The sequence below is a fragment of the Callithrix jacchus genome, chromosome 15 (assembly GCF_049354715.1).
Source record: "Callithrix jacchus isolate 240 chromosome 15, calJac240_pri, whole genome shotgun sequence".
In the NCBI taxonomy this organism is placed as follows: Eukaryota; Metazoa; Chordata; class Mammalia; order Primates; family Cebidae; genus Callithrix; species Callithrix jacchus.
In genome coordinates, this window is record NC_133516.1 from 27340051 (window position 1) to 27461946 (window position 121896).

Sequence of the window (121896 nt, forward strand, 5' to 3'; positions counted from 1 at the left end):
TCAACTCAAGGAGTCAAGCAAAGCAAGAACTCAACCTTCCTGTGCCTTTTTGTTCTTTCTATTGAGGCCCTCAATGTATCATGCCCACCCACACTGGGGAGGGTCATCTGCTTTATTTAGCTCACCAATTCAGATGCTAATCTCTCACAGACACATCCGGAAGTAATGTTTAACCAGATATGTGGGCACCCTCTGGCCTAGTCAAGTTGACACGTAAAATTAACCACCACAATGATGATAGATTAGTTTCCAAAATTCAACAAGTTCTCACATCTTGACCACTCCTGGACCTAGAAGTTAAGGCAAAACGATGAACCCTTTCCCTTTTTTTATGATTTTGAAAATTACATATACCATTAAGTTGGAATCTCATTTTAGAAACTTGGAGGTTTCCTGTGGAAGGGAGGTCAGAAAAGAATAGCTTGTACAGGAGTGAAGGAGTAAACCCAGCTCAGCCACAGAGGCCCATTCACTAACCCTTACTTGTAAGAGCTAATCTGTTTTCTTGTTCTTTCATTCAATATATGACCACTGGTGCCAGGCAATGTGCCAGTAGCTACAGAGAGCTGTAGAGTGTACTGGTGAACACGTAAATGCTGGCATCAGCCTTCTCTCATCTTATAATCTGTTTTTCTTCACAGTGTCTTTAATAATGGAAATTGTTTATCGTGTGTCTCTTCCACTGAAAGGTAAGCTGTATGAGAACAAGGCCTGTGATTTTCTTCATCACCACTCTATCCCTAGCACATAGTAAGTTTGCTTATGCAAAATGAGAGGATGACTGACTGACTGAGTGAATGGAGATCTGACTTGTATTCTCCTTGTTGCCACTGTGTAGGTGGAAAGACACTGGGACCACCCATCAGACTGGGGAACCCAGGAGGAATAGATTTATGGGGACAGGGAGATGAAGTCTGCAACTCCCTGTTTGGAGGATAATCAGTTGAAATGTTAATTGACTTAATTTCTTTCCTCTGTCCTGCCATGTATGTTTCCCTTACCAGTTCAGTTAGAGGCAGTTTGAGGAGAATTTGGCATTGTTACAGCAGGAATGCAAGAAGAATAAAACAATATTTAGTTCTGACATCTAAATAAGTTTCTTAAAACTTCACATGAGCCCAGGAGGCAGAGACTGCAGTGAGCCGAGATTGTGCCACTGCACTACAGCCTGGGCGACAGTCCGAGACTCCGTCAAAAAAAAAAATTAACATTAGAGTGGAAAGAAAATAATATAAGAGGAGATTTGATCTGGGACTGGGGAGAAACCTTAGGACCACAAAAGAAATGAGGAATCCTGAGGAGGGAGGACCTTTGTGAGGACTTTTTGAACAAAGCGAGGAGGTAGAACACAGATGTGGACTGTGCCCAGCTTTCTGCATGTGCACGCACCATCATCACCAGCTCATGAGTTTGTATCAGTGGCCCAAGACCACCACTTACAATTCAGGTGCACACTCCTATGGCCAGGAGCCATCTGTTGAGGGTCTTCCTTTGACAGCTGCCTGCAGCCTGCCCTTGGTCAACCAGCAGGGGAGAATTCATCTATGACCTAAGGTAGGCACAGCCCAACCAAACCACCCTAGGTGACAAACCACCTTTACAATAGTCTAGGTCTTCTCAAAGCCTAAACTAAGAACATGGCCCTGGTGTTCTGGAGAGCAAGCAGTTCTCAAAGTCTGATCTGGGGACTCCTGAAATCCCTTCAGGTGCTCCATGAAGCCCAATTTATTTTCACAATAATTTCACAAACTATTTTCTTCAACAACTAAGATTTTCTTTGCCTCTTTTATTCTCATTCTCATATGAGTGTATAGAGGCTATGTATTTGTCAAATCCCAATAAATTAAATACAGAAGAAAATATAACAGTCCAGCCAACTTCCATTAACCAGTCTCTAAAGAGAGTTACAAAAAAGTAAAACACTACCACTCTTTTAACTAATCTTTGGTTCTGGAAAATATCATTATTTTAATTTTAAAATATTGCAAATATATTTTCAAAAAGAACAAAATAATGTTTCCTCACCTTTTTTCTTACCCTTCTAGAGTCAAACTATGAAGTCTTATTATTTTAATTTTAAAATAGTCTTAGGTTAATTTAATGCCATGACACACTAATTCTGAATTGGCAATGAACAAATTATAAGCATTTATTAAACTCTGATTTAAAAAAAATAAGGCCTTGAGATAAGTACTGGACAAAGGGAGCTTTCAGGTGATGTCCCAGGCCACAAGGAGCTCATGGACCCAGGGTAGGGGCAGGTACCACCCCCTGTGCCACACAGCAATGCATCTCACACAACATAGCAGGCTGGAAGAACAGGAAGAGGAGGAGAGAGGAGAGACCCTATCAGCCCATGGGTTGTAAGGGAAGGCCTTCTAGATGGACAGTGGTTGAACTGATTCTTCAAATAAGGATTTTGTTTGGTAGATCAGTGGTTTTCACATTTTAGAACTTGTTAAACACGGAGTCCAATACTGCTTTCCCAGAGAATTATAAGCAGCGTATCTCAAATGCGAAAAAAAGTTGTAAATAATGTAAATATTAACATGTAATGAACTTATTATTGTAGTTGAGTGAATTAATGGATATTTTTAAATGTCTATCTTATTTATAAGTCAACACCATGAAGTTCCTTGCAGTCCTGAATAATTTTTAGGAGTGTCAAGAGTTTTTGACCAAAGAGGTTGAAAACCTCTGATCTAGAAGGATGGTTTTGTAAAAGTAAAAGCACAGCAACAACAACAACCAACTCTGCACTTGGGTGAGAATGAATAGAACCAGAAGAAGACAGCTTGAAGCCAGTAGAGTAGAGAAAACCTGCTTATTGCACCTGCTAAACTGCAAACACCCAAAGGGCTCATGTCTAGCCTGCTTGTGTCTAACTCACTGCCTGGCATTCAGTTGGCACAAAACGAGTATTTGCTCCATCAGTATCTATACATCTTAAGATGTGTTGAGCTTGAAGTGTCTGTGAGACATCTCAGGAGAGAGTAGGGAGATAAATGGAGTTCACTGAAGTAGATATACAGATGTGGAAGTCAGCTTATGAGAAGTGGGTGAAGCAAGGAGTAGGTGAGCACGTCTAAAGAGGCAGAGTGTTAAAAGTGAAGTGAAAAGGTCAGGGAAACCCTGGGGAACACCAGCATTTAAGAGGTGGATGAAGGAAGAGCTCAGCCCATTTTGAGAGCCCAGATGTTTGATGCTAAATACTAGAAAAGTTGTGTCAAAGAAGTAGAACTGAGAAAGTATGTTATTACTGAAGTCAAGACAGAAGAGAAAGAAGTGCAATAAAGTAAGAGCGGTCCTGTGACAAGCACCGTAGCTTGGCTCACCCAGCATCTTTTCTAACTCTCTTTCTCCTGGACTTCCTTCATTTCAAAAGTGTGGCTGTTGTAGCTGGGTGTGGTAGCTCATGCCAGTAATCTCAGCACTTTGGGAGGCTCAAGTGGGAGGATTGCTTGAGCCCAGGAGTTCAAAACCAGGCTGGGCAACATGTGAGACTACATTCCACAATTTTCTTTAAATTAGCCTGGTGTGGTGGCACATACCTGTAGTCTCAGTTACTTGGGAGGCTGAGGTGAGAGGATCATTTGGGCTGGGGAGGTCGAGGCACTCCACTGCACTCCAGCCTGGGCAACAGAACAAGATCCTGTCTCCAAAAAAGTGTGGCTGTCCAATATGGTAGCCACTAGCCACATATGGCTAGTTAAATTCAAATTAATTTAAGTTAAATAATATCAGATATTCGCTTTTCAGTCACACTAGCCAGGTTTCAAGTGTTGTCACCACATGAGGCTAGAAGCTATTCTAGTGGAGCAGGTATAGAACATTTCATCATCACAGAAAGTTTTGTTGGACAAACTCTAGAGGTTGGAAACCTAAAATGGTCTCCCAGATTCTCTTAGAACTAGATGTAGGCAAATGCACAACGCTAATGTGTAGGAGAAAGTCTTTGACGAGGCATCTCTTACCAAATAATTTTTTTTATTAAAAAAAATTTTTTGGCCTGGCATGGTGGCTCACACCTGTAATCCAGCACTTTGGGAGGCCAAGATGGGCAGATCACAAGGTCAGGGATAGAGACCATCCTGGCTAACATGGTGAAACCCCGTATCTACTAAAAATACAAAAAATTAGCCAGGTGTGATAACACATCCCTATAGTCCAGCTACTCAGAAGGCTGACACAGGAGAATTGCTTGAACCTGGGAGGTGGAGGTTGCAGTGAGCTGAGATTGTGCCACCACACCCCAGCCTGAGCAACAGAGCAAGACTCTGTCTCAAAAAAAAAAAAACTCTACAGATGAGGTCTTGCTCTGTTGCTCAGGCTGGAGTGTAGTGGCTATTCACAGGCACGATCATGGTGCACTGCCAACTTATGGGCTCAAGTGATCCTCCTGCCTCAGCCTCCAGAGTAGCTGAGATTACAGGTGCATGCCACTGCATCCCTCTCAAATAACAGTCTTTTTAAAATGTATGTATAGCTCACATTTATTTCAGTTTTTAATATTAGCAGTGTTTTGGGTCTTTATTTAAAATATTTATGATGTTTTTGTGGCCAGAAATACACCATAGGAACTTAACTCATTTGTATCAATTAGCCTATGATAAAATTGGTGGTTATATGTCATTTCACCTAAAGTCACAGTTTCCAAGAACCTAACAATGACTTTAAGTGAGGGCTTGCCCTGTACATATTTTTTTATTTTACATATATCATATATAATTATATATTTATTTTATAACATATTAAATAACTTTATATTATTACATATTGTCTTGTAAACAATATTATATTATAATATGTAAACATTCTATATATGATGTTTCTCTGGAGAACCCTAATACAAATACGTGTATGTAATAACAGGCTGAACTAATGAAGCTGACACTCTAGAAATTGCTTGGTATAATGTAAACTGGAGGAAGAAATCCAAAGCCACAGACAGAAGCCAGCTATGACATGTTTGTTTTCCAAACAGTGCTTGCAGAAATTTTTAGAGGTTGGTATTTGCTATGGGGTTTTGAGACTGGAGGACATCACAGCAGAGCAGAGTTGTTTGGAACAGGTTGGATGATTAGGATTAATCAGGTGAAGCAGAATGCTAGCGACAGGTCTAGAAAAGTTCTAAAAGAAAAGGTACATAAAGTCACTGGAGGCATTTCTTTTAGAGAAGAGTTGTAGCATTTATCCTAGTCCAAGAAGCAAAGAGGAAACAAGCCAAATTCCAACACACAACTGACCTTCTCACAGAGTAGTTTCTGTCAGAGCTTTACTCTCCAAACCTTATTTTTCATCCCTCTCAGGGAGCTTGATGACAATGACTGAAAAATCCAGTCCCTTCTAACCCCAAACAATACTTAGAGAAATACCACAGAATTTTCTTCATGTTTACCATCTTTCCAAGTTCTGACAGCTTCTGGGGTGAAAGAAGCCAGAAGACAGGGAATTAGGATGAAAGGGGAACAGGCTCAACTCATTTCTGGTGAACAACCCCTAGGGCTAGCTAGCCATATGCTAGGCCTTGCTAGTAGAGGGAAAAAGGAAACAATATTCCTGCCCACCTCTAATTGGGGAAAACCAGCCTGGCGCTCCAGAATGCCTATTCTGAGGGAAGATGAAACATCTCACTTTGGGAGTTCTGCACACTTAATTTGTAGAAACATATGTGTGTGGAGCACCAGTGTTACTGGGCAGGTATAGAACATTTTCATCATCACAGAAAGTTTTCTAGATACTATTAGATACTTCTAGGTACTATTAGAACATATGGGCTTAGCCACAGAAGAGCTCCAAGGGCATATGGTGGCATCCTGGATGCTTCATAGGTGAAGGGAATTTAAAACTTCACTAGGGCATCAGCTTCTTGGCTGTTGTCCATTGTTCAACTAAGAAATAATGAATGTAAGTATTACCTATTTCCTAAATTGATGGAAGAACAGGATCACCATGGGACATTACAGTGGCTTAAGGGCACACAAATTGTATGCATCTACATAGAGACTGAATCACTGTTTTTGTTCATTTCCTCCAGCCTATAACAGGACACAACCTGTACTGAAATAACGACTCCCACTCCCACCCAGCAATTTGATCATGTTGTTCCTTCTGCCAGAAATGCTCTTCCCTCTTCTTCAAGGCCCAACTCAGTGCTATTCCCTTTTAAGCTGCCTCTAGTCCCTTTCAGGATTAATCTCTTCTGTGGCTCTCTGAACTTCTCCTATGCAGGGTATCATATACCACCTTTCTTAGTCACTGGTCTCTACCTTCCCTTGCCCTTGGCATTTCCAAGGTCCAGGGCTTACTGCCTTCTCCCTGGAATTCAAACAGCTTTTTGCATAGATGTCAAAATAGGATGTGTCAAAGCTCTCACCTTATCTCACTCAATCCTCCCAACTCTGAGAGGGTAGCAGGCATAGATATTGTTTCCATTTCACAAATAAAGTAACTTAAGACTCAGAGTGTATACATAATTTGCCCAAGGCCACAATCCCAGCTGGTAAAAGTGGCAGAGCTAGAGTCTGCCATATTTAGAGGCTGGAAAGAAATTCTAGTCTATGTTTGAGACCCTTTTGGAAGAATCTGGATTTCAAATCTGAGGTCTGAGAAAACCCAGAAACTGCTTGATTACAACCTATGATATCAAGCTTATTATTTCCAAGAAAAAAGAACAAGTTTTCAGAGAATCAAGCTCAGAGACCTGGGTTCCTATCTCTCCGAGAGACTGTTTCCCCATCTATAAAACAGGGAGGTAGTGACTGGATTAGCAACTCTAAGGATCCTCCCTGAGTGCACGCTAACAACTTTGGTGTCTGGGAGCTGTGGGTAGGCTAGCCTGAAAATGCTCCTTTCTCTCTGCAGATTTACAGCAGGAAGGGCCAGCAGCCAAGCCGTAGGGCTGGTGGGGAGATTGGGAAAAGGACAACAGACTCCAGGACAGGGATTTAGTCTGGACAGAGTACAGGAGTAGGATGGCTCAACCTTCCTTGCCCCATCCCCAGAACAATGGTGCAGAACACCCAGGAAGGAAGCACTTAGAGCAGGGGCAGTACTGTGTTAGGAGGCAGAGGCCTGTGGGATCCCAAATGCCATCGCTAATGCACTGGGTCCCCAGTAGGTCATAGGCCTGTCTGTCCATTTATATCATAAGGGAGAATCCAAACCAGTGCCAATGACAAGTGGGGGCAGTCTGGGGCCACAGCTCCCACACTGGGGTCCCAGATGGCTTGCCCACCAGCAGTTGCCTGGGACAAGTCCTGAACTAAAGAACATCATCAGAAGCAATTTGTATTAATCCATTCTCACACTGCTATAAAGAACTACCTAAGATGGGTCATTTATGAGGAAAAGAGATTTAATCAGCTCGTAGTTCTGCCAGCCTAACAGGAAGCATGACTGGAAGGTCTCAAGAAATTTACAACCATGGTAGAATGCAAAGGGGAAGCAAGCACCTTCTTTATATAGTGGCAGGGGAGAGAGAGAGAAGGGGGAAGTGCCACATGCTTTTAAATGATCAGATCTCATGAGAAGTCGCTCACTATCGCTCACTAACAGCAATGGGGGAAATCTGCCCCCCATTATCCAATCACCTCTCACTGGGCCCGTCCTCCAATTCGACATGAGATTTGGGCAGGGACAAAATCCAAACCATATCACCACCCGCTCCGTGGTCTGTGCACACTTGAAACAAGTTTCCATTTCTCTCCAGGAAGCTCAGAGGCCTGCGGGGTTTGGTGGTTCACTCACCTGAGATCAGCTCCCTGAGGGAGTCCCTGAGACCCCAACATCCAGAAAACCCTTCTTTTCACCAAGTCACCCCCGAGGCTATGTTTGGTGATCACCACTGACGCTCCCTGCTTTCATAACAGGTCCTGGCACACCATTGGCAGGAAGAAACCTGAAAGGAATTAAAAAACAGGATGAATGGAGGTCAGAGAAAGCATCTTGCAATAGAAAGAAGAGAAGGAGAAATGCTCTAAAGACCAGAAATCAAAGTCTAACTTACCCTTCTCGGCCAGTAAAATGTTACCCAGCTACTAGGCTGTTTGCCAAGACTTAGGATCCTCACCTGCAAACTAATGATCCTATGATACTATTGTAGAGGCACTGGGAGTGCAAAGCAGATAAGCAGCTGTAAGGGATGCCCATGTCTTGTTCCCTCCAAGCCCCTCAATATAGCCGGGCACCACAGGCAACTTTCTACAACTACAACCCATACTGATAAGATCATTCTCTGTTAAAAAGCCTTCCACAGCAACCTGGATCAAGGACATGTTTCTTAGAGGCTAGAGCGGACTTTGTGTTGGATGTCATGAAAACAATGGTGGCCTCACCATACGGTGCTCACATCCAGCTAAGGGAACAGCCAAGAGTTAGTGTCATGGGACTCAACTGTGAACCAGAGAGATACGGTATCAGCCAAGATGGGGCTTACAGTACAGCAGGGAGGCCAGTAAGTGGATAGTGTTAATGGAATATGAGAAATAAGGACCATAACCTATTGGTTATGGCAATAGCATACATAGCATGGCAGGCCACCACAGGAGCAAAAAGGAAGCTACACCTAATCGAAGTGAGGGGCAGGAAAGGCTTCCTGGAGAAAGGGTTTCTTGTCAGTGCTTGGAAGGATAAGAAGGAGTTTTTGAGGTGGAAGGAGAATCTCACCATTCTCTTAGTTAGAGCTTGGGCCCCATTCACTCCCAGTCACAGTGGCTGGGGTTTTCGGCACATATCAGAGCAAGTACCCCCACCCCATGTGTCTAGGGCCCCACCTTATGTGTCTAGGGCCCCACCTTCTTTTGAGGGTGTGTAGGAGTGTTCTGGCTATTGAAAAGGGGCTATCCATATAGATGATGTCAGAAAGTCTGAGAAGTTTGGGGGCAGAGACTCTCCAGACCTCCTGTGCTCCGCTCTTTGTGTGTGTGTGTGTGTGTGTGTGTTTTGAGACAGGGTCTTGTTCTGTTTCCCAAGGTGGAGTGCAATGGCACAAACACTGCTCACTCACTGCAGATTCAAACTCCTGGGCTCAAGTGATCCTCCCACCTCCCACCTCAGCCTCTGGAATAGGTGGGACTACAAGTAGATGCCACCATGCTTGGCTACATTTTAAATTTTTGTAGAGACAGAGTTTCACCATATTGCCCAGCCTGGTCTAAAACCCCTGGCTTCAAGTGATCCACCCACCTTGGCCTCCCAAAGTGTTGGGATTACAGGTATGAGCCACTATGCCCAGCCTCTTTGTGGTCTTAAATCCAGGAAGTTCCTGGGGACACGCTTCTCACAGATGCCCTAACTCCAAGCAGGATTTAATGTGGGAAGTGATAGTGATGATGCAGAGCAGCGCAGTAATTGCTATAGGTATTCTCTTTTATTATTATTACATATATATAGGGCAAACGTGGCAGACCTTAGCAATAATGTGGATACAGGGGATGAACTGAGAGGAAACAAGGATGTAAACACAATACTAGAAAACACCTATAATACTTACAATGTGTCAGGCACCATTCTAAATGCCTTATGTATTTTATCTCATCCAGTCATCACAACAACTCTATAATTCAAGTATATTATTATCCCCATTCTCCAGATAAGGAAGCTTATCAGAGAGGCCAAGTAACTTGCTCGTGGTCACCCAGCTAATGGGATGACACCCAGGGTTCCCTGGGTGAATGATAATACTTTTTACAGTGATGAGAACATAGGTTTGAGCTTGAGGGTTATGGATGGATGGTAGAACTTGAGTTCCCTATTTGTTAGCTCTCATCCTAAAGCCTGAATGATGGTTTTCAAGAGAGATCGAGTTGGAGTACAGAATTCCCAAAGGCCTTCTGGAGTTGTCTTTGGCCCAAATGTAGGTGTCCCAAGGTGCTATATTGAGGCATCATGGAGTGTCTTTCCCACTGGCGCCCAACCCAGTCCTGGTAGATCAGGCCAGGCCCACAGTGCTGGTTACAGAAGTCTAAACACACTGCTCAGATGGGCCTGATCTTCACATCCAATGAACGCCAACAACCTGAGCAAGAAACAGCTCTGAATAATAAAAAACCTCAATCTTGACTTTAAAATCCTTGTGTTTCTTATACTAGGAAGCCAGGACTTCAGGACAACATATGGTCAAGGAAACCTGGAATTCAGATCTGAGAGTATTTAGCCTGGCTTTGAGAGATTTCCTCCTCAAGAATCCTAAGCTTCTGAGGCCTTGATATGCCAGTAGGCAATGTCTAGCATCAATGTCAGGCAGAGGCTGGGGTTGCTGGTTTTAAATAGCCAAAACCTCCTTGTGAGATTTCCAAATGTAGAAGGGGACCTTGATAACAGGAAGCCACCCATTAGGATCAATGTACAAAGACTGCTCCAAGAGATTACTTTTAAGCTTGTGGGAACTCTGGAGCAGGACTTCTGGTGTCTGTTTCTATCATGGCCCATGCAGATATAGGAGGAACATATGTCAGGGCCAGGGTTAGGCCCAGGACACCTGTGAAATACTGCCATCCCTAGACAGCCCAGGAGACTGTTTACTTTGGGACCTGTAAAGGACCTACCTGCTGGGCTATAATGAAGACACACAGTTAACTTCATCATGCCCTCTGCCCTTCACCCATGGTCATTAACATGCAGGGCCTGCTCAGTCGTGTCAGTAACAAGGACCTGTTTATATATGACTTTTGTATCCAAACCATTCTTCAACGTGAAGTTCACCTGGGTACCACCTGACACCCAGAGGCTACAACTGCCTCCTAGCTCACAAACTGCTCCCACACCTTCTCACTTTATCTGCTCCTTGGTCTCCCTAGGGACCTCTACATGGACACCAGAATGCTGGTGCTGTCTTAGTAAATATTAACCCATTTATGGGCCAAAATATCACAATTTCTAGACATGCTTCTTGATTTTAAAGATGGAGATGCTTGCTGCTCCCTTCACCGAGACTTCAGATTGGGCATCACACATGGTATAACTGATTGTTCAGGATAAGGATATGCCAGGCCTTTTGCTATGTAGTGTCCGTGTGTTACCTCATTGGGTGCTCCCAGCCCTGTGAGGTACGCGCTATGCTCTGCAATTTTTCAGATGAGAAAACAGGCTTGGAAGTTGGGTATGTTTCCCAACTTCCAAGTCACCTGGAGGAGATAGGGCAGAGCTGGGGCGCATCTGGGTCTCCCGACTAGGGCCTGAGAGCGGAATGTGAGGGGCCTGAGCCCTGGCGAGTCCGCGCCCCCGCCCTGCGGCAGGTGGCCGGGCACTGCCGGGAAGAAGGCCCTGCCATCTCTCCCGGGTGAGGGGACGCGCGCGCCCACCTCCGCAAAAGAGACTTCCGGGATCCCGGAGGGGCCGGAAGTCGAGGCCTCTCTCGCTTCCGGCTCGGCCATTGTTTTTGCTTGAACGGGCAGTAGAGGTTTCCGGCTTCGTTGCCGAGTGCCACCGCGAGTGGGCCGGGACGCGGAGGGAGGCGCGGCCGGAGCTCGGGTCACCGACGCCGGCCGGGACCGTGCTTCTTCCCCACTGCAAGTGGTGCGGTCCCGGAGACTCTCAGAAGCCGCCCGATGTAGAGCCGCTTCTTTGTCCCATACCCCTGACCATCCGTGCGTGGCACGGAGCCGGGTATCTGCGGGTACAGCGATGAACAGGGCAGACGTGGCCAGGTGAGCGGCGCTGCTGAAGCCTGGTTTAACACGAAAGGTAGATCGCTGTTTCCCCAGCTCTTGCAGTGGGAAACTATGAACCGTCAGATTTGGGTCAGACCCAGGCTCGGAATCGCAAACATGGAGCGTGACTTGGAAATGCAAAAATCCAGTTGAGATTTTAAAGTTCTTTGCATTTGGAACAGTCCGGGAAGTAGGAGAATGGCCTGAACTTCCTACCTGTATGGTATCTTAGAGCAGAGTTTACAGATTATTTTAAAGTACTTTGTCTTTTTAAAGAGATTGAGACCCAGGGATCTGGGACGCTTGGTGAATTGGAAGTGCAGCACAGACGCCCTAGGTACCACTAAAGTGCTGATTTTCAATCGTTCAAAGTTTTCCTCCACTTCAGTAGCAGCTAAACGTATCATATTCATTCGTTTCCCAATTATGTGCCTCTGTGTGCCATGTACACACATGTACCAAGATGACTGGAAGTCAGTTCTGCAGTTTGTATACTCCCAGAAAGAGGGGAGACAGTCGTGTAAACCACAAACGATTATAGTATGAGACGCGCTCTACTAGAGGTTTGAATTAAAAACGCAGTTTGGGATCACTAAGACAATAACCACCCCTCTAAGCCTAGCGTGGCCAGAGAAAGCTTTCTAGGGGAGGTACATTGAGTAAAAAAAAGGTCTGGTTTATTCTGATGCCACTTGATTCCTTTCCTTTTGTGGCCATCCAGCAGTTTGGAGGGTGAGAGTAGTGAGTTGTGTATAAACCAGTTAAAATAAAGGGTTATAGTGAGAGGTACACAACAGGAAGCTACCAGCACTCTTCCCAATGGGGCAATCAGGAAAGCCAAGAGAAAATGGCATTTGTTCATGGTCTTGACAGACAAGGTTGTCTCAAGTTGAAAGGAATAAGGAAAATTCAAACAAAAAATGTATGTGGCTTCTAGCTGTGTCTCTACAGCTTTAGCTCCAAACTTTCTTTATTTTGCATTTCTGTCAGAAGTTTGATAATGTACTCCCTTGAACATATCTCCCTACATTGGTTTATTTGTAATTTAAACATGAGACTACTATACAAATTATAATGCACATTATAAAACATATATTAAATATGAGTTAAATAACTTAGTATTTTCTCTTGCACCCTTTGAGATATCCTGCATTTCCCTATTACTGTCTTTCTAGCATGGGTAATTGGGGCAAGAGGTAGGGGGTGTGGCTGGCTGTGAAAGGGGTAAGACCAGGTTGTGAAGGGGTGTGACTGCAAGGCATAGACATTTAGATTTTATTCTGTAGGTAATGGCAGCCACTGAAACTTTAAGAAAGGCATCATTTGGAGAGATGCTTAGGGAGAATGCCCGGTTGTGTTCTTTTTTTCCTGGAGCTTTGTTTTTTAACTCAGTGGAAGATGTCATGATCCTGGGGCTGAACACCCCAAGAATGAAAGTGATTTCTCTCTTGTTTCTATAGGCAACACTGCCATCACACCTTTTCCCAACCCTGAAAAGTAACTCCTGAGACCTGAACTGTAGACCATCGTTTTAATCGGACCAATTGCCTCTGGAACAAGCTTCTCTTTGGGGTCACAATGACCACTGAAGGCAGAGGAAATGTAGGCCTCATCCTCAGGAGTACTGCTTTCCAGAAGCAGGAGGGGCGCCTGACTATGAAGCAAGAGCCAGCAAGCCAGACCTGGGGGCAGGGCAGCAGTCTCCAAAAGAACCATCCTCCTGTCTGTGAAATCTTCCGGCTACACTTCAGGCGATTATGTTACCACGAGATGTCTGGGCCACAGGAAGCACTGAGCCGGCTCCGGGAGCTCTGCCGCTGGTGGCTCATGCCAGAGGTCCACACCAAGGAGCAGATCCTGGAGCTGCTGGTGCTAGAGCAGTTCCTGAGCATCCTCCCTGGGGAGCTCCGGACCTGGGTGCAGCTACATCACCCTGAGAGTGGTGAGGAGGCTGTGGCTGTGGTGGAGGATTTCCAGAGACACCTCAGTGGACCAGAGGAGGTAAGCAGTTGAGTCTAGAATGGTGTCCTGAACCATTCTCTAATGCTTGGGCTAGCCTAGGCATAGGCATTCTCCACTTCACAGGCCCAAGGCTAGTTTGCCTTTAGGGTTCCTGAACTTGTCCTGTGGATAGAGGGGAAATAGTTTTGTACTCCAAGCCATAAACACAAATGCACATCCCAGCTAAGCTCTGTGATTCGCCTTGTGAAATACTGTTTTCTGAGCCTAGCTTCATCCTGGAGATTTACACGGTAATCCTGGCAGGTAGGGGATCTGCACGCTGGTTAGAATAGAGTGATCAGGGGAAGATGGGCTTTTGGGTATGCTGATAATATGGGTCTTCATTTGAGACATTCTCATTACTTCCTTGAACTTCTCAGAGTCAGTTTTCTCTTATGCTGTCTCTTTGATTTTTTGAAAGGTGACATTTTTGGGCATTGTAATTATTTGTTCCTTTTGCTAGCTCTCCAAACCTAACTGGGATCTTTTTGCATCTTTAATTCTAATTTAAATTTTCCCTATTTCCTGAAGTTCTCGCAAATGTAATGCCAAGGTAATTTAAAGTAGAGGAATAGTTGGGAAAAGTGAGCAGAAAGACACGTTGGAAAATCTGGTTTCTAGGACCACAGAGCTAACTAGCTCTGTGACCATGTGTTTCAGTCAGGGTTCAGCCAGAGAGGAAGAATCAATGGGAGAGAGGTGTGTGTGTGTGTGTGTGTGTGCGTGTGTGTGTGTACGCACGCGCACACGCGCACATGCCCATGCATGTGTGAAGAGATTTATTGCTGGCTGGGTGCAGTAACACATGCCTTTAATCCCAGCACTTTGGGAGGCCAAAGTGGGTGGATCGCTTGAGGTCAGGAGTTTGAGACCAGCCTGGCTAATACGGCAAAACCCTGTCTCTACTAAAAATAAAAAAAATTAGCCAGGCGTGGTGATGTGTGCCTGTAATCCCAGCTACTGGGGAGGCTGAGGCAGGAGAATCACTTGAACCCAGGAGGCAGAGGTTGCAGTAAGCCAAGATCACACCACTACACTCCAGCCTGGGTAACAGCAAGACTCCATCTTAAAAAAAAAAAAAGAGAGAGAGAGAGATTTATTGCTAGAAAGTATCTTATGTAATTGTGAGGCTGGCTAGGCAAATCTGAAGCCCATAGGCAGGCCATCAACAGGGGCAGCCCGAAATAGTGGCACAAACTGAACTTGCAGTATACAGGTGGAATTTCTTTCTTCTTTCTCCTTCTTTTTCTCCTCCTCTTCTTTTTGCTTCTCCTCCACTACCTCCTCCTCCTTCTATTTCTCTTTCTTCTTCCTTCTTCCTCTTCTTCTTTCTCCTTTCTTCCTCCTCTTTTTTTTTTTTTTTTTTTTTCTTTTGAGGTAGGGTTTTGCTCTGTTGCCCAGGCCAGAATGCAGTGGCATGAACTTGGCTCACTGCAAGCACAGCCTCCTGGGCTCAAGTGATCCTCTCACCTTAGCCTCCTGAGTAGCTGGTAACACAGTAATGTGCCACTACACCAGACTGACTTACTTACTTACTTACTTACTTCCTTCCTTCCCTCCTTCCTTCCTTCCCTCCTTCCTTCCTTCCTTCTTCTTTCTTTTCTCTTTTCTTTTTGTAAACATGTGGTCTTGCTGTGCTGCCCAGGCTTGTTGTTGAACTCCTAGCTACAACGATCTTCTTGCCTTGGCCTCCCAAAGCACTAGGATTACAGGTATCAGCTACCACACCTGGCCTGGTATTTCTTCTTCGTGGAACCTTTAGCTCTGCTTTTAAGGGCTTACCACTGATTGAGTCAGGCTCATGCATTCATCCATTATCTAGTATAATCTCCCTTATTTAAAGTAAACTTATTATGTGCTTTAATCATATTTTTAAAATAGTTTACAGCAACACCTGGATTGATGTTTGATTAGTACCAAGTTGACATATCAAAAGGTCATCACACCTTGGATAAGTTAGTTCCTCCTAATGAGTTTCAAATTGTTCCCCTGTAATATGAGCAGGGTGGACTAGAGGTCCCCTCGACTTTACCCCTTTGCACTTTACCAGGGGAAACCAGAGTAGAAAATTTCCCAAGTACCCAATATATCATTTTATTCAATGCTTTTTTTTTCTGAGAGAGTCTCATTCTATCGCCCAGGCTGGAGTGCAGTGGCACAATCTTGGCTCACTTCAACCTCCACCTCCTGGGCTCAAGTGATCCTCCCGTCTCAGCTCCCCTAGTAGCTGGGACCATAGATGTGAACCACCACATCTGGTTAATTTTGTATTTTTAGTAGAGACAGGGTTTTGGCATGTTGTCCAGGTTGGTCTTAAACTCCTGAGCTCTAGTGAGCCACCTGCTGCATCCTCCCAAAGTGCTGGAATTAACAGGTGTGAGCCACCATGCCCAGCCTATTCAATGCTTTTTTTACGTACCTGTCAGTAGGAAATCAGTTCTATTTGATCAGCGTTCTGGGGCTAGACATTTTTCCAGGATTATCAGCAGTGCACATTTGTCATTATCAACCATCATTTTCTTTGTGTAAACAAGTAAACACATATGAGTACATCAACCATCACAAGGGCCTAAAGAGCAGCTGGGCCAGCCATAGCAATGACAGGTGGCTGAAGACATATTTAGAGAACCATTTAGTGAGGGTGGCAGAAGGAAAATTTCCCTATTTCCTACTTGGTTTTGCTTAAGAAGTGAATGCTTCCTGGCCAGGCGCAGTGGTTCGCACCTGTAATCCCAGCACTTTGGGAGGCTGAGGTGGGCAGATCACCTGAGGTCAGGAGTTCGAGACCAGCCTGACCAACATGGAGAAACCCCATCTCTACTAAAAATACAAAAAATTAGCTGGGTGTGGTGGTGCATACCTGTAATCCCAGGTACTTAGGAGGCTGAAGCAGGACAATCACTTGAACCTGGGAGGTGGAGGGCAAAGGTTGCAGTGGGCCACAATTGTGCCATTGCACTCCAGCTTGGACAATAAGAGCAAAACTCTGTCTAAAAAAAAAAAAAAGAAGTGAATGCTTCCTCTATTAAAACTTTTAATGCTTTATCCATGTAGCCTCAAAAAGGGTGACTGTTGAATCACAACCCAAGAAAATGCCTAGCAGTTGACAGGTGAGACAGCTGAATGCTCATGGCTCCAACGTGGGAGTAGGGTCCTTGGAGTCCATTTCTTACTCTCCCGCTACTGTCAGTGTTATGTTTTCTGACATGAAGGCATAAAGGCAGGACTGTCTTTCATAAGCAGGGATTCAGAAAATGTTTATAGAATGGCTAAATGAATAAACAGACTTTTCCATGGAAGTTTGCCAAGAGGAGATTAAGGAGGCTCCAGGAAAATTGGAGTCATTTTGCTTATCAGGAGCAAGCCACTTTATTGTTGCAGAAGGAACATGTACATGTGTGTACATTGTGTCTAGAAAAGGGTTGTAGAGTGATCCCTGCTGGGCAGCAGAATCATGCAACTTGCAGAATGCTGTATCTTCTTCTTCTTTTTTTTTTTTTTTTACTTTTACTTTCACTTTCTTTTTCTTATTTTTTTTTTAGAATGCTGTATCTTTTTTCATCTACCATCAGAGTTACAAAACAAGCAGTACAGTAATCATTATCTCCATTTGACAAGTGAGCACATGTCCCTTTTACGTTGCAAAATACAATTACCCTTCTTAATAGTTCCGCAGTCTTAAGTCATTTCACCATTAACTCAAAAGTCTACAGTCCAAAGTCTCATCTGAGACATGGTAAGTCCTTTTCACCTATGAGCCTGTAAAATCAAAGACTAGTTAGTTACTTCTAAGATACAATGGTGGTACAGGCATTTGGTAAATGCTCCCATTCCAAATGGGAGAAATTGGCTAAAACAAAGGGGCTTCATGTCCCATGCAAGTCCGAAACCCAGTAGGACAATCATTAAGTCTTAAAGCTCCAAAAATACTCTCTGACTCCATGTCTCACATCCAGGTCATACTGATGGAGAAGATTGGTTCCCAAGGCCTTGGGCATCTCAGCCCCTGTGGCTCTGCAGGGTATAGCCCCCATGGTTGCATTCACCAGCTCACATTGAGTGCCTGCACCGGGGTGCAAGCTGTTGGTGGATTTACCATTCTGGGGTCTGGAGGATGGTGGCCCTCTTCTCACAGCTCAACTAGGCAATACCTCAGTGGGACTCTGTGTGGGGGCTCCAACCTTACATTTCCCCTCCACACTGCCTTAGTAGAGGATATCCATGATGGCTCTGACCCTGCAGCAGAATTCTGGCTGGACATCCAGGTGTTTCCATACCTCCTCTGAAATCTAGGAGGAGGTTCCCAAACCTCAGCTCTTGCCTTCTGCACACCCATGGGCCCAACACCATGTGAAAGGTGCCAAGGCTTGGAGCTTGCACCCTCTGAAGCCACAGCCCAAGCTATACCTTGGCCTCTTTTAACCATGGCTGGAGCTGGACTGACTGGGACACAGGGCACCATGTCATGAGGCTGCACAGAGCAGCTAGACCCTGGGCCTGGCCTATGAAACCATTGTTTCTTCCTAGTCCTCCAGGCCTGTGCTGGGAGGGGTTGCTGTGAATGTCTCTGAAATGCCTTGAAGACATTTTCTCTGTTGTCTTGGCTATTCACATTTGAGTCCTCTGTACTTACTCAAATTTCTGCAGCAGGCTTGAATTTCTCCCCAGAAAATGGGTTTTTCTTTTCTACCATGTGGCCAGGCTGCAAATTTTCCAAACTTTTATGCTCTGCTTTCCTCTTAAATATAAGTTCCAGTTTCAGATCTTTTTCACAACTATGGTGGACACTTTTTTAGAAACAGCCAGGTCACTTCTTGAATGCTTTGCTGTTTAGAAATTTCTTCTGCCAGATACCCTGAATCATCTCTCTCAAGTCCAAAGTTCCACGGATATCTAGGGAAGGGGCAAAATGCTGTTGGTTTCTTTGCTAAAGCATAGCAAGAAAGACCATTGCTCCAGTTCCCAATAAGTTTCTCATCTCCATCTGAGACCACATCAGCCTGGACTTCATTGTCCATATCACCATCAGCATTTTATTCAAAACCATTGAACAAGTCTCTAGGAAGTTCCAAACTTTCCCACATCTTCCTCTCTTCTTCTGAGCCCTCCAAACTGTTCCAACCTTTGCCTGTTACCCAGTTCCAAAGTTGCTTCCACATTTCCAGGTATCTTTATATTGGTGCCCCACTTTCCTGGTACCAATTTTCTGTATTAGTCTGCTTTCACACTGCTATAAAGAACTAACCTGAGACTGGGTAATTTATGAAGAGAAGAGGATTAATTGTTTCACAGTTCTGCAGGCTTAACAGCAAGCATGACTGGGAGGCCTCAGGAAACTTACAATCACAGTGAAAGGTAAAGGGGAAGCAAGGAACTTCTTCACATTGTGGCAGGAGAGAGAGCACACAGAGGGAAGTGCCACACACTTTTAAACAATTAGATCTCTTGAGAACTCACTATTATGAGAATAGAAAGGGGGAAATCCGCCCCCACCACTTGATCCCATCACTTCCCACCAGGCCCCTCCTCCTATTTGACATGAGAGTTGGGCAGGGACACAAATCCAAACCATACCAAAGTCCTAGATAATGAACAGGAACTTTGCTAGGATTTAAGTATTAGTGAATTACAAAGTTGAATTATCACAGTGCAGTAAGTCCTATCTTCTGCCAATACCCAAAGCTCCTGTATTGAAGAGCTGTGACTCCCATTTTAGGGAGTCTTTCAGTTTCAAAAAACCTTTCAGTGGGAGAGCTTGGGAACTACAGAATCTAAGGAGCCTGCTGGTTCTAGCACTACACTGGTGAGATAAATATTAAAGGAGAGAGTTCCTTAACATCTCGGCGGGTGCAACCTAATAGAGCAAATCCTGTGTGGTTTATTGAAGGGGAAGTTATTTTTACTGCATGCTGTGCTATGCACATACCAGAGCAAGTGAACTTTAAAATGTACCTTATTTAGATAACATTTTAGGTTTTCTGCCCCACATACTGGTAAAAGCAGTAACCATGAGATTGTGAGGAGCTGGTTTGATGACAATAAACAAGGGTTAGATGTCTATGCTCTGAGGTATTCTCAAGGTCTACACAAGTTAGTGTTATCTGATCTTATTTGGCTTTTTCAATATAAATTACTGGGGAGAGGTAACATATATCGAAAACTGAGTTTGCAGGTAACCTTAAATCTTTTAGTAAAATATCAAGAGGAAGTCAGCAGATATTAATTGAACAGCAATGTAGGGCTATATGTTGTTTCGGAGTTAGCGATCAAAAGTTCTTATTCTTAAAATGTTACATTCTGTTGGGGAAACATAGACAATAAAGACCTAAGTAAAATTACTTAAATATTAATTCATGTAATATAGAAATTACAGTATGTTAATTGAGTCTGACTATCTGCTTTGTCAGTGTGTTTAGGGAAACCTTCTCTGAGGAGGAGACACTTTTTCTCAGAGAAATTGGAAAAGCTCTCAAGATTTGCCAGCCACTGTTCTGGGTATTGCTTCAGCTGTTAGCGTCAGTAGCATTATTTGTGCACATGAACATACACATACCTATCTTTTTTTTTTAATATCCTTTGTACTTTTTTTTTTTCAAGATGGAGTCTCACTCTGTTAACCAGGCTGGAGTGCAGTGGTGCAGTCTTGGCTCACTGCAACTTCCACTTCCCGGGTTCAAGTGATTCTCCTGCCTCAGCCTCTTGAGTAGTTGGGACTACAGGTACATGTCACCACACCCAGCTAATTTTTTGTATTTTTAGTAGAGACAGGTTTCACCATGTTGGCCAGGCTGGTCTCAAACTCCTGACTGCAGGTGATCCACAGTCAGCCTCCCAAAGTGCTGGGATTACAGGTGTGAGTCACCACGCCCAGCTGTCAGCTACAGAAAGGAACTTGTTTGTACTTCTGACTGTTCCTTTCTGTCAGCTAATGCCCTCAAGAATGTACTGAAGTGCTCTCCTGGCTCCTTTTTAAAATGGTTCTTCATAAGAAAATATGTGTCCGAAGACCTGACAGAGTGTAAATGGTTATATAATCTGGTTTTCAAGCTCCTAACAAGAGGGTCAAGAGAGGTATGGCGAATAGAATTGGATTCTGCTTTCAGTTTTTTTCCCCCAGTAGCCTATAGTGGTGGGCTGGAAGGACACTGGCTCTTCTTTTTTCCTAGCTTTCTTTCTGGAGAGGGCTGCTAGAGGTTTGGGATTCAGTACTTTCAAGGATGCTGTTTTGAACCCAATTGTATTTCTCTGTCTCTAGGTTTCAGCCCCAGCACAGGAGCAGGAAATTCATTTGGAGGAGACAACAGCTCTGGCTGCAACAAAGGAATCTCCTCCTGCATCACCCCTCAGTGGGGGCTCAGACTTTGGAGCCCACCTGCACCCTCCTTATGACCCAAGGACACACCACTTCGCCAATGGGGACTTTGGTACTTATCTCCCCAACTTTGGCCTTAAGTCATGCCTCCTTTCTTTTTTCTGGAGTCTCCTTTCCTTTATCTGCCCATCTCCTACCCCGTGGAATCCCTCATTGCTCCACTGTCTGTTCTTCTTCCCTAGTGACCCTATTTGTTCCTTTTGCTTATTCTCTAATCATTCACGTGTTAGTAAGTTTTCATCAAGCACATATCATAGGAAAGGCACTGACAGAAACCAGAGAGATATAGTGCATCTGTTGTCACTGATTTCAAAGAGATGTTTTTCAAGGTGGAAGGATCAGTTAGTATGTGTAAGAAGAGGCAACCTCATAAGATGCACATGAATGATATCTGTTTCTCAGGCATTTGATCCTGTCACAGATGAGCAATGTGGGCATTGTAAAAAGTGATCACTGGGTAAAAAGCAAGATCATTGTGGGCTGGAACTGATAATGGATGCTTCATGAAGGAGATAGCAGTGTATTGGGCAGTAAAAATGTGGAAGAATTTTGAAGGGGAGAGAAAAGTAGTAGGCATGCCATTAGAAGATACAACAAAGACTCTAAGCTGGGGATTCCTTGAGCCCTGATTGAGGTGTGGTTGGGGAAGACTATATTTGGGCCTTGTTTATACAGGACCTTGAGCTTGAGCAGGAAGATTTTGGGAGCCAAGGATAATGTGTTAGAAATAGTATGTCAAGAGGATTACTCTGGCACAGATGAGCATTGTGGATTGAATGGGAAGGAGCCTTAGTAAAAGGCTAGTGCAGTAGAATAGATGTGAGGTAATTAATGCCTGAAGTGCAAAGAGAGGAATGGGCAAGGATAAATGTAAAAAATGTTATCATGGAAGCATGGAACCATGGGACCTGAGTTTGAAAGGAGAAAAAAGGGGAGTTACAATGTTTTGGCCAATGATGGAATCATTGAGGGAAATTGAGAAATCTAAAAGAAAGGTGATAAGAACATTTTACTTATTTATTTCATGTCATTTATTTATTTATTTTAGAGAGCTAGGATCTCACTCTGTCACCCAGGCTGGACTGCAATGGCACAATCATAATAGCTTACTGTACCCTTGAACTCCTGAGCTCAAGAAATCCTCCCAACATGGCCTCCTAGAACTATAGGCATGACACCATGACCAGCTCTTGTTTGAAAAAAAAAAAACTTTTTATAGAAATGGGGTTTCTTGGGCCAGGCACGGTGGCTGACGCCTGTAATCCCAGCACTTTGGGAGGCCGAGGCGGGTGGATCACGAGGTCAAGAGATCGAGACCATCCTGGTCAACATGGTGAAACCCCGTCTCTACTAAAAATACAAAAAATTAGCTGGGCATGGTGGTGCGTGCCTATAGTCCCAGCTACTCAGGAGGCTGAGGCAGGAGAATTGCCTGAACCCAGGAGGCAGAGGTTGCAGTGAGCCGAGATTGCGCCATTGCACTCCAGCCTGGGTAACAAGAGCGAAACTCCATCTCAAAAAAAAAAAAAGAAATGGGGTTTCTGCTGGGAGCAGTGGCTTACATACTTATAATCCCAGCACTTTGGGAGGTGGAGTCAGGTGGATCACTTGAGTTCAGGAGTTCCAGACTAGCCTGGCCAACATGGTGAAACCCCATCTCTACTTAGCAGGTGCTTGTAATCCCAGCAACTCCAGAGGCTGAGGTAGAATTGCTTGAGTCTGGGAGGCAGACATTTCAGTGAGCCAAGATCATGCCACTGTACTCGAGCAGAGTGAGACTCTGTCTCAGAAAGAAAGAAGGAAAGAGAGAGGAAGAAAGAAAAAAAAGAGAAGAGAGAGAAAAAAATTTTGAAAGAGAAAGAAAAGAAAGAGAAAAAAGAGGAAGGGGAAGGGAGAGGGGAGGAAAAGAAAGAGGAAAGGGATGGAAAGGAAGGGAGTAAAAAATGTCTCCTTATGTTGCCCATGCTGGTCTTGAACTCCTTGCCTCAAGCTAGCTTCTCACCTCAGCCTAGAACATTCATCCATTCTAGACACTGAACTTAAGGTGTTGCAGGACCCCGAAGTGAAACATCCCATAGACAGCAGGAAGCATGTGGTAGGGGTCTAGGAGAGAAGTAAGAACTGTGAGAGCAGTATTAAAGTGATGAGAGTTGGTGAGATTGCTGACAGAAAGAACAAGGAAGCACGGGGGCCTGAGTTGTAAGGAGTGTCCATAATGAGAGTGCAGGAGCAGGAAGAGGAACCGGGCCATGAGGAACCACAACTGTGAGGGGAAAGTCAGGGCTGGCTGGTGCTAGAGAAGCCATGGGAGAGAGTGTGGCCAGAATAGCTTCCTTGAAAAAGGTTCAAGAGAGTGGGGGCTTGGAGGAACACCCAATTCTCAGCTTGACCTGGGACCCTGTACTATGCCCTCCAGGGCAAATTCACAGCACACTTGGGATAAGGCCTTATTATGGAAGACGGTAAGAGTCAGTGTGTGTGAGGTGCCTGGGTTCTTATTGGGAACATAGATCTCACGGGAGCCAGAAGCAGGGCTTGTCCCACTCATAGCTTTCTTTCCTCCCTCAGCTCAACCTGCTTCTCCAGTTCCTACCCTTCCTCAAGTGGGAAACTCAGGAGACCAAGCAGGGGCAACTGTACTTCGGATGGTCAGGCCCCAGGTGAGCTTGGTTCTTTCTGTTTTTACCATGTCCCCAAGACTCTGGTCCAGGAATGGCTAGAGGTCTCACCACCAGCACTCTGCCCCATCCAAGACTGTTCCCATGTCTCTCCTGCATAATTGCTTCCCTGGAGGTAATGGATTCTGTCTTGCCCTGGACTTGTCCTTTTTGAGGTATCATCTCAGCTTCTCTCTCCCACACTTTTGCCCATAGAGAGCCCATACCCTGTGCCCTCTGTACCCTGATGACTCTGCACTTCAGGCTATGAATGTTCCTGAGCAGTTGGAGCTTGTCATTCCAGGATACTGTGGCGTTTGAGGACCTGTGTGTAGACTATACTCAGAAGAATCAGAAATGTCCTGCGCTCAGTCAGAGAGCAATGCACTGCAACGTGATGCCAGATAATGACCACAGCATGGCCTCCTTGGGTAATGATTCTGTTTCCTAGTCACTTAGAGTCTACATGCTGCACATTCTCTTTGCTATATTTCCTGTCTTTTTAAACTTTTTACTATGAAAATTTCCAAATGTAAACTAAAGTGAATAAGATAGGGACCCTTTCTGCATTCATCACTGAGATTCAACAGTGATCAGCATTCTCTTCACCTCATTATGCATTGACATAGTATGGTTTTGATAGGGCTTCTTGGTTGTAAGGAATAGAGGGCCACTCAAGTTATTATTAAAGTAAGGAATTCTGAGCCTTGGCTTAAAGGAATGGGAACCCAGAAGAAACTGATTAGCTAGACCAGACTGTGGGAAGCAGAGCCTTGACACCCTGGGAGCCTGAGCAGCAAAAGCAAAAGGATGTTGATGCCTGTGTTCCAATGTGAATGTAATGTAGCTGCTCACAGTGCATCTGTTTTCTCTCTGCTTGTCCTCCTCCTGCTGCCCATTTTCTTCATTGTGAATCTTTTGTTCTTTTCATAGCTCTTTCCTAATTGTACTTTCCGTTCTCTTACACTTGTTGCTTGCCGTGTCTCCTAATTGCTTGGCTTCTCTCCATGTATCACCTCAGATTCCACTGCTACTCATACTTGCCTTAATTTTGCCCTACCTCCAGTTCCAAATTTACTTAGAGACAGATTCCCATTGCTATGGCCATTACCCATCATCTCGCTTGGGTAGAGCTTTGGCCCAGGCCACAGCAGAGACTGAAGACCAACCTACAGATAAGCTGCCCTTGGGTCCAGTACCTGGTGCTGGTCCAATCACCTGTGGCTCATCATGGATGTTCAGGGTCACTTGGCACAAAGCATAGCAGTCTAAGCATCCCTCTCTGCAAACACTGCAGGAGAGCAGTTTCCTGAAAGGGCTTCTTGGCAGGGCAGATCCTGTGATTGATGAATTAGGGCAGTCTTATTACTGTCCTGACATACAAGATCTGTTCTTTTTGTACACTTTTCTTGTCATACCTCCATAATATAAATTTCCTGTCAACTCACCCTCATTTTTTCCCTGTCTCTTTCTTACATTTGACTTGAAGTATTTTCCAGCCTCCTCTCTTCCAACATCTTTTCCGAGAACAATGGAACCATGCAATGTTATGGTTGGAGGGGAGCTTATGTGTTCATGACTTTGCTAAGGAGACGTAGCATGCGAGTGACTTCTGTAAGATCACAGCATGCTTTGCAATCCAGTTTTTTGCTTTCCAATGGCCCTTCTGACTTGGTTCTGCTGGCTCAGTCTCTTTTTTTTTTTTTTTTTTAATTTTTTTCTTCTTTATTATTTTTCTTTTGTTAAGATGCTGTTGACATTTCTGTTCTCATAGGCTCAGTCTCTTTTTTACACCTGTCTCCACTGACCATCTTCCCCTTCCTATCCCTAGGGAAAGAAATTGAGCTATTACTATTTCTCATTTGCTGTTGCTCTCAATATGTTGTCTCATTCCTTAACCATAATGTGCCTTTTTTTTCAGGTATGTAAGCTGTTAATGATTCTCTTTCTTAAACAGGACAAGAAATGAGTAAAAGTTGTTGCCTTCTTTCTTTTGGCAGCAGGTGAGAACAAGCTGGAGAGTTCAGAGTTGACTCCAAAGCAGGAAATTTTTAAAGGATCAAAGTCATCTAATAGAACATCTGGAGAACTCTTTGGGGTGGTTCCTGGGGGAACAGAGACTGGAGATGTTTGTGAAGATACTTTCAAGGAGTTAGAAGGACAAACCTCAGATGAAGAAAGGAGCAGACTAGAAAATGATTTCTTGGAAACAGATGAAGATAAGAAAAAATTCACAAAGGACAGATTCAACAAATATAAGGAAGTTGGGGAACATACACGTCTGTCCTCCAGTCCTGCTGAAAATGAAGAAATTTTAAAGGGACAGAAATCCTATCAATGTGATGAATGTGGCAAAACTTTCCATCGGAGCTCTCACCTTATTGGCCATCACAGAATCCACACTGGAGAGAAACCCTATGAGTGTAATGACTGTGGGAAGACCTTCAGGCAAACCTCTCAGCTCATTGTTCATCTCAGAACCCACACAGGGGAAAAACCCTATGAATGCAGCGAGTGTGGAAAGGCCTATAGGCACAGCTCCCATCTCGTTCAACACCAGAGACTCCATAATGGGGAGAAACCCTATAAATGTAATGAATGTGCAAAAGCCTTTACTCAGAGTTCCCGACTCATTGACCACCAGAGAATCCATACTGGGGAGAAACCTTATGAATGCAATGAGTGTGGAGAGGCATTCATTCGAAGTAAAAGTCTTGTTCGACATCAGGTCCTACACACTGGTAAGAAACCTTACAAATGTAATGAGTGTGGGAGAGCATTCTGTTCCAATAGAAATCTCATTGACCATCAGAGAACCCACACTGGGGAGAAGCCTTATGAGTGTAGTGAATGTGGCAAAGCCTTCAGTCGGAGTAAATGTCTTATTCGACATCAGAGCCTCCACACTGGGGAAAAGCCATACAAATGTAGTGAATGTGGGAAAGCCTTCAATCAGAACTCTCAACTTGTTGAGCATGAGCGAATTCATACTGGAGAAAAGCCTTTTGAATGTAGTGAATGTGGTAAGGCATTCAGTCTGAGTAAATGTCTTATTCGGCACCAGAGACTTCACACTGGTGAAAAGCCCTATAAATGCAATGAGTGTGGAAAGTCCTTCAATCAAAACTCACACCTTATTATACACCAGAGAATTCACACTGGTGAGAAACCCTATGAATGTAATGAGTGTGGGAAGGTATTCAGTTATAGCTCCAGCCTTATGGTACATCAGAGAACCCATACTGGGGAAAAACCTTATAAATGCAATGATTGTGGGAAAGCTTTTAGTGACAGCTCACAGCTTATTGTGCACCAGAGAGTTCACACCGGAGAGAAACCTTATGAATGTAGTGAGTGTGGGAAAGCCTTTAGTCAGCGTTCCACTTTTAATCACCACCAGCGAACTCATACTGGAGAGAAGCCCTCAGGTCTGGGTTGGTCAGTTTCTTAGGGTATGGTTCTCTCAGACAGAGAGCAAGGACTTTGAGTTAAGCTTTCTTTATAAGAAGGATGCTCACATTGGTTTCCCAGAGCCACTAGTCACGGTGATTGCCTACTTGCTTTTCCTTGGATCACTAAGGTAGGAGAGTAGGAGTAACTTATTCCAATTCTTATCCACCTGTTAGGAAGACAAGGACTACACATGTCATTTAATTGTAGGTTTCCTTTTTTTCTTTATTTTTAAATTTTAACTATTTTAAAATCTATTTCATTTCTTAGTTATGCATCTCAAAATCAGACTCCATGCTTTTCAAAGACAGAGATAACATCTGTATTCTATCCTACTTCCTCCATTTCATCATTTATACAAAGTCATTCAACAAGGCTGATTCATGCCTTCCTGCCTCTTGGCTGTGGCCCTCCCCCATCTACTCTTTAAACTTTAATTTATAGCCTTCCATTGCTTTCATTCCTTATCTAGGAAACATTTTATTTTGTTTGCTAATCTTTGTCTCTCACAATTTTTGAAATCCATCTCATCTCTTAAGTACTTTCTTCTTCAAATGCTTCTTTATTTTTCTTCAACTTCTCTTGATTTGACCTCAATGCTTTGAATTCACTGGTGCTACAATATGTAACTGTTGTTAAATTGCCTTGTAAATTTTGCGTGTCTGTATACTTTATAATAACTTGTAGGCTCTTTGAGGTCAGGTATGTATTTCTTTCCAATATAGATGGTATTTTGTACACATCAGTTGTTAAATAAATAATTTTTAAAACCTCAACTCTCATATTGAATTATCCTTAAAGTATGCACAATCTTTCTCCCCTTCCCAGCTGGACTAGATGCCTCCTTTTTTTGTTTGTTTGTTTTTGAGATGGAGTCTTACTCTGTTACCCAGGCTGGAGTGCAGGGGTATAATCTCAGCTCACTGCAACCTCCACCTCTCGGGTTCAGGTGATTCTCTTGCCTCAGCCTCCCAAGTAGCTGGTACTACAGGTGTGCACCACCACGCCCAGCTAATTTTTGTATTTTTAGTAGAGACTGGGTTTCACCATTTTGGCCAGGATGGTCTTGATCTCTTGACCTCGTGATCCTCCCTTTTTGGCCTCCCAAAGCACTGGGATTACAGGCATGAGCCACCGTGCCTGGCCAGGACTAAATGCTTTGAAAGATGAAAGTCCATCTCATCATAAAATATCATATACAGAAATCTCATTCATATCTTTTGCATGTACTCCTGGAAGTGTTACTGCTGTTACTTTAGCCTCAAAATGCGAATGGATTTGTGCGTGTGTGTATGTATGTGAAAGAGACGTGTGTGTGTGTTTGTGTGAATGTGTGTGTAACTAGGTATTTAGTTAGACAGTCATATCCCACTGATATGGACTTTGCCCTTCATGCTAATTCTGGTTCTGAACTTGCTGACTGTACTCTGTTTCCTAAATTAACAGATTAAGAACTGTGTCAAAATTTACTGCACAGAAGACTTGACTTTCATAGCAGTGGTACAGATGATTGAAAATCCAGCTGGCAGCATTCTCTGATGTTTGGAATTCACTATGGCGAGGCTTGTGGCAAGACAATAGATTCACAGTAATCTGTTTTCCTTATTAATTAGTCCTATCTACCTACAACTGCCATCTTAATTTAAAGATGAGAGCTGTACTTTTAATTATCATAATTGTCTTCTGAACCATCTTTAATTCCCCAAAGATATAAGAAAATAAATTTCAGCAGATTTTCTCTCCTTTTGCCATCACAGGTCAGTCCATGAGCTTTAACAACTTTTCCCTTCCACCCTTGCAATATGGCCCAGATCTAGGGAACCTTTGCTTCTGGTGTTCACCACTTCTTTTTCCATCCCCTAAACTTATCTTAATAGGTTGACAGGATCTGCAGTGTGACAGAGTAGAGGAGGAGGCTAGAGGAGCCACGTCAGTTATATAATCTGGAGGGGAAATTTTGTGAGGTGTGGTATATGTCTTGACATAGAAGAAAGGGTGGAATTGAGGCATAAGAAAGTAAGATTAGATGTGTTTCTAAGGGAGACATCTCAGACAAGTTTAGAAAGAATAATAGGAGTCCAGAAAACATTATTATTGAACTCAGGACACAACTGAAAATTTGCCACTTATGAATATATATTTTAAATTTGTTTTCAACTATATATTTGGTATGTGTTTCTGTTTTCATTTTGGAAGATATGCCAATGAGACTTTTCATTGTTTTAATTTGGAAGTTCCCAGATCCCATGGGCAAGCCCAACCCTATATGAGCACATGGGTCCAGCTCTCCACCCTGAGTTGGACGTTTCTGGTTAAGTCTTCAATGTAAAGATCCTGCCCATTAGGTGCTGCAATTTTACCTTCTGGTTCTTCTCTGCTCATCGCCTACCACACTAACCCTCTAGAGGGAGGGAACCTGCACTCTTCATGGCTAAGGTGGGAATAGTAGGGAAAAAAGAGTACATGTGGGGAATACTACACCAGCGTGGTATAGTTTTTATTAAACTTGACTCCCTTGACATCCTTAAAAGCCTCAGGCTTTTGGATAGAGGAAAATTGGCTGCATTTGAAAGCCATATCTCAAATTCTATTGGTTATTCCTAGTATAAAGTTAAAAAAAAATTTTAAATCCAAGTTGTTTTGTTGCTGAATAATTTTTAGTTTTAATTGTTTTTCAGTTTTATTTTCTAGGTATATAATAAATTAATGACTCCTTTAGGTTTTAATTTTCTTTTTTTTTTCTGGGAGACAGGGTCTCAATTGCTTGCCCAGGCTGGAGTACAGTGAGGTGACCACAGCTCACTGCAGCCTCAACTTTCCAGGCTCAGGTGATATTCCCACTTCAGCCTCCTGAGTAGCCAGGACTATAGGTGCGTGCCACCATGCCCAGCTAATTTTTTATAGAGATGGGTTTTCACCATGTTGCCAAGGCTGGTCTTGAACTCCTGGGCTCAAGTGATCCCCCGTCTTGGCCTACAGTAGTGCTGAGATTACACGTGTGAGCAGCCTTATTTTCAATCTTATGTCACTTATGTTGTGCATTAGCAAGAACTTCCAAAAATGTTCAGTAGTATGGATAACAGGGTCATCTATGTCTTAAATCTCAGGAGGGATGTTTTTAGTATTTCACATTTTCATTCTCATTCATTGTTGGATACCAATAAATATTCTGTTGCATTTAGGATGTTTCCTTCTAATCTTATTTCTAGAAGAAGCAGAGTAATAAAGTGGTTACGAGCACAGATTTGGGCTGGGCGCGGTGGCACATGCCTGTAATCCCAGCACTTAAGGAGGCTGCGGGTGGATTACTTGAGGTCAGGAGATTGAGACCAGCTTGGCTAACATGGCAAAATCCCATCTCTACTAAAAATACAAAAACTGACTGGGTATGGTGGCGAGCATCTGTAATCCCAGCTACTTGGGAGGCTGAGGCAGAACTGCTTGAATCTGGGAAGAGGAGACTGCCGTGAGCCAAGATTACACCATTGCACTCCAGCCTGGGTGAAAAGAGTGAGACTTCATCTAAAAAAATAACAACAACAACAACAACAAAAGCATGTTTTGTTCCCAGAAATTCTGGGTCCAATCAGATGTGGTAGGTCACACCTGTAATCCCAGTGCTTTGGGAGGTGAAAGCAGGAGGATCACTTTTTCAGGTCAGGAGTTTGAGACCAGCCCAGGCAACATGTCAAGACCTTGTCCCTAAATAAATAAATAAAATATTAGTTGGGTGTATTGGTATATGCCTTTAGTCCTAGCTACTCAGGAGGCTGAGGAAGGAGGATTGCCTAAGCCTGGAGGTTGTGGCTCTGATGAGTTATCATCACACCACTGCAATCCAGTCTAGGCAATAGAGTGAGAATATGTCTTTAAAAAAAATCTGCATGCCCATCACTTTGTTAGGTGTGTGACTGTGGGAAAATCACCTAGCTTTCTTGTGTCTCAGCTCTTCTGTCTATAAAGTGGAGCTACTTCCTAGGGTCACAAGGATTAAATTAGTCAATATGCACTACTTAAAACAGTGCTTGACACATATTATACACTATAGTAAATATTAAAGTTTTTTTAGTAATGGTTGCTAAGTTCTATCAAGTTATAAAAAATCAAAAAGTTCTCAAATAATTGAAATTTTGTTGTATTCCTGGGATAAATCTATTTGTTGTTTTTTAAGTTCAGAAGTAGATTCAGTTTGCCACATTTTGCTGGCTGTGCAAAATGAATTTGGAATTTTTTTCTTTTATTATTCTGGAAGAGTGTGTAATACAGCAGTTATTCCTCGAAGGCTAGCTAGAAATGACACATTTAGATAGATAGATAAATTTTTGCCTGGTGTTTGTATGTGGCAAGGTGTAGGGACTTATTTTAGCATACTTTCAGTTTTTTTCAATGGTTATGGCCTAAAGGTTTTCTACTTCTGTGTAAATTTTTCTAATACGTATCTGGAAATTGTATTTACTATTCTGTCAAACATTGGCATAAAGTTATACGTAGTATTCTGTACGATTATTTTCCTCTGTTTTGTATATGTAGTTAGACCTCCTTTTCCATATATAGTCATTCCTCAGTATCCACAGGGAATTGGTTCCAGGATGCCCCCCTCAGATACCAAAGCCCTCAGATGCTCCCTTACACTCAGCCTTCCATATCCTTGGAATATGTGGATGCAGAACCCATGAATACAGAGGGTCAGCTGTATAATGTTTTACATTTTGATTTCCTTTCCATTTTTTATTTTCCTTTCAGGACTACCAAAGGTAGTGTATTTTGTTTCCCTTTTTAAATTTCATTTTTCTTGAATTTTTTTCATATGTTCTTTTACTGCCTCACGTTTCTGAGGCTTTGCATTGCCTTCAAATACATTTGTTATTTTCCTCATTAGTAAATGATGAGGGCTTTCCAGTCCTTAATTTGTCTGTAAATAGGGAAAATGGATTTTCCTTGTATCCCTTTATATTCCAAGTAGGTGCTGTTAAAACTGTCTCTTTAGCTCTGAAGCTAGAAGGTTAATTGTAAATTTATATAACTATGTACTTCAGCAGTAGGGAAGCAGCTTCATATTTTGCTGAACTGGTTGAAAATTCTTCACTCAGGGCCAGCTTTTAAATCTACCTTTCTTTTTGGCTCAGCCTCCAGGCTAGTTATCCAGTGGAGCCTCCTTCCAAGTTCTCTGCCTCATTGGAAATAGCTTGGTTGTGAAAAACTGAATGTGGAAAACCCTTCAGTAACAAGTCATTACTCCACATTGGAAACAAAATCTTTTTTTTTTAAGTGACAGGTCTCATTCTGTCACTCAGACTGGAGTGCTATGGTGTGATCACGGCTTACTGCAACCTCAACCTCCTAGGTTCAAAGGCTCTTTGCACCCCAGCCTCCTGAGTAGTTAGGACTACAGGCACATGTCACCACACCTGGCTAACTTTAACATTTTTTTTATAGAGACAGGGGTCTTACTATGTTGCCTAGAATAGACTTGAACCTCTGGCTTCAAGCAATCCTCCTTAGGCCTCCCAAAGTGCTGGGATTACAGGTATGAGCCACCATACCCCGCCCTAGCAAACTATTCTTAAGATATGTGAAAAACCATTCAGTTGTAGCAAACATCATACACCAGAGACTTTGTTTGACATCAGATAAATCACATGGGTTAGAGAGCTTTTTGGTTTTTGGAGGTCAAGGAATCATTCATCATGAACTTCTATGTTTTAAACATATTTCTGAAAAATATTCCTGAAGTAGAAAAATTTTCTGTTATATAACACATAGTTTCTGGTACATGAGGGAATCCACAAAAAGAGGTAGCAGTAAACAGCGTTATAGAACTTCCAATTTAATATTTTTTTAGTCAAACAATTCAAACCCAGGAGACAGTTTAGGTGGTCAAACATGGTAAAGGTGCTAGGAGTGGTATATTTATTCACTTATCTCTTAAACATGCAAAGAAAATATTCCACAGCCACACCCTCGTCATAAACTCCAGCCTGGTCATTCAGTTGCTAAATCCAGTAGGAAAGATCAAGAGATGGTGGATGTTAACAAGTTATTGAGTACTGTCCCATGTTGGGAGACAGTTTCTGTCAAGGTGTTGACATGGATTCCTGAAAACTTCTAGGGATTAGGGACAGAGTATGAATTTGTAAATTGTGAATACCCACATGGCACTATAAAAAAAAAAAAAGGAAAGTAAATCCCCTATCCCTAACATCAGGTCATGTTCTGCCCTGATGGGGACCAGTAGAACTTGCCACAGCTGGGTACAGGGAAGGTGCTATGATTACAGCTGGCTCCAGAAGTACCTAGTGGTGGAAGTACTTGATCCAGGATAGAACATTTTAGATTTATTATTCACCAAACCACAACAGTCCACCACTAATATATGCACAGGGTCTCTTTACCCAGGTGAATGTCAAGTAGGGTGAGATGCGGACTCCCTTTTAAGGCATATGAGTGCTTTACCTGAAAACACAATAGGAGAGCAATGTATGATGGCCCACCTTTCTGGCCTATGGGTATTCATGAAATGATACCTGGTTAAGAATTGTCAACAGACTAAAATTACAATGTTTTTCCCCATCAGATGGCCCAGTCCACAAACTTAAAATGACCCGACCAAATAGATGTTGATTTCATTTACCCAAATGAGTGAGAATTTCTTTGGCAGATAGATGTCGTAATAAATATTGAAATTGCTGAGTATTTAGGCAATTGTGACACAAAAAAACACCCTGATTTCTGAGCAGTGACATGAATAGATTTTTGTAGGAAAAAGTATGCTTGTGGATGAGGGCAATAGAAGCTGGATAAAGGTAGGCTAGAATCCATTTTTAACATACATTCAAATGATTCTTATGTCCTCTAAAATTTGAGAATGACTGGACTAGAATATTAAGGAGCAATCATTTCTGCCTGGGACCAGATATGGGTCAGAATGAATGACCCCACCTACCCAAATGAAAGTGTCGGTGAAAGGCTTAGACTAAGTAAGTTGAAGATCACAGCTGCACTAATGTACATGAATATTCTTCTTAAGTGTTTCCTGATGTGGTGGCAATAGTCTTGTGCTCTTCAACAGAGTGTCCTGAGTTCTACGTCCTACATCAACTGAGGGTGTCAACTTGTGGAGGACTTATGTCCAAATCTCTTTTTCAATCTCTATAAAATGTAGCAGAGTTGTGCCACCTACATGAGCCAATGGAGAGGAAATCTCCTGGTATAATTTAAGTATTCAACAATATTAAATATCGAGTATTTGTCAATTGATGAAGTACTTCAAAAGCTTGATTCTCAGACCCCTTCTAAGATAGATTATTCCCTAGATTGTCTCATCCTGTTCTGAAAACTTCCAAATTTACATCTTTAGCTGAACTCCAGAACTCCAGGCTCCTATTCCAACTGCCTGTTTGGCATTTCCTCTTTGATGTCTAATTGACATCTTTAACTTAACAGATCCAAAACAAAACTATTAATCCCTCTTCCTAAACCTGTTCCTTTCAAGCCACTCCATTTCTAAAAGACCATCCTATGCTAGTTGCTCAGATCAATAACCATGGAGTCACCAGTAACCAACATTCAATTCAGTAAATCATGCAGGCCATGCCTTCAAAATATATGCAGAACCATTTCTCACTACCTCCATCACTTTTAAGCCTGTCCAAGCCACTATCATTCCTCATCTGGAATATTGTAATGGCCTCTTAATCTCTCTGCTTCTACTCTTACCCACCTTCAGACCGTTCTCAACAGGACAGCCAATGCGAACTAAAAATATAAGTCACAGAGCAAAACTCATGCAAGGTTTATGTTAGAATGGCTAAGGACAGACAGCAAAGAATTCACAGAATTTATAGGAACAGGTTTCTTGGCTTCTTTCATGTCTCATAGCTAACAAGTCTTTGAATATGTGGCAAGGGAAAAAAAAAAGTTAGATCATGTCATTCCTCTGTCCCCAAGCCCTCCATCTGTTATGCAGAGCAAATCCAAAGCCCTTACCATAGTCTACAAGGTCCTAAATATGCACCCTCTCCACCCCACTCCTGATTAAAGAATTTTGCTCCTTTGCTACCTATGGGAATACTCTTCCCCTAGATAGCCACATAGTTCAATTGCCCACTTCCTGTCTCTGCCCGCCCTGTCATCTGTAAAATAATCCCACCACCATCTCCCTCTCTCCCTTTACTACTACGTTCTGCATATTTATCATTGTCTCCCTTGACTTGAATGTAAACCCAATGGGGCAGACAGTTCATTTTCTTCACTACTGTATTGGCAGGGCCTGGAACAGTTAAGAGTAGGCACCCAAAACGTCTCTTCATATGCTGCTAATAAACCATAGCTGATCCTGGCTTTGAGGCTGGAAGACGCAGATCTGTGGAAGGAAAGATGATCTCTGCTCAGCAACCGGAGCTGGGGGTATAACTTCAGGGAGTCTCAGCCTGAGGCTGGCAGCCTGGCCATCCAGAGGCTAGGTCACTTTCCGCCCTAACCAAGCCCCCCGCCCACCTTCCACCTCTTCCAGCGCCCTCCTGACATTGGCTGAACTCGCCAAGCCCTCCCATCCAATGATAGGGCAAAGCCCGGGAGGGAGGCGGGGCCAGAGCGCCGGCGGACTGCGAGGGGCTTCCGAGGGGCGAGGGGACTCCGGCCCGCGGGCACAGAGATGTGAAAACCTCACGCAGCCTAGAAGGGCAGGAGGGGCAGGTGGGAGTTAGCTGGGAGTCGCTGACGCAGTTCCTTTTGCGCTTTGTTCAGGATGTGGGTCTGGCGCTTTCGATGAGGGGTGCTCCACAGCCTGGCGTGGGGGTTTGGGCCGGGTTCTGGGAGCGTGTGGGAGACGCAGGCCGGGAGGCCAGGGATCCTCTGCGGCTGCCCGCTGCTGACATGGACGCGGCAGCCAAGGGGTCGTTGCGGGCCTCCCTCTTCTCTCGTTATTGCTGCCCCTTTGTCTTGGGTCTGGTCTCCGACTCCTCGTAGCTGCTCGCTCGGATCAGACCGGCCGTAGTGACAGCACTGGGTCTTCCCCACTCCTAGGCAGCGGACCGTCCGGGTAATAGCGACCAGGCTCTCAGAGGACTCCACAGCCCCTGGGTATGTGACTCAGATCTCCAATCCAGTATCCCTCCCCGTACCAGTGAGGAACCTGGGGCCCAGAGAGGAGGGCGGAGTCTCGCCTAAGGTTACTGATTCATTCGTTCAACAAATATTTATTGAACACCAACCCAGTAGTGTGCTAGGTTCTGGGGTTACGGTTGTGTACAGGGCAGAATTAAATTCTGGTAGGGGAGAAATGGAACAAGCTTGAAGGGTTAGAAGCAGAGCCTGAGGATCTGGAGGGGGAAACACAAAACATATTTGAGGCTTATTAACCCTAAGAAATGGGTAAACAGAAAAAGAAATTCTTTTTCTAATGGTCCTTTAAAGTTTTCTTTCTTTCTGTCTCCCTGAAGACACTTGACCCAGCAGTTTTTCCTCTCATCCCCCTTGTGCAGACTTTCTGTGGAATGCTGGATTGCAAAGAAGTTCTCCATTGCATTGCATTTTGCCATTAGAGGAGAATACGGAAGCTTTTAGTTATCAATGGAGTGGATGAAAAGGGGAGGCTGTGGTGTGATGGAATGAGGATTCCCTGTAGACATAGAAGACTTCATCACTCACTAGCCATAGGAGCTTGGGCAAGTTGTTCAGTCCCTGGGAGCTTCATCCCCTCATCTTTACACTGGAAATGATCCTTCTTATTGCCCACAGTTCTATAGGAAGGGAAGTTACCCAAAGGTGGGACACTGCCCTGAGTGTCCACTTGGGATTCAGGTCTCAGAGAACTCAGTCATTTATATCTGTTTACAGTGACTCCAGACCCTCTTAGGAACTTCTTCACTGAACCCAAGGAGGAGATCAGGCAAGAGCTGTGCTGGGCAGATCCTTTGGATTGAGGCTGCTGTGCACAGGAACATGGGTGAGTCACTCCGTTCTCTCCTGGGCAGGTGAGGCCTAGATTGTGAAGTTAATCTGGGCACAGGAATCCTGCTTGTGAGCACCAGGGTTAAAAGGGAGCTTTTCTCAGTGGTTATTTATCAAATAGGAGAAAAGCACTGAAGTGGGTAGGGGGCCTCTGGACCTTGAGGAGTAGAGCTTTGTTTGAGATGGGAATACGGGTGATGTAATAGAACTCAAAATTGGGTGTCATGGGACTTGGATTTGAGTCCCAGCTCTCCTCTAAGTTCCAAGTTTTCCATCTGTACATTTGGATATAAGACTGGGAAGACTGGAAGGTTTCTTCCAACTCTGACATACTGAGAGTCTCTGAATAGTGGGACCAGGTCAGTCTCTTAGGGAATTTAGTCCCTGGGGTGGCTCTGTTGAGACAGAATTGCCAAGAATGCAAATTCACCATTATGGTGTTTCCCAGACAATATGAAGTACAAAAAGGACAAACTTGTAGAGAAGGGATGGTGGTAATGATGTGAGGATTTGACCCTCAGCATCTGTATGTGCACTCCAGGTGTTAGAATCTTAAACTTATTTAATTTACCATTTCAAATCAAACAACACCGACTGAGCCCTCTTTGCTCAGACACTGTGTGGTATCCACAGGCAAATCTCATGGGCTCTGCTCTCCGAGGGCGTAGAGCTTAATGCATACGTGTGAAGAGGGACACAGACATACACTCAAGCAATTCTAGTATAAGGCAAAGTCTATATTATAGATTTGTTGTGGTGTTTTTGGAAATACAGAAATTTTTATGTGTCAGATATATGAGCTTTTTCATATGGTGTTAGCCTTTGTTTTATAGTTGAGGCTTAGACCTTTCCCTGAGATCAACTAGTCCCTTGATATTTTCTTCTAATTCTTTGTTTTCTTTCAATGTTTACATTTCACTTATCCATCCCTTGAATTTATTTTCATGTATTTCTTCTTATTCCTTACTCCACTGCACCTAATCAGTAACCAAGGACTGTGTAACCATTGCTCAGAGGCACAGGCAGGTGATGCTAGTGAATTAAAGGAAGACAGCCTCCAAGTAAAGCCTCTCTTTCCTCCCTCCCTTCCTCCCTGCTTCTCCTCTCCTTCTCTTTCCCTCCCCCTCCCTCTCTCTCGGAATAAGACTCTACATTTTGTGGATTTTTTACAGCCTGAAATGGATGGTGGTCCTAGGAATAGAACACATACCTACCAGTCTCAGAGATTTGTGACTTAGAGATCTGCAAGGCCTATTGGTCCTCATGCATTCACTGGCTGTCTGAGATTTTGCTTTTGTGTACAGTTTCCTAGATTCCCTTAGTGTCTTACTGGCCCATGGCCTCTTGTTTTCCACCAAACTTCTCCAGCCAAGACCCTACTTCTTTAGAACCTGGAAATTCTAACAGGATTTCTGAGGGAATTTGCCATCCAGTCAGGTAGAGGGCAGCAAATAGGTTTCTTTTTTACCAAACTCTCCTCATTTGGCCCTCTTTGATCTCCTGTTTGGTCCTGCTTCCTCCTCAGCTCCTCTATCACCACCCTGGGCTTTCTCACAGTGATCACTGTGCATTTCTCTTTCTCCCTACCTGCCCTTTTGTGTTAGGCCATTCTTGTGTTGCTATACAGAAATGCCTGCAACTGGGTAAATTGTAAAGAGTTTAAATTGGCTTATGGTTCTGCAGGTTGTACTGGAAGCACGGTGCCAGTGTCTGTTCAGTTTCTGGGTAGGCCTCAGGAAGCTTTTATTCATGGTGGAAGGTGAAGTGGGAGGAGGCAGAACATGGTGAGAGCAGGAACGAGAGCAAGAGAGGAGATACCACACACTTTTAAACAACATGATCTGAGAACTTACTCACTGTCACAAGGACAGAGAACCAAGAGGATGGTGATACAATAAGCCATTCATGAGAAATCCACCCCCATGACCCAGTCACCTCCCAACAAGCCCACCTCCAACATCGAAGATTACATTTCATCTTGAGATTTGGAGGGCACATCTAAGTGATACCACTCTTCTAACCCAAATCTCTCTCTCAGTAAGCTTATGTGTTTTTTATTTTTAAAATTTATTTCTTTATTTTGAGACAAGTTCTGTCTCCCAGGCTGGAGTGTGGTGGCATGATCATGGCTCTCTGCAGCCTCGACCTTCCTCACCCTACCAAGCAGCTGGGACCACAGGCATGTGCCGCCACACCTGGCTCACTTTTTAAACATTTTTTTGCCCGGGCTGATCAAACATGTGGGCTCAGGCAGTCCTCCCACCTCAGCCTACCAAAGTGCTGTGATTATAGAAGTGAGCCACTGTGCCCAGCCCTCAGTAAGCTTATACATTTTCATGACTCCCTCTATCCTTTCTGTTTTATCATTCTTAAATTTGCCTTTGTGATACATTCTTCTTCCCCTTGTCTAAAATGTTTCTGCCTGTCTCCATCTTGCTTAGTTTCACTACCACACTTGGTATTCATACATGGATCTGATGACCTTGAATTGTTTCCTTCAGTCCATCCTCTATTTTCAAAGGATATATGGATGTGTGCATTATACATGTGGATGCGTTCCGGAAAATAGCAAGACTTCATCATTCTCTGTTCTCTCGTCTCAGATTAGGGTCTTGCTATCTTATTTATTTGTTCATTCATTCAACAAACATTTATTGGGTACCTACAACATGCCAGGCCCTCCAGTGTTCACCTATACTGCATTCCTATATTGTATCCTAATTCATTTCCCTTCCTCTTTTCTTTTTAATCTCCTCTAATCTATCTGGGCTAATACTCCTAAAGAGTTCTTTTCCTCATTTCGCTTTTGGGTAGAGTAATGCAAAATTTATTGTCCAAACTGGGATACTTTTGTGAGTTAAGGGGGCCACTATTAAATGTGACGCTGGGATAGTAGGCTTAACCTAGCACTAAGCTGGGAAAACCAGGATTTTTGATTGCCCCACTTGACATCTCTTGGATTCTTTACTTTCTGTTTCCCTCAATTTACTCCCCATGGATTATCCCAGCTGCCCCTCTCCTCTGTTTTCCATTTCATTAAGCTGAGAGAAACGTGCATGTTCTGGGAGGTGGTAGGAGAGGACCTAGGGGAAGTGCATGGCAATGCTTGAAAAACTATATTGCTAAGTGAGAAAAAGAGGGAAAATAAGAGTGGAGAATAGCAAGGTAGAAAAAAGAATATAGAATGGAGAAAGAAAATTAAGGATAGATTTCACTCCTCTCTTTAGAAATGGTTTCCCTTTGACCATCAGTTTATATTCATATTTTTCATCTTGTAATTTCAGTATTCTGGTTGGAATCACTTGAGGCAGCTTGATTCTTTCTTCATTTGTTCATTCAACAACAAAAAATGAGTGTTTACCATGTGCCTGGGACTGTTACAGTATTAGGAATACAGGGTAAGCAGGATGGACAAAATCCCTGTGTACTTGAAGCTTATATAATATTATGATCTTCTATTTATTTTTCATGCATACCAACCCTGTGCCTTTTTTTTTCTTTTTTAGAAAACACTGCTTATTATCTGGGCTCAGCCAAAATTCTGCCTTTTTAAAATGCTTTTCTCTTGCTTATAGCCATTACTGGAGATACTGAAAAAAAAAATGCTTTTCTTCATCATTCCATACCCTGGTAATTGCTCCCTCTGTCCCCTAGTCCCCTGCATCTCCTGCTTGGGTAAATTGTAAATTTGAATTCTACTACTCCCTTGTAAGCTCTTTATAGGGAAGTATAATATTTCATGCTTTATTAGTCTGCTTGGGTTACCATAACAAAATTCCATAAACTGAGTGGCTCAAACATCAAAAACTTATTTTGTCATGGTTCTGGAGCCTAGACGTCTGAGATCCATGTGCCTGGCCATTTCAGTTTCTGGTAGGGGGCTCTCATCCTGGTTTGGAGCCAGCCATCTTTTTGCTATGTATTCTCATGGCCTTTGTGTGTATGTGTGTGGAGAGAGGGAAAGCATTTGAGAGAGCTTTCTTGTGTCTCTTTTTATGAGGACACTAATTCTTTTGGATCAGGGCCCACCCTCATGACCTCATTTAACCTTAATTACCTCCTTAGAGGCCCCATCTCCAAATACAGTCACGTTGCGGGTTAGAGCTTCAACATACAAATGTTAGGTGGGCACAAACATTCAGTCCATAACAATGCTTCTTTAAATTTTCCCTGTATTAGACCCATAATAGGGATGTATACAGAATAGAGTGCTCATTAGTTATGAGTTTAAGAAATATATGAATAAAAGAGAAGTTGCAGAGAAGATTAGAAATTGAAAAGAAATTCAGAAAAAACTATCAACTTTCTCACAGAACTCTGGAGGTGAGTTCACTTGCTCTCCTGCTCTGCACTGCAGTCCCCTGGCTTTGCACTGTTTTCTCCACCTGCTTCCATCCTATATGATTAGGAGAGGTAGCAGCAGCTGGATATGAGTGAGCCCAGGATCCTGCTAAGAATCCACCCTGCCTCACCATTGTCTCTTCCTACCCTTCATATCTTGGGCATGAGTTTGTGTGCATGTGCCTGTGTATGGAGTCAGTGGCCACCCACACTTCCGAGATGTGAACTTGAATATGTGCAGTTATCTTTGTGCTAGTCTCAAGTACCATGATTTGCTAGGTCCCTTCTCCAGAAAGTGGCTCCATTTATCAGAAGGCTATGGGACAAAAATCGGTCAAACTTTTTTTATTTTTTTTTTAAGACAAAGTCTTGCCCTATCACCCAGGCTGGAGTGCAGCAGCATAATCAGGGCTCACTGCAGCCTAGACCTCCTGGGCTCAAGCAATCCTCCGACTTCAGCCTCCTGAGTAGCTGGGACTACAGGTGCGCACCACCATGCCTAGCTAATTTTAAAATTTTTGTAGAGATATAGTCTCCCTGTCTTACCCTGGCTGGTCTCAAACTTTTGGGCTCAAGCGATTTTCCCACCTCAGCCTTCCAAAGTGCTGGGATTACAAACATGTGCTAAACATGTGCTCAGCCCATCAAAATTTTTTGAATAGCAGCAAGAAACACTGCACAATAGTTTCACTCCTTCTGACCCAATTAACTCATTTGTGGAACTTTTGTCCTAAGATTATATTTTAATAGGAAGAAAATTTTGTGTGTATAAGGAGATTATTGATAGTAGTTAACCTCAAGGAACAACAGAAGTATCTAACACTAGTGAAATGGTAGGTAAATTATAAGAAATTCAGTGCTTATATGAAGGTTAAATAGCAATGTGGAAAAACATGCATAAAAAATTAAGTGGAGGCTGGGCATGGTGGCTCACACCTGTAATCCCAGAACTTTGGGAGACCAAGGCAGGCACATCACCCGAGGTCAGGAGTTCAAGACCAGCCTGGCCAACATGGCAAAACCCATCTGTGCTTAAAAAATACAAAAATTAGCCAGGCCTGGTGGCAGATGCCTGTAATCCCAGTTACTCAGGAGGTTGAGTCAGGGAGGCAGAGGTTGTAGTAGCTGAGATTGCACCACTGCACTCTAGCTTGGGTGACAGAGCAAGACTCATCTCATATAAATAAATAAGTGAGGCAGGAATTAGGGAGATGTTTGTTGGTCAAAGGACACAAAATTTCTGTTAGATAGGAGGAATAAGTTGAGGAAATCTATTGCATAACATGGTAATTATAGTTAATATCAACATGTTTGTTGGTATTATGGCCAATATGCCTGTAATCCAAGCACTTTGGAGGTCAAGGCAGCCAGATCACCTGAGGTCGGGAGTTCAAGAAAATGGCCAATAGAATTTTTAAATGTTCTTACTATGAAAAAATATTAAGTATGTGAGACAATAGATATGTTAATTAGCTTGATTTACTTGTTCCATGTGTAAACACTTATCAAAACATGTATGCCATAAATATATATACTTTTTTATCCACTAAAAAATAAGTAAATGAAATGAACTCCAAGAAATAGGATACAAAGTAATATCTACCATATATTTAATTGTCTGGCAATACACATATGGACAAGTCCATAAAGGAGCATAGTAAAAGGAAAATTAGTCATGTGTCAGTATCATGTAGTTATCTTTTTGTTTCCTTTTACAGCCCAACTCCTTCTAAGGTCTGCTCTGGTTACCTATGTGTCCAGAGTTTCATGTCAAACCAGTTGGGAAATTCCTGCTTATGCTGATGTTTGGTTTCATGTATTGGCACCTCTTGGTTATGCTGTCCCTACTCTGATGCTTTTGCCATCCTGAAATACTTTATGCCATGCAAGATCCTATCAGAGTTTAATCTGCCATGGTTTAACTAACCTTCTTTCCCAATTTAGCCTCTCAGATTCACCCAGTAAGTAGTCTCAGTCTGTCAGAATGACAGCATGGTGAAAAGCAGACAGAGTAAACTTGCATATAAAACTGGATCCAGCTACAGGCTGGCCCCTGTAAAGTAGGCTATGATGTGACTGACTAGGCTATGAGGTGATATTGGAAGAATTGTGTTACCACTTAACAAGATAGGGCTTACATGCAAGGATATAGACTGGGATCTAGTACCTGGATTTTATACAATTCATTGCTTATTCTGATGCTGGACCTATTGGGCTCCCCTCAGCCCCTGGCTTTCCAAAGCCTTTACATTGGCCTCTAAGTTTAAGTTCATTTTTTTTCATCTTTTTGATCAGTTCCCCTGCCTGTGAACATTTAACCATTCCATATGTCTCCACATCTTATCCTTGGATAGTTCTCTTTCCTCTAGTACAGAGAATAGGTGACATGTGCAATTTCTGTTTCTCCTGTCAGATGGTGAAACTGGGACTGAGGAGGTGTTAATTCCAAAGCTTCATTCCTGAAAAATCAGAATCATATATACTTTCAAGAGAATTCCATAGAGACGTTGCCAAAGTCAAAATTTAGAAGGCTCCTCTGAAGGGAAAGAGAAAACTAGAGAGGACACTGGTATGTTCCAAGCAGGAGAAAATGAAGGGAAAGACAAGAAATTTCAAACATAAGACAGTTAAAGACAATAAAGTGCTCACAGAAGGGAGTAACCAAGAATCTGAAAAAGACAGTAGTCAATGCTGTGACCCTGCAATGAACGAGAGAGTTCAGGCTGAAAAGAGACAGTATGTATGTACTGAGTGTGGGAAAGCCTTTAGTCAGAGTGCAAACCTCACGGTACACGAGCGAATCCACACAGGAGAGAAACCCTATAAGTGTAAGGAGTGTGGAAAAGCCTTCAGCCATAGCTCTAACCTTGTTGTTCATCGGAGAATCCACACTGGACTGAAGCCCTATACATGCAGTGAATGTGGGAAATCTTTCAGTGGAAAGTCACATCTTATTCGGCACCAGGGAATCCACAGTGGGGAGAAAACTTATGAATGTAAAGAGTGTGGGAAAGCCTTTAGTCGGAGTTCAGGCCTTATATCACATCACAGAGTTCACACTGGAGAGAAGCCCTACACTTGTATTGAGTGTGGGAAAGCCTTTAGCCGTAGTTCAAACCTTACTCAACATCAACGAATGCACAGAGGAAAGAAGGTTTACAAGTGTAAGGAATGTGGGAAAACATGTGGTTCAAATACAAAGATTATGGACCATCAGAGAATTCACACTGGGGAGAAGGCTTATGAATGTGATGAGTGTGGAAAAGCTTTCATCTTAAGGAAGACCCTTAATGAACACCAGAGACTTCATCGTAGAGAGAAACCTTACAAATGTGATGAGTGTGGGAAGGCTTTTACTTCTAATCGAAACCTTGTTGATCATCAGAGAGTTCACACTGGAGAGAAACCCTACAAATGTAACGAATGTGGGAAAACCTTCAGGCAGACTTCTCAAGTTATTCTACATTTGAGAACTCACACTAAGGAGAAACCCTATAAATGTAGTGAGTGTGGGAAAGCCTATCGGTATAGCTCACAGCTTATTCAACACCAGAGAAAACATAATGAGGAGAAAGAAACCTCACAAATAACAAATATTGTGCATAGTAGGGCTGACTGCTGCTTTTCTAAAAATTATAAACCTTAACTCTACTTCTAAGAATCATACAGGGAAAATGATTAGAAGTAGACAAAGATTAAGGAAAGGGATGTTCATGCCAGCATCATATATGACTGAAAGAAGAAAACTAGATTTTCAACATTACAGGGTTGAACTGAATGATGGGATATCCATATGATGGTTCTGCAGCCTTTGTAAATATTTTTAAAGATGATTTAATGCCATGGGGAAATGATTTGGATAAGATGGAAGATAAAAGAAAAGAAAACAACAACATACAATCCAAAATTTTAGAAAATATTTATGCACAGGAAAAAATGGGAAGGAAGTAAACCAAGATGTTAACAGTAATCATCTCTGGGTCATAGGATTTTAGGTGATTTCTATTTTCTGCTGCATACTTTTCTATGCTTTCTAGATTTTCTACATGAGAATATACTAATTTTATATTCAAGAAAAAAAGTACAGTATTTTTAAGATGCAATGAAGACATGCCCATTTTCACTCATCAGTGTTATGAAAGGCAGATAGTGTATAGAGCCTGAAGTCTTGGGATTGCACTCTGACACTGGCATTTAGCAGCAGTGGAACCACGAGGGAGTCACTTCCTTTTAGAGCATGTTTCCTGTTTAGTAAAATCATAAGCACCGATTCTTTGTCTTTTTTAATTTTAAGGCAAGCTGACTTTAGAGTTGTCAACAAAATATGTAATAACACTGTTAGGTTACAAGAACACAGCAAAAATTCACTGAACCCTCCTTTCCCACAGTTGTGGAAGGATCTAAAGATGAAGGAGAACTACCTAGGCTTCATCTTTTCAATATATGTCTAGACAACCAGAAAAAAAATGAAATGGAAACAATTGTAGACTCAAAAACTTTAGATACAGTCACCAATTAATATGAAACTAGTGGGAGACTCTTGTCTTCACAGGTAGATAGAACTTAATGGCTAAAAGTACAAACTTGGGGTTGGAGAGATCCATGTTCTAACCCCAGTTCTGCCATGTACTATCTTGTCAGTTTTGGACAAATCACTTAACTGCTCTGAGCCTTAGACCTGTGTGTAAAAAAGGAATAGTTACCTACCTTACAGGGTTGTTGTGAGGACTAAATGAGTAATGCATGTAATACATGATAAGCCAGACACATGGTCAATGATAAAATCTTAAGTATAGGACATTGAAGCAGCGTTTCTATCCACTTTAGGGAGAGTGATTAAAGACAATTTTTGTGTAAGGTAGTACTTAGGATATTTTCAGATGTAATGAACAGAATATCAGGTACTAGCAGCCTAGACCTTAAGAATATTGATTGATTGCTTAAGGGGAAATCTCGAGGTAAGCAGTGCCATGTTTGGTTTGGTAACTCAGCACCTCATCAAACTTCTGTTTTAACTCCGTAATTTTCAGCATATTGGCTTTCATTTTTCATAACCTCATGGTGGCAAGACAGTGGCAACAGCTGCATCTTACCTTCACACAACTCCTTCAAATTCAGGAAGTGAAAAAAGAGCTGAGGCTTTCTCATCTGGTTTCTTCCTTTTGTCATTGAGAAAAATCTTTTCCTGAAGAAGGGAGCAAGGGGTGTTGAGCAATCAATACAACAGATGTTTTCTATCTTCCTCTGCCTTTCTTTATGACCAGCCCTCCTTGAAGGTCTTAGCCCATCTTCCACCAATATTTACAACATTTTAAGTGCTTAGCTCAAAGTCTTAAGAATTAAGCACTTAAAATGAGAACTTAATCTGAGAACACTTAGAATCTCTCCATTTTTAACTCAGCCATTCCCCTGTGTATACAGTGAATCCCTAAGGCCAGTGCCATCTGTCTTATGCACATAGTGAATTATTGTTTGGGGAATTTTTGATAATATGATAATATATGTTATGATTTTTGATAATATATTACAAGAAAGTTGAGTGTCAGTGAGGTTGGGTGACTGGCTAGTAAGTTGTCAGAGCCAGTATTGGAGCTCAGATCTGACTTTGAAATTCATGCTTTCTTCGTTATACCAAAGTGCCTCTGCCCACCATGGTGGATCTGTATGTGAGCTGGAGACCAGTTGAGGTTCTCCCGGGTAGCTGCCACAATGAAAGGTTATTGTATCTGACAATTAGTTAACTATGGTTTTATAGGGAAGATACTATCAGTGTTCTCTGAATGAGGTTTATGGCCTATCTCTGTACCTCGTAATTTAGTTTTAAGGCATATGTATTTCTTTCTTAGTGTTACTAGAAAGAAGTGAAGGGTGAAAATTGTATATTTGTGTGAAAAAAAATGACTGATTTTGGCCTATTTTGATAGGATAGTGGTTTGCACATCATTTGTGATGTAATAATCCTTCGCATGTTCATTCCAAACAGGGTTTGGAGGGCCTGGAGCAGATTTGTAGCATTCATGGGATAAGCCTGATATATCATTCTTGAATGGAATTGTTGATGCTTTCAATATTGCTGATCAGATATTCTCTGACCAAAACATTTTTTCATCACCATGTCATAGTGTCTAAAACTCATTCTTTAGATAGACTCTTTTTTGTTTTAGAAGACTTTGTGATCTTCAAAGAATATATCTTCTAGGAAGGATGTGATACCATCTCATACCCAGAGATCTGAATATAGCAGAGCTTTATATTTCTTGCCCCAAGCAAGTGAGGATTATAGTCCCTTGAGGATGCCCTCACCATCTTCTAGGCTAATACCTGCCTTGAGCTGTAAGAGTAAACATTTGACAACAGGTCCCTGCATCCTTTCAGATAAATATTCTGCTATAATTTGAACTGATCACCCACCTTTCTTCAGGAGTCTCCCAGGGCTACCAACTGTTACCTCAGTCAGAGTTTAGGCATGCAGCCCTTAACATCCTTTCAAGCCCTTTCATTATACCTTCTGGAAATCAGGAACTGTCTCTTCTTTTTTTTTTTTTTTTGAGACAGTCTTGCTCTGTCACCCATGCTGGAGTGCCGTGGCATGATCTCAGCTCATTGCAACCTTCACTTCCTGGGTTCAAGCAAGTCTCCTGCTTCAGCCTCCTGAGTAGCTGGGACTACAGATGCCCGCCACCACACCTAGCTAATTTTTGTATTTTTAGTAGAGTTGTATTTTGTATTTTAGAGATAGGCTGGTCTCGAACTCCTGACCTCAGGTGATCTGTCCGCCTCGGCCTCCCAAAGTGCTGGGATTATGGGGGTGAGCCACCACGCCCAGCCTTTTTTTTATTTTTTTTTTTGAGATGAAGTTTTGCTCTTATCTCTCAGGCTGGAATGCAATGGTGTGATCTTGGCTCACTGCAACCTCCGCCTCCTGGGTTCAAGTGATTCTCCTGCCTCAGCCTCCTGAGTAGCTGGGATTACAGCCACCTGCCACCATGCCTGGCTAATTTTTTGTATTTTTAGTAGAGATGGGGTATCACCATGTTGGTCAGGCTGGTCTTGAATGAATGTCACATTCTTATTCTAATGGAAACCTGGCTGTTCCCCAAGGACAGTGCTTACTCGGCATTCCTCAGTTGCTACTTTTTGTGTCTCTCAACCTATGTACCTCTCTGTACTGCGATTTCTTCTATCTTTTCTATCAAATACTCAGCTCTAATCAGGCATGATTGCATACACCTGTAGTACTAGGTACTCAGGAGGCTGAGGTGGGAGAATCACTTGAGCCCGGAAGTTCACTGTTAAACTGAGCTATGGTCACAACTCTGTACAGTAGCCTAGGCCATGGAGCAAGACAGTCTCAAAAACAAAACTGAAAAAAACAAAACAAAAAAAACCACAAAAACCCAATTCAATGATTTTGAAATATACATCACTAAGCTACTGTGTATTGCCCATTCTTGTTATTTGTTTTCTGATCTACTCACATTTATTCACTTAGGGTTTTAGTACCCTGAATATTCCTGAGGAATGTAAAGAGGCAATAATTTTAGCCACAGATACCCTGGTTATATAGAATTGCTCCTGTGTAGAATAAAAACATATATGCTTTTTTCAGTTGAGAGGAAAATAAGAAAATCTCATTTTATATAGCCTTTATTAGATGGCAATATGTAAGACAGAATTCTGCTTAGAAAGGAAAGTGTCTCCCTGGACTTAGAAATCTTTTTTATAGATGGTGTGTCCTGTGTTAGGTCTTACTTGGAAGAAAATTGAAATAAACAGCTTTAAGTAGCTGAGCAATCAGTAGTAATTTTAGCTGTTGAATCTAAATCCCTCAAGACTAAATTTTATTGCAGCTCTGTACCCTCAGCAAGACTTCCTTTTCTGATTTTTTTCCATTCAATATAAAATTTAGAAGTTCCCCATATTGTCAGGTTGTTTTTAGTCACCAGACTGTCTTTAATCCCCTTTGATATTATAAAACTGGAGTCATGAAATTGTTTTCACAGGAAATAGTGATAATTTCTTCAATAAACATCACTATTCTTATAAAAATCACTCATATTTTTTTCTTTCTGCTTCCTTTCTTTGTTCAGAGTGGGAAAAATAGTTCAATCTGCTTTTCTTTAAATAACCATACTAGTCAGGGTACTTTCTTCAGAGGGACAGAATAAATAGGAAATATATATATGCACACACACATATATGTATACATATATAAATATATATGTATATATACATAGATATACATATACACAAAATCACTTATATATATATGTATATGTATATATGTATATCTATGTATGTATACATAGATATGTACATATACATATACATATATATAAGTGATTTTACTAGGGAGACTTGGCTCAAAGCAAAGTCCTACCATAGGCCATCTACAAGCTGGCAAAAGGGAGAAGCTGGTAGTGTGGCTCAGTCCAAGTCTGAAAGACTCAAAATGAAGGAAGCTAATAGTGCAGCTTTGGTCAGAGGCCAGAGGCACGAGACTCCCTGGGAGGCTGCTGGTGCAAGTCCCAGAGTCCAAAGATGGAAAAACCTAGAAAGTCCAAGGGCAGGAAGAGAGGAAACAAAGTGTCTGGCATGGGAAGGGAGAGACAGGAGACTCTGCAAGCTTCTTATCCCTCTTCTTGAACATGCTTTGTTCTAGCTGTGCTAGCAGCTGATTAAGTGGTGCCCACTGACATTGAGGGTGAATCTTCCCCTCCCAGTCCACTGACTCAAGTGTCATCCTCTTCTGTCATCACCCTCACAGACACTCACAGAAACAGCGCTTCCCCAGCCATCTGGGCATCTCTGAATCCAGTCAAGTTGACACCTAATATTGACCATCATCGTGGCTGTTTTTAGAATAAAGAAGTGATTCTGGCTTGTTTCTCATTCAGACACTACAAAAAGTTTGTAATTTTCACACTAGTAATACGTAAGTAAGTACTCTCTAGCCATTAGAAATTTTCCTTCTGTTATTTCTTGAGAGGGCTATGTGCCATACCCTCTCTCTGGCCACATAGTACCCCTAGTACTATGCAAACCTCAGATGGCTATATGAAAAACCAGCCATGTTCTCCGAGGTCCCTTTCTGCTCCAGAAGATAGGCTTGAGAGGGTAAAAAATAGATGGCAAACTCCTTTCTGTGCAGCATAGATGCAGGACCTGACTAGTTCCCACTCCTCCCTCTGATTATTTCAAATCCAGATGGCACAGTTTGACTCTATGGATTATAGACATACAAGGCTGTAGCCAGTCTCTGAAGCTAAAGCTAGTGGACTCCAAGTTTGGAATTCACAAGGGATAATTCTATACCTACAGATAAATTTCCCAGACCCACCAAATCAGCCATATCTACAGTGGGTCCTTGGAATTGATATAAAACAAAACTTTGCAATGGGGATCAGAGAAAATTTTCCATTAGGAGCCTTGAGATTTTTTTCTTTTTCTGGTTTTGTAGAGATGAAATCTCACTATGTTGCTTTGCCCAGACTGATATTGAGCTCCTAGCCTCAAGCAACCCTCCCACCTTGGCCTCCCAAAGTACTGAGATTACAGGTATAAGCCACTGTGTCCAGCCCAGGACCCTTGACTCTTTACATGACTGTTTTTATAATGATTATCCATTTTCCCTTGGAAGAACAGACAACTGTTCCCACAGAAGATTTGTGACAAATTATAAAATTATTGAGACTTATACCAAAGTTTGTACAATCATATGACAAATTAGCAATCAATTAACTGAGTCAGAAAGAAAATGCTGTCACATTTGCAGTTAGTTTAACCACAGAATTCAGCATGTTTTTAAAAAGTAGAATAGTTTGGTCATGGTGGCTCATGCCTGTAATCCCAGCACTTTAGGAGGCCAAGGCAGGTGGATCACCTGAGGTCAGGAGTTCTAGACCAGCCTGGCTAATATGGTGAAACCCTGTTTACTAAAAAAAAAAAAATACAAAAATTAGCCGGGTTTGGTGGTGCATGCCTGTAATCCTGGTTACTTGGGAGGCTGAGACAAGAGAATCACTTGAACTCAGGAGGCAGAGGTTGCAGTGAGCAGAGATTGCACCGCTGCACTCCAGCCTGGGTGATAGAGTGAGACTCCGTATCAAGAAAAAAAAAAGTGGATAAAACAACATGGCAAGCTGTGTAATCATAAAACCCTTTGGCTACAAACACACAGAAATGCTGAATAAAATTTAAATATCCTTTTAAAGTATTTTCAAAAAAGTGAAATAAATCCTCAGAGCGAAAAATGAAGATGCAATGGAAGTTAGAAAGGTAAGTATGTGGATGGTGTCTTTGGTTGCCAAGAGGCAGTTCGGTGGTTTGGTATCCACTGGACTTGAATTTTATCAGCCATGCAAGAGGAGGATTTGAGTCCTTGGGCTTGCAAGAGGTGGAAAATTGGAAGTGCGCTCTCCACAAAAAGCCCAGACACTTACAGGACTACACCCTCAGTGAAAGTATGCATTAGAAAAAAGTCAGCCAGCAGCAATGGAAGACAGCAAGAAGGATTGTGGGATTTGTTCTGGGCTTTAAGTGGGTGAGGTAGATTAAAGCTGAGGATAGTTTCCAGAGAAGGCTGACATTTGAAGGCTTTTGGCCTGCCCCTCTAGTGAGGTGGTTAGGGGGAGAAAATCTGAAGAGGAATCCAAACAGGGCAGCACAATTCCCTCTCCATAGAACATGATATAATTAGGATAGAAGTCAAATTAAAATCGTACATTTGGAAATTAATGTATTTCTAAATCATTCCTAGGTTAAGAAGAAAATTTAATTTAAAAAAGGGGAAAATACGCCGGGCGCGGTGGCTCACACCTGTAATCCCAGCACTTTGGGAGGCCAAGGTGGGCAGATCACCTGAAGTCAGGAGTTCAAGACCAGCCTGACCAATATGAAACCCCATCTCTACTAAAAATAAAAAAATTAGCCAGGCATGGTGGCATGCACCTGTAATCCCAGTTACTCAGGAGGCTGAGACAGGAGAATCGCTTGAACCTGCTAGGCGGGGGTTGCTGTGAGCTCAGATCACGTCATTGCACTCCAGCCTGGGCAACAACAGCAAAACTTTTTCTCAAAAAAAAAAAAAAGGGAAATGCTTACATATGTCCTTAGAAAACTGAAGGACAATCTTTTATTTCTGGTCATAGAAGACTTACAGGATTGCACTGCTGCTTGAAATAATTCCAAATAAAATAGATGAAATAATGGCTTTTAAGACATTGGGCAATAATAACAAAATACAATGATCTCTGATAGATGGGAAACAAATGAGATGACCCCTACAAATGTCCTAACTTATTGTTTTGACAGAGTTCCCAGACTGCTACATACACAGGGATGGGATACCCAGGTGTAGCTGTCTGATGAAGTTCCTGAGTTGAAGAGAAATCTGAGAAGCTAAGGAGAACAAAGCAGATAGAAGTTCATAAGACAGAGTTCTAGAGGAAAGGGACCTGCACAGAGAATTCTGAGGATCTGTGAAGGGTCCCCTAGGATACTCAGCAGACTACTGATTGGCATATGAGGAAAATTTATCTGAGCCCAAAGAAAGAACCATCCCAAAGGATTAGAGGGAATGATGCCAGGCATATAAACATGGCCAGCAATAGTGTCTGTTCTCGCAAGCTGGACTGAAAACACCACACTGCTTTGTGCATTAGGTAGAGTACTCATAAGGGCCTATTTCAGTAGGGGAGAACAGTAAGCCACATAATAAATCTGAAGAAAACTACTGTACAATTAAACTGCTCAAAACATGACCAGAGAACAAAGACATTATGTATGGAGAAGACAAGGATCACAACAGATTTCTCACTGGATACAATGCAACCATGAAGATAGTGGAGCAGCATGTTTAAAGTACTGAAAGCAAAAGCTAGTAGCCCCAGCTACTCTGGAGGCTGAGGTGGCATGATCACTTGAATGCAGGAAGTCAAGGCTGCAGTGAGCCATGAACACACCATTCCACTCCAGCCTGGACAACAGAGTAAGCCAAACTAGAATTCCAGACCAGTGAAAATATTGTTCAAGAACAAAGGCAGAGCACATTTGCAGACATTAAAAAGCTAAAATAATGGATCACTCGCAGATCTGCACTACAAGAAATGTTATAAAGTAAGTCTTTTAGGTTAAAAAAAAAAGAAAGAAAGGCCGGGCGCAGTGGCTCACGCCTATAATCCCAGCACTTTGGGAGGCCGAAGTGGGTGGATCACGAGGTCAACAGATCGAGACCATCCTGGTCAAAGTGAAACCCCATCTCTACTAAAAATACAAAAATTAGCTGGGCATGGCGGTGCGCACCTGTAGTCCCAGCTACTCAGGAGGCTGAGGCAAGAGAATTGCTTGAATCCAGGAGGTGGAGGTGAGCCGAGATTGTGCCATTGCACTCCAGTGGGTAACAACAGTGAAACTCCGTCTCAAAAAAAAAAAAGACATCTGATAGAAATATGGATTTTTCCCAACCTTGACCTTATTGACATTTTAGACCAGACAATTTTTGTTGCGGGGGCTGACCTGATATTCTAGGATGTTTAGCAGCATCAGTGACTTTTACCCCAGTCCTGACAATTAAAAATATCTCTCAATATTGCCCCCAAATGAGAACCACTGCTGTATGCCACTACTGTACAGGAAGTAGTATAATACCACTTGAAGGTAGACTAATAAGCTAAAGACATACACTGTAAATCCTAAAGTAGTCATTAAAAAACAAATAATTATAGCTGATCAAAAAAGTTATGGGCCAGGCACAGTGACTCCTTACACCTGTAATCCCAAGACTTTGGGAGGCTGAGACAGGCAAATCACTTGAGCTCAGGAGTTCGTGACCAGCCTGGGCAACATGGCAAAACTGTCTCTACAAAAAATATGACATATATATGTGTGTGTGTGTGTGTGTGTGTGTGTGTGTGTGTGTGTGTGTCGGTGTTGTGGCACATACCTTAGTCCCAGCTACTCCAGAGGCTCAGGTGGGATGATCATCCTGGGCAACAGAACAAAATTCTGTCTCAAAATAATAATAAGAAAAAGGAAAGAAGAAAATGTTATGGCCATGCATAGGCTAAAACCTGTAATCCCAGCACTTTGGGAGGCCAAGGTTGGAGGATTGCTTGAAGCCAGGAGTTCAAGACTGGTCTGGATAACATAGTGAGACCCTGTCTCTACAAAATAATAATAATAATTTAGTTAGACATGGTGGAGCATGCCTATAGTCCTAGCTACTTGGGAGGCTGGCATGAAAGGAACATTGAGCCCAGGAGTTCGAGGCTACAGTGAGCTATAATCACACCATTGTACTCCAACCTGGGTGATAGCAAGTCCCCATCTCAAAAAAAAAAATTATGGAATGTTGTCAAAACATTAACTATGAGAAATTATAGCACTAAATATCCACATTAGGAAACAGTATCATAGACTGTATCTAGACCAAAAAAAAAAAAAGTAGCCAGGTGTGGTAGTGCATGCCTACAATCTCATCTACTCGGAAGGCTGAGGTGGGAGAATTGCCTGAGCCCAGGAGTTCAAATGCAGCCTGGGCAAATAGTGAAACCCTATCTCAATGTTAGAAAGAAAGAAAGAAAAGAGTAAAGTTTAAGAAACTAGAATAAAAAGAGCAAAGTAAACAGAAGAAATGAAATAATAAAGATTAAAATGGGAACCTATAAAATAGAAAATAGACAAAATCAAGCCAAAAATGCTGTTTAGAAAATAAATAAAATGCATAAGCTTCTAGTAGGACTGATCAGGAAAAAAAGGAAAAGAGACACAAAGTATCAATATTGGGATTAAAAGAGGTGACATCACGATGGATTCTACACCAATTAAAGGATAATGGGGGGATGTTATAAACAACTTTATGCCAATAACTTTGAAATTTAGATCAAATGGCCAGGTCCCTGACAGACACAAACTACCAATACTCACTTTAGAAAAACAATAGATAACCTGAATAGCACTATAACTATAAAAAACAATTAAAACACTTTCCTGCAGACACAGAAATTTAGGCCCAGGATCACATCAAGTTAAAAAACTTCCGCACAGCAAAGAAAACAGTCAACAAAGTGAAGAAACAACCCACAGAATGGGAGAAAATATTTGCAAACTACCTATCTGACAAGAGATTAATAACCAGAATATGTAATGAGCTCAAACAACTCTATATAAAACTAATAATTTGATTTTTAAATAAGCAAAAGATTTGAGTAGACATTTCTCAAAAGAAGACATACAAATGGCAAAAAGTCATCTGAAAAGGTGCCCAACATCATTGATCATCAGAGAAATGCAAATAAAAACTGCAATGAGACCATCTCAGCCCAGTTAAAATGGCCTTTTTTCAAAAGACAGGTGATAACAAATGTTGGTGGGGATGTGGAGAAAAGGGAACCCTCATACACTGTTGACAGGAATGTGAATTAGCACAACCACTATGGAGAACAGTTTGGAGGTTACAACCAAAACTGAAAATAAAGCTACCATGTGATCTAGCAATCCCACTGATGGGGATATACCCAAAGCAAGGGAAATCAGTACATTGAAGAGATATCTGTACTCCTATGTTTATTGCAGCACTGCTCACATGGCCAATATTTGGAAGCAACCTAAGCGTCCATAAAGAAAATGTGGTACTTATACATAGTGGAATACTATTCAGCTATAAAAAAGAATGAGATCCTGTTATTTGCAACAACATGGATAGAACAGAGGTCATTATTGTTAAGAAGCCAGACACAGAAAAATGAATATCTTATGTTTTTATTTGTTCTAAATCAAAGCAATTGAACTAATGGGGATAGAGAGTAAAAGGATGGTTACCAGAAGGTGGGGAGGGTAGTGGGGTTTGGGGGTAGTGGGGATGGTTAATGGGTATTAAATAATAAGAAGAATGAATAAGACCTAATATTTGATAACAGAATGTCAACAGTCAATAATAATTTAATTGCAAACTTTAAAATGAGTAAGATAGTATAATTTGATTGTAACACAAAGAATCACTACTTGAGGGGATGGATACCCCATTTTCCACAATGTGATTAGTACACATTGCATGTTTCTCCTGTACCTCATAAATATACACACTTACTATGTGCCCACAGAAATGAAAAATTTAAAAAAATCTAGACCTAGGGGACTTCACTGGTAAGTTTTATCAGATGATTAAGGAAGAAATAGTACTAACTTTATATAAGCTCCTGCAGAAAATTGAATATGAGGAAATTTTCCAACTCATTCAGCATTACCCAGATCCAATACAATAAAAATGTTACAATAAATGTACAGAGCAATAGCCTTCACAAACATAAATGCAAAAATCCTAAATGAAATTTTAGAAAATTAAAGCCAACAATATGAAATTTTAATAAATCACTATCAAATAGTTGAATAGTACATCACAACCAAGGGAATTTATTCAAAAAATGTGAAGTTGGCTTTATATTTGAAAATTGATCAATGTAATTCGCCATATTAACAAGCTAAAAGTGAAAAACTATGGTCACTATAATGGTGTAGAATAAGCTTTTGAAAAAATCCAATATCCATCCTTGATTTAGAAATTTTAAAACCCTCTACACGTTAGGAGTAAAAGACATCCTAAATCTGATTTTAAAGTATCTAAAAAAAATTTATAGTTGGTATCACACTTAATGGTGAAAGACTAAGCTTTCCTCCTGAGATCAGAAACAAGATAAAGTGCTTTCATCACTTTTTCAACTCAACAGTGTACTGCAGATTCTAGTCAGGGCAGTTAAATTAAATAAATAAACAAATGACATGTAGGCTTGAAAGAACAAAGTAAAATTGTCCTTCTTTGTAGACAACACGACTGACTATGTATAAAATCCAGTTATCTATTTTAAAAGCTACTAGAACTAATAAGAGAGTTTAGGAAGGTTGCAGGACACATAAATTTATAAAAATCAATTTTTTTTTGTAGGAAGGGAGGAAGGCAGAAAGGGAAGAAAGGCAGAAGGAAGGGAGGAGGGAGGGAGAGAAGGGATGGAAGGAAATCAGGCAGTGAGAGAGAGAGACATTGCCAACATGGATCTAGAGGTCTACAAGTTGATTTCTTTTTCTTTCTTTTTTTTTTTTTTGAGAGAAGGAAAGAAAAAAAAGGAGTGAAGGAGAGGAAGAAAGAATGGAAATGTTGCTTTATTCTAAAAAAAATGGGTATTAATAATGGCCAATCAATATTTCATTTAAACCTATGAGTAGGTGTGATGTGGTATTGACAAGAATGTATATTTTGTGTATTTAAAGTGGAGAGCTCTATAAATATTTATTAAGTTTACTTGTTCTGGATCTGAGTTCGAGTCCTGGATATCCTCATTAATTTTCTGTCTCGTTGAGTCCAAGTCTCTATGTATCTGGGTGTTAGGATCGTTAGCTCTTATTGTTGCATTGATCCTTTTACCACTATATCTGTGTTGCTTTAAAATCTATTTTATCAGATAAGAGAATTGCAACTCCTGCTTTTTATTTATTTATTTATTTTTGCTCTCCATTTGGTTGGTAAATCTTTCTCCATCCCTTTGTTTTGAGTCTTTGTGTATCCTTGCATGTGAAACGGGTCTGGATGTAGCATACAGTTGAGTTTTGGCTGTATCTTTTGGTTGGGGGATTTAGTCGATTTAAATCTAGGATTACTGCCATTTGATGTTAACTGGCTGTTTTATCCATTTGTTGATGTAAATTCTTCTTTATGTTGATGCTCTTTACTTTTTGGTATATTTTTAGAAAGGCTAATACTGGTTGTTTCTATGTGTAATGCTTCTTTCAGAAGCTCTTGTAAAGCAGGCCTGGTGGTAATAAAATCTCTGAGTACTTGCTTGTTCATAAAAGATTTTATTTTTCCTTCAGTTGTGAAGCTTAGTTTGGCTGGATATCAAATTCTGGGCTGAAAGTTCTGTTCTTTAAGGATGTTGAATATTGGCCCCCACTCTCTTCTGGCTTGCAGAGTTTCTGCTGAGAGATCTGCTGTAAGTCTGTTAGGCTTCCCTTTGTGGGTAACCTGACCTTTCTCTCTGGTTGCCCTTAGTATTTTTCTCCTTCATTTCAACCCCGGTGAATCTAACAATTATGTGCCTTGGGGTTGCTCTTCTTGAGGAATATCTTTGTGATGTTCTCTGTATTACCTGGGGTTGAATAGTGTCCTGCTTTGCTAGTTTAGGAAATTTTTCCCGAATAATATCCTGAAGAATATTTTCCAGCTTGGATTCATTCTCTCCGTCGCATTCAGGTACACCTATCAAATGTAAATTTGGTCTTTTCACATAGCCCCACATTTCTTGGAGACTTTGCTCATTCCTTTTTATCCTTTTCTCTCTAATCTTGTCTTCTCATTTTATTTCATTAAGTTGGACTTCAACCTCTGATATCCTTTCTTCTGCTTGAACAATTCGAGTGTTTAAACCTGTGCATACTTCTCGGAGTTCCTGTATTGTATTCTTCAGTTCCATTAATTCACTTATATTCCTCTCTAAGTTGTCTATTCTCATTAGGATTTCGCCAAACCTTTTTTCAAAGTTCTTAGTTTCTTTACATTGGGCTACAATATGTTCATTTAACTCACAGAAGTTTCTTATTATCCATCTTCTGAAGCCTGATTCTGTTAATGGGATGCACTTTGATGAGGAACTGTGATCCTCTTTAGAGGGAGAGGTGTTCTGATTTTGAGTATTCTCAGCCTTTTTACACTGGTTTCTTCCTATCATTGTAAATTTATCAACCTATCATCTTTGTAATTACCAACTTTCAGATTAGGTCTCTGGGTGGATGTCCAAGTTGTTAATTCCCAGGGCCGAAATATGAGCAACCCACTTTGCTGGCCAAAACAGTGGCATTAAGACTGATGGTGCTTTTCTGCCCGGGGAATTTCCAGTCTGGCTTCCTTCTTGAGTCTGTAATAGGCGACTCTGGCTTCCCAGAGCTCCAAACGTCAGTCAGAAGGGGAACCAGTCCCGTTTACTCTGCACCAAGAGCTGCCGCACCAAGGTGCCGGCAAAACCGCTGCGCTGGCCACAAGAGTCGCGCGGTGACCCATGCGGTTCCTCCACTGGGAATCTTCTGCTCCGTGAGCAACAAGAATTTGTCTGAAAGTGTGGCGTCCTCTCGTTCTCTGTGCTTTCACTGGGAGCTGCAATCCCGAGATGTTAGCGATCAGCCATATTGGATCGTTCTCAAAAATCAATTTTTTAATATACTAGCAATAAATGATTTGAAATCAAAATTTCAATAATGATACAATTTGTAAGAGCATTAAAATATGAACTACAGTAACTAATATGACAAAATGCAAAATATCTGTATATTAAGTATTATAAAACATTGATGGGAAAAATTAAAGAAGACCTAACTTAAATCTACTCTGTTCATGGATTAGAGTATGCAGTATGGTTAATATGTTAATTGCCCACAAACTGAATTAGATTCAACTCCATCTCAATCAAAATTCTAGTAGTTGTGCATGTGTGTTTTAAAATTAAAAAGTTGTCTTTAAAGTCCATATGAAAATGCAAATAACTTAGAGTAGCCGAAACAATTCAGAAAAATGTTTTTAAAAATTGGAAGGCTAACCTGATTTTAAGACTTATGTAGAACTACAGCAGTCAAGACAGTGTAATTTTGGCATAGTGATAGAAAAATAGATAAATAGAAGGCAATAAAAACTTTGGAAACAGATCCACACATATATGGGAAACTGATTTTTGACAAATGTTCAAAGTGAATAAATGGTTTCTTTCCAACAAATCATATTGGAATTATTGAATATCCCTATGTAAAAATGTTAACTTTGATCAATATCTCCCAATGTATTAAAATTAATCAATAATAAATAGTATACCTCAGTTGGGAACCTAAAACAATGATTCTAGAATAAACCAGGAGAAATTCGTGTCATCTTCCATTAGACAAACATTTATTACATGTGACACCAAAGGTATGATTCACAAAAAACAATTTGATAAAGTGTATGTCATCAAAAGTAAAAGATCTGTTTTTTGAAAAGTACTGTTAGGAAAATTACAAAACAAGCCATAATCTAGTAAAAAATATGACTAAAGTATATATCTGATGAAGGATTTGTATCCAAAAGTATCAAAGTTCAATAATAAGGAATTCAATAAAATAATGTGTAATGATCTGAATGGACACATCACTGAAGAAGATATTAAGATGGCAAATAAGCACTGGAAAAGATGTTCAACATCATTGGTTTTTAGGGTAATGCAAATTAAAAGCACAGGGAGATGCCACTACACCTCAATTAAAATGATGAAAATTAATGATAGTCCACATCACATATTGGCAAGTATGTGGAGGAACTGGAACTTTCAAACATTGTAGGCAGAAATGTAAAGTAGTGTAACGAGTGTAGTAAACAGTTTGGCTGTTTTTTAAAAGTTAAATGTGGATTTGGCAATGAATTATTGGATATGACACCAAAAGCACAGGCAATAAAAGTAAAGCCAGGCACAGTGGCTCATGCCTGTACTTCCAGCACTTTGGGAGGCTGAGGAGGTTGGATCACTTGAGGTCAGGAGTTAGAGACCAGCCTGGCCCCAAATGGCAAAACCCCATCTGTACTTAAAACACAAAAATTAGCTGGATGTGGTGGTGTGTGTGTGTACTCCCAGCTACTCAGGAGTCTAAGGCAGGAGAATCCCTTGAACCTGGGAGGCAGAGGTTGCAGTGAGCCGAGATTATGCCACTGCACTCCAGCCTGGGCAACAGAGAGAGCCTCTGTCTTGAAAAAATAAAAATAAAAGTAAAATTTAAAACTTCTGTGCACCAAAAGACATAATCAGACTGAAATGGCAGCCTATGGTATGGGAGAAAATTCAATTAAACATTTGATAAGTAGTTGATATCCAGAATATATAAATAACTCCTACAATTCAACAACAAAAAATGTAAAAAATTAGCAAAAGACTTAAATAGACATTTCTCCAATGTTATACAAATGGTCAACAAGCATATGAAAAAATGGTAGTTATCATTAATCATTAGAGAAGTACAAATCAAGCCACAATGAGAGGTCTCTCACAACATTATGATAGTTATTATCAAAAACAAAATGACAACAAGAAAATCATAAGCATTGATGAGAATGTGCAGAATCGGTACCTTTGTGCACCATTGGTGAGGATGTAAAATGGCACAGCTGCTACAGAAAACAGTTTGGCAATTTCTCAAAAAATTAAAAACAGGTTGGGTGTGGAGGCTCATGTCTGTAATCCCAGCATTTTGGGAGGCTAAGGCAGCTGAACTGATAAACAAATTTAGTAAAGAAACCAGTCACACAGAAACAAAGGCTATAATTCCACTTCTAAGAGATACGTAAACAGTCAAACTCATACAGACAGAAAGTAGAATGGTGATTGCCGGGGGATTGGGGATTGGGGAAATAATTCTAAGGTGGGAGGATTGCTTGAGCTCAGGAGTTTGAGACCAGCATGCGCAACATAGTGAGACCTCATTTCTATTAAAAATTTTTATAAGTGGCCGGGCATGGTGGCTTACATCTGTAATCTCAGCACTTTGGGAGGCTGAAGCAGGCAATTCATGAGGTCAGGAGTTCAAGACCAGCCTGTCCAACATGGTGAAACTCCGTCTCTACTAAAAATACAAAAAATTAGCTGGGTGTCGTGGTGGGTGCCTGTAATCCCAGCTACTCAGGAGGCTGAGGCAGGAAAATCGCTTGAACCTGGGAGGCGGAGATTGCAGTGGGCCAAGATCATGCCACTGCACTCCAGCCCAGGCAACAGTGTGAGACTCCATCTCAAAAAAAAAAAAAAAAGTTAAAAAAGTTAGCTGGGCATAGTGGTACATGCCTGTAGTCCCAGCTACTTGAGAGGCTGAGGCATCAGGATCACTTGAGCCTAGGAGTTCAAGGCTTCGGTGAGCCATGATCATGTCACTGCACTCCAGCCTGGGAGTAGAGTGAGGCCCTGTCAAAAAAGAAAGAAAGAAAAGAAAAAGAAAAAGAATGAGTTCATAATATCATAATAATAAAGAGAACAAAAAAAAGTAAAATGGCAGACATAAATCCAACTATATCTTCTTCCAGATGAAATGTGTGCTAAAGCCCTGTATCAGTAATAAAATTAAATGTGAATGGATTAATCAATCCAATAAAAAAGCAGAGATTGTCAGCCTGGATAAAAAAACAAGATCCAATTATATGCTGTTTACAGGAGACACACTTTCGTTTCAAAGATACAAATTGATTAAAAGTAAAAGGATGGGGCCAGGCGCGGTGGCTCAAGCCTGTAATCCCAGCACTTTGGGAGGCCAAGGCGGGTGGATCACGAGGTCAAGAGATCGAGACCATCCTGGTCAACATGGTGAAACCCCGTCTCTACTAAAAACACAAAAAAATTAGCTGGGCATGGTGGTACGTGCCTGTAATCCCAGCTACTCAGGAGGCTGAGGCAGGAGAATTGCCTGAACCCAGGTGGCGGAGGTTGCGGTGAGCCGAGATCGTGCCATTGCACTCCAGCCTGGGTAACAAGAGCGAAACTCCGTCTCAAAAAAAAAAAAAAAAGTAAAAGGATGGAAAAAGATGTATCTTGCAAATAATAACCATAAGAAAGCTTGAGTGGTTATATGACAAGACAAACTAGACTTTAAAACCAAAGAAAAGATACTATTTCAGATAAAAAAGGGACATTTTATAACAATACTGGGGTCAATTTATCAGAAAGATAGAACAATTACAAATGTGTATTCAGCTACTGAAATACGCCCGAAATACATTAAACACTGAAAGAGATGAAGCAGGGAAATAGACAATTCAACAATAATAGTTGGAGGCTTCAACACCCAACTTTCAATAATAGAATATCAGAAAGAAGATCAACAAGGAAATAGAGGACGTGAGCCCTATTAACCAACCAGGCCCAATACAGCCCTAGAACATACCACTGAAGAATAGCAGAATATACCTTCTTCTCAAGTACACATGGGACATTCTCCAGGAAAAATGATATACTAGGTGAAAAAACAAACCTTAATACATCAGAAGGATTTAAATAATACAAAATATGTTCTCTAACCTAATGTAACTTAACTGCATCCCCTATGCCCTAGAATAGTTATGGGAACAAAAAGTATTCTGCCTCCAACAATGTAAAATGAAAAATGTCTGACATACAGTTACCAGTCGGCATATAAACAAACAGGAAAATACAACCTTTATTGATGAGAAAAATCAGTTATTCAAACCGGACCTCAAACTGATACAAAGAATCAACAAACAAGGATATTAATGCAGTTATTATAGCTATATATTATATAAGCAAAAATCAAGGGGAAAGATTGAACTTGATTACCAGACACAAAAGATATTTAAAAGATTTAAATTCAATTTCTGGAGATAAAAATATCTGACATAAAAATGTACATTGGATGGAAAATTCTACCTGAATGTCATATAATATTCATTCACAGGTTTCACTCCAGTATAGACTTTCTGATGGCCATTGAGGTATGCACTCTGATTGAAAGCTTTGCCACATTCATCACATTGGTAGGATTTCTGTCCCATCAGAACTCCTAATGTATAGTAAGACTGGAGGACATGGGAGGATTCCCCAAATTCCTTATCTTTCTCACATTTATCTTTTGTAGGTTTTAAAAAATCCATGTGTGTTATTCAATAAATTACTTCTAGTCAGCTCCTTTCTTCATTCAAAGGTAATTCTTCTAACTTCACGAAAGTGTCTTCATAGGCATCTCTAGTCTCTGGTTTCCCTATGAATCAACACATAGAATCCTCTTACTAGCTGGGGGCGTGATGGTATTCATCTGTAGTCCCAGCTGCTTGGGAGACTGAGGCAGGAGGATCACTGGAGCCCAGGAGTTCAAGCTGCACTGAGCTATGATTGTGCTACTATGACAGAGCGAGACCCCATTTCTCTTGAAAGAAAGAATCCTCTTGATGTTCCATCAGATAACTTTGATCCTTTAAACACTTTCCGCTTCATAGTTGAGTCTATTCTGTTCTCATCTACTATCAAAAGAAAGCAGAAAACAACTTTACTCAATTTTTTGTCTTGTGCAAACAGAATCATCAAGAGATCTTTAAAAAAAAGTCAGATTATGGGTGTATGATGAGGTGACATACTGTGATCAAGAATGAAATGGTAGTAGCTCAACTTTTTCTTCATGGGCAGAAAAAAAAATGGGGGAGAAGTTTGTCAGAGAGGGTAAAAGAAGATATCAGGGACAAACAGATATTAACCTATCACAACCAAGTTAGAAGGGCAACTGGAGGGGAAGTGAACAGTTTAAAAAGGATGATGTGGTCTTACAGAGGTAAGATCTTTAGTAAAATGATGAACTGTAGGTTCATTTCCAACCATAACACTGTATGATTCCATAGTTCTCTGAAAAGATGTTACGGAGAGAGGGGTAGCAAACATCTCAAGTCAAATATGGGAAAAGGCAGAGTAATTACAGTCATGATCCCTAGACATGAATATGTTGTTTCCTTTTAACTGTCCTGCAGAGTGTGGCCTCAGGCCAAAGCTCTGCCCAAACAGAGACAATATTTCATGACTCTACAAATTGGAATTCCTTTCTAAGGAAATTCTGAATTAGAAGTAGGGCAAAAATAAGGCAATTAAGAGCAGGAGCTGAAGCAGAAATTGTGGACGAAGAGAAGCCACATCATTAGGAGCCACAGCAAGCAGTAAGTATGAGTGGACAGAAGTTGTAATAAGAAGGACTAATGAAGGGGGCAGAAGATTCAGAGTGAAGAAGCTGGATAGTGGTGGGAAGTAGAGAAATAGAAAACATGCTGGGAGCAGCTGGGTTGGATTTACAGTGGAACACTGGCACAAAGATGCATTTACTTTTGTTGATTTGGCTCCTGGACTGCCCTGCATCAAGGCACAGCCTCCAGGAGGCCCAGTTTTCCACCATCTGATCTAGCCTGTGGAGTCTGCATCTCTTTCCATAGTGGTGAGAACTTTGAACTCACAGTTCTCTTATGGGTAGGATCCTCCGTTTTCCTCATTAGTGTATGACTCAGGAAGACATGATGTGCTAAAGAGCTTGTTGATTGTGTATATCTTTTTAAAGGCCTATCTACTTAGAAAGAAGGTAAAGGATTGGCTTCTGGAGCCTCCTCTGGACAAAGGTAATTATTCTTCAATCAGACTAATACATGGGTGTTCACAAAATTGGGTATTGTCAAAGCTCCCAACCTTGTTTGAATTTAAAAGGTTGATTGTAAGTTTAGGTTTTTCCAACAGCAGACCCTAAGACATGGATGTAGGTGGAGTAGATTAGATGATCTCAAGGAGCAGGAGGGAGTAAGCAGGGAGGGTGAGACAGGGAAAGTCTAAAGCCAACAAAGAATGAGTTATTGAGCTGGTTCCACTGTGGGCAACTGAGGCTCATTTTTGCTAGTGGCCCTCTAAGGGCCCATGTAGAACATAGCTGAGAATTTTCTTGTCAAAGGACAGGACGTTGGGGCATTTATGTACCAATTCTTGTTTATCATTCTTTCAAGTTTGCCTGAGGGGATGTTATTCTCATCCACTTCTTCCAGTTTGTGCCTCAGACCTAGCTGAACAGGCTTCTACACTTGTAGAGGAAGCCTTCAACAAAATAGCCTAAGATGTTATGGTATGTGCTTGAGATGGGACTCTGTCAGGATGGCTATATCCATTCTCCCACAGCTGCACGAAAATCAGAGATGGGCAGAGGTGACTGTGGTAGAGAATACAAAGAACATCTGTTTTAGGTAATAAGCAGATACTTCTTTCACTATGCTTTTAACATCAAAGAATTTTAGTGTTTTAAAATATGCCCTTTACCTATGTAGTAACTACTTCTATTGTTTTTCCAAAACCCAAAGTAAAGTATCTGCAGAATATCTTGGACTGGGAAGGGTCTCAGTTATATTTGTTCTGCTCCCCAGATACCTCTAAGGCTAGGAGATACTAGACTGACTTTAGAATTACCACTTTTGGCCTTCTCTAGAGCAGAGTGTATTGAAGAGTCATAACCTTCCATATAAAAGTCCAGGTGGTTATAAACCAAGATAGCAGGACTGCCTCCCTCTCCCAACGATTATCAAAGCCTTGGTTGGATTCCCAGTGAACACAGCATATCAATGCTCGTTTGCATTCAAATTAGCATGAATTGTCCAAGGCCTGGCCATAGCTAAAGTATTTAGGCGACCGAAGACACTCTTCATGCTGGCTGTCCTGACTTTTCTCCCCCTTCTCTCTACCTGTGTCTTGCCTCAGTCTCCTGAATGATTTTCTTGCTTCTGGGTGTACAAAAGCCTAAATATAGTGGTGGAAACAGCACTCGCCTTGGATTTGAAAGCCTCACTGGTTATTAGGAAGGTATTTTAACAAATTACTTAAACTTATTCATCCTTAGTTTCAGTATCATCAAAACTGTGGTAATATTACCCATCTCAAAGGGTTCACGTAAGGAGTAAATGAAATTAACTGTGTGAAAGAGGCTGACACATAACAAGTAATTTTTTTCTAATATTCTAGCTTTGCCTCACTGTTCTGATTTGAACTCTGGCTTAATTCAACTGAAATATTTTGTGATTGCCAGTTATATAATGCTGAAAATTGAGTGTGTATGTGGTGTACGCGTGTGTTTGTGTGTATGTGTTGGGGGTGGGATGCAGAAAGTGCAGCTGGGTAGATTTTGGCACTAGTAAAGACCTCTATCAGGGGTCAATGATCTTTTGATTAATTGTAGCATCACCAGCCTAGTAATAGAGGGCTGGCCTAGAAACCAATTCGGAACAACCTGAGATTTTCATTTTCAGCTAGCCCTTGGGAAAGGCTACAGAAAGACCAAAGCAGATCCCTCAGTATCCCACTTCCTCTCCTTTCTTACTAGGGCCATAACAGCCCCTTCAACCTTTCAGATTCTAAAGCTCCCATCAAAGCCACAGGCACCCCAAGCTCAGGTCCTCTGATTTTGTGATGCCTCTATTCCTACCAAAGATTATGTGCCTTTTCCCACCTCTCCAGGTCGGCCTCCGATGAGGGTAAAAGGACAAGCAATGGGATTAATACCTTCTTCCAAATAGCAAAGAATATGGCTTTTCTGTCTTCCCTCAAGCTTTCCAATCTGGACTGGATTTACCCCTCTCTGCTCCCAGTATGGTTGGCCTTTCACAGGTGGCCTGTCCCCTTCTCTAACTTTCCCTTCACTGTGACTCCCTCATTCCTACATAACCCCTCTCTGAGGATGTAAACATAAGGGGGTGAGGTTGTCCAAGACAGATATTCAGATCTGAAATTAATCCTTCTAAGTGACCCTGGCCCAATCTAACCACCATGGATGCCCTTCAGTGCCTAGAAAAACTTTTTAAAATAACACCCTGAACTGTATTTGGAAGAATCCATATATGATAGTTAATTTTGCATGTTAATTTGACTGGGCCATTGTGTGCCCAGATATTTGGTTAAACATTATTCTGAGTGTGTCTGTGGAGGTTTTTCTGAATGAGATTAATATCTGAATCTGTAGACTTATTGCCCTCCTTAGCATGACTGAGCCTCATCCAGGCCATTGGAAGCCTGAGTAGAAGGAAAAGACTGAGAAAGGGAGAATTTACTCTCTGCCGGTCTTCTGGCTGGGGCATTGGTCTTCTCCCACCTTTGGTGATATGATTTTGATCTCTGTCCCCACCCAAATCTCATGTCAAATTATAATTCCCAATGTTGGAGGTGGGACCTGATGGGAGGTGATTGGATCATAGGGGTAGATTTACCCCTGGGTTCTGTGTTGAGATAGCGAGTGAGACCTGGTTGTTTAGAAGTGTGTAGTACCTCCCCCTTGCCCACCCTTGGTCCTTCTCCTGCCACGACAGATGTCTGCTCCCACTTTGCCTTCCCCCATGAGCTCCCTGAGGCCTCCCCAGAAGCACAAGCTGCCATGCTTCCTGTACAGCCTGCAGAACTGTGAGCCAATTAAACCTCTTTTCTTTATAAAGTACTCAATCTCAGGCATTTCTTTATAGCAGTGTGAGAACAGACTTACACTTGGATGATATGGTTTAGATCATATTGTATCAGACTAGGAATCTGAGAAGGATTTGGATTCAGTCTAGGACTCAGACTGAAAGTTACACCAGCAGCTTTTCTGCTTCTCAGGCCTCTTATTCTTGGATTACAATTATATCTTCAGCTCTCCTGGGTCTCCAGATTGCATGTCTCGAGATTTCTTAGCCATATATATTATATACATATAATCCTTGGTCATAGGTCAATCACATTCCAATTTGCATTTAAAACAACTCTGGCAAAGTGGGGTTTTAAGAAAGATGAGAAATACAAATTTTCCATTGAGACTGGGATTTCCATTTTAGTTGATCAACATTCTGAGATCTTAGCCCATCTTGAAATGTCAGTCCTCTGCTTCCAGCCTCTTCTCATATGCCTATCTCAAATCCATTTGTTTCTTGTTTGCTTAGTTTTCTTCACCTGTACATTTGGGAATTCTAAATACCAGGAATGTGTGTGTATGTAAAACAGAGGCTATGTGTTGTATGTCCCAGATCTCTGGCCCACTTTAAACAGGTTTTGTATAATTCCACCTTGGTGAAAGATAGGGTGTTCCTTTCCTATCACCATCACTCCATAAGGTTACCAAGTCTTTCATCTTGGGGCAGTGGTGAGCGTGCTTCAAGTTCTCTGACTGTCAGATGGGCAGAATCTCAGGGCACAAAGGGAATGCAAAACTGAGGGTCTGGGGTGGCCATTGGCAATTGGTGGTCCTTACCAGCTGACAACTCTTTGGTTACATGCTTCCAGGGCACTCCTTAGTAGTAGTGTGAATGATTACAGGCTCTGGTCAGTGGTCCATAGTCTAGTTAGTCATTTTGGCTCCTCCCATTCCTTTCTTCTTTCCCAGCAGAAACACTTGCAAGGCAACAATATTTTTCATCTTACTGAAGGCTTCTAATGGCCTAACTCACTATAATCTTTGTCCCTTTTGTTTCCAGTCACATAGTGTGTAACTTCTGTCTACCCAGGTAGGGCAGGAGAGGAGAAGGGAGCCTTGGTTTACAAGTAAAATTATAATTTAGTTTGGGAGGAACAGCAATCACATTGATAAATATTTCAAAATCTACTCATTCATGTTTTGAGACCCAGAAAGTACTCTTTCCTTGTTCTCTTCCTACTTGATTGGCTGCTGCTTCTCAGTCTCCTTTGTTGGGTCCTCCTTATCCTTTTTTTGTCTGTCATCCAAAGGACCACCAGGATGACTAGCTAGTAGAAAAGAAAGTTTCATTCACAGTATCAGTTTACAACTTGGAGAGATAGTCCCTGGCTTGAACTGAAAGTAATGCTCTCTCTGAAGAACAAAGAGAAAGTTAGAGGTTTTACAAAATGGAGGAATGTTACGGATTCCTCTTTGAGAAAGTTCATTGGCACTAGTAAGGGTGTGGGGAGCTGGCAAGCTCTAACTGGTGAGCAACTGCAGTGGGCAAAATTAGTCCTAGAGTTGCAGCAAGTTATCTCAGAAACTATACATAAAACTGGTTTGGGTTACAATAAGCAGTTTCAGCAGTCAAGCTTGCAGAGAATAACATTCCTGGAGCAATGTTTTGTATCCTGAGTGCTTCCACCAGCTAATTTCTCGACTTTGTTTTAGTTAGGTACGACAAGAATGACCCAATTCTTATGATCAGCTTTCACACTTCTTAGCATTTATCACCACCTGACACATATTTATATTTGTTTTCTGTTTACCCCACTAGAACTGTAAACTCCATGAGAACAGGAACTTTACCTCTTTATTTATGTCCCTAGTGCCCAAAACAGTATCTGTGTTGAGTACTCAGATGGCAAGTACTCAGTAGTTGAATGAATGAATGAATGAATGAATGAATCAAGGCTGAAGTTTAAGTATGTTGTTTAATGAACACCAGGAGAGAACATGTAGAAATAAACAGAATAAGCCTGGTGCAGTGGCTTATGCCTGTAATTCCAGCACTTTGGAAGGCTGAGGTGGGTGGATCATCTGAGGTAAGGAGTTCAAGACCAGCCTGGCTAACATGGTGAAAAGCTGTCTCTACTAAAAATACAAATAAATAAATAAATAAATTACCCAGGCATGGTGGCATGTGCCTGTAATCCCAACCACTCTGAAGGCGGAGGTGGAGATTACAGTGAGCCAAGATTGCCCCACTGCACCCCCACCTGGGCAAGAAGAGGGAAAACTCTGTCTCAAAAAAAAAGACATAAATAGAATAACATAAACTTTGCTCATTCAATAAACATTCATCTACAACCTATATGGCTTCAGCTTTGTACTAGGTGCTAAATACATGGGATCCATGCAGACATGGCCCTTCCCCTTTTGGAGCCTTATTCCAGCCATAGTCCCATATAGGGGTGTCAATTCCAGAAGTCCACACCTAAGAGACAGAAGACCAAAGAGAGGATCAGAATTCCAGTTTCCTTTATATACTTTACCCAGCGTGATGGACAGCTGGAATAACCTACTCTTTCAGGATAGAGATGTCCCCACCATTTGCACATGACTTCAACTTGATTACTATTTAATATCAGAGCTCCAGTATGTGATTATGTGGGCAAGAGATACACCACAGTAAGCGAATTCACAAGAGGATGATTTAAAATCCATGTTATTTATAGTGGGAACTGCATAGGTTCACGAAGAGACCAGAAAAGTCATCTATCAGGTCATTCAGATGAGAGGTTACTCCCTGTCAAACTCAATTGAAATGCAAATTAAAACAGAAATGTCCAACTTTTTTTGGAGGCAACAAGCATCCTGAGACCCTGGGTCCTGTCTCTGCACCGTTCCAGTCCGAAACACAGCGGCCGGTTCTTGTTTGATGTAAGGAATGAGGGCTTATTCCAAAGGCTCAGGAGTTCCGCCTCTCCTCTCGCGCGCTAGGAAAAGAAACGAACCATGGAGATGTGTCTTCCTAGAGATCCCGGATGAGGGGCGGGGAGCAACCGGAAGTCGCAGTGTCCACGGCTCGGCCATTATTCTGTGCCTCGGCTGCCGCAAGGGTCCGTTCCTGTGTCATCTCCTAGCGGCCTGGCGCCGAGGCGGCGGTACCCAAGGCTGGAGCCGCAGCGGGAGCCCCCGGTGAGCGGGGTGGGCTTGGGGGCGGGTGGGCACGCAAGTAAGGCGGCCTGGGTCGTGGGCCTGAGCTTGCTGGGACTGCACAGCCATCGGTGGCCCTTCCCGGGCTCTGACCCCCCGGCACTGTCCGTCCCCAGCTCCGTGTTGGGGGTCGACGTCTTGGCCTCGGCGGGGCAGGCAGCCGGCCCGGGGAAGGTACTGAGGACAGCAGCTCCGAGTCTGTGTGTGTCTGGACTGGTGCTCCAGTCTAACGGACTCCGTTGGCTCTTTGAAGATAGCTGCCTCAGTAGCCTGCTCCCCCAGCTCAGGCCTTTCTGCTCTTCCTCAGTCTTCTCTGAGGCTGATGCACAGAAACATTATGAGGCTTCCCTATACCGGTGGTGCCCAGACTCCTGAGGACGGATTTTTTTTTTTTTTTTTTTTTTTAAGGAATGGAACAGTTGTCATCTTTTAGTTTTGTGATATGATGGTATTTAAAAATCAAACTTGAAACCACCCATACCACCCTTACTTCAGGAGTACATTTTAACACAAAGTACTAAGACCGTAAACTCAGAATAAATGTTGCCCACGTCATTGGCAACCTGTCAGTGACGATTGTTACTGGTTTTCTCTTTTTGCAGCTTGCCAGATTAAAGCTTTATCGTGGACTGGTGTTTGGAAACCGTTGTTTTAGAACAGTTGTTTGGGTTTCATAAGTTTCTTCGTAGATGGAATTGTTTTGGACTTCTGGAATTAGAATCCCTGAAATCAGAATTTGTTCCCACATCTCAACTAGCTAAGTGCCCTTGGATTAGTTCCTCTGATCCTTTTGTTCTTTTTAACTTCTGCCTTGAAAACCTTTTGTGAGAAGCAAATAAAATGCATATTTAATAACTTGTTATTTTTATGTTATTTTTATCTGCAAAATAAGTGTAAATAGAGTTCTGATAATTTGCTGTAGAAAACTGTTCAAAATTCTTTTTGAAAATTTCTTTCCATCACCCCCAGATCAGTTATCAAGGACTGCCAAGTTTTTCTCAATTGCCTTATCCCTGCTAGGGGATAAGTAAGTTCCTGCTTCGTTTAGAACTTAGTCATGTGTTGAGACTATTACAAAAATCTAACTGGCCTTTCTTGTTATCCAGTCCTTCCACCCCCACCATTCCCCACTAATAGGGTCCTGACACCAATTAAGATTCTCTTCATGCTCATAGTGGAAAAGATCTTTCTAATTATGGTACAATACCCAGAAGTTATAAAAGATTGCATGGCAAAAAACACTTTAAGCAAAGTCACATAGCACATAATATGGTCACAAAGACACTTGACAAACTGGGAAAAATTTGCACCTGCCATTGTAAACAAAAGACTAATTTTCCTATGCGATAAAAGTGTGTACAAATTAACAAGACCCAACACCTCAATAGAAACACGAGCAAAATATATGAATAGTTACTTGAAAAAATATACAAATGACTCTCAATATAGTAATTCACTCAAAATGCAAGTTAAAATTTGGCAAAGAACACAAACTTTAACAACTATATTGGTGAGAGTGAGGAAAGGCACTCTCATACAGCTGTTTCTGGTGGGGATATAAATGATGAACTGGTACAGTCCTAATGAGTCAGATTGGAAATATCAAAATTATGCATTCATATACCTTTTGACTCAGCAATTCTGTTTCAAAGAACTTTTCTTATATGTGACTACACACATCCAAACTGATGTATGCACAAGATTATTCATGATAATATTGTTGGTAATAAGAAATTATTGAAAACTACCCAAACATCCCATCTGTGCTGGCATGAAGAATTATGATACATCTATGCATCCATAAAAATGGGGAGAGGGGCTGCGTATTGACAGGAAAGACCTTTAAGACATGTTATTAATTGAGAAGAGGAAAATGTAGCACATTCATGGTGTACCACCATCTGTGAAAAGAGGGAAATAGAAAACAATAAATGTATACACACAGATGCATAAATAACTGGAAAGATACATAAGAAGCTAAAAGGAAGAAGGAAACTTTACACAGTATGCATTTTATAATCTTAAATTTTGAGCTAGTGAGTATATTACCTATTTTTAAAAATAAGAAAAAATGTAAAGTAAAACCTCTTTAATGCTTAAATGGAAGTAAAACCGCTTCACTTACAGGACACGATGACCTCCTCAGAATACTGCCTCTCAAGAGCCTTTAGAATTTAACTTATGTTTACCTCTCTGCTCTACTCCTACAATCTTGCCTCCAAAGTTTACTTTCATTCTCTGGTTTTCCTTCACAAAGTTATGTGTCACTCCCTTGCTTTTGAAAATAGTTTCTTTCTTCCTGGAATGGCTTTCCTCATAGTCCAGTGATTCTTTTAATTTTCCCTAAAAGTCCAATCTAAAGGTACCTTTCATGGCCAGGTGCGGTGGCTCATGTCTGTAATCCCAGCACCTTGGGAGGCTGAGGTGGGCAGATCACTTGTGGTCAGGAGTTCAAGACCAGCCTGGGCAGTATGGTGAAACCCCATCTCTACCAAAAATACAAAAATTAGCTGGGCATGGTGGCGCGAGCCTGTAGTCCCAGCTACCTGGGAGGCTGAGACAGGAGAACTTGAAACCCATGTTTCATTGAGCTGAGATCACGCCACTGCACTCCCGCCTGGGTGACAGAGGGAGACTCCATCTCAAAAATAAAAAATTACCCTTCATTAATCCTTTCTGTAGTTTTATGTTCTCCTATTACTTATACTTACACATTACATTGAAATTATGTTTATATTTCTGCCCCCAGTTGTTATAAGCAAGCTCTCTTTAAGGGTCTATGTGTTCAAATAATGAGGATGCTTTCATATGTCACTGATGCTGATATAATTGTTATAACCTTAAAAGCTTAAAAATATTTGTACTCCTCAGCCCAACAATTCTAGGGATTTATCCTGAAGAAATAAGCAGAGATGTAACTAAAAATTTGTTAGCAAGGATAGCCATTGTGACCTTTTTTATAATAGGGAAAGTTAGAATTAATCTGTGATAATTAGTTAGAAATAATCATCTATTATAATCTGTAATTTATAGATTATAATCTAAATGTCCAGCAACACAGGACTATTAAGTATAGATGGACTCATACAGCTCTTAAAAATAATGAAGCATATTTAATATGTTCACAACATAATACGTGAGAAAAGCTATAGAGCAACACACTTGGAGCCAATCTTTAACCCACACTGGTGCATAGAAAAAGGGCTAGAATGACATAGTTCCAAATAATAGCAGTGATTGTTTTCTGGTTTTATAAATTTTTGGTTTTATAATTAGAAACATATATGTTGTTTCTAAAGAATAGATGATTTCTAGAGAGCAGGTCTACGTTCTGTATAATAAAACCTTATTCAGATTTATCCACCTGTGGCACTAGGTGTGAAAAGATAAGAGCAAGAGGCAAATTTATCCAAATATTTTTATTAACAGAATGAAAAATTTTCAGATAATTAAAAGCATGTAGAGCAAAATTACACAGAACTTAATACAGCCTTTCTTTGTTAATCAAGGAGGTGGATAGGATTTTCTCTCATGTGTGTCATGATTAAGACTATGATTACTTGTTAACTCTGTGAAACATAGGAAAGAGTGCTAGTGACAGAGGGTAATAAGTAACATTTAAACCCATATACCAGGCACTGTCCAAAAACTTGAAAGGTATTTAGACACCAGATTCTCATAACAACCCCATGAGTTAGGAACTGTTACTATCCCTATTTTACAGGTTAAAAAACTAAGGCTCAGAAGTGAGGGACTCGTTCCAGGTTATACAGGAGTAGCCAGGATGCTCATTGTTAGAGTGGTAAAGAGTCTATTGTAATAAGATGAAGAGATCCTATAAATAAAGACCAAAGGAAGTTCATGTGTTTGTTTCAGCAGTCTGGGTAACTTGAGTGTCTGTGTCCCAGAGCCTTAAGTGGGAGGTGTCAGAGGAAACACTCTCTGGAGTCTGGAACCTTGCACTCACAAATGTTCTCTTTATTACTGGGAGCTGACTGGGGCCTGGAAAGCTCAGCTCTTTCTCTGGGCTAACTTTAACAATGATTTCTTGAGGTCTTGTAGATGATACTCTCCAAACTCTAAGGAAGAAGTCAAGGATTAAGGAGACCTGGACTGGAGAGGAGCCTTTTTCAAAAAACAACAATGACAAGAGAAAATTGGGCCCACAATGCTTTGAGACAAGAGGGCCTTGTGAAGGGGAAGGATGATACTTGGAAATGGGGAACCAGCTTCCAAGGAAGCAGCTCCTCTGTTTGGGAGACCTCCCACCTGCACTTTAGACAATTACGTTACCATGAGACATCTGGACCCCAGGAGGCTCTGAGCCGGCTCAGAGAACTCTGTCGCCGGTGGCTGAGACCAGAAGCACGTACCAAGGCACAGATCCTGGAGCTGCTGGTGCTGGAGCAGTTTCTGAGCATCCTGCCTGGGGAGATTCGGACCTGGGTGCAGCTCCATCGCCCTGGGAGTGGCGAGGAGGCTGTGGCCCTGGTAGAGGAGCTACAGAAAGACCTTGATGGACCAACAATAAAAGTGAGAAAGGTGGGGAGGGGAGGTGGGTATGGGGATGAAGGGAAGGAAAGAATTGAGGCTGGGCTAGAGGGTGTGATTTTCATTAAAAAGTAATAGCACATAGCAACCCTAACAATAATTAAAGCAGGTTTATGAGTATTCAGACCATAGAATATGTCTGTAGAGAAATGGATTTATGTTGAGGTCTTTGGTTCCAACTTAGAAGCAGCCCAAAAACATTGACTCTGTTTTGTCACCTTGGTAATGCTTGCTAATGCTGAGTTTGGATCAACTACCTGAAGAAGAAATGTTGCTAAGTTTTTCCCTAAACAGAAGCATATGTATTGTCTCTATAATTCTGTTCGGAATGGTGATGTAAGCATAGAGCATAAAAGGCCAGGCACACGGTAGCTCATGCCTGTAATCCCAACACTTTGGGAGGCTGAGGTGGGAGGATCACTTGAGGCCACGAGTTCAAGACCGGCCTGTACAACATGGGGAAACCTCTTCTCTACAAAATATTTAAAAATTAGCCAGGTGTAGTGGCAAGTACCTGTTGTCCCAACTACTTGGAAGGCTGAGGTGGGAGGATCACTTGAGCCCAGGAGGTTGAGGCAGCAGTGAGCTATGATCACACCATTGCACTTTAGCCTGGGTGACAGAGTAAGATCCTGTCTTTAAATAAATAAATAAATAGAATGGCAGTAACATAACAAGAATGAAACTTTCCAGGTAAGACCTCCTCTTGTGTGCCCTCCTGGGGATTCTGCAAGCCAAGGGACTGGGTTAAGAGATTTGCTTCTGATAAGATTTATATCCTTGACCATTAGATTGGGATCTTAATATAGCCTATCATGTGTGAGATTTCTTTTGTACATCTATAGCTCACTAGAAACATTTCTGTATAAGATGTCTGAATCATAACTCAAACTTGGGTGTGGCATTAAGGATGGGCTTGTTCTTTTAATCATAAAGTGAAAAATTTTAGAGCTATATATTTCGTTACAAATTAATACATCCTCATTTGAAATATAAGGAAACCGAGGCAGACGTCTAGCTGGCCGCAAAACCAAGTGTCTTGGTGCCGATTTTAGTGTTAGTTGTATTTGAGCACAAAGGACTAGGTATAGGTAAAGAGGTCAGTACTTAGATGGTAAATAAGTAGAAGAGATGTGACTGAAGTCCGTTCTAAAACTAAGTCTGAAGCTAAAATCCATGCTCTTAATTACTGTTTGTTACTTCCCGTTCCCTCCTTAACCCACACCCAGGTCTGGCTTCTGTTCCTACCATTGTGTTGTACAGTCTCCCCTGGGAGAGGTCACCAGTGCCATGAGTGGGGCTTGAGGGCAGCTCCATTGTTCTCAATGCAAAGTTTTACTGCTGTTTTGATGGCTCCATACTTGAGGTGGGTCTCTCTGATCTCACAGTTCTAGATTGTGGGCAGAAAGAGGTCCACAGTGCTTAGGTGAGTCCATATTCTGGAGGAACAAGAGGAGCCAGCTTATTTTGTTTTACTGATTTCCAGGTTCCAGTCCTTGCCCAGGATCAGAGCCCTCTCCAAAAGGCGGTGAGCACTCCAGGAACACTCCCTCCTGTACTTCCTGGCAGCCACATAGCAGCTGAAATTTGCCTGCATCCTACTGATCCAGTGGCATTCAACTTCCAGGATCCTCAAAATGGTATTTACTCAGTGCTCTGGGCTTTGGACTGTTCCAGGATCCTTTCTGTGGCTCAACCCCTACTTCCAGGGAGTTTCTTCTTCTGCTACCCTGTCTAGGAATCTGTTACAGTGCCAGTTCCTTTCTGCTGTTCCTGCTGTTCCCACCTTCTTTCTTGGACCCCTGTGACCTTGTATCCATTCGTATTGCTACTCTTTGTGTTATTCCAGCTCTGCAAATGGGGGTCACTCAGAATTTGTAGGTCCCACATGCAGCTTTTTCTCCTTCCTCAGATAGTCCTGCCCCTGAAGCTTCTGCCCTTTCTCAGGAAGAGAACCCAAGAAATCAATTAATGGCACTTATGCTCCTAACAGCCCAACCCCAGGTAAGGTTTGCATCCTCTTTCCTTCCCATCTGCACAGCCTGACTGTGGCTAAAGTGCCCTCTCTCATCCTTGTACTTCAATGTCCAGTCAGTTTCCATTTCTAAATCAAGGTCTGTGCTGTTGGAAGATAGAGTTTATATGTGATCTCCTTATGTCTCCCTGATGTCTGTTGTGCACTCCTGGTCTCACAGTATATCCCTTCCCCAGAAGCGAAGGGAACCTTTCAACAGGCAAGCTCCAAGGCATTGGTAATCTCACACACACCTGTCATTTCAGGAGTTGGTGATGTTTGAGGAGGTGTCAGTATGCTTCACTTCAGAGGAATGGGCATGTCTTGGCCCAATCCAGAGGGCTTTGTACTGGGATGTGATGCTGGAGAATTATGGAAATGTGACCTCCCTAGGTAAGGACTCTTCTTTCTATGATGCTTACGGTTACTTCATCAGCCTTTATTTGTTTTCTGATTATAAAAGTAGCATATACTTATTTTAGAAAGTACTGAATATTACAAAGAAGAAACAAAACCTTCCTTAATATTGCTATTTCCAGACAACTATTATCATTTTGATATATTACCTTTCTGGTTTTTTTATATGTTTGAAAAATTTATATGTGTTTGTGTGTGTGTATCCGTATATGGTTTTATAGGCTGCTTTCCTTGTGTGTGTTCTCGAATGTTACAAACTCTTTGCAGTTATTATCTATATTGGCTATATGATTTGTACCATAATTCAGTTAGCCATTTCCTTATTTTGGATAATTGCTATGGTAGTTATCTATCTCTCTGCCTAAGGTCTTCTAAAATATTTAGAAGAACAATTATTGGGCATAAGCGCTTGAATGGCTTTAAGGCTCTGGCTTCATATTGCCAAATTACTTTCCATAGTGATCCCTGTCCTCTCTGTTCTTATCATTGGTGTAAGAACACTCCTTTTTCTCTGCTTTCATTTGTACTGAGGAATCCCACAATTCTGAATTGTTGCTAATATATTTTTAAAGTTATAATATCTATTCTAAAGTAGGTTTCTTGGATAAGTAATAAAAGAATATTTCAAAATTTTTATTCGCCACTTTTGCTTCCAGCAAACATCAGATACCTATAGTGGTACAGCTGTGATAATGATGTGATTTTTTTGCCCTTAAATATCTTATGATGGTTAGATGATTATAGAAATATTAAATGTACAAGGCAGAGTAAAATAATTGGTATAAACCTGGTGTGATGGAAATGCATAAAACAGAGCAATCAATTCCATTCCTGGGGATTAGGAAAGGCCATAAAGGAGGTAACATTTATACTGGAACTTGAAGAAAAGAGTAGAATTCTGTTTGGAGAAATCAGCATTAAGAAATGGATAATCAGCCACAGGAACTGATTTTGACTGAAATACAGATTGTCAGTATCAGTTTAAATGGCTGTGGAGTATTCCGTGTTCCATGCAGTGTATTCATGTTTTACAATGACAGCTTTATGATTCTGAATGTTTCTATTCAAGAACATGACACAACATTCCATTTTTTCTATACTGCCTTTGTATGTGTTAGGCATGTTTTTAAATCGCCTAGATCTTGCATATTTCTGGTAGTATTTATTCTTTGAAATTAGAGTCTTTTCTGATGTTTTCTAATTGACTGTCATTTACATATATGAAAGTACTGTTTTTTTCATATGTTAATTTCATACCCAGCAACTTTACTATTTTATTGTCTTTAGTAATTTATACAGTATATTTTCATATTTCGAGCCTGTATCCTTTAGTATCTCAGCAGTGGCAGTGGTGGGTCAAACAGTCTGTAGATTTTATACTCTGATACATACTACCAAACTGCTTTCTACTGTTGATACCTGAATTAAACTCCCACTGAAAGAGCACACAGGAGAGCCAATTTCCCCTGGATCTGCTCGTGATTTGGTCAGTGTTGTAATTAAATCTAGGTAGATGAAGAATATTATCTTTTGTTTGTTTTTCATGTTTTCGTTATTACTGTGATTGAAATCTCTTCATATGTTTACTGGTCCTTTTACTCCTATTCATATACTTCCTATATAGAGAGAACTGCTGATGCTTTGTGTAAGTCCGATAGCCTTGCTAAGAGCCGGATGAACAACACCCACCCCTCTCTATGCCTGATAACAGTTTATCAGGCACAACACATTACTCAGCATCTGGCCCCTCCATGCGGGCTCCCCTGGCCCACTTCTGCATTCTGCCCCAGGTCTATCTTCAGTACTAGGCTATGCACTCTCAGCACCAAGCTATGCATTTGAACCTCAGCACTAAACTATACAGCTGAACCCACAAAAATTGAAAGAATCCCGCCGAGCCTTACCCAATGGCAGCCCACCCCATGCATCCTAGGCCAGCCCACCTCTAACCCCCATAAAACCCCCTGCCCTGAGAAGTCAAGCGCGACTTCTCTGGCCCCCCTTTTTCTTAGGACCAAAGAACCTCGCTTGGGAGATAAATAAATTGGCATCTGATTGTTCTTATACTTATTGTTTCCTCATTTTAAATTCAGCAGTAACCATTACACTTTGTCAATTGTGACATATGTTTTTCCCATTTGTTTGCCTTTCAATATTATTTATTAATTTTTTTTTAAGCTTTAGAAAATCTTTTATGTTGTCAAACTTAGCAGTATTTTCCTTTATGGTTTAGCAGTCTTTTTTCTCATAAAATTATTTTTTAAACCCACCTGTATTTTCTTAAGATATTTTTATTATTTTATTTTGATATTTAAGCTTTAATCCATCTTGATATTTATCAATTTATCTTGATATATAGAATGACATAGACATCTTGTGGAGGGGTTTTGCTGTTTCTGAGATGGCAGTCTCACTATGTTGCCCAGGCTGGCCTCAAACTCCTGGCCTCAAGCAAACATTCCACCCCAGCCTCCCAAGCAACTGGGACTATAAGCATGCACTACTATCCCAGCTTGTTTTTTAACCCAAGTGGCTTTCAGTAGTTCCAGAGCTATTTACTCAATAATCAATCTTTTCTAACAATTTTAAAATAGACTTTATGGATTAATTGGCTAATTTTATTAAAAACACTCACCATGGACCCATACCTCATGCTGTACACTAAAACAAATTCCAGATAGGTCTAAGAGTTAAACTAAAAAAGCACAACCATAAAATAGTGTAATTGCTTGGTTATTCTAGCTCTTTGAAGAAAGAGAAGCTTGAACCAATTTTAATACATTAAAAAAAAATCTCACTCCAACATTGTTGGGGCTTTGGGCAAGCAGGTGCCTAATGCTTATTCCCATTGACTTAGTAACTCTGATTTGAGGGGGATATATTAAAGAACCTCTGCTTCAGAAAGAAGGAATATAAGTCATATGTCTAAAAATAGTCCCAGGTAACTATCATGGTTAAAAGTTGGGCAAAACAAATTCCCTAAGATCAAGTACTAAGCAGAGAGTGATGTTTTGACCTAATAGTATCTATTGTGACACTACCAAATATTATGATAACTCTGTGTACTCAATTTTTACACATTGATAAACTGTGATAGAAAAGCAGACTCTCAGATAACTTGTACACACTACTTCAGCATGTAAAATATTTGTGTATGTTTATTTAGGAAATTGGACTAGAATTTGAAGGAAATTATTAAGAAATATTGAGTACCTTCCATGTCAGGCCTAGCTCCTGCCTTAAAGTACATTTAAATTGGAGAGATAGACATTTCCACTTAAAATTACAATACAGTTTGGCACATGCTATATAATAAAGTATGCATAAGGTTATGTGAGCCCATAGGGACCTGGGAATGATGGAAGGATTGGGACAGTGGGAGGAGGAGGTAGATTTCCCAGTTCTTCTACCAGGAGGGAAAGATTTGTAACAGTTTTATTGAGGTATATTTAACATACCATGAAATTCACCATTTAAAGTGTACAGTTCAGTGCTTGTTGTATATTCACCGAGTTGTGCAACCATCACCACAATCAATTTTAAAACATTTTCATCACCCCCAAAAGAAACCTTGAACCCTTCAGCAGTCAACCCTCATTTCACATAACTCATTCCTCCAATCCAGCCCTAGCAGGCCCCAATCTACTTTCTACTTCTATAGATTTGTGTATTTGAAACATTTCATATAAATGGAATCATGCACTATGTGGTCATTTGTGACTGGTTTCTTTTAGTTAGCATAGTGTTTTTAAGGCTTATCCATGTTGTATCAGGTATCAGTTTGTTATTCCTTTTTAAGGCCAAATAATATTCCATTGAATAGATATACCTCCATTTATCAGTTAATGAACACTTAGGTACTTCCACTTTTGGTCCACTATGAATAATGCTGCTGTGAACGTTTGCATATAATTTTTGTGTGGATATATGTTTTCATTTCTCTTGGATATACACCTAGGAGTAGAATTGCTGGTTCTTACGATAACTCTGTCTTTAATCATTTGAGGAACTGCCAGACTGTTTTCCAAAGCAACTGCACAATTTTAGACTTCTACCAGCAGTATATAAGGGTTCCAGTTTTTCTACATCATCCCTATCACTTGTTATTATGTCTTTTTTGTTTTAACTGTCCTAATGGGTCTGAAATGATATCTCACTGTGGTTTTGATATGCATTGCCCTGATGGTTAATGATGTTGAGCAACTTTTTATGTTATTACTGACTGTATGTATATCTTTGGAGAAAACTGTCTATTCAGATTCTTTGTCTATATTTTAACTAGGTTATTTGTCATTTTATTACTAAGTTGTAAGAATTCTTTATATAGTCTAGATATAAGTTCTTTAATAGATATATGACTTACAAATATTTTCCTCCATTCTGTGGGGTCTTGCCCTGTTGTCCAGGCTGGAGTGTAGTGGTTTGATCATAGCTTACTGCAGCCTCGAACTCCTGGGCCCAAGCGATCCTCTCACCTAAGCCTCCTGAGTAGCTGGGATTACAGGTGCACACTACCAGCCTGGCTAATTTTAAATTTTTTTGTAGAGACAGAGTCTCACTGTGTTGCCCAAGCTGGTCTTGAACTCCTGGCCTCAAACAATCTTCCTGCTTCAGCCTCCCCGAGTTCTGGCATTACAGGCTTGAGCCACTTGGCCTGGTGACTTTTCCCTTTCTTGATGGTATCCTTTGAAGGGCAAAAGTCATTAATTTTGATGAGTTCCAGTTTTTTTTTCTTCTGTTGCTTCTGCTTTTGGTAACATATCTAAGAAAGTATCACTAATCCAAGGCCAGGAAGATTTATGTCTATGTTTTCTTTTAAGTTTTAGCTCTTACGTTTAGGCTTTTGTCCATTTTGAGTTAATTTTTGTATATAGTATGAGGTAAGGATCCATCTTCATTCTTCTGCATGTGGCACCATTTATCCCAGGCACCATTTGTTTAAAAGACTGTGCTTTCCCCATTGCATCATTTTGGCACCCTTTTAAAAAAGGCAGTTGATCATAAATACAAGGGTTTATTTCTAAAGTCTCAATTCTAGTCCTTTGATCTATATGTCTATCCTATGTCAGTATCATCCTCTCTTACTATTTTGGCTTCATAGTACATTTTGAAATAAAAAGATGTGAGTCCTCCAACTATGTTCTTTTTCAAGATTGTTTTAGCTACTCTAGGTCTCTTGGCTTTCTATCTGAATTTTGCTATCAGCCTGTCAATATCTTTGAAGAAGCCAGTTGAGATTTTTATAGGTATTGCAATGAATCTGTAGATCAATTTGAGTAGTATTGCTATTTACCAATGTTAAGTCTTTTAATCTTTGAACATGAGATTTCTTTCCGTTTTTTTAGGCCCTCAGTTTCTTTCAGTAATATTTTGTAGTTTTCAGAATAGAAGTTACTCTTTCGTTAAATTTATCCTAATCTTATTGTTTCTGAGACTATTATAAATGTTTTCTTAATTTCCTTTGTGGATTATTTAGTGCTAATGAATAGAAATACCACTGATTTTTTTATGAGATGGGGTTTTATATGTTTCTCAGGCTGACCTTGAGCTCCTGGGTTCAAGCAGTCCTTTGCCTCAACCTACTGAGTAGCTGAGCCTACAGGTGTGTGCCACCATGTCAGGCTGATTTTTATATCTTGAGCTTGTATCCTGCAATCTTGCTGTACTTATTTATTAGTTCGAATAGTTTTTTAGTGATTTCCAAGGATTGTTTATACACAAGATTTTGTCATCTGCAAAGAGAGATAATTTTACTTCTTCCTTTCCAATCTAGATGCCTTTTATTTCTTTCTCTTGCCTAATTGCTCTGGCTAGAACCTCCAGTACATGTTGACTAGAAGTGGCAAGAGCAGACAGCCTTTTTTTTGTTCTTGTTCTTAGAGAGAACACATTTAATCTTTCACCATTAAATTTAATTTTTTTGAACAGGGTCTTACTCTGTCACTCAGGGTAGAGTGCAGTAGCATGATCATGGCTCACTACATCCTCAACTTCCTGGGCTGAAGTAATCCTCTTAATCCTCTTACCTCAGCCTCCCACATAGCTAGGACCACAGGCATACACCAATATTCCCAGATAATTATTTGTTTTTATTTTTATTTTATTTTTTCTGTAGAGTCAGTATCTCACCATGTTCCCCAAGCCGGTCCAAACTCCTGGCCTCAAACTCCTGGTCTCAAATCTACCTGCCTTGGCTTGCCAAAGCATGAGCCACTCTGCCTGGCCAGAAATCCCCTTCTATTCCTACTTTGTTGAGTGTTTTTATCACTGTGGGGTGTTTTTAATCTATTGTCTTGATGATGTGATTTTTATTCTTCATTTTGTTGATATGGTTTATTACATTAATTGTTTTCCTAGTGTTATACCAACATTATTTTCCAGTGATAAATCTCACTTGGTCATGGTGTATAATTCTTTTTATGTGTTGCTAGGTTTAGTTAGCATTTTGTTGAGGATTTATATGTTTGTATTTATACGCTCTATTAGTCTATAGTTGTTTGTGATGGTTTTGTCTGGTTTTGCTATCAGGGTAATACTGGCTTCACAGAATTAATTGGGAAATTGGAAGAATTTGTGAAGAACTGGTATTCTTTTAAGGTTTGGTAGAATTCACCAGTGAAGCAACCTGGGCCTGGGCTTTTTGTGTGTGGGAGGGAATTTTTTTTTTTTTTAATTACTGATTCAATTTTTTCCCCTGTTTTAGACCTACTCAGATTTTCCATTTTTTCTTGAGTCAGTTTTAGTAGTTTGTGGCTTTCTAGGAATTTTCCTACTTCATATAAGTTGTCTTTAATTTATTGACACCATATCATTCATAGTATCATCCTTTTTATTTTTTTAAGATTAGTGTTAATGATCAGAGAGTGACAACTTTAGAGCTTAGTTTTAAAGGGTGTAGGTCTGGGCTTGGGTAGTGAGTTGGAAAGAGGAAGAGCAATTCAGGAAGAGGAAAGGACGTGGGCAGTGAAAGGCAAGAAATGACATGTTTGGGCAGCTGCATGTAGTACACTGTGGCTAGAGTCTAGGGGCATAGGAGATACTGACAATAGTTGATACCAGAAAAACAGGCAGTATATGAAGATATCCCTTTGACTCTGCTGGTTATTTCTGCTTTGTCCTGTAGGCAATGAAGAGTTAGGTGTTTTCAGCAGGTGAGTGACATGATCAAAGTTACCAATTGGAAAGGTCATTGACAATAAAGGTACGCATGGGTGGGGCAGATGAAAGGCAAGGAGTGTTAGATGTAGGAAAGCCTGTTTCTTGCAGGCTTCATTCACCAAAGATTATGAAAAGTAACAAGCTCCTTCTATCATTCTGACATTTTTCTACCAAGTCTTAAAAAGCTCATAGGCCCATATATAGTCTGATTCCTAAACTAAAACATCAAATAATTTAACCAGCTAATTAGCTACTGATAACAAGAGTTGCCAACTTCTTAACCATTTTCCATCTCAGTTTAACCACCCATAACAGTTCATTTCCTTAAAGCTTGCTTCATTATATAGAAGCAGCCCTCCTCTCCACTAGCATTCTCCTTGTCTTTGTTTTTTGTTTTGTTTTGTTGAGATGGAGTCTTGCTCTATCACCCAGGCTGGAATGCAGTGGTGTGATCTTGGCTCACTGCAATCTCCACCTCCCAGGTTCAAGTGATTCTCCTGCATCAGCCTCTTGAGTAGCTGGGATTACATGTATGTACCATCACATCCAGCTAATTTTTGTATTTTTAGTAGAGGTAGGGTTTCACCATGTTGGTCAGGCTGGTCTCGAACTCCTAACCTCAAGTGATCCACCTGCCTTGGCCTCCCAGAGTGCTGGGATTACAAGCATGAGCCACCATCCTTGGCCTTTCCTTGTCTTTGAAACCTCACTGTGAATAAGTAAACTGAAGTATCAGCATTGGATAGGCCTAAGACATGTACCCATCCCTGCAGCCAGGTAGTTGGGTAGTGTGATTGGCAGTCCTGCCTGAGTCCTAGAGAGAAGGACAGTTGAGATCAGATATGAGGGCCTGACTAAGAATGTCTGTAGTTCAAGTTAATATTTATTGGATCTTTGCCATCCCACCCTTTCATAAACTTAAAGAAATTTATAATGAGATAAAAAAGCTGCACTCTTGTCTTCTATTTTGATAGAAGAAAAGTATTGTTATATTCAAAGGAGATGATGTTACTGTTATTCACGTAACTTATTAGACAGTTTGGGGGAACTGGCTCATAATTTCTCTCACACTTGGGTAGTATGAAAGTAAACTTCCAAAACATTTTCATTAAAATTATTTCATATTTTTAAAATATTTGAGAACATTGGAGTAGAAAGGAACCTTGGAGGTTAGTTCAGCATCACCATTTTACAGATGTTTTCATACTTCTATTCTGTGTATTTTTCCCTTTTCTTTTGGTATTTCTTCTCTTACCTTTTATGTGTAATTAAGGGAGTTCATAACAGACCTAATTTTTTAAAATGAATTTTAAAATTTCCATTTCTTAACTTTAAATGGAGTAGGAGTTATATATGAATTCTAAGAATTAAGTTGCTTTTCAATGGATTTCTTTTCAGTTGGTTAATTGCTTTCAACCAGTTAAAAAGTACTCATGCCTTTGACTTTGAAAAATTAAAAATTACCTTTCAGAGTCCTTACATATACTTTCCTTCCCTTAAATTTTCCATCTTTCTAACATGAATAAAATAAAAAAGAAAGTTACTTCTAATCCAAATGGTTCTTGCTGTTCTATCCAACTTCCTTAGATATGAATGACCTACATAAGATCCTATGTTTTCTCTCTGGTTCTTCCTTGCTTCTGTTTTCCCAGCATTATTTGTATTTTTCCATCTGCTTCCTGAAGACAAAGCACTTAAAAATGTCTCAGAGTGACTTGTATGTTAATCCATTTACAACATCTTGTCAGTGTAGCATTCTTCCTTGTACTTTCATTTAATGAAAAGTTTCTCCTTTTTGTACGCATATAAAAGTGTGCCTTCCTAGAATGTTTTGAAGTCATTTGAAGATCCTGTTCTCCCAAACACAGGGATGTGGTAACATTTGCATTTTTAATTTCTTTTACCAGAATGGGAGACCATGACCGAGAACGAGGAGGTGACATCAAAGCCAAGTAGTTCTCAAAGAGCAGACTCTCAGAAAGGAACATCAAAAAGACTTCAAGGAAGTGTTCCCCAGGTTCTTCATTTTGAAGAAGAGTGTGAATGGCAAGTTTTGGCAAGTCAGTGGGAAAATGAAACAGAGGAAAGGGCAGATACAATGAAGAAAGGTTCTCTTTGTGAACGAGAGAAGAAGAAAAGGACTCCACCAGAGAAGCAAGGCCGAAAGTGGAAGGAATTTGGAGAAAGCTTGACTTTTGGTTCACCTGTTTCTGAAAGTTTAATAGGTACTGAAGGAAAGAAGTTTTATAAATGTGATATATGTTGTAAACATTTTAATAAAATCTCCCATCTTATAAACCATAGGAGAATCCACACTGGTGAGAAACCTCATAAATGTAAGGAATGTGGAAAAGGCTTTATTCAGCGTTCGAGCCTTCTAATGCATTTACGGAACCATTCAGGGGAGAAACCTTATAAATGTAATGAATGTGGGAAAGCATTTTCTCAAAGTGCTTACCTTCTAAACCATCAGAGGATCCACACTGGAGAGAAACCTTATAAGTGTAAGGAGTGTGGAAAGGGTTTCTATAGGCACTCAGGCCTAATTATACATCTAAGGCGCCATTCAGGGGAGAGACCCTATAAGTGTAATGACTGTGGGAAAGTTTTCTCTCAGAATGCTTACCTCATTGACCATCAGAGGCTCCACAAAGGGGAAGAACCTTATAAGTGTAATAAGTGTCAGAAAGCTTTCATTCTGAAGAAGAGCCTCATTCTGCACCAGAGAATCCATTCTGGGGAAAAACCCTATAAATGTGATGAATGTGGAAAGACGTTTGCTCAGACCACTTACCTTATTGACCATCAGCGACTCCACAGTGCAGAGAACCCTTACAAGTGTAAAGAATGTGGAAAAGTTTTCATTCGAAGTAAAAGCCTCCTATTACATCAGAGAGTCCACACAGAAAAGAAAACCTTTGGTTGTAAAAAGTGTGGGAAGATTTTCAGTTCTAAGTCAAACTTCATTGACCATAAGAGGATGCATAGCAGAGAGAAACCTTATAAATGCACTGAATGTGGGAAAGCCTTCACTCAGAGCACTTACCTTTTTGACCACCAGAGACTCCACAATGGGGAGAAGCCCTATGAATGTAATGAATGTGGGAAAGTTTTTATTCTGAAGAAGAGCCTCATTTTACATCAAAGGTTCCACACTGGAGAGAATCTCTATGAATGTAAAGATTGTGGCAAGGTCTTTGGTTCGAACAGAAACCTCATTGACCATGAGAGACTCCACAATGGGGAGAAGCCATATGAATGTAGAGAGTGTGGGAAAACCTTTATTATGAGCAAAAGTTTTATGGTCCATCAGAAACTCCATACACAAGAGAAAGCCTACAAATGTGAGGATTGTGGGAAGGCTTTCAGTTACAATTCAAGCCTGCTTGTACATCGGAGAATCCACACCGGAGAAAAACCCTTTGAATGTAGTGACTGTGGAAGAGCTTTCAGTTCAAACAGAAACCTCATTGAACACAAGAGAATCCACAGTGGTGAGAAACCCTATGAGTGTGATGAGTGTGGCAAATGCTTCATTCTGAAGAAAAGCCTCATTGGACATCAGAGAATTCACACAAGGGAAAAGTCTTATAAATGCAATGACTGTGGGAAAGTCTTCAGTTACCGCTCAAACCTTATAGCCCATCAGAGGATCCACACTGGCGAAAAGCCCTATGCATGTAATGAATGTGGAAAAGGTTTTACCTACAACAGAAACCTGATTGAACATCAAAGAATTCACAGTGGAGAAAAAACCTACGAATGTCATATATGTAGGAAAGTCCTTACCTCTAGTAGAAATCTTATGGTACATCAAAGAATCCACACTGGAGAGAAACCTTATAAATGTAATGAATGTGGAAAAGACTTTAGTCAGAATAAAAACCTTGTTGTACATCAGAGAATGCACACTGGGGAAAAACCTTATGAGTGTGAGAAATGTAGGAAATCCTTTACTTCTAAGAGGAATTTAGTTGGCCACCAGAGAATTCACACAGGGGAGAAACCCTATGGGTGTAATGATTGTCATAAAGTTTTTAGGCAAAGAAAAAACCTTACTGTACATCAGAAAATCCATACAGATGAAAAACCTTGTGAATGCGATGCATCTGAAAAAGAATTCTCTCAGACTTCCAACTTTCATCTTCACCAGAAAATCCATACCATTGAGGAATTCTCTTGGCTACAAAGCACCAATGAGTCCAAGATTAAGATTCAGAAAATCTAGTGTCGTATATAAAGTGGAATAGAATCCCTGCCTACTTAAGTAACTGTTAGACAAAAGATAATATAGTTCTTCCAAGGAAAAAGTTTATGACTTGCTGTTTAATAGGCAAATGAGTTGCATATAGAAGAAAGTTAGTAATCCCAGCACTTTGGGAAGCTGAAGCAGGTAGATCACCTGAGGTCAGAATTTCAAGACCAGCCTGACCAACATGGTGAAACTTCATCTCTACTAAAAATACAAAAATTAGCTGAGCATGGTGGCATGCTGTAATCCAAGCTACTCAGGAGGCTGAGACAGGAGAATTGCTGGAACCCAGGAGGTGGAGGTTGTGGTGAGCTGAGATCGCGCCATTGCACTCCAGCTTGGGCAACATGAGCGAAACTCCATCTGAATAAAAAAAATCCGAACTTTAAAGTCTACAAAAGCATAATCCAAATCTAATAACGTAGTTGTAAATGACAGCAACAATATCTTTGTATTAAAAAGTAGACATGGGTTGGGTGCAGTGGCTCATGCCTATAGTCCCAGTGCTTTGGGAGGCCAAGGTGGGAGGATCACTTGAGCCCAGGAGTTCAAGACAAGTCTGGGCAACATAGGGAGACCCCATCTCTATTAAAATAAAACAAATTTATTAATATAATAATAAGCAGACATTGTTTTTGAAAATATGTACAGTATGCATTTTAAAGATAGCACCGGCTGGGCGCAGTGGCTCACGCCTATAATCCCAGCACTTTGGGAGGCCGAGGTGGGTGGATCACAAGGTCAAGAGATCGAGACCATCCTGGTCAATGAGGTGAAACCCCGTCTCTACTAAAAATACAAAAATTAGCTGGGCATGGTGGTGCATGCCTGTAGTCCCAGCTACTCAGGAGGCTGAGGCAGGAGAATTGCTTGAACCCAGAAGGCGGAGGTTGCAGTGAGCCAAGATTGTGCCATTGCACTCCAGTCTGGGTAACAACAGCGAAACTCCGTCTCAAAAAAAAGAAAAAGATAGCACCACTGCTATAGAAAACCTGAACAGACAGTATGATCCAGGATGTCAGGTGTGGAGTTGGGTGCACAAGAGTCTGCTGTTGAGGACAACCTAAAAAGAGCACTGGATTTGGAATCAGAACTGAGCTTTGATTCTTGGCTTTCCCATAATGGCCATGTGATGTTACTAAGTCAGCCTCTAAAGCTCAATTTCTCTGTCACTCAAATGTTGACAGGGTACCTACCTCACAGGGTTGTTGTGAGGGTCAAGTGAAAGGATCTTTGTGAAAGTACTTTTTGAAATCATTCAGTTGTCAATAAAGTCGAATAAAAGAGGTATAGTCAAAGCTTAGAACATGGCATCATGTAAGTTTGTATATTAAGTCAATATTAGAATGAGGGGGATTCCATGAACCTAAAAGATACTCATTTTTATAAGAGGAAGTATGGTGACTACCTAATTGGAATTTAGTGCTGTAAGAATAATTTTTCTTAATTTACCTTTAAAAATATCTAAAGGAATTAATAGATTGCATATCTAGTTTGTGTGTATGAAAAAAATGTTATGGCCAGCCATTGACAGTGATGCCAAGGAAAACAATTTATTTTCCAGCTTTTGAACTTGAAACTTAACAGATGTAGAGTGTCAAAATGGAAGGACAGTGCTACCCTGCTTTCCCTGGCATAGGGAAAAAAGTCTTTGACTCAGCAGCTGAGTTGATGGTCCCTGCAACAGTCATTGTCAATTCTAATCAGCATTTCATCATTGCTGTCAAATGATAGCCTGTTATTGATGAAACAAGCTTCTGTGCCAGCACTAAATTTACTGAAACAAACTTTTCACACGGATCCAAGCTCTTCACTGATTAAGCCAATGCAGAATCCACTTTTGGGCAGTCAGTGCCTGTTACCCCCTGTGAACCATTCTGTGTCCTTGGGTACATTTGTAGATTTAATTCAGTCTATATTCTTGAGTTGGTATGTTCTAATTCTCAAAGTTCTGTTTCTACAACTGGACTATAAATAATACCTGAATACCAAGATTGTGTTTTTTAATAATGTCAAAGTGGTGTTTTTATTATAATAAATGTTATTAATTTAACCCCGAAGTTCCTTGGGGGCTGGTTCCTCATTAAAATGAAAGGTAGCGCTGGGTGCGGTGGCTCCCTCTTGTAATCCCAGTGCTTTGGGAGGCTGAGGTGGGCGGATTACCTGAGATCAGGATGTATCACCTGAGGTTTGAGGGTTTGAGACTAGCCTGACCAACATGGAAAAACTCCGTCTCTACCAAAAATACAAAATTAGCTGGGTGTGGTGGCGTGTGGCTATAATCCCACCTACTTGGGAGGCTGAGGCAGGAGAATCACTTGAACCCGGGAGGCAGAGGTTGCAGTGAGCAGAGATGGTGTCATTCACTCCAACCTGGGCAGCAAGAGTGAAACTCCATCTCAAAATAAATAAATAAGAATGAAAGGTAGCCAAGAGTGAAAACTGGAAGAGGCCTAAGACCTGAATGGGTCAGGTTTCACCACTTGCCTTGGAAAAAAAAAAAAATCTCTTCAGTTCCTGGAGCCTTGAATTCCTCATCTGTTAAACAGGAGGAAGAATATCTACCTCACAAAGTTTTCATGAGATAATGAATATGAAAATTCTTCATCCTTGTATAATAATTACAACAAACATGTACTTTAACAATGGAGAAAGCTGTCATCTACCTCTTCACCAAGTAACAAAATGTAATGTTGCTTAGATTGAGGCAGTCCACATAATGTGCCACCCCCTGTGATGTAATAAGCTGAAAAATGTTCAACCTGAATTGAATTAAGCTTCTTGGACATCATTGCCAGGTTACAGGAAATACGGGAGGCAGAAGAACAAATAAAAGACACCCTGAGAAACAGACAAATCCAGAACATGGGATATTATATAAGAAAGCTGCCCTGGATTCTTCGAGAGGGGAGTAATAATTGTTCAAGCTGTGTGAGTCTACTGTGAGTTTATACCAGTCTCTGCTTTTGTGTATGTATGAAAAATTCCATATGAAAGGTATAAAATGTGGAGGAGGGGGCTTGTTTTTAAAAGATAATACTAAGACATTAGATACTAAGGGCCAGAAATAGACTCACACAAATGCCCAATTGATGTTTGACAGGGGCAGAAGCAATTAAATGGAGGTATAGCCTTTTCAGCAAATGCTGTTGGAGCAATTGGATATCCGTTGGCAATAAACCTACAACTTCAGAATCTAGGACTGAGCTAAGAAGGCTCAGATGACATCAAAAGCATGCTCCTTAAAAGGGAAAAAACAAATATTAAATTGGACCTCATCAAAATTAAGATAATTTGCTTTGTAAAAGACCTTTTTACAGGAATAAAAGACATTACATGTTGGGAGAAAATACTTGAAAATCATATCCAACAAAGGAGTGGTATGTAAACTACATAAAGAACTTTCAAAATTTAACAGTAATAAGTAAATACAATTAGAAAATAAGCAAAAGACATAAACAGTTCACTGAAGTATAGATAGCAAATAAGCAAATGAAAAGATGTTCACATCATTAGGCATGAGGGAAATGCAAAGTAAAATCATGTGATATCACCACATTCCTACCAAAATAGCTAATTTTTTAATGGTGATAACTGTTGGCAAGGATGCAGAGAAACAGGATCTCATACATCGTTGGGAATGTAAAGTGGTACAGCCAGTGTGGAATATAATTTGGCAGTTTCTTGTAAAACCAAACATGTACATGTCATATGCCTCAGTAATTGCTCTCCTGAGCATTTATCCCAGAGAAATGAAAACTTACGTTCACACAAAAACCTGTATATGAATGTTCATAGCAGCTTTATTTGTAATGGTCAAAACCTGTAGGTAACCCATATATCCTTCCTTAGATGGTTAAAACAAATTGTGGTTTATGTATCATTATGAAATACTTGTCACTCTACAATAAAATTGACTGACTTATTGATATCCATAACAACACAAATTTTGAAGGGAATTAATGCTGAGTGAAAATAATCACAAAAGGCCATATTCTATATGAAAACATTCATATAACATTCTCAAAATGTTAAAACTGTAGAGATGAAAAATGGATTAATGGTTGCCACACGTTAGGGATGGTGGGAGGGAAAATGGGGAGAGGGTTGGATGTAACTCTAAAGAGGTAGCACCAGAAAGGTCTTTGTGGTGATGGAACACTTGTGTATCTTGATTGTAGTGGTGGTTACACAAATCTATAGATGCTAAAAATGGCAAAAGTATACACACACATTTTACCAATGTTGATTTTCTTTTTGGTATTATGTAAGATGTAACCATGAGGGGAAAGTGGGTGAAGGGTACTATCTTTGCAACTTCTGTGAATCTATCATTTCAAAATAAAAAGTAAAAACCAACAATGACAACAAAAACCCAAAACTAAACAGCCATAACCAAATGAAGTGTGTGAAACTGATTTGAAAAAAAAGTTACAAAATATATGTTTTAGGACAGTTGGGAAATTTGAATATGACTGGCTATTAGATGGCATTAGGGAATTATTGTTAATTTTCTTACCTGTGATGCTGGTGGTAGTTTGAAGAATATTCTTAATCTTAAGGGATGCATGTTGAAGTATTTGGAATGAAGTGTTCTGATGTTTACGACTTTTAAAAAAGTGATTTTAAGTATGTATAGAGAGATCAGGCAAACATAGCAAAATGTTCATTGTTGAGTCCAGACGGAAAATACAGGTATTTAGTGTTTTTCAACTTTTTTGTATTCTTAGATATTTTCAAAATAAAACATTTCAGAGGAATTTATCAGGGCTTTCTACAGATTAATGCTGTGTAGCTTCAGGCTCTTGGGTGGAGCGCCTCGCCTGACTGTCCCATCCCTGCTTGGGGATGCGCCCCTCCCTGCGGCTCACTTAGAGCTTCCACCGGAACAATCCGCCTAAGCGCTTCTGCCCATCTCTGGTCCTGGGCGACATTGGACACCCATCGAGAGGAAAGCGCCTCCGACATTCCTAGAGAGGCCGGCCTGGCGACTTGGGGAGCCGGAAGCCCATCCCGAGGCACTTCCTGTCCGGTCATTGTTCTTGTGCCGGTAGGAGTTGAGGTCCCAGTCCGCCAGCCGCCTGCTGCGGAGCCAGTTAACTCAGGTCGAGCCTCTCAGTTTCGCACGGTGAGTGGGGTCGGAGTGGGTGGGCTCGAACGTCGAGGTAGAAGGAGGGGCTCTCCCAGAGCAACGGCCCGAGGAGCGGCCCCTGCGTTCTTCCCTCGGGAACTCCAGCGTTGCTGTCCTGGGGTGGCTGAGTTCCCCACCGCCTCGGAATCTCGGCTGCCGCCCACCTGGGACCTGGCCCGGAAGAGGATGGACACAGACCGGCCAAGAGGCCAGATAGGTCCCAGGGACAGGGGAGCGAGGGGCCTATACGTAGAGAGAACGTATTGCCACGTCTGAAAATAGGGAAAGGACATTGAAAGAGAAGCCTTTGATAGAAGCGCCTGTGCCGTCTGGGACCACAGGCCCGTCTGAATCTGACCAGAAGTCTGATGGCAGTACTCACAGTAGGCAGTCTTGCATATACACAAGATGGAACTAGTCTTAAGGGCCTTCCTACCAGATTGAATTGGGATAGTCATGGAAAGAATAATCTTCCAGAATTAAGGTTTGTCACAGAAATGAAAGTATTGCATTACTCAATAAATTCAGTGTATGCATTAAGTGACCAGTAAGTTAACATGGGGAAAAGAATATGATCCCTTCAATAGCAGCAATGGGGGGTTGAATAAGATTTAACGCCCTTTTCCAATAAAACATTCAAAGGGGGATAGAAAAATTTCAATCTCTTCATAAGCAATCAAAATAGTAAGGTTATTTTGCTCACAGATTTAAAAAAGCCCTGCTGGGTTCAGGTTACTGTTAATTAGTGGGGATGTGAATTGGTATGGTGCTTTTGGAAAGCAATTTGACAGTATATATCAACCAGCAAATCCTTGAACCAGTAATTCTCTGATTATTCTAAAGGAATAATTCAGCAAAAAAAAAAAAAAGTTTTTGAACAAATATAAAATGGAAATGTATACTTTTACTAAATAAATGGTTCATAAATAAGATAGGGTTAAGTAAACAATAAGATAGCCACAATTTAGAATGCTATGCCAGAATGAGGTAGTTCTATATGTATTGTATTGAAAGACTGCTAAGACTATTGTGAAATACAGAAATTGAGTTTAAAAACAATGCAGGTTACTGAACAACGTATAGCTGTGATGATCTAAAGTATGTTTTTGAAAAATAAGCAGTATGTGTGAAGGTATACATCTAAGTATGTAAATGTAGAGAAAATGGGTTAGGACTCCTATCTAGACTGATAACTAATTACTCTGTGTATGTATGTAGTGTGTATTGGTTGTATATTTAATTGTATGTATTTCTGTATTACTAGATCCTTTTCTTTTTTTTTTGAGATGGAGTTTCACTCTTGTTACCCAGGCTGGAGGGCAATGGCGCGATCTCGGCTCACCGCAACCTCCGCCCCCTGGGTTCAGGCAATTCTCCTGCCGCAGCCTCCTGAGTAGCTGGGATTACAGGCACGCGCCACCATGCCCAGCTAATTTTTTGTAATTTTTAGTAGAGACGGGGTTTCACCATGTTGACCAGGATGGTCTCGATCTGTTGAGCTCGTGATCCACTCACCTCGGCCTCCCAAAGTGCTGGGATTACAGGCTTGAGCCACCGTGCCCGGCCTACTTGATCCTTTTCAATGAGAGTGAAGATTTATCAACACCATAGGTTATTGTGTAGCATTTACAGTGAGCATGAAGAATGGCAACATGAAAGTAATCTTTTTTTAATCTTAATTGTAATATTTTATCTCACAGGACATTTGGAAGCGATGAAAAATGTAAAAATCAAACAAGAAAATGAAAAGAACCTAAAACTACCTGTAATTACACCACCCAGAGATAACTACTCACTCCTAACATGTTGGTATAAAGACTCCCAGTCTTCTTGGGATCCTTTTGTTCACATTATTTTGTATTCTTGGCAATAAAAAATCTTTTTGTTTTAAAATCCTGTTTTAAAATCCTATTTTAAAAAAAAGTTATGATAATTGTGAAAATATGTATCCCCATAGTCAAAAACAAGAATTTATAAAATCATAATTATTGGTAGTATGGTTGGAGATTTTCCTTTGAAAGAATGTATAGTGGTTATCTCTTTGGGGGTAGACTGAGATTTTTTTTAATCATTTTCTGCATTTTTAAGATTTTACAATAAAAGTATGTTAACTTTTAATCAGGAAAAAAAATCAATAAACATTATATAGGGCTGTTTGCAATGTGGTTATTGTGGGAAGAAATTACATATTTACAGTCCCACTCCTTCATCCTATGAGGGAGGAATAGAGGATTCCATGTCCTACAGTGGCCCCTGGCCAGGCACTGGTGAAATTTGCCAGTGTGCTAAGTGACATCCAGGCAAATTTCTCCTTGGTGCTAACAACGTTTTCTGGTTTCTCAGTAGGTAATACTCATCTTGGCCCTGGAAAGACAGGAAGAAGCTTTTGAAACATAAAGCTTAAATGGGGTTTGACCTCAGCTGGGCAGCTCCCAGCTATAGGAGTTCCCCTGCTGAGCAGAGAAGATGACTGCAGAATTGAGAGAAGAAGCCATGGCAGTACCCCCATGGGGCCCAGTGAAGGTGAAAAAGGAGGAGGAGGAAGAAGAAAACTTCCCAGGTCAGGCATCCAGCCAACAAGTGCACTCTGAGAACATCGAAGTCTGGGCCCGGGGGGAGGGTCTTCAAACAGGACTTGAGGGATCAGAAGAGGAAGAAAAGGTAAATGGGGGCCTGGGAGGAAGAGGGGAGGAGAGATCTGAAGACCTCAAGTAGTTTGAGAGGGGACTCTGACCCTCTACTTCCACACATGGAGGTCTTATTTCTTGGGTACGATTCTGGCTTCCAGTCTTTTGTGATAGGATAGAAATTGCCCTTCTGATTGATCTGACATTCAGTACTTTTTATAACCCAGGGATTCTCGAGTTTTGCTACACAGAACCTGGAGAGCTTTTTATAAAATCTTGATGTCTATGCCGAACTCTGTTCCCATTAAATCAGAACCGGGGCCAGGCACAGTGGCTCACACCTGTAATCACAGCACTTTGGGAGGCCAACGCAGGAGGATCACTTGAGCTCAGGAGTTCAAGACCAGCCTGGGCAACATTGCAAAACCTTGTGTTTTGCAATGCAGATATAAAAAAAATTAGCTTGGCATGATGGCATGTGTCTCTAGTCTCTGCTACTTAGGAGGCTGAGGTTGGAGGACTGATTGAGCCTGGGAGGTATAGGTTGCAGTGAGCCACATTCATGCCACTGCACTCCAGCCTGGGCAACAGAGTGAGACCCTGTCTCAAATAAAAAAAAAAGAAACTGGGGGTGGGACCTGTGTTAGCCATAGTTTTTTAAAACTTTTCAGGTGATTTCAGTCAGGTTTTGACGATGCTAACCAGAGCTTCTAAAACTTTAATGTGCATAAAAATCTCCTAGGGGCTCTTTTTAAAATAGTTAAGTTGAGATTCTGATTGAGGACATCTAGATGGTGGTCTGAGGTTCTGCATTTTTTGGCAAGCTTCCAGGTGATGCAGATACTGCTGCTGAGCTTCAGACTACGCTTTGAGTCATGAGGCTGTACGCTGTGCTGTCCTTAATGTTTCAAACGCACCACTTACCATTACTAGTCAGAAGAGGGCAGAAGTGCCCCAGAGCCTTTCTGTAATAATATCATTAAAACCTTGCTGCTTTGATCTTTAGATCCCACAAAAGTTCACTCTGAAAATTCTCCCCATGTGCTCTCCTGTCCTATCATATACTCACTGGCAAGGTAGACTTAGATTCTGGAGCAAGCAGTGAGGTATAATCAAAATGAGAAGGAAGAAAGTAGCTGGCTTGCTTCTCTGCCCAGCTCACCTTGGGGGTTGGGGGAGACCCTGGCTTCCTTTTCTGTTTTTAAAAATTGCTTTATGGATTCCAAGAATAGATAATTACGTTCTCATTCTCAGAACTTTAATCATACTACCCCCTACCACCAGTTCCCTCTTAAACATGTGTCTGCTTGTCTCTAGGGTCAGAACATATTCTGGGACATGGCGGTAGTCCTGAAAGCAACTCAGGAGGCACCTGCTGCTTCACCCCTTGGCAGCTACTCATTACCGGCGACTCTGGCCAAGAGTGAGATACTGGAGACTCATGGGACCATGAGCTTTCTAGGTATAGTTCAATTCCCTGATTCAGAATCTGGCCTTTGGGGTTTCTCAAAATCTTTTCAGAGACTGTGGTGTGCGTCCAGTCTCCAAGGTTGAGCAACAGAGTACTGAGGTATTGAAAGTGTCAAGGAAAGCTGGGTAGGGGAATGATGAAATGCCTGTGCCTTTGTTATGGGAAGTGGCTTATTTTGCACACAGGCTCAAGATACCGGACAAACATAGGTGTTGTGCTGAAACCTTATCAATGCCAATATGGCACCGTGTTCAAGAGGCTGAAGAAGAGACTCAGAGCCAGCAAACAAGACATGGAGTTTTACTAGATGTTTCTATATAGGATAGAGAGTCTAATGGCAGCTGGCTGGACATAGGAGAACCACTTGGCCCAGTGGCACAGGCTGGTCAGGAGAACTGCAACCACTTGCAAAAGGCATGCAGTTTATCTAGCATTTTCACTTAATACCCTCCACCTAATGACCGCCACCTGGCAGCTTTAATTTAGCCCAAAACAAGGGGCCTCAATCCCCTGGAGGGCTCACATTCCACTGAAAGGGGTGGGGAATGGATAAGAAATGGATTTCCAGGTTGGCCACTTCTAGAATCCTTTGCTTGAATTCCAAACTGTATTCAGGTGTGTGTGCCATATAGGCTCATTCTCAGGGTATGCTTAAGTTATTGCTATTATGTATTTACCATACAATAGGTGAATTCCAAACTCACTTTTTAGTGAGATTTATTGTTCAGTGAGTTTCATCTCTGTGCACACATGTAGTCACATGTCCTCTTTATATGCTTTGTAGTTAGCATAGGTTGGTGAGGCTGCAAGAGAAGCTAGCTAAGATAGGAACAGTCAACTTTTGTGGTAATTTTTAGCAAATGCCCTGGAGATGTTTTGTTTTCATAGATCTTTGTGCAAATTATAGAGAATGTTGAGCAGCTGTGTCAACCATAATGATGTTCAAAACTAGGTCTTCATGGAGGCTACTGATGGCTTATCACCTTGTTCTCTCTACCTAAATATCTCACTGGCAGTGGCAGAAGTTTGCCTGTGGAGTGACATATAAGTGAGGGTCAAGAATGCAGTAGCCATGAGTCCTGTGTTTCAAAGCACGTAGATGGCTGCCAAGCCATATTCTTTTTATGAGCCTGCCACAGATTGAATTCTTTGAACCCACTCTCCTCCCTAGCCAGTTCGTCAGGCATCTGGGGACCAAGTCACTTTCTTAAGCCAGTCCTATGGGGAAAACAAGGATATCTGCCTAGATTTCCTTGTCTCGTCTTTAATTATTCCCAAACTCTCAGCAGCTTCTGTTCCCCACCTTCTGCTTTCTCTTCCAGTCTCTGGTGCATTCCCCTGTGTGTCACTTATTTTCTGTCTCTTTGCTTTATCAGCCATTCATAGTGCTAACTTCAACAGCTAGACATCATCAGGGATGGCCTCCCTTTTTCTACATGTGAGAGACATCTTAGTGGGGTTGCTGCCCTGCCTGTAGTAACTCTGTGACCTTGAATAAGTCCCTTCTCTCTCTGGACCTTCATTTCCTTTTCTACAAATTGGGTGTGTTTATTCATTAAGTATAGGATTTATTGGCACCCTCCTTCCTATGTGCCAGGCAGTGTGATAGGTGCTGGAGATAGAGAAATGAGTAAGACACAACCTTACCCATTTTTCAGCTCCCACACAATTGAAGAACAGTTTCATCTTCATGATGAAATTGTATAATATACATGAAAGTACTTTGGAAACTGTGATGTTACTGGGTTTTTAATATCTGAGCAAGTTTTTTTGTTTTTTGTTTTTGAGACGGAGTTTCGCTCTTGTTACCCAAGCTGGAGTGCAATGGCGCGATCTCAGTTCACCGCAACCTCCGCCTCCTGGGTTCAGGCAATTCTCCTGCCTCAGCCTCCAGAGTAGCTGGGATTACAGGCACGCGCCACCATGCCCAGCTAATTTTTTATATTTTTAGTAGAGACGGGGTTTCACCATGTTGACCAGGATGGTCTCAATTTCTTGACCTCGTGATCCAGCCGCCTCAGCCTCCCAAAGTGCTGGGATTACAGGCGTGAGCCACCGCGCCCGGCCTCTGAGCAAGTTTTAACTGCAGTTTCCATATTTTAACTAATGTTGAATTTATTAAAGTTTGTTCATTTAAAAACCAATTTTTAAGCCACTAAGCATAATTTTTTACTTCATCCATACGTCTAGAAATATTTGTATAAAAGTGAGAACTTTTTTTTTTTGAGTTGGAGTTTTGCTCCTGTTGTCCTTCTTGCAAAGGCTGGAGTGCAATGATGTGATCTTGACTCACCACAACCTCCACCTCCCGGGCTCAAGTGATTTTTCTGCCTCAGCCTCCCGAGTAGCTGGGGATATTTGTATCTTTTCTTTAATTCATGTTCAGTTAAGCTTCAAATTTTACAGATTTAACTTTTTTAAACATTTCAGCCAGGCACAGTGGCTCACGCCTGTAATCCCAGCACTTTGGGAAGCCAGGGCAGGCTGATCATCTGATGTCAGGAGTTCGAGACCAGTCTGCCCAACATGGTGAAACCCTTTCTCTACTAAAAATACAAAAATTAGTTGGACGTGGTGGTGCGCGCCTATAGTCCTAGCTACTCTGGAATCTGAAGCAGGAGAATCACTTGAACCCAGGAGGCAGAGGTTGTAGTAAGCCAAGATTGCACCAGTGTACTCCAACCTGGGCAACAGAGTGAAACTCCATCTAAAAAAATAAATAAAATAAAATAAAATATTTAAACATTTAATTCTACCTGCTTATCAAATTTCTTTATATAAAACATAATTGCAAATTTTATTGAATATCTAAATATTTATTTAAATATCTTTAGTTCTTTAAAACATTCCAAACACCTAACTGGGCATACTTACAAATCATGTAAGTAAAATCTTGATAAACACACAGCTTTTATAAATCTAATGAATTGAACTTATAAACTTAGTAAATCAAATTACCCTTCTTACCTCAGCATATAGTCACCAGCTAAAATGTCAGGCTCATGTAGCATTTCAGGTCTCTTTTTAAAAAGAGTGAAAGTATTGATTTCAAAACTATGGCTATGCTTATGTTCTAGTTGGTCACAATTAGTGTTGGTTTAGTTTTTCATTATTTCTGTACTTACTTAATTTCTCTAGAGCTACATGTAATCCTACATGATTTAAAAAAAAGGAAAAATACCATTTCAAATAAGCCAAAGTTATATGCTCAGATTATTTGCTGACTATTCTTTTCACCCAAGGAGATTTGAACTTATCTACACCAGATAGACTCTGGGCACTTGCCAAGACCCTAGGTCTTACTTTACTCAGTGATGAATCACTTGCATGAAAACCCTCTAGGCTGCAGTTGCACCTGGTTTTGTAATGGTTTTGACATAAGATTATTCCAATAGAAGGAATTGTTTTCATGATTGGCTCTAATCAGTTTATTAGTTCCCATTGATCTTCATTTTTTATGCCTAACATTGTAAATCTCCCAGGAAGGAGGGTAGGAGTGAAGGTCCGGGAGACAGTACAGCTGTGAACTGAAGTTTTCATGGGCTCTCTTTCTCTTGGAGAGATGCCCAGTTGGGGGATGGGAGGCCCAGGTATCAGTGATGGGGGAGTTAAAGCAAAAGAGGAAGTGAAAAGAAGCAAGAAAGGAGATGTTAGATGGGAGAAGAATACAGTGGGATGTAGGTGATAAAGAATAGTAGAGAGCTTAAAGAGAAGAAAGCAGTTAGCAAAAGAAAAAGAGAAGAGACATGGAACTGTATATGGAAAAATTCAAAATATTTCACACACAAAAATTACAAAAACAGGAGAGGAAGAGATGAAGAGGCAGTAGGGGGTACAGGTAACAGAAAAAAAAAGCAGAAGATAGAAGAGCAAGTAAACTACAGAGAGAAAAATAGTACATTTTTTAAAAGAGACATAATCAGAACAGTAGGAATAGAAATAACCAGAAGAAGTATAGCATTTTAGATGTTTCTTTTTGTTTTTTAGACAGTCTTGCTCTGTGTCACCCAGGCTGGAGTGCAGTGGCACAATCTCAGCTCACTGCAGCCTCTGCCTCCCGTGTTCAACAGTTCTCCTGTCTCAGCCTCCCAAGTAGCTGAAACTACACGGGTGTGCCACCACACCTGGCTAATTTTGTATGTTTAGTAGAGACGGGGTTTCACCGTGTTGGCCAGGCTGGTCTGAAACTCCCGACCTCAGGTGACCTGTCCTCCTCAGTCTCCCAAAGTGCAGGGATTACAGGTGTGAGCCACCACTCCCGACCAGCATTTCAGATTTTTATTGTCTGCTGTATCCACCACTTGGGTGTTTCTTTTCTCTGACACTGCTCATCTTGTCTGAATGATTGTGATAGAATTTCCAATTACCATAGTCTTAACTAGGCAATCAAACCAGCCTGTTTTCCTGCCTCCAATATTGCTTTGTACCACCCAACATCCTTGTCCCACCCACTCATATCACTGGTTGGATGGTCATCCTGTAGGATATTTCCCTCTTGTACGTGCTAGACTCTCCCCTGTGCAGCTGCAGCAGTTATAACCTGAAGCTCACAGCACCACTGCTCATTTCTGAGCTGACATCACCATTAGGAATACCTCCCTCCTCTACAGGCTTGCTACCCATCCCTGTTACCCTTTATTTCACTTGCCTTATTTCCTGAGCTTGGTTTAATTGACAAACAATTGTTAAGGGTTCACTGTGCCAAACCTGGGTTACGTGGGTGCACATTTCAAAGTCAAGGTTGATAAGGGTAGAGAGGAGACAGACATAAAGAACTGCTGCAGTGTTACTGGTAGCAGGACTCCTTTTTGACACCATTAGGTTCTGAAGCAATGGAAAGCATCCTGAGACTAATCAGTGTCATACAGCCGCAGGGTGTTTTGATGTTCTCATGGTATTTTCTGGCATTGTGGACCAGGCTATGCTATAACTCAGCAAGGTCAGCTTTCTTTGACATAGTGCTAAGCTAGTCCCATGACATGAGGGTAACAGTTTGCTATGTACAGTTTTTTTGTAATTCTCCTAGTGTAGCTGTCTGTCACCACAGCAACTCGCCTCCCCTAAGGGTTCATCCTTCCTTCTGGCCTGTCACAGCATCATCAGTCAGCCTGAAAGTCACTGCACACATTCAGAGCACTGTGTTCCAGGCAATGTCTGAGTAGTTGACATAGAGTAACTCCATTAATCTACTCACAGCCTTATGAGATAGATACTGTTAGTGTCCCTGATTGGGAGATTGGGAAATAAACACACAGGAGTTAAGTAGCCCAACGTCATTCAGCTAGTTCGTGTCAGAGCAGAGATTTGAAACCAGGCAGTCTGGCTCTAGAATCCATGTTCTTGACCTGTATGCTTCATGGCCTTGCAGTGTTTCATATGCTTTTGGCTGCTGTGGCTGTCTTGGTAGCCAGTGTGACCCTTTCTGTCCATGCTTATCCTTTCTTTGATATCCAGCATCCTCGACACAGAAGCCTGAATTGCCAGATCTTTCTGTTTACAGGTAGCAAATCTCCCTAATTAACTGGTAGGCTGTAAGCAAAGCCACACTAAGTAGGTAAGGTAAGAAGGCAAGCTCAGGGTGTACTTTAAGAGATTGCTGTTAAAAAAAAAAGAAGAAGGCAAGCCTAGGGAGAGGCTGGTGTCCTTCATAACTGGTCTTCATTGCAAGATCAGTCATCAGACAGCCAGGAGGAACGCTGTCTGGAAATTGGTCCTCTCTGGCATGAGGCAGTGGGGTTAAGTGTCTAATGAAGGTAAGTGGAAGTGCTGGAAAGACCATGAGTCATTGGATTCTGCTGTAGGTAGCCAGGTGGGCACAGCCACAGCTGAAGAACCCAGAGGAGAGGTAGCATGTGATGGGATTCTTTGATTTGATGAAGCCATTTTGTGGAGGTGCTGAAATCACATACTTACTTTTATGACTTGATGATCCTATTCTTTTTCTAGGCCAGAGAAAGCTAACGTTTGTTTTTTCTGTTTCTTGGCTCAGGTGCTGAAACCAAGAACCTACAGTTACTGGTTCCAAAAACTGAGATATGTGAGGAAGCTGAAAAACCCCTCATGTTATCAGGAAGAATTCAGAAAGCTGATCCTCAAAGACCTGAGTTAGAAGAAGCTTGCGAAAAAGGAAGCATGTTAAAGAGACAGAGAATAAAGAGGGAAAAGAAAGATTTCAGACAAATGATAGTGAATGACTGTCACTTACCTAAAAGCTTCAAAGAAGAGGAAGATCAGAAATGTAAGAAATCTGGGGGAAAATACAGCCTTAATTCTGGCACTGTTAAAAATCCAAAAACCCAGCTTGGGCAAAAACCTTTTACGTGTAGCGTGTGTGGGAAAGGATTTAGTCAGAGTGCAAACCTCGTTGTGCATCAGCGAATCCACACTGGGGAGAAACCCTTTGAATGTCATGAATGTGGGAAGGCCTTCATTCAGAGTGCAAATCTTGTTGTGCATCAGAGAATCCACACTGGACAGAAACCTTATGTTTGCTCAAAATGTGGAAAAGCCTTCACTCAGAGTTCAAATCTGACTGTACATCAAAAAATCCACTCCTTAGAAAAAACTTTTAAGTGCAGTGAATGTGAGAAAGCCTTTAGTTATAGCTCACAACTTGCTCGGCACCAGAAAGTCCACATTACAGAAAAATGCTATGAATGTAATGAGTGTGGGAAAACGTTTACTAGGAGCTCAAACCTCATTGTCCACCAGAGGATCCACACTGGAGAGAAGCCCTTTGCCTGTAATCATTGTGGCAAAGCCTTTACCCAGAGTGCAAATCTTATTGTGCATCAGCGAAGCCATACTGGTGAGAAGCCATATGAGTGTAAAGAGTGTGGGAAAGCCTTTAGTTGTTTTTCACACCTTATTGTGCACCAGAGAATTCACACTGCAGAGAAACCTTACGACTGCAGCGAATGTGGGAAAGCCTTTAGTCAGCTCTCTTGCCTTATTGTCCACCAGAGAATTCACAGTGGAGATCTTCCTTATGTGTGTAATGAATGTGGGAAGGCCTTCACATGTAGCTCGTACCTACTTATTCATCAGAGAATCCATAATGGAGAAAAACCTTACACGTGTAATGAATGTGGGAAGGCCTTCAGACAGAGGTCAAGCCTCACTGTGCACCAGAGAATCCACACTGGGGAGAAGCCCTACAAATGTGAGAAGTGTGGTGCAGCTTTCATTTCTAACTCACACCTCATGCGACACCACAGAACCCATCTTGTTGAATAACAAGGAATAAAGGGGAAGACGAGCATTGGTCATAACCTTCTGCCTCCAAATGAGACCCCTCTTTGCTGTTTCTTCCTCCTTTATAAAAGTGAGGCCTATGTCCTTAAAAGTTACAGTTTTCAGGAGTGCAGCACAAAACACAAGATAAGCATTTCAGAGGATAATTTAAAGAAAACAAAAGGAAGCACCTAAAGGCAAGGACTTTGTTTTAACTGTACCTTAAGCGGTCATGTTTTCTGAAATGGAATGTGGCTTTCTTAGGAATAGGTCATACACAGCTAAGTGGTAATGATGCTGTTTGGGGAAGGCCTTTTTTGCTTAATTTTGTTTTTTAAAACTCTGATTGTTCCTTGAGCAACAAACAGGCGGTTATCTGCCTGTTTGAATTCTGGTTGAACTGTGTATTCTGGTATTTCTGGTTAAGTGGTGACTAGGTAAGGAATCTACTTGGGTTAGCAATTCAGCAGTTCATTTATGAACATTTATAAGCTTTCCATTTCCTAGGTAATTTTTAAAAAGCCAGTCAAAAAAACTGTCTACTGTACCTAAAATGGACAGAAAAAGGAAATGGCCCTTTTCCTTACTGTCTATACCTCCTGAACCTTGGTATTGTAAAGCTCTGGGGACCTCTGAGTCTGTTCTGACCATTTCCTAGTCTGCATGGCCAAGCACTCAAGGATTGATGGACACCACACACCAGCTATGTATTTGCTAAGGTCGACAGCTCCTTCTCCAAACTACTCATACCCCTAATTCCGATCGCATTCCATTTGGGTGAGATGCAATTAGCAGCCCCCTTCCTGGATAAAGGAGTCAAAGAATAAAGCTTGCCTAGAGGCATGCCCCAGTTGTCTCTGCTGTCATTCTGCTCAAGTCCAGCCAGGGGTCTCAGTTTAGGTTTCGTTCTCACATTCTGGATGGTGTTTAGAAGAAATGACAGAGCTCTTCTCATTCTGAGAGGACCAAAGAGGGAAAGTGAAGGGAGAGGGGAGGTGGAAGTAAGATTCCTAAGGTCTTAATTTGTTTTTTTGAGAAGTTCAGAGGAACTGGAATATGAAAACTTTTAGAAGGATGAAGAAACTGGCCAAGGTAAGATATCTTTGTTACCATTGAGCCTTTACTCCTGGAAAATGATTTATAAAACTATGCAATAGGCAGCGTTATGTAATCATATTGTCTTGTATTTATATAGAACTTGTATTCTTTATTGTATGTGTACCTTCCTGTATTGATCACGATACATGGCACATATTTCACACTTTCACATAGGTCACTACCTTGGTCCTTACAACACTGAAAGAGGTGGTTGCCCGTTTACCTGAGAATGGTAATTTAGTGCAAGGCCAAGGAACAAGTGACAGCCTTATATCCAAGTCCAGGGCCTGAATCCTGTGTGTCTGTTCTGACTTGCCACTTGCCTAACCACCTGGAATTCCCATGCAGACCTGTGGGGGAGACAAAGTATGTTGTATCATTTTTCAGGTGAGGATGCTGATGTGAAAGATTTTGGGGTGTGCTTTAGGCACTGTGACCAGAGCAGCAGCAACCCTAAGACTAGAATTTGGTTCTCCTGATTTCTGGCTCTGTCCCTCCACCCTGTTCTAATGACTTAGGGCATGCAAGAGCATTTATCATAAATGCTGAGCCTGATGCAGCTCTCATGCAGAAGTCCCATGGATTCATTATCACATTTCTACAAGACCAAATATTAATCACATAGTGTTTTCTAGTTTACAGATAATTTTTTTTTTTTAGATGGAGTCTTGCTTGCTCTGTTGCTTAGGCTGGAGTGCAGTGGCACGATCTTGGCTCACTGCAACCTCTGCCTCCCAGGTTCAAGTAATTCTGCCTCGGTCTCTGGAGTAGCTGAGACTACAGGTGTGTGCCACAACACCTGGCTAATTTTTTTGTATTTTTAGTAAAGATGAGGTTGTAGTATGTTGACCGGGCTGGTCTTGAACTCCTGACCTCAGGTGATCCACCTGCCTCGGCCTCCCAGAGTGCCAGGATTACAGGTGTGAGCCAGCATGCCTAGCCTACAGTGCACTTTCACATACAGAAGGCATACCCAAGAAAGCTTATTAATTTCCTCTTTTTCTTCCTTCCTCTAGTTTTTTTGTCAAAACATATGCAACTTATTTTCCCAGTTTCACTCTAAATCATAGAGACAGAAATACAGGAAGTCAAAAGTATTCAAAAGTAGGATCAAATACTCATGCCCTAACCGATCCTAACAGTGACTGTTCAGTCTCCCTGATGGAATGGGAAGACCTAAAGATAACACCATGTGTCTCTGCTGAGAGTAGGAACAAGTTAATTTTTTTCCCCAGACTTATCGGGAGGCTAAGACTAGCAGGAGAGCATGTCTGAAGATTTGGGTAACTGTGACTTTGACCCACCAAGAAACCAAAGCTGCTTTGCTGAAAGAATAGTAGCTGGGATTTATGACCATTAAGATAGTTAAACCATTCTAGTATCACATATGTTTATCCTCATAATTGAATATTCAGTTATGGATGATTGTGATTTTCATTTATAGGTAGTTCAGAAAAGCTACCTAGTTGATTATGATGCAAAACTAGGTTTGAGATTCACTGACCCAACCTTGCAGTAAAGTAGTAGTTTTAAACCTTGGCTTCACGTTAAAATCACCTTGGATGCTTTTTTAAAATTTACATTTCTAGACCTCAGTATTTTTTAAAACTCTGGAGAGGATTACAATGTACAGCAAAGGTTATGAACTACTGTAGCAAAAAGTAAAGGCTACAGGCCAAGAATGTGTGTGATCAAAGGTGGAGGAGGTGGGGGTGCTCCAGTAAAAAGATCTGTATGTGCAAAGCATTCTATGTATTTTCAGCAAAACAGGACACTTTACACTGACTGGACTAGGTGTCCATTAGTGCCTCTGCCAACCATTGGATGTTAGTTAGAGGATTCTGCCACTTAACTTATTTGTATTTAAGTGAATATACCAGACATTTTATTTATATGAGCAAACCAAGTTTTACACAACATACTTTCGGTACGTATTATGACTTTTTACATTTCTACTTGGATTTCATCTCTAGGTCTGAGTTCCCACAAACCTGCATCCAGGTTCAGGGCCTTTGATTCTGCACAAATCATGTGAACCAAGCGGATTGATTACTAGATGGATCAGATCCTTCCCCAGCTAATAATTCTCCATCTTAATTCCAGCCCTCAAAATAAATTGCAGCCTGCCATTTTCTTTATGGTTTACAATAAGGGAGGAGTGACCACCTTTTGTCAGTTTGCTTAGGTTCCTATTCTTTGGGCTCATCTCCCATCTCTTTTCGGTAGTCTTGCCAGAAGTGGTTGGGAATTCTGAAGCCCCATTTTCCCAAGTTGCTGAGAGCTATCAGACCTAGCTGTCCAGAAAAGGGCTCTGTTCCAGGCCTAGTGATTGTGGTTAAGAGTAGAGCCAGAAATTCTGTCCTCATCCTCAAATGAGACCAACAGATATGTATTAAGTGGAGCACAGTGATGCAAAACTGATGGTGAAATCATGTACAGTACTCTGGAAGAGCAGGAGAAAGGCTTCAATTCCTAACACACACGAAGTTACGGACTCAAACACAGCCATTAATTCCTCCAGGCTTATGAAGAGGTGTCTTTGGACAAAGCTAATTCTTCATCTGCTCTGGATCCCCTCCCTTAGGTAGTGGTCCTTCTCCCACATCTGTCACCTCTCCACTTGCTCTTCCAGTGTAGGCAATGCAACCTTTCTGGGGTTGCAGCCCCTTTGGGAATCCAGTGGAGATTGTGGATCCTCTTCCCCCAAGAAATGTATGTTGCACATTAAATCGTGGTCGCTTAGAGGTCATGCAGGCTCCTTGAAGCCAATACGTAAATCTAGGGCCTTAAGCCTAATCTGGGGATGCATTACATAATTACCAGTGACTTTTTTTTTTAAGGAGGTTAGGATATAATCTCTTAAGAGTATTGTCCAGACACATAACCTTTAAAATTTGTTTTTCTCTTGGATTCCTTCCCTCATCAAATGAGGGCACCCACTACATTATCCCCACTACCTGGGGCACCCAGATTGAATGCCCAGAAGGCATTTCTGCCTTCCTGAGCATCACTCATTGATTAGAAAAGTATTTTGTGTTTACTTTGTGGTGAACATCATGCTAGATTCTAGAGTGCCAAAGCAAATGTGGTCTGCTGGCCCTGTTATGTCTGTTGTGGGGAAAATATCAGGATGCCTAACATGGTTTACTGAACTCTTAATCTCTTTCTAGGCTCATCTCTTCACTTTCAGGCACCTTTTACTGTGGCCTAGAGGCAAGTGCTTGGTCTCCTCTGTGCCTTTGCTCACACTTTTCTTACTTCCTGTAATACCTCATCACTACTTCCCACTCAATCCCCTTCTACTTTTGCAAGCTTAAGTTTCTTGTAATATTTGGTTCAAGTTCCATCTCCGGGAAACCCCTGACTACCTTATGGCCAAAGGCGTATTCAGAAGTATATTAATTAATACATGTATACAAGTGTACACGCTGTGTATCCAGAGGTTTACTTTTTTGCTTTAAAGTGAAAAATTTGGATTAAAAATTGTGTATATAATACAGTTCTCATATACTATTGCAGTGATATATACTATTAAGAAGTAGATAGATAAATTACCTCAAGGAAATTAGAAAATATAAGTGGTTAAATGACTTACAGCCATGCAGATGGCTAATTACAGGCTTAGATTCAAACCACTATACTCTGGATAATAGGATTATGGGTTATTAAAAGGGTTTCTTTTTTAGTAATTACTGTATTTCTATAAAGAGCAAGAGTTTTGTTAAAGAATAAATTATATTTACATACCTAATTTATTAACTATAAACCATATCTCAATTCCCCATTTTGCAGTATGTTGGAGGAACCCTTCCCTTTCTTTCTCCTTTCCTTTTCCACATCATTGTCTCTTTCATTCTCAAGTCTGATAATTCTTAAATTCTATTCTGTAACCAGTTAGGATTTTATGCTTTGTTTATTGATTTATTTCAACAGTTGTAAGTAAACAGCATCAACAGTATTATGACCATGTGAATATTGTTGACTGCAGATCTTAGCTTACAGTGTTTATATTTCCTTTTGGGATCAGCTTTTTTTAACTGAAGTTTCTAGTTGCCTTTTTTTTCACCTTGTACTGGTTGCTTTCAGCACACTCTCAGTCATTTTCAAATTTTCCATCCAATTAAGTACTCTGTTGAGTTCCCTTCTTTTCTCTCTGTGTAGTCCGCTTTTGGCCTCCTGCTCCAGTCTTTGATGCCCTTTCTGCCTGTTCTGTTGTTACGAAGTTTCTAGTTGCCTTTCTTTTCACCTTGTACTGGTTGCTTTCAGCACACTCTCAGTCATTTTCAAATTTTCCATCCAATTAAGTACTCTGTTGAGTTCCCTTCTTTTCTCTCTGTATAGTCCTCTTTTGGCCTCCTGCTCCAGTCTTTGATGCCCTTTCTGCCTGTTCTGTTGTTACACTGGACTCACTGTTTTCTGGATTTTGTGTCTCCCTCTTTCTTTGTTTACTTCATCATTCTGCTATAGCGCATGTCAAGTCTCCTGTCAGGAAAGAGTATATGGAAGGCAAAGTTGTTGAGTGTTTGTACATCTCTCTCTGATCTCACACTTGATTGGTAGTTTGACTGGCTCTGGAATTCTAGGTTGAAAAATTTCCCTAGAAGTTTGTAGCCATTGCTTCACCAGCTTAAAGCATCTACTGCTGCTAATGAGAGGCCTGATTCCAATCTGATTATTATTTATTTGACAATCAATAAATAGTATGTACATTACAATGATCTGTTTTCCCACTCCTCTGCCTGGAAGCTTTTAAAGTCTGTTCTTTATCTTTTATGTATTCAATTTCCTAATCCTCAGTGGAATTTTTCGATCTAGAGACTCAGGTACTCCTACTCTTGGAAATTTTCTCATTATTTATATGACTATTCCCCATTTCCATGTGTTTTTTTCCCCTCTGTTTTTGCTCTTTATGGAGTTCCTGCTAATCAAATGTTGGACCTTGTAGATAGATCCTTAGCTGCATTCTTTATTTCCATTTCTTTATCTTCTGCCACTATGGGAAGAGTACCTTGATTATTTTCTAATGAATAATTAAAGTGTCTTCTGTTACATTAATAAGATTATTTTCTCAGAAATTATAGAAAATAATCATAATAATATTAACAGTAACTGGTTTAATTTCTAAGAGCCTTTTCTTAAAAGTGTCTTCTGTTACATGAATTATCTTATTCCCTTCATGCCCCTGCCACTGGGTCCTTTTTTCCCTCTGTTTACCTTGTTTACTCTCATTAGAGACTTTCCTCAAAAGTGTTGTGATTCTTACTGACACACACCTATATACATGTGTGTGCTCATGAATGTGTCTGAATTAAAAGTCTAATTGAGACCTCTGTGTGTAGGAGTGAGATTTGCTCACTTTTTCCCTGGAGACCCCTAAAGGCCAGAATACAGAATGTTTTGCCTTGGGCTCTTACATTTAATTAGCAAAAATCCTCTGACATTTTTGTCTGGGGTTTAAATGCTATTAAATGGTTTTCTGGAAATGGGAGGGAAAGCAGTCAAGTGTTATTACAGACTTCCAGTTAATGCGCTATTTTTAGCTCCACTTCTGCCTCCTACCCTTCATTGTACCTGGGGTTTCAAAATTCCAAGTCTCTGGGGTTGGGCAGGGTGGGTCAGCGACTTCTTCCATTGGATGGCCCTCAGCAAGAGTTCAAACTGTTACTCCCTCCTCCCAGCTTTCTCAGTTACCACATCATTCATTTTCCATCTTCTGGAAATTTATTCCTTTTATCTCATTGTTACACATTTTAACCATTTTTATCTGTTGTTATTTTAGGGGAAGGTTAAACCATTTTTAAAAGAATGTTAAACCATTTTTAAAAGAATGTTGTTATCCTTTGATACAGCAGTACCACTTTTAGAAAGCTATCTTAAGAATGAGTATTTGTACAATGATTTATAAACATGTCAGTATTACTCGTTCACAAAAAATAAGTGACTAACCTAAGTAACAATAGGGGAATGATTAAATTATAATACTGTGGAATATTGTGCAACCACTAAAGGTCATAATTAAAGGAATAGTGGTATGATAAAATGCACTTAGTAATATTAAATAAATAATGCAAAGCACAAAATAAACACTGTACAGAGAGCACATTTTTCTAAGATGTACATGCATAGAAAAGTCTGGAAAGAAATTGGGGGTTAACTGCGGTTGAATTTTCTGCATTGTCTACATTTTCTATGATGAGACTGAATTACTTTTATGATCTGGAGGAGAAAGAAAGATCATGGCTTGTTCAAAGTGATGAGACTTTCTTGTGAAGGGCGGAATGGGTAGTAGGGAATAACAGAATAAGGATCTGGAGAAAAAAGTCCTTATTTTTATCCATTGTTAGCATTTTATGGTTAACAAGACCAAATAGCAGATGAAGGAGTTCAGCAGAGGAATATATATTTGTGACATTGTACTGGCTGGAGTGTGGAGGCTGAGCTGGTGAGGGGAGAAAGGCATCCTGAAGACCATATTGGCAGCTTTTTTTTTAAGAGCCTAAGAGAGACTGTGGGATTCTAACCCAGCCACTAGAAGGGGGCCAGAGGAGAAGGAATAAATGTAATGTTTTGAAGATAAAATGAGCAAACTTTAAAGGACACAGAAGATCAAGCAGCAAATTCCCAAGCCAGAAGGCTGGGCTTCTGTATCCTGCCTGGTGAGACCTATGATGAGATAAATGGGGCCAGGCCCAGGTCTGAGAGGTACTGCTTTTCTTGAAGTCTCTGGAGTAACCCTGTCTTCACAGTGGCTAATGCCTCGCTGATGTTGGGAAGGGCAGGAGACAAGGGAGGAGACAACCCAAGTCCTAGCAGGCCACTTGGCTATCCCAGGATACCTTGACACTGACTAGGTTCCCCATTTGTGCCATGTGTGGTTTTCCAGGATGCCTGTGATCTCTGGTGTTTTCCCTCCAAGACTAGGGTTCCCACAAGGCAAGTCCCCCTACTGAACTAATAGCAAGGTTGTAATCATCACTACTGTTAGTTGAGGGGTTCCTGTGTGCCAGGCACCATACTAAATGCCAACGTGTTTTAACATCATTAATCCTCACCTGAGGAGGGAAGTTCTCCTATCCCCATTTGCAAAGTCAGTAGTCCCAGTCAGGATTAGAACACCTCTGATGTACAAGTCTGTGCCACTTTCTCCCACGTACCTTCTCCGTGCACCCCCAGGAGCTCCTCTCCATGTGTAAAAGTTGTTTGTTAAATTGAAAGAGCAGTGCTTGCCTGTAGTAAAAAGGTCAGTGGTACAAAAGCATACAAAGAGTAAGACTCCCTCCCAGTCCACACAACCAGTCTTCTTCCCCAGTGGTAGCTACTGTTAAATTTCTTGAGGATCTTTCCTCAAGATAGTCCCGGCATTTACAATCTTAAATATCCCACTTAAAAACACACACACACACACAAAATGAGAGCTTATGATACACAGTCTGCACCTTGCTTTTTTCAGTGTCTTGGAGGTGGCTTTATATTAGCCTGTAAGATCTACCTCATTCCTTTTTCACTGCTTTGTGATATTCCATTGTGTGAATGCACCATAATTCATACAGTACCCCTGTTGGTGGGCCTCTAGGTTCTTTTCTGCCTTTTGCTATTACAAATAATACTGTGCCAAATATCCCTGCACACTGTCCTTGGATAAACTGATGAAATTAAATGGTAGGTGCATTTCATATTTTGATAGAAATTGGAAATGTAGTTACCAATGTGTGTATGAAAATGCCCATTCCCCTGAAGCCTCTGTGAAACTCTTGTGTTGTTTCTGATCTCATAATGAAAAATGCTCTCATATTTTAATTTACATTTAATTATGAGCGAAACTGGGTATCACATCTCATATTTAAAAGCCCATGTGTATTTCTTTTCTGTGACTTGCTTACTTGTGTTCTGTAGCAGTTTTTCTGTTGATCCTTTTAATAATCCATTTGTACAAACTATAAAGAAATTATCCTTATCTGCCATATGTGTTGCAAATATTTTCCCAGGTTTATTGTTTGTTTTACTTAATTTTGCTGTTTGGATACTTAAAATTTAATATCAAATCAAGGACTTCCCTCTTCAAGATGATAATAATTTCTAGTCTCCCATAATTTCTAGTCCTTTGAGATCGGTCCCTTTGAAATTATTTGTGGATAAGGACTGAGTCAGTTCTTGGCCCCACCTCCTGCTCCTTTTTCTCTGGCATCCAGCTGGAGGAACCAAGCTGGAAAAACACATAGATGAAGACATCTCCCAGCTTCCTAGAGCAGTCGGGCAGGAAGCTTCAATCAGGGCTGTCTGCCCTCACCTGACTCAAAAGTAGGGGGTCCGGGGAGCCCAGAGGAGAGCTGAGGGAGGAGTGTGCAGTCCGAGAAAGAACAGAAGGGACTGTATCCTCGGATGGGGTGGGGTGGGGTTGGGGCTGGTTGGGGGCTGCAGCCTGGAGGCTAGGGATAGGCCCTAATCTGGAGCCAGGTTTGTTGCGGGGAGGGGCTAGAGCTTGAGATGTGTGAGGCGAAGGAGGAGGCTGCAGCTACAGGGGTGGGGAAGGGGAAGAATCGGGAATGGTCAAGGAGAAGAGCAGCCAGGTGCAGGTGGGCAGCCAGGGTGGGAGTCAGGGTCACATGTGGTGGCCTGGAGGAGGAGCCCAGGTCAGGGAAGCCCCAAGGAGGAAAAGGGCAGCTTCCTCTGGGACCCTCGTGCTGCCCACTGCTTTCTCTGGCCTTAAGTGGGCGGGGCAGAAACCAGACCATACTCCTGAGGGCAGGTGGAGAAGAGGGCATTCTAGGCTGGCCCTGTTCCTCACCTCCCAACCCAGGACAGATACCTAAGGTCTCCGACATGAATCCTCTCTTGCCATTGTGAGGCTGGGGTGAAATGAGGGATAGGAAATGGCTTTATAACTATTAAAAGGCTGCCTGGTTGCACAGGTCTGCTATGACCTTCTGGAGGACAGGGTAGGCATGGACAAAAGAAAACCAAGCCTTACCTGATTGGAAAACATTTTTACTTTCTCAGGGCAACCTGGGGCATGCTTGCACCTGACTGCCTTACACATGAGCCTCAGCTGTGCTTCCAGAGCCTCGTTCTGTGGTGGATACTTAACAAATAATAAGCAGAGGCCTTATCTGAAGGAGGTGAGATGTGAAGTCACAACTCAGGTCCCAAGGGGGAGAATCTGTTTAGAATAGAGTCTAAGGGGGCCACTGTGCTGAGGAAGGAGCCACATAGTTCTGTGACCCCTGGGGCCAGAAGAAGCTATGGGGAGTTGTCTCTGGAAGTGTCTCTGCAAGGACCCAGACCACTCCTGATACCCCCACACAAGCCCTTCGAGGAAGGAGCAGGATGGATAATCTCTGGTCCCAGATAGCTGTGGAGGCCAGAGTGGCTTCCAGACGGTGGGATGGGCTGGAGCACCTTTCCTTCCTTCCGCCCTGGTGGGAAAAGCTAGGACTTTGAAACAATAGGTGGTCATGAACTGTATTCACAGGGGCCTGGTCCCAAGATGCCCCTGATCCTCCTGGGATGGGCCAGGTCTGTGGCGGACAGTATTTACTGTCCCTTTAGGTGACACTTGAGCCCAAAGAACCCAAGGGTTTTCTCTCTTCCATCACTTGGGTTCAAATGAGAGTGAAGTGCACACAGATGAAGATGAGTCCTGTGAGCCTAAAGAAGGAGCAGCCCCAGGCTGGTGGCTCTGGCCTTGGGAACACCCCCACCAGGGCTAAGGGCTAGCATTTCCCATCTTAGCTTGGTGGGCCACAACCAAAGATGAGAGGTGGAGTGTGTCTGGCCCTGGAGGAGTGTGGTGAAAGGACCAGGGGTTGCCAGGGCAGGGCTGCAACTCATTTTTTCATAAGCCTTTCTTTGTTCCGAGATGAGGCATGGCCTTAGGTGTGAGAGATGTACCAGGCTAATTTCACTCTCTCTTATTCACTCAGTGTCCAGCTGCCCAGCTGCTACCGAGTGCCGAGCACCAGGACCTGCTCTGCTTCTGACTGGTTGGGTCACCTCAGAGAAGTCGATGTCCTCACCTGGTAAATAAAGCAGCATTTCCTGCCCTGCCAGCTTCACTGAGTGGTATGCATCAAAGAAGACTGGGACAGGACAGGGCTGTAAACGGTTCAGTCATTTGACACTGCTGTGGTTATTAACCAGGCTGAGCTCATTGTCCAAGAGGAGAACTGATGCCGTTTGGGAGGGATGCTTCTGTGGACTGCGTGGGGCCGGGGCCCCCTCCTGGAGATGACTCCTCAGTCGTTTTTGCCTTTAAACACCAGGCCCACCCAGAAAGTTTACCTTTACTTATTATGGATTCTTTCCACTGCCCACCAGCGAAAGGAGTGGGAGTAGGGCCAGCACTGTGACCTCCTTTAGCTTCCCCTCCAAAGGCCACCAGTGGACTTTCCCTCCAGTGTTTGTTTTCCAGGTCTCAGTAGTAGCCTGGCAAAAAGAGCATGAGGTCTGAGAGAAAGCCACCCTGAGAGTAGGGTGGGAGCTTACTCTGACCTCAGCCCTCTAAGGCTACCTGCTGCCTGGGACCCATCTGTTTCCTGCCCCAAGGGCCACTGCTGGAGAAATGCTTCTGGGGCTGACTTGAAAGGCCTCAGCCAGCCTAGGTAAGGCCACTTTCCACTGGGCCTTCACCTCCAGGCCTCAGAAATACAGGTCTCTGATACTCTCAGCACAGTGTGCCTCTCAGAACCCAGTCTTCAGGGCCTGGCCATTCCCAAGGCTGCCAAACAAGGTTTGTATGTCTTGGGAAAGGCCATTTCCCTCCCAGCCAATTAGCAGACATCTCTTTGTAAATTACTCCAATATGTGGTGTAACACTTGGGTCCTTGCTGTGATCCTCACTCTTGCCACAATATAAAAAGGGATTTTATTTGGTGAGTTTTGGAAGGCCAGTCCTCCTCCCACGTCTCCCTTGGGGTCTGGCCTCTTCACAGAAACCATGCATTTGACCCTGGCCCTCTGTGCTGCAGGTGTTTCAGGAGCAAACCCATGGCGCCAGCACTGTCCTTGGGTAGTTAATGCTGCCTAATTCTTGGATGCATAACCCCACCTGCCTTGCATATAATAAGTGCTCAATGAATGTAATATTTAATAAATGAAACTATTCCATCTCTAATTACCAGTTGAAATCTTTCAGTAACAAAGGGTGCCACATTCACCAATATCAGCCTTTCAGTAATAAAGGGGATATGTTGTTCTCCCATCTGATCTCTCAGTTGGTTCAAATATTGAATATGAAATTATAATAATAGCTAACACCTAAACACATCATGTACATTGACTTACTTAATTCTTACAACATTACTACGACATAGATATTAGTATTAACTCATTTTATAACCCATTTTATAGTAGGAAACTGAGGCATAGAAAGGTCACATACTGTTCATGGCAAAGGCAGGATATGGTCTCAGACAGTCTGGCCCCAGAGACCACACCCTTGGTCTCAATGCTACATTGCCTCTTAAGAAAAGGGTGTTACATATTGAATTCCCTTAAATCCCCCTACACTCTCATGTTTCCTATCTAGAATATAAAGCTGATAATGTTTTTATTTCCTTATGTTATACTTGTTTTTCTATGTCTTATTTAGATATCAAGACCAAAGTTGAAAAGGAAGATTTGATTCTGGAAAAAACAAATATGAAAGGAGAATTCTCTGCAAGAGAAGACCGGATGCATGAAAAGCAGGGAGTAGGAGAACAGGGCATTCAGAACAGCCTGCAAACAAGCAAGTGAGGAGAGACAAGCCAGACACCAGGCAGGCCCCAGCAAAAGAAAAGTGTCTTCCAGGGGAGAGAGGCTGGAACTGCCAGGAACTCAGAAAGGATGTCCGCCACAACTCCAGCCTGGCTGCCCCAGCAGGAATCTCTAAGCCGGTACTGTGTGTGGGAAGGCCTTCAGCCAGAGCTCCACTTTCATCACGCATCAGAGAATCCATACCTGGGAGAAGCCGTGTGGGTGTGGCTAGTGTGTCAAGGCCTTCATGTGGAGCTCCTATCTGAGCTGGCACCAGAGGGTATACATGGGGGAGAAGCCCTTTGTCTTTGGCATGTGAGGCAAGGCCTTCAGTCAGGGACTGTGTGCCTTGTGCACACAGGGGAGAAGTCACACATGTGCCTGGAGGGTGGCAAGACCTTCAGCCACAGCTCGTGCTTCCTGGGTCACTGGTAGAGCAACACAGACAGAAGCCCTGTTGCTGCACCCAGTATGGAAAGGCCTTTGGCTAGGGCTCCCACCTTCTCAGGGCGAAGAAATCAACTCAGGGTTTTGCAGCTTCTCAAAGGGGACCCAACCAGTCAAAAGCAGAGCATGTCCTGAAAGGTCCCTCATGGTTACCTAGCACCTGGTACCTGGGAGCACACCTGGAAGAAATACCAGCCGACTTCCCTGGTCAGAGCCCAGTGCTGATGGGTTAGGGCTTCAGGTCCAACACCAAATCCACGTAAGAGCAGGCTGAGTCCTTGTCATCAACCTGGCTCTCAGGCTAAGGCAGGCTCCTGTAAGGGCCTCCTAGTGTCTTTGGAGAGACTAAGATACATACACATGTAAACACACGCCATTGAGTAAAGGGCACTAGGTGACAAGCTTAGATAAAGTGCTAAAGTGTGTGCAGAGATAGCAAGATCAGTGGAGAGGGGAAATGGGTGAAGCTTTAGTAGGCCAGCTCTGGGAGAATGGGTTGGCAGTAGGTAGATAAGGGACAGCCCAGGGAGGGGACCAAGCAAACAAGGAGTAACTCCAGTTGGGCCCCAGTGAGAGAGAGACTGGCTGTGCAGTCACTCGGAGTGGCAGGCTTGACATGCACATGGGGAGATGAGAGGTTTCAGGACAAAAGCCCCAGTGTGTGGGTGGTACCAACCAAGGCCAAGTCCTGCCCACAGTACTGGGCTTCCTGTACCAGGGTAACCCTGGGTGAGCCTGAACATCATTCTCCACACCTGTGCAGGACAGGCGTTGGACATGAGGGGCTTTGAGCTCTCTTCTCTCTGCCACCTGTGATTCCAGAGCTTTGAAGCCATTGACAGAATGTGTACTAACCGAAGGAGGTGGGAGGTGTTGGGAGAATGAAACTGATGGGAACTCAAGGTAGATGGGCAAAGAGGAGGAAAAGGAGACGGGGAGACTGTGTGGGAGGCAGGTGAGGAAATCTAGCTGGTTCTTCTCAGTTAGACTTTGGTACCTACAGCCGGTTACCTTGCTCAGCTGAAGCAGGTCAAAGACACTCTTTAGTCATTGTCCATTCATTCAGCAATTTACTGAGCACCTTTTATGGAAAAGGCTGCTAGGTAATCTATGGGGCCCACAGGGAATAAGACCTCGTCTTTCTCTGTCTTTTTTTTTTTTTTTTTTTTTTTTGAGACAGAGTCGCTCAGCCACCCAGGCTGGAGTGCAGTGGCATGATCTCAGATCACTGCGATTCTCCCGTCTCAGCCTCTGAGTAGCTGGGATTACAGGCACCCGCCATCATGCCCGGCTAATTTTTGTATTTTAATAACGATGGGTTTTTACCATGTTGGCCAAACTGGTTTTGAACTCCTGACCTCAGATGATCCACCTGCCTCGTCCTCCCAAAGTGCCAGGATTATAGGCATGAGCTACCATACCCAGCCGGTCCTTCTCTTAAGAACACAATCCATCAGGGGAAGTAAGACCATCACAAGGCAGAACATGCTGAGTGCCAGGAAAGCCGAAGATAATTGAGGGGAAGTTCAGATGAGACTGGATGCATCTTTGATTTGGGGTGGATCATGAAAAAAGTGGCATTCAAGCCAACCCTTTGGGGTGAGGATTCCCAAAACCTGATGGGAAGGATTGTATCCAGAAGGACTTGTCTGGAAAGCATGGAGCATGTTGGGAACAGTGTACTGTCTTGGCTTGATAGAAGGATGGCATGCCACTGACACTCTGGGTGCTTGCTAATGTTCGCGCTGTGTGAGATGGAAGGTCCAGCGTCTGAAACCCTTCCTAGCACCTGCTCCTTTTGCAGTGTGGACGATTTGTTAATAAAGAACAGGTTTGTGCTTCCTCCATCACTAAGCAGTGCTTAGCTTAAAATGTCGTGCAGCGTGATCTAGTCAAGAAGATATACAGTGCAGCTCTCCAGATCCCCAAGTTGCTAGAAGTTATCAATCTGCTGGGACCTGGCAGGAAGGAGAGTTTAATGAAAGGGTGATTTACAGAGGTTTGGGGAGGGAAAGGGGAGACACCAGATACCAGCAAGAACTAGAGCCTCTGCCACTCCTAGCTTGAAGGGGCATGGGAGGAAATGGCGTAGCTGGAGCCATGCAGCTGTGGTTACAGAGGGACCCAGCCACTGCCAGAACGATGGCAGCAGACAGAAGTACCCCATCCCCTTCTCATGCCTCCCTCTGATACCAGGGCATCC

At 41.6% G+C, this 121896-nt stretch overlaps 4 protein-coding genes and 1 long non-coding RNA gene across 26 annotated transcripts; all 5 read left to right on the top strand.

The window, feature by feature from the left end:
• Nucleotides 1-11358: 11358 nt before the first annotated feature.
• Nucleotides 11359-72413, top strand: LOC100405057 (zinc finger protein with KRAB and SCAN domains 7). Of its 6 annotated transcripts, XR_013527257.1 has the most exons (9): nt 11359-11648; nt 13112-13652; nt 20908-21076; nt 23593-23684; nt 23986-24112; nt 25682-26422; nt 36969-37077; nt 71208-71543; nt 72164-72413. XR_013527257.1 is itself a non-coding variant. In XM_035275033.3 (8 exons), exons 2-7 carry the CDS (start codon nt 13230-13232, stop codon nt 37052-37054), a joined length of 1638 nt encoding a protein of 545 aa, XP_035130924.1. In that variant the 5' UTR covers nt 11359-11648; nt 13112-13229; the 3' UTR covers nt 37055-37077; nt 43837-44982. The 6 variants fall into 6 exon arrangements, 5 of the variants coding, with proteins under 5 accessions (XP_035130924.1, XP_078206760.1, XP_078206761.1 ...); XM_035275033.3 differs by lacking the exons at nt 71208-71543; nt 72164-72413 and adding an exon at nt 43837-44982; XM_078350634.1 differs by lacking the exons at nt 36969-37077; nt 71208-71543; nt 72164-72413 and adding an exon at nt 28578-30312.
• Nucleotides 35721-45069, top strand: ZNF660 (zinc finger protein 660). The gene is made up of 4 exons (XM_078350645.1): nt 35721-35825; nt 36156-36212; nt 36969-37077; nt 43837-45069. Exon 4 carries the CDS (start codon nt 44014-44016, stop codon nt 45067-45069), a length of 1056 nt encoding a protein of 351 aa, XP_078206771.1. The 5' UTR covers nt 35721-35825; nt 36156-36212; nt 36969-37077; nt 43837-44013.
• On the top strand, nt 35721-92010 carry ZNF197 (zinc finger protein 197). Of its 10 annotated transcripts, none has more exons than XM_078350627.1 (9): nt 35721-35825; nt 36156-36212; nt 36969-37077; nt 71208-71543; nt 75615-76094; nt 77599-77752; nt 78025-78116; nt 78393-78519; nt 87609-92010. In XM_078350627.1, the coding sequence occupies exons 5-9, from the start codon at nt 75705-75707 to the stop codon at nt 89927-89929; spliced, it is 3084 nt and encodes a 1027-aa protein (XP_078206753.1). In that variant the 5' UTR covers nt 35721-35825; nt 36156-36212; nt 36969-37077; nt 71208-71543; nt 75615-75704; the 3' UTR covers nt 89930-92010. The 10 variants fall into 10 exon arrangements, with proteins under 10 accessions (XP_078206753.1, XP_078206754.1, XP_078206748.1 ...); XM_078350628.1 differs by having other exon boundaries at nt 71346-71543; XM_078350622.1 differs by having other exon boundaries at nt 71346-71543; nt 75624-76103.
• A 3010-nt stretch (nt 92011-95020) lies between these two features.
• Nucleotides 95021-107258, top strand: ZNF35 (zinc finger protein 35). Of its 7 annotated transcripts, none has more exons than XM_078350642.1 (5): nt 95021-95081; nt 96785-96893; nt 97428-97745; nt 99029-99173; nt 105172-107258. In XM_078350642.1, the coding sequence occupies exons 3-5, from the start codon at nt 97551-97553 to the stop codon at nt 106416-106418; spliced, it is 1587 nt and encodes a 528-aa protein (XP_078206768.1). In that variant the 5' UTR covers nt 95021-95081; nt 96785-96893; nt 97428-97550; the 3' UTR covers nt 106419-107258. The 7 variants fall into 7 exon arrangements, with proteins under 7 accessions (XP_078206768.1, XP_078206767.1, XP_035130927.1 ...); XM_078350641.1 differs by having other exon boundaries at nt 96785-96889; XM_035275036.3 differs by having other exon boundaries at nt 96785-96889; nt 97428-97644.
• Nucleotides 107259-114572: 7314 nt separating this feature from the next.
• Nucleotides 114573-121545, top strand: LOC144579517 (uncharacterized). Of its 2 annotated transcripts, none has more exons than XR_013527263.1 (3): nt 114573-116629; nt 117434-117529; nt 119101-121545. It is a non-coding gene; the product is annotated as an uncharacterized LOC144579517 (long non-coding RNA). The 2 variants fall into 2 exon arrangements; XR_013527264.1 differs by having other exon boundaries at nt 114932-116629; nt 117434-117572.
• Nucleotides 121546-121896: the final 351 nt, after the last annotated feature.

Coding starts and splice junctions, on each gene's coding strand:
- ZNF197 (XM_078350622.1), top strand. CDS start 75,705: ATGACAAGAGAAAATTGGGCCCACAATGCTTTGAGACAAGAGGGCCTT. Junction 76,104..77,598: donor CAACAATAAAAGTGAGAAAG/GTGGGGAGGGGA, acceptor ACTGATTTCCAG/GTTCCAGTCCTTGCCCAGGA. Junction 78,520..87,608: donor TGGAAATGTGACCTCCCTAG/GTAAGGACTCTT, acceptor TTCTTTTACCAG/AATGGGAGACCATGACCGAG.
- ZNF35 (XM_078350642.1), top strand. CDS start 97,551: ATGACTGCAGAATTGAGAGAAGAAGCCATGGCAGTACCCCCATGGGGC. Junction 97,746..99,028: donor GATCAGAAGAGGAAGAAAAG/GTAAATGGGGGC, acceptor GCTTGTCTCTAG/GGTCAGAACATATTCTGGGA. Junction 99,174..105,171: donor TGGGACCATGAGCTTTCTAG/GTATAGTTCAAT, acceptor TTCTTGGCTCAG/GTGCTGAAACCAAGAACCTA.
- LOC100405057 (XM_078350633.1), top strand. CDS start 13,230: ATGACCACTGAAGGCAGAGGAAATGTAGGCCTCATCCTCAGGAGTACT. Junction 23,685..23,985: donor TTCGGATGGTCAGGCCCCAG/GTGAGCTTGGTT, acceptor TTGTCATTCCAG/GATACTGTGGCGTTTGAGGA. Junction 24,113..25,681: donor CCACAGCATGGCCTCCTTGG/GTAATGATTCTG, acceptor TTCTTTTGGCAG/CAGGTGAGAACAAGCTGGAG.
- ZNF660 (XM_078350645.1), top strand. CDS start 44,014: ATGAAGGGAAAGACAAGAAATTTCAAACATAAGACAGTTAAAGACAAT.